This window comes from Pagrus pagrus (genome assembly GCF_965226575.1).
Source record: "Pagrus pagrus genome assembly, chromosome: 12".
Taxonomy (NCBI): Eukaryota; Metazoa; Chordata; class Actinopteri; order Spariformes; family Sparidae; genus Pagrus; species Pagrus pagrus.
The window spans coordinates 23,236,293-23,375,624 of record NC_140196.1 but is presented as its reverse complement, the minus strand read 5'-3'; the positions used below and the strand labels follow the sequence as shown (position 1 = coordinate 23,375,624).

Here is a 139,332-nt window from a genome sequence, read left to right as displayed (position 1 = left end):
AAATAAGGTGTGAAAATGAAAGTAGGCTGTAATTTCAACATGCCCGACACAAATATAACGAACATTTTATGCCATGTGTGCTGCTTTTGTCGTTTTCAGATTGTGGCTACAGGTTGTTAAAATCTGCTGCAAGTGTTCCCGACTTCTCAGCCAACAAAAGGAGGTTAGGGAGGTCAACTGAATCAGTTTGAGCTATTCTAACTTTTGCTATTAACAAAATTAAAAATAAATAAGTGGATTCGATTCTATATTCAGATTTCAGAAAATGCGATTGAACCCCAACCCAATCATCACACAATCACCGTGTATCAGAAAATAAAAATAGTGTCTTTCTTTCTGGCTTGCCAAAAACTTTAGGATTTAGTGAAATGTGGCTCTCTACATAACAGCATACAAATCACAGATACATAATGAATGCCAAGTGCAGTCACAGTGTTCAGGGTCATCTCAGGGATCCAGCTTTCATTTTCCACAAAGAAAATAATATCATATAATATTCATCAGAGTGAAATCACACAAAGAAGTGTGTGATTTGCATGTTAATTTGTTATTTGCAGACTGTTGGTACTTCATTGTCATGTAAGTTTAATTTTTCTGTTGTATAATTTACTTCTAACCTTTATATAGTGTCATTCATTTGAATGATATTTGTTTTCTGTTATATCCTATTTTGCAAGCCTGCCTCGCCCACACTACTCCCACAACACCTTTTCTTAAAGTCGCCCTCAGGTCAAAAATGTGTTTCTCTTCTTGTTAATGCAGTTGTAAGTTTGAGCTTCACTGTGTAGAATGATGTACTATGTGAGACAGAGTTTGTCACTGGGAGGCTTTTTTCCCATTCATTGCTTAACATGTGAATTTTCTCTGAGGTCATTTGCTTCCATTGCTCATCTATTGAGGGTGAACTTAGCAGTGAAGTAGGAGACATCTTATGTTCAGCAGGTAAGCTTGGGAGATGAAAACTATCATATAAATACAATATAATCTACAATTTTATATATTCATATACTATCATTTTCAATGAAAGAGAAGAAATATGTGACATTTCAATGTGGTAATTACACCTCTTTGTCTGAAAAACATGTCAGACATACATTAGAGAATTTCTTTGCATGCCTTAATACATGTGCAGAGGGGATCTTTAAAATGTCATCAAGTATCAGAACCTTACAGATCAGAAGGAGGTGGGAAATGTGCTGTGCGTCAATTAAACAAGACCCCGAGGGGATTTACGGTACCTCCCGACCCACAGTTGAAGGCCTCGTAAACCTCAAGCGCGCAGCAAATTTTTAAGTAGTCCAGGAATGCTTGCTCAGGATCATTTTAGTGTGATAGCGAACATCTGTTCGGACGAAACTTAAATGACCCCCTTTTTTGTCTGAGCTGCAAGATGCACGGATGCAGCTTCAGGTCTTTTTTTGCTTCACACCCACAAACTGCACGAAAGTACCTTTCTTTAATGACATCTTGAAAAAAAAAGTCATGTGATACAACAACACAAATGACCAACCTTTTACATCTGCATATCATATTGCATTAGCTTTAAAAAATACCTCGCAATAATAGGCTCTTTATCAAAGAAAAGCAAACAGAGCACACACATACCTATCTGAATCAGGCAGAAGAAAGTCAGCAGGGCCAAAATGGATCTAGCTGGTCATGGTTTTAAGATGTTGATGTCCAAGCTGGACAACACTCACTTCCTCGATGAATATTAGCAGTGCAGGGCCTGCCTACCACCTGGATCTCTAGTGCAAACTAGCAACACAAGAGTCAAACAGGGGCTACAAGCAGATGATGTTGCGAACATCAGCAGCAGCTCCGACAGAGCACAAAAACCAGGTAAAACACCGCAGCCGCTGGCTAAATCAGCCTAATTTAAGCCGCTACAGCGAGCGTAACATTTTCCAACGCCTTAAGGGCTACGGAGAGCTCTCCTAACTCGCCTTGCAAGTTGATTTTATGGCAGGTTAAATACCCTCTTTCATCGATCATGCATGGAATGAATCTAATCCATCAAAATTCGTCTTTAAACGTAATCTCATGACTTCGGTCTGGCGGCAATTTATTGTGTGCACCCCGCACTGAAATTGAATGAGGAAAAAGTGCACATTCGCTCCGGGAACGGGCCGTCACAGACCCCGCTGGCTAAGTTCATGTTTTTTTCTGTTGCTATTCATTTCTAATTATCACCTCTGATCAATTTTGCATCGAGTCATTTCATGATCACATCAGTTCAGAAGAGCTGCGCTTCAAGGTTGTTCAGTTTTCTACTGAAACAAACTGAGTTAATGATTTTTTAATGGAGTGTTAAGTAGTGTGAAACAACTGTTGGCATCCAGTACACAGTGTTCCCGAGTCCTGTTGCTAAGCATATTTTCTTCCTCGCACTCTGACTCTTATTCAAACCTAGAGCTTGTCCAGGCGACACATACACTCAAGGACCTGCTCACCTCAACCCGAGGCTTCTCAATGAGGCGATTCAGCCGATCTTCACTTGGCTGTTTTGTAAAGCAGCAGGTTGGACAAGGTTTTTTGGGGGAAAAAAACATCCTCGTCATAAGAGGCCAAACCTGATCAAAAAAGATTTTATGGCGGATGGATGCAGAAACTATTCTTTTAAACTCACCATGTGCATTGTCACCACAGGATTCATTGCAACAGAATTCTCAGAGATTAAACACACTCTTCTGGACTCGATCTCTGCTGTCAAATATCTGCTAAGCCCTGGCGTCGCCTTCACTCTTCTGTTGCCGGGCTCCTTCAAAGGCCACCTGTTCTGCATCTTCCAGCAGCTCCAGGCCAGTGGCTGTGCAGGAGTCATGCCAGCGACTGTGGTTTCTGTTGCCTCTCTTCTGGCCAACTCACGGCCAGCTCCCATGGTGAGGAAGGCTTCACAGTCTGGCCTTCAGGACCACTGCCCAAACAACAGGAGAGCGTTCCTGTCAAATGAGCCCGAGCCTGTGGAGATGCAGCTGCAGATTCTGTGGCTTGTTGGAGCTGATAGAGCGAAGATGGTCAACTTTAACCTTGTTTCACTTTGTTTAAAGGTGCAAGGGGCAACAATTTATTTCAGACTTTTAACATAGAATAATGTGGGTTGCGAGCAGAAATAAACAAGCTGCCACAACTTGCTGTGGCATCTGATTTGAAATCCTGTGCTCTAATGTTGTTGTTAAAGGATTTTTCTTTGCTGTTTTTCTTTGAGCTTTTGACAAGAAAAATGCCCTGGAGATCCCGTAGAGCCCGAGACATGTTTAGATGAAGTCAGTCAGTTAACAAATGTAGGATGTAATGTAGACTTCTAAAAAAAGACAAAAATCCACCAAAACAAGGCTTACAGGGCTTCAACAAACCTCTGCTCCATGAAATAATTATCTCGATTTATGAAATCCAACTCAGTATGATATTTCATGAAATAGTGACAAAACTGAAGCAACAGGATTTGTGTGCGAATTGTCAAAAGTAGGCCAACGTGAATCCTAAAGATTTAATTTTACCAGTATTTAACGTACTCATTTTTTATTAACATGTAAGAATAATTACGATCTTTCCCTAACGTGAACCAAAGACCTTTTGTTCCCTAAACCGAACCACAGACTGGATATGAACCCCGGATTCTGGAAAAAATAATTTCCTGAAAACATTGACTTTATGGATTTCAATCACACAAACAATTTCCATCGAATGCTATTGCATAAGTTCTACGTAAAGTATATCATTTAATGGAAAGTATTTCTATCATGTTGAGTCGATGTGAATAAATTAAATAACTAACTTGAATTAAGTTGATGCCATTTTTCAAGCATTATACATAAAGTAATTCATTCCATATGGATTACTCGTACAATTAGATGGACATTTTATGTGCGATTGAAATACATAAAGTCAATGTTTTAGGGAAATGGACTGTGTACGCCCGTCATCCACCCAGACCTCCTCCCTGTGACTCCAGCCCAGTTTATAAATAGTGTTTTATTCAGTCAGACAAAAGATAGTCCTGTAGATTATATTTCGTGACAATTACGATTAATAATGATTGTGACTGTGTTGTCACCTTCCTGGCCCCAACTTTGTGTATGTGTCAGAGTTCTGTCAAATGGTGCGGCTGTTACGACTTATGACAGTGTGATACGATATATTACCATAATTTAATTCTGCCTATATGATTTGCTGATTCTGAAGACAAGCGCTGGCTGGTGCAGTTCACCTGAAGCGTCTGTCATTACTTCTGATGGCAGATGTCACAAATGGCCACACTCAAAGGTGGGCTAAAGAGTCCGCTGTCAGAGAAAGGGCGAGACACTTCAGATTTTAAGTGGGGATAAGAGCATGCATAGCCTTTCTCAGAGGTAATCATTGTGTTGCACTCATTTATATAGGGCGGCAGGTATAGTTATGTTCAGACTCCTACCTACTTTGTGGCAGCAGTGGGGTGTGTGCTTGTCGGTTTGAGAATGTGACAGAAATTGTCCACCTTAACAGCTGACAGGCGGAGGGTGGGTCATTATGATTTCGTCACCACTAAAGGCCTTCAGCCCTGAACCCTCGGAGTCTTTGTTGACGTCACCTCAAGAGTGAGAATGGGGTGAGGTATGAATTGGAAGGAGACAGCCGTCTGCAACATTTCACTTTACTTTATGTGTTGGTACTTCTTTTTAAATTAAATATATTGTTGTGTTCGGCTGCCCCTGGTAACCCATGGTAACCCTGTATTTAACTTCACACTGCTGTGAACTGTGGGTAATTCCCTCTCAGCAAAGCCTGCAGAAATGCGGACCTACTGAAAATGATCATAAAAAGGCTCAATAGGAGGGCCCTCATGCACTTGATGATTTGACAGAGCGACAGCCCTGAACCCTTGTGGATTTGCCAGGAATGCACCTCAAAGGCGGTGAGTGGGACATTGGGATTGGGTCTATGACATTAAGAATGTCAGACTTGTGTTCTGACACCGACTAACACGCACTCCCATAAGCTACCTTCCTCCATCCGAGGGGGCAAGTGCTGACAACAAACAATGCAATTATTTGTGCTTCAGTGTCAGCCAGCATTCTTATGCTTGAATTATTGAAACCAACAGGATTGGATATCTTTAGTTACCTTTTGCAGAGAGGCGCACTTGTTTTCAGCATGGTTAGAGTTGGTTTATGGCACATCATAGTGAGGCTCTGCTTCCTTTGCGTACAAAACCGGATAAGTTGGTTTCAAAACGATATAACTGTCACTCTCTACACACTTCCATGCATCCTTCAAGTTGGTATGAATGTTAAACAATACAACCAAAAGAGGGGGCTGCTCAGAGTCAAATCCGTCTCACATTGACCTCCACTTTTCCATCGCCACCGTCCAACTCACATTTAATTCCCGTCCAAACTTCTTCCTCTTGTCCTGTAGTCATGACTCACTTCGACTATTGGCTACACTGCTACACTGACTACCCTGCTCCGTTTGTATCTGTAAGCTTTTAGAAAACATGCAGAAATACAGATGAAATAAACACAGAGAATGAACTAAACTTTAGCTTGGGTTTTGGCACTAAAGCTTCTTAGTTAGGTTTAGGCACGAAAACTACTTTGAAAAACTATGTTTGTAAGTTTAAACAACCCACAGTTTACCTCTGGTTTCACACTGGGCACTTAACAGCGGCCTCCTTTCACAGTCGACCTATATGGTCATTTTTCTGATGAGGAAAGGCTGCATGCGAAGCGGGAGGAACCGTTTGTTTTAAGCAGTTTGACTTTAGAGGTGGAGAATGTTTTTTGTATATTTGACACTTCCTTGTTATCCAAAACACACATCATCAAAACAGCCAAACTGTCTTTATCCATGTGAGAGTGCATGAGCCTCGGATAAATACATTATAAAGAAAAACAAGCAAAGTGAATACCTTTGGAGGATTCTTTCATCTGTAATAAATAAATGAACAGCTCCTCAGAATTTCAAACTGAATTTTGTAGAATTGTCTCACTATGCATTGTTAATGTGCGAAATGTCTGAAAATGGATCCATCGTCTGAAAATGCATGATATGATTATATATATGTGCGGCTGTGTGTGTGTGTGTGTGTGTGTGTGTGTGTGTGTGTGCACGCGCGCATGTGCTTCATCTTTCATCTTCAAGAGTACAGGCTCAATGTCAAGCTGCCAGCTGATAGAAGGCTTTTTGTGCGCTTCCCCTTTCTAGTCTATGTTTCCCAAGCAAAGACTCTGCATCAGTGTGTCCCTGGAGATAAACGACCACGCTGGAATACCAAAGCAACAAAGCGTACACACACCTGCATGAATATCATAAGAGTTATAAGGGAGAAAAAAGCTGTAATACATCTGCACAATCACTTGGGACAAGCATGCAGGAATGATGAGGAACATGCTCGTGAACAACAAACACAACAAGAGCCAAGTGAGTGATAATCACAGTAATGATGATAATCACCGACTATCCAAGCAGAGAGAAAATAAAGTTTGAGCAAATTATATGATGGTTAATTCTTCCCACACCGGCACACAGAGAGAATTGAGTTGGCAGTGGCTGAGCAGCTAACAATGATAAATTGTCCGTACCTGCGATCATATTAACAATAATTATTGCATTAGTGTATTTCATACAGTGATGAAAATGGACTCCGTGAGCCGCATGCAAAGTTGTCGCGCTGAAGGTGCAGTGTGAAGGAGGAACCTTTGTCATTCCTCCATGTAAAGTCATCTCCCATCATGTTCACTTTCTCTTTCATCAGGGGCCGGCATTGTTTCGGCACTGCTCGGGCTGACACGGTGTAATTTACAGGTGGAGCCGGGCTTCCTGCCATCCACAATAAATTGGTCTCCATTTTCTGACATCTAGGCTTTTGGAAGTGTGATTTCTTTGATCTTTTCAGCCCTACCAGACATTTTCTGTTATTCCATTTTACATCATCACCCTCTCTGCCTCGCTCTCTCTCTCCCTCTCTTTCTTCTCGTCCTGTCTGTCTCTCTTTCTGCCTCGTCAAACTATCTGCCTCCCCTCGCTTTTTTCTTCAGTCCTGTCACTTATCTTTTTCTTTATCACATCTCTTACTTATCTCCCACTTTCATTTTCTTTTACTTTTCCTTCTTGCTGTGTTGCTGTCATTAACGTGAACATACCATGTCATTGGTAGCATCAAACCACCCCAGGCTGTGTATATTCTTGTGTTTGATGTACATGTGTATATGTATTATAGCTTGTGTACAGTTTATTTCTGCATGTAAATAAGCATTTAAAGCAACATACCATATGTAATGGCATGTACACCTTTGTGTTTAGGTCTTGACTGTGACCCTATATGAGTTTTGTGGATGTGTACCCACAGCTAATACACTTACCATTCTTGCAAAAGCTTAAAGCTGCTGTAAGTGTTGTTGTGGCTTAAGCTACCCTGCTGTCTGTTCAGTGTTTAAGAAATTAGGGAAGTCCAGAATTTTTTATTTCATCTTATGGGCTGTTACCTGTTAACTTCTGACTCTGTTGTCTTATTCTTTAGCGGGAAAAAAAATCCACAGTCAGGTTTCTCCTCACCTCTGTTCTTCTTTTAATCTCTCCTGCACGGTTAGCTGTCTTATTGAGAGCTGTCAGTTTGATGTGCAGAGAAAGTGGAGGAGGAGGCGGGTAGCCAAAACTTGTGCTCAAGAATAAGTACTGCAAAAACAAGTAGGCCGACTCAAGTAGAAGTAAAGGTAGTATCAAAATAACTACTTAAAGGGGAGAGAGCGAAAGTGCTTTAGAAATAAAAAAAATAAAAAGACTCTTATTTGATGTGGATCTGACTGATCTGATTATTTCAGCCACAGATGGTCCTCTGTGGCTAAAGGTAAAGTGGTGAACAGACGTCTGTATTTGTTTTCCGCTGAAATGACAAATCATCATCTCTTGATTCGATAAAATGCCACATGTACACCAGGACAATATTCCCAGTTTGTATCTCTCATGTGTGAACAAAATATGCCATTATTATCACACTCTATGAAGGTTAAATGATATTGTTTGTTTGTTGTCTCCTTTATTATATTATGATCTGAGAACTCAATTATGCATGTACGTGCATATTAGACCATTGTTACCGTTAAGTATCGACATCAGTGTCACAACAGCGTCCTTCAACTTAAATAAAGAGATAAATCCAGTATAGATGTCCCAAGTCCCAGATGACCACAGATCAAGTGTGACCCTCCCCACATCTAGTTCTGTCCAATCACATGAACACGGTATGACTAGAGATGTGGCCAAATCAGTTATCTTCCTGATTTGACTTCATGACTTCACTTTTACCTAAAGACCCTCTGTGTCTCTGCTTTTCACGTCATCAGGCTACACCAATGAGCATGACTGATTAAATGCACACGTCAGCTACATTATTTTATATTTTAACACAATAGACACGCTGCTCCCTGTCAGCCCGGCGCTCTGATGACTCCACAGCCGCAGCCGGCTGCACTGTGCACTGTGGTAATTCGTCTTTAAATATTAGCACGATGTGAAAGCCACCCCCCTGCTGCAGCTCCTGCTATTATGCTGCTTTGAACAGTCACATGGAGGAGTGGCTGTGGTAGAATAACAGAGTGCCAGCAGGTGTGGGACCAGCTGACCAACAGACTCTTAACGAAATGTGCATGAATTACATTTTTTTTTAAATTCTATCTTTATATATATGAAAAAATATAGGCCTAATTTTCTTAGGAAATAATTATCCAGGTCTGGACCTCGGTGACCTCAACAAGCAGACAGGTCCGCCTCTTCATGGAGTTCTCTGCACTGATTGGCTAAAGTTGGCAGGGACACCAGAAAATGTCTTTTCTCTTTTACTGCATGAGCAGGAGGAGGAGAGACGTGGATTACTGACAAAACACAATTTAAAAAAAAAATACATCACTTACAGCAGCTTTAACTCATCTAATTTGTTTATTCTGCCTGTCCATCCATTTTCTGCCACTTACCCGGGGCCAGATCTTGGAGGCAGCAGACTATAAGCACAGTAGTCCAGACGTCTCTCTCTTAAGCAACATCTTCCAGGTCCTCCTGGGGCATCTGAAAGCATTCCCAAACCAGATAAGATATATAATCTCAACAGCATATTCTGGGTCTACATCGGGATTGGAAAACCTCCAGAGGAAGGCTCCCAGGAGGCATCCCAGACGCCTGAACCACCTCAACTGATTCCTTTTGATGCAAAGGAGCAGCAGCTCTACACCGAGCTCCCTCCAGATGTCTCAGCTCCTCACCCATGTCTAAAGGTGAGCCCATTTCACACGCTTGTATTCGCAATATTATGCATTCTTTTTGGTCACTACCCAAAGACCATGACTGGTAAATCAAAAAACGTTGCTGCCTTCTGACTCAGCTCTCTCCTCACCAAAGAGGTCTGGAACAACGCCTGCATTACTGCTGACACTGCACCAATCTGCCTGTCAATCTCTCACTCCATTACCCTTTCTCTTGAACAAGATATTTTACCTTGGTGCATCAAGTCTGTTTAACTGTTTATCTGTGCACAAAACACATTGCAAAAATGTACAAAGAAACTCTCGGAGCCGGGTGGTAGCTCCTGGATAAGCTTGGTGGTGGTGTTAGGAGTCAGAGAGGTCTACACAAGAAATAGGAGGAAATGCTTTCCAGTAATTCAAGAAGTTCAAGACTTCTTTCGCAGTCACCTGGGCTTATTTTGGGACTCTAGTGGGGGGTAAAGCACATAAACTCAGTTGACCCACCTTTTTCAAATGAGATATAGGGTTTACTCACCTTTTTTCAGTTTACCATTACTTCACATCGGACAGTTTAGCTAGCAGAGACTTACCCACCCAGCCCTGACATGCCTTACATTATGATTATTGTTTTAAGCTTCTTTCTTGATTTTAATTTTCCCAACTATACACCTGGCCAGAGACTACAGATGAAAACTGTGAAAATGCATTTCCTGCTGAAAATGCAGTGTGTGTTATTCTGTGCTCAAACCTCTTGGCCACTGCCCCAGACAGCAATGTTTATGTGTATGTCAGTATGAGTGTTGAACAAAACTCAGAATGCATGGGATGTCGAATGTGTTTTTTTGTTTTGTTTTGTTTTGTTTTGTTTTGTTTGGTTTTTTTTCATGATTTTATTTGGAGAAGACAAGAAAGAGTGAAAGGAAATGGCAGGAGAGAGTGAGTGGGGATGACATGCAGCAAAGAACCACAAGGTGGATTTGAACCCTGGCAAGGACACAGTTGCTGTACATGCAGCACACTTTCTACCAGTTCACCTACTGGAGGAATCTTTGAGATGCGGAATATTTTAACATCTCTAAGCCCAATAGTGTCTGTCAAACTGGCAAAGAGTCTGACAGTATCTTGCAGTCCTGTGCATGGACATGAGCGCTATCCTCTAACCTGTAGCTGAGCCTGACAGCGTGTCCATGTGTAAGTCATAAATATGTACTGTACATACTGTAAAAAAATATTAATGAATGAATGGCTTTTTTTAATTAATTGTCTTGCTTTGTCATGGCAGTTGTTTTTATTAATTTTACATAACAAAGATGATACCGGTCTCATACATGAAGGTTTACAGTCATTCAAGAAAATAACCAAACAAAGAAAACAACATAAAGATAACACACACACACACACACACACAATGCATGCATGTGTACATATTCATATACATACACATACATAGCATATGCAAATATTATCCTGTACCATTTTACAATGAAGCACCTTTAATGCCATAAAATGTGCCATATTTGGGTATTCAACCACACCCTTAATCGACTGATTACATATGAATCCCTCCGTATGTTTACAGTAGCCTGTGTTGCATTGGCAGCAATGCTAGAACAGCCATATTTAGGCAGGGTTGTGGCTTTTCATAGCACTAAAAGTGTAATTAAGTTATCATAGTCGCAACACACCATCATGTTGACAGTAAACACTGTCACATTGATGCTCATTAAGTGGAAGCCTTCTCACATTTATAACAGCGCGATGAGATGATAACAGTAACGTCACAACAGTTATTTATTAAGTCTGTACAGAATTAATTTCAGTCAAAGTGAGGTGGGGTGCTGGTGGCTGCCGCCAACATATCCAATATGTACGTGATCCTGGGCAGGAGGTCTGTGCCGCCGCTCTGTGGACGGGGCGGACTCGATGGCCAGATGGGGCAGCAATTACTTGCACTTCTGCTGGTCACTTCCATTTCATATTACGCAAGTCAAAATGTAAATTTGAGCTGGAACTGCCATGAAAAATGCATTTCCTGGGGAAGTGATCCAAAGTGCGCGGCTGTCAGACAGTCTACCTGAGTGTTATTACACCCCAGTCTAGGCTTTGGCCCTTCTGTCCCTCCACATTCATCCTTCCTCTCATCCTGTGGGACTGCAGGGCCCAGTCTGTTGGTCTCGTTGATTTTGTTTTCCACAACACTTTCTTTTCAGTGATCCTATTTTCGAGGTTTTTTGTTGTGAGGTTGCCTCTGTCTAACTATAAAGCAAGGCATCTTTGTCCGTCTGTCTGTCCGTCCTGTCTGTCTTTTTGAATGAATGTTATTCTCATATCTGGAGTGCCATTCATTCTTTATACCAATTTATGACAAATAATAAAATCCATGGTGAAAACAACAATAAAAACATGTAGGTATGTAAACTACCAGCACTATTGCTATTTTAACACTTTTACACTTGTTTTCAGTAACTATACTGATCTTCAGCATTAAGCTTCATTAGCCTTAGCTAACGGAGAGCTGCGTTAAATCCTGCCTGTGTAACCTTGGAAAGAATGAAACAATCTTACTGTGCATGGTGCTATAATGTGTGGCATAAGTGTGTAAGTGTATAAGACCACAATGTCTCGTTAATGAAAGTAAATAATGCATTTGTTCGGGACTATTTTAAGCCATGTACTAACACACATTTGGTGCTCTAGTGACTATATCTGGCAGCAGGGTAGTGTGTGGGAACAGCTTAAAATAAACTACAGTGTGTGTATGTGTTCATGTTAATGAAGAAACATGTCACCCGGTGCAAACGTGTGGCTCATTGGTGAGTTTCTTGGAGAACAATGGGGCTCTATGACACAGAGAAACGAGCTATAATAGGCGGCACAGCTAACAGTTGTTAGTGGGGCCATTGGTTGGAAGTTATTGTTGAAGTAATGTCATTACTTTTTCATTTAGAAATAATGGGTAATTTATTACATCTTTCAAGTAAGATGCATGTTGTGTGCATTCATATTTGAAGGCAAGTCTTGTACAGTGTGCAGGCGTGTGTGTGTGTGTGTGTGTGTGTGTGTGTGTGTGTGTGTGTGCGTGTGTGTGTGTGTGTGTGTGTGTGTGACATAAGTGTATTTAACAGTGTGCCAGAGTAACTCAACTGCACTGTCCGCTGGCACCTGAGTCTCAGCTGACCAACCCTGCCGCACACATAAACAGCCCCACGCAAACACAACACACTCACTCCTACTCCATTTACACACACACACACACACATACGGATATTTCCCATGAAACTCCCCCCTCCTCACACATCCTCCAACTCTCTCTCTCCCCAGCGCACCCTCCCTCTTCTTTTCATCTCCCTCGCTTTTCCTCCATCCACCAGATGGCTGACCCATCTGCTCCCCCTCTTTCCCTCGCTCTCCACCTCCGTCTCTCTCTCTCCCCCACTGCTCTGTGCTTCATGTGGTCGAGATCCAAGTCCTGTGCACACAGGACCCTCAGTTCCCTGCGACGGCGCGTGCTCACAGGGGTGACTCGCTCCCCTCTTGCACTGATTGCGTGCGTTTGCGTGCATCTGTTTGCTCGCCACTTTCTGTGTGCGTGTGCCCACATTTTGAAGTCATTTCTGACGACGGCTCCTCGTCTCTTCTGTTTTTCTATTTCCTTGTGTGTGTGTTTGTGTCTGTGTACACATCTGCTTAGGTAGCCAAATTTCTGAGTGTGTGTGTGTGTGTATGCGTATGCAGAAGCACACCCACCATCTGTCAGTTTGTTTCTGCATTTGGGGGGTGTTTGTCTGATTATAGTCTAAAATGTGTTTTGCTTGAGTGTTAAGTGTTCTTGTGATATTTGTGTCAGCATCACTTTAGCTCTAGGCAGTGACGGCCATCTTTGCTTGGCCACTGCTTAAAGGAATAATTTGACATGTGGGGAAGTACACTTACTCACTTACTTGCCCGGAATTAAATGACAAGTTGATCCTAATTTGATTGATATGAAACCGCTCTTGGCAGATGGTTAGCTTAGCTTAGCATAAAAAGTGAGAGCAGGGAAACAGCTAGCCTGGCTGTGTCTCAATCCAACAGGTGGGAGTTACTGCTCGCAGCCGAGAAATAGTGTAAAATCACAACTTAGTGTTTTTAACCTTGTTGTTGTAGTTCGCGAGCTGTTTCCCCCATGTTTCTAGCCTTTATGCTAAGCTAAGCTAACCATCTTCTGGTTGCAGCTTCATATTTACTTGACGCGACACTAGTATCGATCTTGTTATTGAATTCACTGCAAGAAAGCTAGTGAAGTGTATTTCTGAAAATGTTAAACTATGACTTTAAAGGTCCAATATGTAAGAATTTTAGTTGAAAACATTCAGAAATTAAATGAAATTAACAACAGATTCTGAAGAAATAACATTTTTGGTCTTTCAACATCTGTGTATCTGTGTTGCAGAGATAAGCATGCTAATTCGACAGGTGGCCACTTCTTACATGTTGCACCTTTGAAGGAAAAATCTGTTTAATTAGTAGTTAGTTATTATCATTACTATTAGCAGAGTTGGCGATCATTTCAGTCTATTGCTATCGTTAGACACACCGAAGAAAGACAGCTTTAACAATGTTACAGTGTGACTGTCTGGCTTGGTTTTCTCCTCCAAATAAATTTGGCTGACCTGGAGGTTTGTTTAAAACTGGCCTGCTCATGTTTCCTGCCCCATCTGATGTCTTTTTGGCTACGTGGTTGCATTCCCAGATTTAGAAATGAAGATAACAAACCGCAATTTTATAATTACAAATCGGAATGAAAACAAGATCCGAATTGTAATAAAAAAATAAATAAAACTTTTTGTTTAAGGCTTCCTCCATCAGAGAAAGAGCACCATGCTGCTGCTTTGAAGGCTCAGTGGTAGCTCTACCTGCTTCTGCACGTCTGAGTCACCATGACCTTGCTTTTACAGATAGCTAATACCCTGCCGAGAGACGTTTGACTGACAGGTGGGCGCGCGGCAGCCTCATACAAACACAGAGATTGACGCGCAAACATGCAGACACACATATTCTTAAGCCTGCATGTGAATGGACAGGCACAAACACATGTAAGCACACACACACAAGCCATGAGACCAATTCAGGCGCAGAGGGAGATAAACAGCATAAGCCCGGGGAGGAGAATGATTGCTTCAGACACATGTGGCAAGAGTCAACTAGGAGAATAACAGAGAGGGGGGAAATGGCAAAGCAGACAGTCTGACAGGCATGCTGGACAATCACACAGATGCACAGATGGGCAAAATGACAGACAGACAGGCAGACAGACAGACAAGCAGGCAGGATGATATTTTGCTATGCAAGCCCCCACTGCCTTACCCTGATATGAATATTGAAGCACAAGCAAGGAAATAGAGTAAAAATGAAAAACAAACAGAGTTTTGACATTTCAAAAAAAAAGCACATGCACCTACATAACCTTCACCGGCACAAAGCCTGTGTGTTTCAGATGTCGAGACAGTGATATTTGGTTTAGAGATAGAGGATCTATGTGATCACAGTCTTCTGAGGAAGAGGAGAGGGAATAGAAAGTGCAGTAGCGGGACACTTCAAGGATGTTCTGCTTGTTCAAATATTCAATAAAGGACAGGAGGCAATACAAGATACATGCATAGGATAAGAATCACCAGCTTCCTGTGTATTTGCATTCCTGTGGATTATACACGCACACACGCTGTCTCTGGTTCCGTGTGTGCATGTGCGTCTCAGTTGGTATTAGGGACACACCTGGCAGAAGCAGACTGTGCCTTGAGACCTCAGGTGTGGCGAGACAACGCAGAGGATGGAAGCAGGGAGAGAAGCAAGGAGGTCGCAGGGGCTGCCGCCGGCACCAGGCCAACTGTGTTCAAGTGGAAGACCATCAGGAACCGGCGTCCCTCGGCGGACAAGATGAAACCGCATGGAAAATAGGGAGCGGCGGCCTTGATGCCGTCCGCTCGTATGCACGCAGCATGCACAGATGCTACCTCGCACATGCACAACATCCACCAGATACAAACAAATGAGAGAAACCACCACAGGCGAAGACAAGTGAGCAAAATGCATCCCACATGTTAACAAGCATCATAATGCTCGACAGTGCACCCCGCAGTCGCCACCAACTCTCTCCGATGCCTTGGTGAGCGCCCGGGGTCCTGGCAGCAGACGGCAGAGGAAAGATGAAGAGGAAGGAGGAGCGGTTGGGTTATGCAGCTTCACACGCCGGTCAGACGTCCAGCCCCCTCCCGTCATCTGCTGCTTTAACCCTTCATTAATCCCACACGGTGCAGCTTTAACCCCTCATCGTCTCCACCTGGCAAGCGCGGCAGCATCCCTCCCCAGGAATTCCCCACAGAGGCCATAACAACCAATTAGGCAAGATGAAAGCCTACGCTGGAGCTGGGCCGCCGGATCACAGGCGGAGAGGAGAGAAGACGGAGAGACTCAGGTGAGAAGAGAAACAAGCAAACAAACAACTTTAATTTATGTCTGCAAATTATTGTTATAGCATTTGCAGATTGAGAGGAGGGCCAGACGAGGAGGAGAGGAGTGAGGAAGTAGCTTTCTTCAGGGGTGTTTGTTTTACCCTCGTTTTTCTTCTTAGTTCAACACAGTGCTTACATTTATTTACAGGAATCAGAGGGCACAATAACAAGTAAGAGGTTTGTATGAAGAATGAGAGCATAAAAGGGTTTATGTCTGTTTTGACAATGGATAATGGCCGCAGTCTTGAAAAATATATTTATGAAAGGGAAAAGTATAGAAAAAGAAGTGTTGCCACACTCAGAGGTGAGAAAAACACTTTAATGTTTTATGTTCTGGGACAGACGCACCACAGCTTAGTGTGGAGGAGACACTGTGTAAATACACCTGAACAGTTTTACAAGGTTGTGTTGAAGAACAACAATGCACAGCAGCAGCAGCAGCAGCAGCACTGACGCACAGTCCTAAATATACACAACAAGCATCACTACTGAAGACCCTCCCAAAGCAATAAGACACCTCACTACTGAATAGTTAGATGAAGGGTATTGTAGTAACAAGCACTAGAGGGATTACAGAGAAAGGCAAAGCAAAGACTAGGCTTACTCTGATATGTTTTAACGAGAGAAAAAAGGGAAGAAAATCGCAGCGCTGGCTTGGAAGAAACAGATGGGACATGGAGGAAACAGTGCGCAGGCACAGAATTTTAACATCTGGCAAAGAGCACATTATCTCCTCTGAAGGAAGAATATAATTTAATACTGATAAAACACAGTGTTTAAAGTCATTTTGTGATGAAATGTTGCCAGAGAGCTTTTGCTTTTTAAGAAACATCAGAGCGCGCCCCATACTCGAAACACAACATTCGTCTTTGCTGCACTGCAGTCTACTGAGGCCACTGTTGGTGGAGTAATTGGTATCTCTGCGACTTCTGTGATGGGCTTCCACCTGTATAATGGTTACGTGCCGGGGTCTGTACGGCTGAACCGGATGTTTACCTTTGATGTTACAGATAGCCAGAGATTGTCTCGTCTGCGTTTGGCCACTTATCAACAGGAACAAAGAAAAATACACCAGCAGAACAAAAAGGTGAACCCAGAGATCAGAAAACAATGCAGACAGGCCTTTATTTTCAGGGGAGGTATTCTGACTCGTTACAGCAGGAGAAGCACAGGTGAAACTCATCGCATTACCGATGGCTCTGTTCCACTGACATGTCCCAGTGAGCCACTGGCAGTCAGTCAGCGTGGTCAATATCAGAAACCTGGAACTGGAGCACCTGAATGGACTGCAGGTATTATTAATGCTATTAGTCACACCTGTGTGTTCCCTAGTGTGACATGTCAAAATGTCTGCCCTGAATAAGGCCTCAGACACCTCTCAGAGTGGACTTTTTGAACTGTCACAGTCAGGCTTAACATTTATGACAGCTGCATACCATTCCAGTGTCAGGGCTCTGCTATTGTGCATGTTGGCTCTCCCTCTCGCATGGTGTGCTGGCACAGTTCAATGAAATTAGGGTAAAAAAAAGATGCAAATTTGGCACATTGAAATAAATGTTTTACCATGCAGAATCATTTTGTCAAATTGTGAAAGTTAAGGCAGGTTAATTTTTTTCATTCATCATTTCTTCCAGATGTTAGCAGGCTCAGCGTGCTACAAACAGTGTGCGTTTAAAACAAAACCAGAATCTGAAAACTTTTAAAGAGAGAACAAAGACAGAAAGAAAGAAAGAAAGAAAGAAAGAAAGAAAGAAAGAAAGAAAGAATATCCTGACAAAGTTATTTCCCTGTTTCCACAGATGATAATTTAAAACATTGAAACTGGATCATCATATTCGTTTTCTCTTTGCCCTCAGGGCTTCCATAATTTTACCTTCAGGTGCACTTTGCAGTTTTGAGAAAGAAATTCAAACACAGAAAGTTACTATTTACAATATTAATAAGGTAATAATACAAACTCAGACATATTTATTTTATGAATGTCATTCCATAACTGAATGAACAATGTCCTCAGAGGGAAACAGGGTCCACAGAACAGTGTTTGAAGCTAGAAAGGTGACTGCTGAGAGGGGTCCTGCAAATTTAAACAAAGTGAAACAGTCCTTTTGAAGATCATGATTTCTGTCTTTGGTTAAAATTTCTTTCCCAAAATGACATAGTGTAGTTTAAAGCTGCTGTCATCAACATTTTCACGTTAGCAATGGCTGACACTGTTTAATGTGAAGGGGGCCACTTGTGGTGACAATCCCACAAAGAATCATGACCCAGCTCTGCAGTTCCCATAAGCTCTACTAAGCTTTTTAACGTATTTCAGCTAATTGTTTCGGTTTTATGCCCCACAAATGTACTGTTTTGGGTACTTTTCACAACCTTCATCCTCATCACTTCCAGCGACAGGCAGCTGTTAAATGAAAAGGACCGATCATCCCACCATACAATTCATGGCAGACAACGTTAGCAAGTAGGTAATGAACGTAATGGAGCATTTAGCAGCCAAAGAGGCTGATATTTCCCTTGGGTATTAGTGGAGAACAAACGAGAAAGGAGTGTAAATATTAGACTTATCAGGTGGCTAAATAAAACTCCAAACAAATGTTAATGCTGCTCTATGTCTGTGTGTGAGTGTAGATAACCAACATGTTGGCCATATGAGCTTAAAAGGTGATAATACCTGTGTTTAAAGCCTGCTTCTACGACTGCCAACGGGCCAAAAGTTAAATAAATGTGTGAGCGTGCTGTTGCTGGTCACTATCGTCTCATAATGAAATGCACAAAAGAAGCAGAGGAGCTGCTCACAGCTGGAATCATTTTAAACACATAGCAGCTGATGCAGCGACAGCTCCAGTAGAATCACAGTAAACTACCGTAACTTTGCTTTCAGTTTGTTAAGTTTAATTGCAAATTGATTTATGCAGAGGTGCAGTTTGATTTATATTGGTTAGTTTTCCCTACTAATTGTGGGGAAGTATACTGTAGTAAAACTGTGGCCAAGCATTTCCAAAGACCCACTAATTAGCACTCCATCAGGTGGAGAGCAAGAGCTCATCAGCACAGTCACCTGCTGTGGAGACTGTTGGAATGAAAACCTGCAGACTTTTGGCTCTCAATGGCATATGGTTAGCCACTGCTGTTACAGTACATAGCACTGTGTGGTGTCAGTCTGTAATGGGCTTTGTCCCAATACTACCTCTCTTTTCAAAGTCACTTTGGTTTGGAGTGGAACCCCACAAAGAGCTTTGTGGGTGTTACTTGTGACCTACAAAATCAGTGTCTCCTCAGAGTCTGGTTTGCTGAATGGTAAAAAATAAAGACTTAATTATTCCTGCAATTTCTTCTGAAGGGACCATTTTCACAGAGCTGTCATATTGTGGAAAACACAGCTGCAGCTAATACAATTAGATTTCATTTTCATTATCAGTCCGGTCTCTGTGCTCACTCACTGACTCAACTAAATTAGACCTACCTGTTGTAATGTTCATAACATGCAGCTGTGGCTTCTTTAAATAACAACATGGAACTGCTGTCATTGCAAGATTATGACTCACATTTTGTCACAGAACAATAAAAAAAAGTTTATACTAGAGAAATGAGCAAGAGAGTGTTGAATTCAGCTAAAGAGTCTTTATTTTCAGCCTCTTCTCACTCCCAACATGTCAAATACAGAAACCTGGTGAGTGGTCCTATACGCCTCTAAATTTGATGCTATAAGTACCCCTCTAGTGTCACTTCTTGAAGTGCCCCATTAAAAGAAAGCGTGAGGAAAGTCCGAGTCGGAGGGTAGATGGGTGGTTGGATGGTTCATTAACTGGACAAACTCTTGTTTGTCACCAAGAGTTAGAGTGGGTCCGTAACGTAAGTAACTAATGTCACATTACGTGACATTAGTTACTTACGTTACGAGACTGAACATATATATATGAACATATATAACAGATATTCTAACCCAGTAAGTATGATCTTTACCTCAGCCTAACCATATAGCTTTGGAGATTAAACCTAACCAGGTAGCTTTGATGCTTAATCCTAGCCAAGTGGTTTTGGTACCTAAACCTAACCAAGTCATTTTTGTGTCTAAATTTAACAAAACCGCATCCGTTTGACAATTGTTCTGAACTGTCTGTCAGCAAACTCTATTTTTAAAGTCTGACCAGACGTTGCATATAACGTATTATTGCTAACTTGACCGTAGAGCCCTTCACATGCAGAACTAACACTGGAGGGGTAGGGAGACTGTCACAGAGATAAGGAGTGAGAGTTGGATTGAGAACATGATGTTATTTAAGGGCTTAAAACACACTATGAAATGTTGCTCTTCTTAAGTGAAATGCATTAGACTGTCATTTGTAAGAAGAGAGGGAGATTTTCCTATCCAAAGAGTCATTCAAGATATTGCATGATTTCTTATGGGACAGCTTGTTCTCTCATTTTCCGTTCATCAGCCTGACTTTCTGCTCGCAGTGTAGTCCCAGTTCTATGGATGAGTCGTATGATAGGATCTTGTTTTCATGAGAAAGCCCTCTAGTCATAAAGAGACTGCTTTAACGACATTATAACAAGCTAAACTTGAGAAATGTATTACTTTTTCTCACTGTGGTAGCTCTCTGTTCCTGTATCCTTCATAATATGCTGCAAAGGAAGTGTGGAGGGGAGGCAATGCAGTGACATCACTTCCAATCAGTGCTCACTGCTTTTCACAGTGCATGCTGGGGATTTACTCGGTTGGACATCTAGTGCACTGGAGCGATTTTAGCTTTGGAAAATAGTTGACTCTCTGGGCAGTTCACCTACTGAACTGAACAATGCACCACTTTACTTCTTGTACATGTTGTAGTTTCACTTGTGCTGTTTCTTCAGTAGAAAGCACTTCCAATGGAAACTGTTCACAGTGGGGGCTGTAGATAATTCAGTGTACCCAAGACAGACTATTTCTTTTTATTGCTTTTGGTAGCACAACCAAAATTTTAAACAATGCTCCTGTAGCTGGGTGTCAGTGTGAGATTAAGCAGAGCATGTCTCACAACAGCAGCAGATAAAACCAGAACCACTGTTACTGCTTCCACAGACACCACTAGGATTAAGTGAGTATAGTTTTTTGTGATTTTATCGGACTGAGTAGCAGATCATATCCAGTTTAATGTCAACATCTATTAGATTCTTTACCCCTTATCATCAGAAACCCAACTGACCCACCAGTGGGACTCTCATTACATATTAATACTGTGCAGCTGAGAATTACAGAACATTATTTTCATTTCAAGCTGAGATCCCAAACTTTTGAAATGTACCAAATCTGTATATAAAATTAGGGGGAATGTGGATAAAATGACACACAAGACTTAATGTATAAATATTGAATATTTCCATTTGATGGAATAGTGCATCCATAACAACATGGGGTTGTCTCGGGGTTTAAATATTTCACGCTGTAAATGTCATATGCACTGGCTTCAACAAGCCAATACAGAATATATATGATAATGTCAGACAGTGTGAAATATTTTTTTCCAATCTTCGAGGGGAAGTCCACCAAGTTTACACATCGATGTCTGCTTACAGGGAGTCAAACCACATACGTGAACAAAGTTGTGTAAAGCCTTTTGTGATCGCCAGGATGAACTGTTGGCAGTTAACGTTTCTGCAAACCACTGCCACTAAATTTTGTACATGTCACAGGCAAAGTACCATTTGATATTTCTACGAAACGTGTCTTTTCATGTTCACATTACATGTTTATGAGCCGACTTTCATGTCAGGTGGAGGGGATGGCGGTGTTGTAAGGCAGCCGAGCCAGTGACCACAGTTCAATACTGGGTTTCAAGATTTCCAAGTGTGAAACCACTGGATATTTATATGCAGCCCTCGGGACATATTCCAGCCATGTTTGTGGCGACAAAGAAAATGATTTCTTTGACAGGAAGTCTGGACATGTTAGCCTGTGTTTGTGGCAACAAAATCTGGAGTTTTCAAGGAGACCTTGGGACATCTCCAGTGGATACTTTGAGACCTCAAAAATAGGTAGGATTTTGCTACCAAAGTACTACTTGGAAAAATTTTGATTCCAAGACTGTGTTTCCTGAATTCTGGTGTCATTTAAAAAATTTGAATAACAAAATAATAATAATAATTAAAAAAATTTAACATTTAATTTTCAGAAAACAGCTCAGAATAATTCGCCCTCTCACCTGAAGTTGCATAAATCTGTGGAATAGGAAATATTTATCAATTTTATTCATTCATGAATTAATTTTTTGCCTCTGCCCTTTAAAGAGTCTGTGCACACCACTGTCCTATGTTTGTCAGCCTTACAATGGGGATTGAGGCGTTGAGACTCTAAAAATCGGCGTGGCAGGTTTTACAGCCGCAGTTCTCTCCAGGGTGTCAGAAATTTGTACTGAACATTCTTTCTCGTCTCCATTAATCTGCCTGTCTTTCACTCACTGAGGAGGACAAGGCGCAACAGTTACAGCACTCTGAGCAGTACCAGAAACAGGTTACGAGAACTAAAAGAGGAATAACTAAAAAATTGTCATTGTCAATTGTCAGAGGCTAATAAAAAACGGGATAATCAGGAAGGTTGGCAAGTATGCTCCAGCCATGTTTGTGTCGACCACAACAGGTATTGTGAGCCAGAACTTCATCTTTTCCTAAACCTTACCAAGTTTTTTTGTGCTTTAACCGAACCAGAAGTCAATTAATTACATTAAATGATGTCACCTGAGTCTTACTAGAAATAAGTTGAACGTGTGAAGTATGTTCTATCTTCTCAGTTCTGTCAATTTTTTTTTAAATTGCCCATTGCGAGTCTGACATTATTCTCATGCAACGCTGAATCAGCTGAGCCCTCTTTTAAATCGACTTAAGGGGAGCTAAAGGGGGGAAAGTGGGTATTAAGGGGTGAAACTACGCTGTGCTGTTGCAAAGGAGAGGAGGGGAAGAGGGGTACAAAGTCACCTCACCACATTCAGTTCTGTACTGGAACAACATTACATTTCACATGAATCTACAGCCAGATGGGGAAGCATCAGGGGTGAGGCTGGGAGGGAGGAAATGGGACAGCATTAGACTGAGCCTGCACCATTTGCATTTCAGCAAGAAATGCAGCGGTAGTGGCGAGAGTCACTCGGAGTGGAGGCAGAGTCAGCTGCAGTGCAGGTTACTCTGAATGTGTGAACCACACGCCGTTAGGGATGAATAATAGAAGGTGGTTGTGGTTCAGGTAGCGTGCAGTGCGGGCACTCACAGGCTAGAGTCGAGATCAAAAGAGAAGTCCAACACCTGAGATCTGAAATCGACTGGTTCAGTGTGAGAAACAGGAACAGGTTAAGCAAAAATCACACCTCCCTTACTTAACTCTCTGAGTTACACATTCAAACTCGAGTAGCTGACTCTTCCTCGCTACATCTCAGTGTTTGCCCCATCTTCTCACATCTACAACATCCACACCTGGAGCGTCCTTGTTAAATAAAGCAGGGATCAGCCCAATCATCTCCCTGTGACCTGTATGATAGCATCAGCAGGTCACAGGGCTGAGAGGCAGGTGCCATCCTGTCATTTGTGCCTGCAGAGAAAGAGCGGCGGCTTCTATCGCTGCTGAATGCTGCTACATGAGCAGGCTGCAGGGAAAGGCCTTGGAGAGGCACTGGGGAGAGAGTGCACCATTCAACTGAATCATCAGGGCCATCAATGTAATGAGAGCCGATCGGTCCTGAGCAAAGAAAGGCAAGGAGAGGGAAGAGGGAGTGAGGGAGTGGCTGGGATGGAGGAAAGGGGGGGTAATGGGGAAAGTAGAGAGAGAAGCTGGAGAGGGTGGATGGTGTAGAGCAGTGGGCCAGAGAGAAAGAGAAAATGGGAGCGAGGCAGATAGAGAATATAGAATGGGAGGATAAGGACAAGGTGCTGATAGACGGTAAACGGACTGAGGGCTACGCCAAAAAATGGTGAACGGTGGTAAATGCTCGAGGAGAGACAGTGGCATGGCAAATAAACATTTACTTTCCCACCTCAGAGCGTACATGAAAACATCAACAGCTGAAAAACACAAAGGAGGCCAACTGCACTCAAGACTTTGGCACTCAAACTGTCAAGAAAAAAACATCACACAAAAGGGCAGGGAGAGGAAAGGATGACAAGATAGTGGAACAAAAAGAGGGGCAGTAAGTGAAAGAAAAAAAATTACCTTCAAGGCAAAGTATGTATTTTCTGCCACTAGGGGTCTCTCAGTCAAAACAATGAAAACAGAGTAGTTTGATGATGTTGTGAGGTAGCGTGGGATCATGAGAGTTGTCGTCTTCATCATTCAACGACCACCATTGCTTATTAAAGTGATCCGTTGAGACTCAGAGAGAAATCAGGTTCACAGACAAGGTCACTTATTCAAGTTTTATGTTATGTTGAGTCACGTTTGCCAACTTCCTTCCTCACTCTCCGGTTTAGCCCATCATCCGGCGTCTACTCAGCAGTCAAAGCTTTTTCAGAGCGGGTACAGATGCCGATTATTGGTCATCAAGGAGCACGATAACCGATTATTGGAACCGATATATATTTGCACTTGCAATCTTGGTTTACATTTTCTGCTCCTTTACACTTCTACTCCACTACAATTCATTTGCCTAATGCACTGACAACTGTCATTTACATTTTTTATGACGTGCAAATGAACGCACCACGACATCGGCGCAGGTATCCTTTGCTGCACAAAGACATGTTTGCTGTACAAAGTGATGTAGATTCCAAAGATTAAGATGTGCACCTGAACGCACCACAAAGTCTGAGTGTGTTACACTCCGGCACAGACAGACAGCAGAGGAGATCGTATCTTCGATCCTGCATTTGATTTTGATTGTTGACACTGAAGGCTCATTTCTATTAATTTTAGATTTAAAAATGAAATTGTAACACCCCTACGAAAAATGTAACAAATGTCTTGCATCATATCTAAAATGTTATATCGTTAAATGTGCAGTATGTAGGATTTAGTGGCATCTACTGGTGAGGTTGCAGTGTACAACCAACTGAATCCCCCCCTCCTCACACTCCCGTTCCAAGCATGTAGGAGAACCTAGAGTGGCCGTGAAACGTGAAAGTACCTCTCTAGAGTCAGTGCTTGGTTTGTCCATTCTGGGCTACTGTAGAAACATGACAGTGCACCATGGCGGACTCCGTGGAAGAGGACCTGCTCCCTCTGTTGACATAAAAGGCTCATTCTAAGGTAACGTAAACACAACGATTCTTAGTTTCAGGTGATTTTACATTAATGAAAACATAAACTCTAATCATCCTACACGCTGAACCTAAAGGAATTGCAACAAAATTGATCAGTGAGGACGTCTCTAATTTCAAAATGTTGTTCATAGCAGGGTCCTGTTATTTAATTAAACTGCCATTTCCATGATTTAGTCCATTAGCTTCTCATTCTCAAAACTCCATCAACTCCGTCATTTCCACAGCGGTGACAACCTGGGCTATTGTTTGCGATCAGAGAAGCTGCACTTCCAAGAGGTCATTACTCATTTCTGGCATTCGTCTCGGCTCCGGAAGAGAAAGTCATAAATTATTTCTCTCACACATAATCCCGTTGCCAAAGCTGTGTGTCAATCATTTCTGAGTCACTCTCGGCCCCCTCACGTCAGTTCCGTCACGTCCGGCCCAGCGGATCATCTATCAGTGGGCGATCGTCCGTTTGGACGGGTACCCTCTGTTATTACCCTCATGTCTTGGGCCTCCCGCTGAATTACAATTGCAGAGTCAGTGATGAGCCAGGAAGCTGAAAGGGCTGAGACCGGGTAACGAGCTCTGGGGTTGGTAATTAATGCCTCCATTTCCCCCGTTGGTGTCGTCGGGGGGGGAGGTGGCATTGATCAGAGCGGGAGCAGGCCAGAGGGAAGTGGGCGACAGGCCGGGGGCACCACAGGGGGGATTAAGTCAAAATGTAGAGCAGAAAAAAGGGATGGATGACAGAGAGGTGAAAGAGAGGGAGAAAAAGAAGAGAAGGCGGGATGGGGGCTTTAAGTCTGGCACAGTTGTTCCTCTTGAGATGGGTCTTCCGCTGGGGCTGGCTACTCTGTCAAAAGGCCTGCAGCTCTCACTGACACTTCAAACCAATACAAAACACACTGTGGTTGTATACTCTTCTGTCAGAATTGCACAGCGGAGACATCCAGAGGGAAAACGATGTGGAATCAAAAGCTGCGCTCCATACAGTAGATGTCACACTCAATGATTTATGAAGATGACGACCTCCATATCCCACGACTCAAAATTTCGACAAATGTGTTTATAGAAGCAAAGTATCGCGTATCAGCCGCTGTGCAAGGTCAGTGAAAAGAAAAACACAACAGCCCGTAATGGTGCGTCACCTAAACAAATGTAGGCGCTCACATAACCAGAACTGAACTGCCACTAAAATAGCAAGAAGTCGGAAAAAAGCCAATTGATACTGTGAAACAACAGAATACGCAATTCACTTTTCTCCACCCTGAGGGACTTCCGTCACCACGTATAAAAGAACGCAGTGCAATATATGAAGAAGAAAAAAAAGCCAGGAGCCACATGGGAGTAAGTGGAGTGACCGTGGCAGCCACCATCGCTCTTGCTGCCACGTCTTTAGCTGTAGTCTCCCTGACCCTGTCTCTGTTTGCCTGGGAGGCAAGGCCTGGCGCTGTTGACGATAAAACAAACAGACAGGCCCCATTTATACAGTCAGGTGTCATGACAAGGGATAAACAGCCGGCTGCTCCGGGCCTCTTGAGGCTCAGTCTACACTAATAGTATGGGCTATCATCATCCTCATCCTCACCATCACCCTCATGATCATCATCATCAAGAGCAGCAATAGTGGTGTTGGCAGAAGCTACAAGGTGCCTGCTGGGAAACGGACGAGCACTGACTCAGATTGGACAGAACTCAAGGGCTGCACTGTTTACTTTGCCGGGCTGTATTCATTCGTGTCGCTGAATTAATCGAGGCAAAAAAAAAAAAGCAATTGCCAAAAACATTGCTGGGGAAGAGGGGGTGTGAAGGAAAAAAAAAAAAAAAAGCACAGTCTCGAGTAGAGCGAGGCGGCCGTGGCAAGCATGCGGCGGGAATGACAAGAGTGTGGCTGTCATCGCGAGGGATGAAAAACAGCACCTCTCAAACGAGGCGAGGCAGCGGCTGCCTCTTGCGCCAGCGAGGAAGGGGATGCGCAGGGACCACAAACGCAATTATCTTCACGCCAGCTTTGTTGTTTGTCAGAACTGGCACGCATTTAAGGACTTGGGTGTACTGATTATATGACACCCGGAGAGCCTTCGGGGTGGACAAGAGGCAGCCGGCAGGGAGTCATTACCCGAGCCAAATAGACTTCTCATTTGTTTTTCCGTCGGGGTAAAGCATCAACGGGAATAAACAATGGCTGATAGATACTCAATCAACAAAGGCGTGCACCCTTGTTCTGGGTGTCTTTCCTTTTGAAGATCTAATTACCAAGTCCCAGCATCAAATCATGGGAAATAACCAATCATTTGCGAGGTGTGTGCGAATCCAAAAAAGGTTGTCAGGGCACCCCTAGGACCGTGTTCAGATATGATCTGGTGTCTGGGAGCGAAATCACATATGACCACCTGACAGATGGTATAATGTGGGCACAGGGGTTATTTTCTGACAGTGTGAAAATCATGGTGCTGCTGGCACCTTTCAATAACGCCAGCTGGTCTTTTTCATAGCATTCCGTCTAATTTAGGCTAAAAAAAAAAAAAAAAAAAACAGAAAAAAGAAAAAGCTATTTTCTTTATTTTGTCATGCCTCCCCAGAGTGTCACCATCTTACTGTGAGTGTAAAGCGTTGTGAAAATATTCTGAAAGCAGGTACTTAATAGCAGCTATTCTGAAAATACCTGTTGACAACCTGCAATCTCGGTGCCAGACAGAGACAACTGTCCACACACTGGCAGCACACTGCCTACAGTCTGCTGGTCCAGTGCCAAGGTCACACACATTCACACACACACAGGATGGCTGAGTCCAAACACGGTGAAAAAGCCACGGGTGAAAAGTGTTTTGTCTGTACATGACTAGACAGGTCAAAAGGGCAGGCTGGAACATCCACACCAAATCTAAAGCTAGAAATTTAGAACATAACCCAAAAACAACTCAGGAGGTAAGTATGCTTCTAGCGATCGAGCTCGTGCCAAGTGTCTTCTGAGAATCACACAAATAGGAATTATCTCACGCCTGTGTGCAACAACATTAACTCATTAGTAGGGATGCACCAATATATTAGCTGAACGTCTAATATTCACCTTGTTGACTACTATCGGCAAAAAAAAGTGACTCACCAGTGGCAGTGTCCAATGTTTATCTGGGGTGTCACATTGATTTTTTTCATGAAATACTGGCTAATGACATCCGTGCCATCAGTTTGGCTGTGTAGGCTGATGGCTGACAAGTTCTTATTATTGAGTAGGTAGCCACTTAGTGTCATATAAAGGCTTTTGAAGCAGTGAAAATAACCTTTTTAATGTGAGAGAAGGTTATGAAGGTGTTTCATAAATTTGTATGATCAAATTTGGGCTCCTTGAAGAGTTGATTGACTTTAAAACTGTTATTTTTATAATGTGACCCTGGCATGAAAGGGGGAATAAAAAACAACAAAAACAAAAACATAGATATCTGCACAGCATTTCACAACTGGTGCATCCCTACTAATTAGATTATTCTCTACAGGCATGCCATCTGCTGTGAGAGGCTATACTGCTTTGGGCTAGCTGCTAACGTCAGCTAAATGTTTGCAAATTTCGCACACCTGGAGAACTGCTACGTGTTGTAGGTGTGCTTATCACCTTGGGAAGGCGTGTTTGAGGCTGGCTTCAGATGCTGTTTGAGAATGGGACAAGTGCTTCATTTGAGGATACTGATGCCTTTCACTTTTCATTTTTTACGCATTAAACAAAAATGAAGAGTGCCTCATGTTCCTCAGATGCTTTTCTTGTACTTCCAAGATTTTGACCTAAAGGGGCTGCTTGTAACAATTTGAAGCAATATACATGTATGTCACTTTTTTACTGGCCCTAAGTGAGCGGATTGTAATGTGATTTGGAAAATGAGATGTTCCTCCTCTTTCTCGATCAGATTTTACAAGGCACAAGCTAAATTTATTGTCATTTTTTAAACGTGGGTTTAAAAAACTAAATAATGGCCGGAGTGTTGAGGATAAGTTCAGTAGTCTCATGGCCTGGGGAAGGAAGCTGCTCCACAGTCTGGTGGTATGGCAGCGGGTACTTCTGTATCTTTTGCCAGATGGCAGCAGGGTGAACAGACTCTGGCTGGGGTGGGTGTTGTCTTTTAGTATCTTTTGGCCTTTTTCCCAAACACACAAAGTGACATTTGCTGGCAGGGTACTATAGATCTTACAATAACTTGCCTTGGGAGGTCAGGTTAGCAAAATGTGTTTCTTCCTAGATGTACGTTTGATTTGTGAAAACTGCGCTATAAAGAAAGTGTTGTAATAATGGCATGAGAATGTCGCATGTGCAGCAAACCAATTGTAAACACACCATGTATGCCACCTCTTTTTCCCCAACGATACACCCCTTTCAATCAATTAATTTATCATTAATCTACCTTATACAGTAGATGTCCAAAATGTTCCTGATAAATGTGCTGCTTCCTTGTTAAATAATGTGGTACAAATGCACTGGGGGAAAAAGGACTTCAAGATTCCTGGTTAAACCTGCTCCTTGTACACGTTTCATTATGCTTTTACTCTAATAGCATCTCACCAAGCAACTCTAAAAGCTGGCTATTTTTAAGCAATGCAAGGTTTTCTGCACTATACATAGATGACAACAGCTTGTTGGACATTTAATGGTGCTGGAGGGCTGCTCTGAGCATATCATCTATTCGAATTCAGTTAGCGAAAAAACACTCCTTTAACCCTTTAATCCAGTGGGACTGATAGGCGGTTAAAGGAGTTCTCGCCTTAGCGTTAATGCTTTTAATACCACATTTGCTCCGTTTTAGCATATCTCCAAGGGCACATGCATAGTCACTCTGTCAGTTTCTGCTTCTATTGATGGTGCAGTTACCATCACTTCATTTACCAGGAGCAGCATCACAGACGAGACTCGCTCATTTCCATTTATCGAACTCCCATTTCTATTCCATCTGCTAACTAGTCACCTGTGAAACTAGTTTTTAACCATGACTTTAAAGTGCACTGGCTTCAGATGGCTCCCCCATCCCCTTTACTAGTGTTTATTCCCAACAATAAAAAGCACTGGAGGTGCACACACTGCCAGCGCAGATCCGTTACATTGTAAAACACCATGGCAGGGTGGCACACAACATTGCGCATTGAGAAGCTAAGTGTGTCGAGGAGGAATTAAAGAATAAATTTCCCCTTCCAATTAAAAGGCGTATTTGTGCAACGTGAGCGGAGGAAGGGAGCATTATCAATGAGGGGAAGAAAACACACTGTTACAACTCAGGAGGCACAATTACTGAGGCTTGTGGTATGCAATTAAATAGTGCTATTTAGACAGCGCTACTCCCTGCTAATAAACACAGAACATATAGAGGAGACAAAACAGGCTTCGGATGTACCTCTGAATCCCAACAGCTGGGGGAACAGATGACTGAAAAGTAAACACAAACAGCAGAAAAATGACTCCATCAAAGGAACATGAGGCGACGAGACTATACAGTCGCATAAGGAGTAGATTCTGAGAAATATAACTATTCAAGATGCTGAGACTTGAAGGTAAAATCAGGACTCAGGCAAAATAAACACAACACTGTTGAAAAAAAGAACATCACAGGTTTTATTGAGACAGATGTTTTCCAGGGTATGATCCAAATTAAATGTATGTAGGGCAAGCATCACACTACTCCCACACTGTATTAAAGCATGTTTGAGTCACTGCCCCCCCCCCTCCTCTCTGCAGCCCCCAAATCATACACGGTGCGGGGTGAGTAGAGATCACTGCCATTGTTAAAAATGTACAATATAAAGCTTTAAGCTAGCAACAAGTCAAAAATGGGTCACAGAAGTAATGCAAGTGGAAATCAATCAGTAGCTTAGTCCTTTTTATTCATGTGTCAACCCTACTGACATTTCAGAACATCTCAAACACTGGATACTAGAATAAACTCCTAACTCGTTCCCCGCTTCCTTGTCGCCTATGTGCTCTTCGTTGTCACTATGCCTGATCCTTGTACTGCTGGTGCAGCATGAGCACGTCTTCCTGGGAGACCCTGGTCCAGCCCTCGCTGTGGACGTGGTAAAGGTTGACCTGCCCTCCGCTGTAGGCGTCACGGTATGTGGCCTGGTAGATGGCGCGGCGGCCTAGCTCGCAGGCCTCCTCCACGGACAGGTCTTGCCGCAGGCCACTGTCCATCACGCCATAGGCGTACATGGAGCCTGAACCCACGGCGAACAGATCACCACACACCCGGTTCCCCTCCGAGTCAACGTAGTACAGCCCTGAAGACAAAGGACAAAAGTGAAGGTCAAGAGGGTGGGAAGGAATAGGCACAGTGTAAAGAGAGATGTGTACGATGTGAAAATGTCCTTTGTTCTCGCGACTCAGGTGTTGAGATTTGTCAGGGAAACTGAGATGGTGTACATGTAACACTTCCACACAAACAAACACACAAACTTGTAAGCACACACGCAGCATGTCCTCCAGAGAGAGAATATGAACAGCTGCAACCTCTCCAAGTGAAGTAAGGCTGGCAGATATGAACAGCTGCATCCTCTTCAAGTAAAACGAAGCCGGCCACAGAACCTGCTGACGAGGCGCGGGCCACATCGCTGTCTGCCCAGGGGCCTTGCTCCGGGCCTTATTGATCCCTGCAAACACGCTAAAAATTAACTATCGACCCGCAACCCGAGCTGCACAGGTAACTGCACCTCGCACCTCAAGGAGGACAGAAAAAAAACAACAACAGCGTGCTCACATTCTGTGGACATCAGTCGAGTAAAGCACATTCATAACTTTCCACACAACACACACATGCTTCCACGCAGACATTTCCTTCGCCTTCACACATATGCACCCTTGGATGACACATGGCAGTACACACTCACCCCACACCTAGCAGGTCATACATGTAATCCCACGGGCACTGCAGACCCACAATGCTCTGATGGACCTGTGAGGGACAGTTTGCTCCATAACCACGCTCCGTGGACTAGCATGCGAGACATTTTGTTCCACACCATGACACACTTTCTAGGCCTGATCCCAGAGTGACGTGGAACGGGTGACTTGCGCCAGCCTGTGTGCTCGCCCACAGCTAGCCTGCAGATGGTGAAAAGACACCCTGCAAAAGGCATGTTTTTCCACCGCGCTTCACATAGTGAAACCTGTGAAAATGATATTCACACAGAGAAACGCAGGGACACATGCATACGAAATTGCCTAATATCCACCACCACTATCGCTCATCTGCCACATTAAAAAACACTTCAAAATGCCCCCAGATTGCACATCCTCGCTTGCCGAGTTCCTCAGCTAAACTAGTGACAGTCTATTAGGGATAGAGCACCACTTGCTTTTCTGAAAAAAAAAAAAAATGAAAAAAAGAGCTTACCATTGCTTTCAACTGGCAAATTGCAGCTTCCTCAGCCTGTCGTTAGCTTGCCATGATAATCATCCAGTGCCTGCCTATGCACGGGGGTAATTTGCCATTCTGAGACCTGCCTGTTCCTCTTGAAAACTGTAAGGGACTCGTTAAAACCATAATAGGCAGGGAGCGCGAGTTGTAAAGGCAGCCTCTTGTGTTGAGTAGCACAGTTGACGGAGGTGGATAAGGACTCTTTAGGAGGTCCAAGTTTAGAAGCAGAGCGGCACCACAAAAAACACTTCCCACATCCAATCCATTCCAAACACACCTGGGGTCTTTGTAGAGCCCAATGCGATAACGGCAAACGGTCTCTGCACCTCAAACGCTGACGCAGAAAAGCATGAAGGTGGCTACGAGTGCTCAGAAAACAAAAATAGCGGGGGGTGGGGGGGTGAAATTCATGAGGCCCACTTAAAGCGGAAGCAGGGGCACGCTGCCTGGATGGCGGAGCAGTGCAGCAGTGGCGGCCAAGTGAGGCTCCTTCCACTCCATCGATCAACTGACAGGTGCTTAAGGAGCCTTTTTTAAGCAGCAGCTTGTGTAGCGTTCAGCTGGCTGGAGTGACAGCTTTTAGAGGTAGGTGAGGAGCACGGAGCAATAGATGGGTGGCTGGCATCAAATGGGTCAGCATCTGTCCATCATCTGTCCCTCTCACTAGAATTCACCACTGGATCAGGAGTAAAAAGCGAGCAGCGGTTGAACAGAGAGGGGGGAAAAAAACCATTACATCACTCTCTCGGGAGTGGCTGTAAACTGACTGCCACATGGGTCTCATCTGACGAGGTCTCATAGCGTACACCTACATCACATTTAATCACACAACACTTTACCCTTCATGTCCTTGTAGGAAGCAGCAGAGGGTGCTACGCAGAGTGTGGATGCTTTTCACTGGGGGAAGCAAAGCCACTACAGAATTATCAAGCTTTAAGTATGCACTGATGAAGTGTCATAACATTTAATGGCATTACATAGAGCCATATTTGACAAGCTTCTCGACATGGCTTTTATTTGGCATGCAGCTTAAGACACTCAATCAGGGAAATAAGTGCTCTTGACATGACTGTAGCCGGCTAATGAGCTTCCCACCTAATCGCGATTGATTTAATTTACATGACATTTACCTCTCCATTCAATCACTGGCATTGTGGGGGCCATGGCAAAGCTCCCACACCTATTGAACTTATACAGGGATCATTATTTCCCCAATTGATTGCCCAGGATTTAACACGTGTCATTTACATTTGTTGGCATACCGGCGGGCTGCCATTGTTCAGACAGCCCTCTCTGCTCTCCAGACAAAGCCGGCATCGATCTCGGCGGGTGTACGGGCATTATGCATGCGACCCAATTGTCCGGGGCTGAGACCCAACGTCCATCATCCCGCCGCGCTCTCGCTGGCCCACAGTCCCAGCCTCATCGATTTCCCATTACTGTGTCACTGTGGCGGCCTCTTTAAGCACACCTTCTGTGATGTACGGCCTCACACTGTGTGGCATCCAAAAGCCAAAGCTGGAAGTACAATGAGGGACAGAGCATAATAGAGGCTGCAGCACCATCTAGTGGGGCACTCTGGGAACTACAAGTGTGTTTATACTTGCATGCAAGACCTATATTTCATGGATGACAGGAGAAGATGGAGCGTTTCCTTCCATAATTTAATAATTAAGTGCAGATACTTGATAGCCTATTGTTTCATATCAAGAAAGAATAACTACCGAGCTTAAAATTACAACAAAAAGAGTTTTGCTGCGATTCAGATTTATGTTGAACAGCTAACCACTCCAGGTGAACCTCAGTTTGGGACATAATGAACGCCATCTAAGGATTTGATTGAGTGTAAAATCTCTGTCAGATCTGAGTGGCAAACAAAACTGACATGTGACCTGTGTATTTAAATGAACTACAGATTATTTTGTTTGTTGCCTTAGCTGTAACTCAAAATTCGCATGACAAAAATACATCGCACTGCATACAAAAACCAAACAGAAATCACGTGCAAAGGGTGGGCAACTAATTTGTGCTTTAGTTTTAGTGTGTCACTCAGACCTGCATTACACTGTTTGTTTTTTTAAATCTACAGTATCTGGCTAGCTGGTAATAACAGCGAAATACAATAAACTGACTTTGAATATAAAATGCTGAGAGGTATAACATAAAAACAACATCGACTACAGAAATTTACAGGAGATAACAGCTGAAACCTAAATAGAGTTAAAATATTAATGAATTTTTAATGCAAAGTTTTCAGAATATCTATAAACTTTAATGATATAATTAAAGCTGCAAAGTTTTGTTGAGCAATAAAAAGACAGAAAATTAATTGGCAACTATTTTGAGAACTAATTCATTTGAAGTAACAATGCCAAGCTTCTGATGGTTCCTTTCCAGCTTCTAAAATATGAGTATCTGCTGCTTTTCACTGTTCAAAACAGAATATATTTAGGTTTTGAACTACTGAGTGGATAACACAAGACATTTTAAAATGTTGCCTTGGACTTTTCACTGTTTTGTGATGTTTTATCAGCCAAACAATTAATGGATAAATCGAGAAAAATACATAGATTATTATAGATGAAATTAATCATTAGCTGCATCTAATAGAAAGCACCCTGACAAGTGGTAACATTCCAAATTGACATGGGATGTGCACATCATAGGAGATGAAGGCTCTGCAGAGGGCGATTAAAACTGTCCAGAACATCACTGGCACCCAGCTACAGAGCATCAGTGATATCAGTGAAGTGAGGTTCCTGCACAGAGCTGAAAAAGACAAGACCCACCCCAGCCACAGTCTGTTTAACCTGCTGCCATCTGGGAAGAAATATAGAAGTATATCAGCTGCTGCATCACCAAACTACAGAGCAATTTCATTCCTCAGGCTGTGAGACTCCGTAACTCTTCCACCACACTCCAGCATAAACAATAGTTCATAAAGGAACTACAGCTTGCATTTTGTTGCAATAACCCTTGAATCTCTTATCTGAACTCAGATATTATATCACGTTACAAATCCCACCTAGGGACAACAAATCCTGGACAGATATAAACCAGGCATGCACGAAGTGGACTGTCAGCCAATACGCAGAATTACCTGCTTCCCATGGCCCATAGCTATAAGATAACTGATAATTTCACATTTTCGTGCTTTAAAGGCCCTGATGCAGTAAGCACACATGGATGATTTAATATTCCATAGCTCTATTAAGCTTTGCTGTATTAAAATGTTTTCCCTCCTGTCAAGACAATTATTGAAGATGTATTAGAAATTGTAATCATGTTGCCGTCCACTGAAACTGAAAGCGTCCACGCTGGCAGCAACATGTTTGGCTCTCTAGTCTACACTGTGTGGCTCTACCTGGTTCTTCATCTCTTATGTTCATAGGTGTACTACAAACCAACTTTCATGGTGCATACAGCCGCATAGCAAGCATGCAAGTAATCATATGGCTCCTTACCTCATTAGTAAACCATTATGATCAACTTTGTCAGCAGCTGTAGAGTTTTACTTATAGTAATCAGTAATCTAATGCTGGATGAATAAATAAATAAATAGCAGTAGAAACCAGATGTGTGTGTGTCATATACATCTGTTATATTTACCTGGGCCTCTCTTGTCCCAGCCACACACCATGGTTCCCATGCTGAGTCCCATGCCCTTGTACTGGTACACCATGTTAGCGAGCAGCTTGGAGGCTGCTGCCACTGAGATGCGCTCCTTGTTGCGGAGCTCGTAGATGCGGCACTGACGAGCCAGCAGGCGCTCCCAGAAGCTGCAGTCTGCAGCTCCTCCGGCCATGGTACCCAGCAGGTAGGGGTTGATCTCAATCACCTTCTTCACCGTCTGCGAGGCGATGTAGGAACCCGCTGTGGCCCGAGAGTCCACCGCAACAATGACTCCATGCTGGAACTGAGAGAAACAACAGCAGGGGGAGAACACTTTAGTGAAGGACATTACAGCAGGAGGGAAACAGGTTAACAGAGCAGTCACTGGTGGATCAGGATGTCTATATTTTGTGTTATTATACGTATTATCTCAAAATACATTTAAAAACCTATGTTTAAAAACTAGTTAAACATCTGTAAATAGACACAAATCTGGTGGAGTCACACCTAAAGTGATCAAGTACCATTGACTTATCTTACATTTCTAAGGTTCAGAACCTGAACTGGGAAACTTCAAACCAGTTAGGAATACAGGCTCTTTTTACACAGAAGAGCCACATAGTATAAATGTAAGAATGTGCAGTTTAATCATCTATCAGGCAGAGAAGTGCTGCTGCTCTACAGTTGTCAGAAAGATGTAATATATGTTTCGGCTCTGTCAGAAAGCTGCCGGATAAAAGGGAAGACTTTTGCTCTTCCCTATAAAACCCCTCTATCACTGAACTGACAGTCACAACAGGCGTATAGTGCTCAAGTGAAGACAACAGATTTGGTCAGTCAGAAGGAGATGTCGGCTGGGGAGGTTTTTTCATCGACCAGCCGCCCCCCGCACTCAGGGATTAAGGGATAAAGTTGGCGTTATTTTATATTTTCTTTTTATCAACAAATCCCCTGAAGAGACCAGAACCCACTGCAGGGATGTGGTTCAGTATTTACACTGCTCTGCTCGTCTGGCGCTGTGAGAGGAAAATGCTACATTGGCTGTTTTCACAGTAATGAAAAGATAGGCCGGCCAAATGCAATAGACTGGCTTTTTGATGCATTTTGAATAGTTTTTGGACGAAACGGAATTCAATGGCCCAGAGGGACAAATCACAATTCTATTATTGAATGCATGAATTCATTTTTGGTTATGGTGATGTCATGAAGCCTGTTGGTAATTACAAAATAACCACCTATTCTAAAGTCAAATAAACACATTAGGACCACATTCTCACTTTTGTTTACATTGATTGGTGCTTAATGAGCTCCATCTTTGTTCTCTACTCCTACGGCAGTCAAGGAGCATTTCAACAATAGTGATTTAGTAGTGTTAAAGGCTGATCTAGGTGCTGTATCGTAGGCAACTGGACTCGTTTCAGTTTCTTGAAGACGTTTCACCTCTTGTCCAAGAGGCTTCTTCAGTTTTAACTAACTGGAGAGGAGTAGGCTGGCTTTTACCAAGTTTGACCAATTCTAGGGAAACCAAACGTTCAGAAGTTCTCCATTTAGCGTGTTATGCCTGGTTCTTGAATTTTTGTTTACATAATCAGGAACTCACAGTTGACATTCACCAAAGGAACAACATTTTCATAAAATATGATTACAATATGATTAATTACATAGACAAAATAGGTGTGGAAAACAATCATTCTAATTAAGAATTGGAGAGGCTGCTATAATTTGTATTTAAGATTCTGCAAACAGACTGCCAGGACAAAGCATTACTCAAAACATTAACTTATATTTTAGCCTCTTAGTTCCTCTGGTTTACAGTTAAATTATATTTTAATGGCATGAATAATTTATTTGGGTTGAACAAAAAATTGTTTCCAATACACAATCTGCTGAGAGAAATTAACAATGATGTACAATACATCTTGCCAACTATGTTTCAGTGGCACATTATTCCGAGACACCACGGACATGATATATTTAACTTGAAAAAATTGTGGCAATTCGACAGCTCTATCATATTTGGCTGTTATTCCACAATACAATGAAGAAATGCATTATTAAACTACAAATATTGAAATAATCGATATAAATGTGTTGAGAAATGATTAAACATGCACATAGGCCAATTTAGTTTGTGATTTATCTAATCAAACCAGACTAAAGCCATGTGTGGATGCGGCAGAGGTGCTATTTACAAAACTGTCATCTTTCATGCATATTAGATATTCATGGACTGAACGGGTGCAAATAGAGCCACAGGGCAGAATAGCCACAGCCACCGACACCTACACAGTTATTACAGACATGGCTGTAATGACTGCATATAGATGACCAGCCTATGTCTACAGAGTTTTCTTTAAGTCAGAATTATCTGACAGCATCTGAAGTGGCTAGTGTTATGTGAACGTCTGCAATGAGAAAGCGGTTTGTAGCCATGCTAGCATGCTAACTGTGGGAGACGTAGCGTTACGTTAGCACTAAAGCATAATGTTTACAGTCTTAATGATTTATTAAACGTTTACCTTGACAACTATATTCAACGTTATCGTCTTATTTTGCCAGCTAGCTACAACAAGTCACTCGTATACTTACTTTAAAAGCTAATGTGGTGGTTCCATGCAGGAACTCTATTTTCCTCTCGACGCCGTCCTCGTCCCCGGCACCCAGTGGGTTTTTAACCAAGAAACTGAGACCGTCTCCCGGCGTGGCGTCGAATCCCATACCGCTCTGTTCTGGTCCACATCCATAGGAAAAAGGTTTACAATTGTCAAATGAAAAATCCGCACAATCACTGTTCAACACACTTGCAAGAGCCATCTTTGAAACTGTCTGATGAGCAAGCAACTTCCGCCGTGTGAGGATACGACAATTTATTGAGTCATGGTGGCGAAGAGCACACAGCGCCCCCTGTGTGTGTGGCGGACTGCAACCTTTGTGCCTCTATGTACAAGCACGTAAATAATCTGTGTGAACTGTGACCCAGGCAAACAAAAACATTTACAGGCTTAACAATTTGGTAGGTTGCTGGAATACATCAGTTGTGACTTAAAGATTTATTAACTAGTTGACAAAAGCAGGTTAACTCTGAATAACTTGGTTTAATGTAGTATCTGACTATTTCTAACCCTTGGCCCCTAGAAACCCCCCAAATTTTGCCTCATTGTGAAGCATCTAATTCAGTCAGTCTTTTCCTTTCCTCAACCCTCTTTGCCCTCCTTTCCATGTCTCTATAATATTCCTCTTTCAGGTCCTCTCTCTTTCTTTGGCTCCATCCCTGGGCTGTGATGTGGAAGAGGTCCACATTATTTCCTGAGTAGGCATCCCTGTGAGTAGCTCTGAACACTGCTTCTCTTGCCAAGGAGACGGCCTCATCTTTACTAAGAGTCCACCTTAGCTCTCGATCCAGGACTCCATAAGCATAAGGAGAGCCTGAGCCCACAGAAAAGACGTCACCTTGCAGTCGGGCTCCATCGCTGCACACATATATCAGCTTTGGGCCGCTGTTAGGAGATACAGAATGTGCAATTGCAGTAGCATCTTGGCTGAATGAGTCCTCTGACCTCTGGACACAGTCAGTGTTGTCTGCTTCTTTATCCCAGCCACACAGTGTTAGAGCCACACACACTTCAGTCCCTTTAAAAGGGTGCAGCATAAATGAGAGGAGCTTGGCAGTGCCACGGATTGAAAGGCGACGTCTGTGCCGCAGTTGGTAGAGTCTGATCTCTCTGGCCAGAATTCTCTCCCACAGCATACAGTCCGCACCGCTACCAGAGGAGGTGACTACTAAATGGGAGTGAAGTGGGGTAATCTTATGAACAGCTGGGCAGGCAACAAGCCCCCCAGCACTGGCTCGTGTGTCTGCAGCTGCAATGACCCCACCTTGGAAGATGAAACCTAAGGTCGTTGTTCCATGGGACAGAGGAAAAGGCCTGCGGACCGTCACTGAATGGTTGGCTAAGGGAACGGGAAATGAAGGTCTGTGGTTAAAGGTGGTGGAGTATGGCAAAGCTGGTATCAAGAAATGCAGCGGGGTCCCATTGTTTCCAACAGATTTCTCTTGTCTCCTCAATCCAAAGTTGTAATAGTCAGTTGTATGATAAGATGTGTCAGTATCTTCAAAATACGAGGCAGGAAACCACTTGCGATTAAAAGGTGTCTCTCCAAAGCCACAAATATCCTCCAGAGCCATAATGGTGTAAGTGAAGCAGATTCCTTGATCAGTATATCAGAGAATGGCAAGTAAAAAGAAATCTCAAAGACAGAGCTGATCTGTTGGAAAACTGATCAAACATACTAAAAAGCCTTATAAATCCCACTATGGTTTGTATTGCTGACTGCTTCCATCAACTCTTATTCTCTCACTGACTGTCTGGTCTGAAAGGCAGACTTTTTACCCTTTTATATCCTCCCCAAAATGACGCCTTGCAAAAACACACATAGGCTTGTGTCCAAAAGCCTGTGAGTTAGCATAAGTGATATTTTATCCTTCCTGCTGTGAAAGTAATATCAACAGAAGCCACTTTCTGCAAACTTTACATGCTTGCGGAGTGTCCGAGTCATCTTGCTAGCTGTGTGCAAGTTCATACATATCTTTGACATCATTTTCAGTTTGTTGTTAGAGGTAAGCTACAGCAATATTTTACATACTGCAGCTGTGTCTAAAATATGCCCCAGAGGCACAGTACAACAGTGGTTATAGCACTTTTTCACATTAATGTAAACTTATACAAATTAGACCATGGACCACCCTTTTTATAAGCTTTTGTCCCAGGGTCCCCATCTCATAAGACTTGTCTTCAGATTTTGTATTAGAGAAAGTGTAAAGGACCCATTATCAAAAAAGTCATGTATTCTGTCATGGTATTACTTATGTATGGAATTATAGTGAAAATAAAGTATTCCCCCTTTTGCTGTTGACCCGTGACACCTCTGCAAGGCCCCTGGGGGCCCCCATACCTCACATTAAGAACCACTGAACCAATACTATAACAAAATTAGGGATAGAAAAACTGAAGTATTAATTAATCTGATGGAATACCAATCACATTTAGCCTTTTTTTCTGCTGATAGGATCTATTTGTATGACTGTGACTTTAATTAATTTTAATACAAAAACTATTGTATTAAAATTACGATTATATTATATGTCATAGTATACATATAAACATCATAAACGTTTTTTGCGAAACATTTTTAAAGAGAGATATCAAATGATGACATGAAAACATCAACTGTTAAGTTCAACAATCATAAACTAAGGACCATAGATAGACAGTTATCGCGGTAATTTGGAGACATGCAACAGGAATACTTGCGAAGCCATTTTGGGTCTAAATCATCCGCTACCCAATGAGAAACACGTCCTTGAAGATCCAAGATGGCGTCAGTTTCCTCCTAAGCCAGAGCGACGAGACGGTCCCAGTTCGATCCATTCAGTCGGCTAAAATCATGGCGTCCGCCAGTACGGGGAGCAGAGTGTCCTGCGGGAGAGATTTGAATTGTGTGCCAGAGATAGCCGACACGTTAGCTGCGGTCGCCAAACTTGGGTAAGGAGAGTGTTGCCTTCCGCAAGTTATGTTTTAGTGCAATTGAGTTTACTTGAGGGACGCGCTGGTTTGCTAGCATAATGTCGGTGCGTGATGCTTGCTAAGCTAGCCGGTGAATTACCAGCACGTGCCCAATCACAACGATGTTTGACACTGGTGTCCAGTGTTTGTTGTACTCCTGTAGGCTGTTGTGTTGAAATGTGTGAGCTGGCCGGACAATAGTGACGTAAATATGTGTCCGTTTCACCTCTGCTTGACATTATAAATCATGTGGATTTTTAAATGATGTGCTTTCTTTCTCCGGTGCCAGGTTTGACTTCCTCTGCATGCCCCTGTTCCACTCGAGGTTCACGAGAGAGTTTGAGTTGGAGCCCGCTAAAACCCGAACCGGTGCCCATACCCGGTCAGACCTGCTGCTGTGTGGAAGAGGTTCGTCTTTGTACCCTCTCAAGTTATCATGTCAGATCTTCATAGACACTAAATTACTGTGTTCCGTCTTTAAATCAGACAACTGTACCCCTGTATGCTAGACCAGGCCTCCTGTGACATGGTAGATGGATGGGTGATCAAATGTAAACCAATTCTTCATTTTATATTCTTTGTTATTCTCAGACTTAATTCAATTATTTTGATTTGGTTTACTGACGACAATTAAATATACACTACTCAAAATTAGTTAGGGATATGGGTGCATATATGCATGTGCATGGATATGCAATAAAAGTCAAAAAGTAAAAATTCAGATAAGTCACAGCGTAAATAATCAAGTGAAGCACTAGAGTATCCCTAAGTAGTGTTTGTAAAACGTAGTGCAAGACATCAGACTATTGTTGGAAACAGAAGGTAAGGTCTGGACTTTCTTGGTGTTTACACATTCCGTCTACATTTATCTAGGTTGTCACAGGTGGCAAATGTATGACATTTAGTATACAAGGAAATAGATTGGGTATAAAGTATTACAGACACTCTTAAAATAAATCACATCATGAAATGACATTTTAAATGTATTGAAAAGTAATAATTCTAGTTAACTGTTTGTTATTCATGTGCTGTTTGATTACTTTTGGCAAACTGGAGCCAGTGAGATAAATGGATGTTCTCATTGACAAGAGACTCGAGGGACTGAAAAGAAATGCTAATATGTCAATTGATGCATTTTCTGAACTATCCATTATGCTTGGTCTAGACTGGAATACACTTATTGTTGGGAAGCTCTCGCCATGGATCAACGCAGATGCAGAAATCCAGACAGAACGCAGAAACTCAGAGGCTGTAAGTTGCTCACTTTGGACAGTTCTATGATGTTCACTATCTTTGAGGCTGTCAGGGATGTTGTTGCTGGAAAGGGTTCTTAAAGCTCCAAGATTTTGAGGCATGAGTGAACTAATCTTTTCCAGTCTTTCCTATCTACCCTTCTGGATCTGCCTTTTTGTGTCATCCCCCATGCTCTTAAAATTCTTTTTTCCTGTGCTTCTCTCCAGGCTCTGGCACAGGAGTTAAACTTCTCAGCCTACTTGGGTCTGCCTGTCTTCATGATCCCTCTGAAGGGCCCTTGTAACGCCAATCTAGCCCGCGTGCTGCTAAATCATATCCACACTGGACACCACACCTCAAATGTAAGACACGTAGCATTGACGAACTAAGCATGCACATGTGGATTGCTTTTTATATTGCATAAAACAGCTGAAATCACCAGCTAACTGCCGTTTTCCTCTCGGATGTGATTTAGTTCTGGATACGTGTCCCGCTGTTGGCTTCAGAGGACATGCGGGAAGATCTGATTGAGAATGAACCAATCACCTGCAATGATGACACAAACGTTGATGAGAAGACCTGGAGCTGGTTAGTGTCACTCCATTCCACTTCCTTGGCATTCAAGTGCTGTCTGCATGCTAAAACAGTTGTCATTGATTTCCTTTAAAATCGAGACTCTTTTTGTTTACTTGCCTCTGCTCTTTTAGGTGGCACTCATTTAGAACCCTTTGTGATTACAACAAGAGGATCTGTCTTGGTGAGAAAGCACACTGTGAAGCATGAGCCTGGAGCAAAGTCAGTGCATTAAAAAATAATTATGGTTGTGTCTGCTACTAAAAATGTACCTTTTTTTCGTGTCCCTGAAGCTATTGAAGTCGGAGCAGACATGCCTTCAGACGCTGTGATCGATAAGTGGCTCGGGGAACCAATCAAAGCAGCCATACTTCCCACCAGCATCTTCCTGACTAATAAGAAGGGCTTCCCTGTTTTGTCAAAAGCCCATCAGCGTATAATCTTCTCTCTCTTCAAGGTATAATCAACAGATTCAACTGAAATGAATCACCAGACAAATGTGTAAGCGTTGTTTTAATAAAAAAAAACCTCCTTTCTCTTTTCTTAGTTGGAGGCCCAGTTCATCTTCACAGGAACCAGTCGCCACACTGAGAAGGACTTCCGATCCTACCTGCAGTACCTGGAATACCTCAACCAGAACCGGCCCGCGCCCAATGCTTACGAGCTCTTCGCCAAGGGCTATGAAGACTACCTGCAGTCTCCCCTGCAGGTAAGGAAGTGCTTCTTTGTGCTCATATATTTAAAATATATCTTTCTTGTGTGCGTTTTTCTTTTTTATCTTTTGTGCTTTTACCTGTTTAATAATGACAACTTTGTTTTTTTCCCCCCTTCCTCCCTTTTAGCCACTCATGGATAACCTCGAGTCTCAGACATATGAAGTGTTTGAAAAGGATCCTATTAAATATTCACAGTACCAACAGGTAAGACAGCCGTGACGGCACCTGTTAAAACATTTCAGAGTACTGGAACACAATAGAGCATAAAGTGATCACAGTTTCATGTGCTAATTTTTACCCAGAACCCCAAATTCCCACTGAGGGGACATCAACATTTTTAGACCTTGTAGTGAACCCTTGTCCCAAGAAGTGTTGATGCCAAACTATGCTACATCCAACCTGCTCCGATTTCTAATGAGCTATAGGTTTATGAACATTTTGTGTAAAGCTATGTGAATTGGCTATTTGACGCTGGATGTAGTTGTCCATCTCACAAACGGATAGCCTTTCATTTCAATAAATTGTCAGTGTATACTGGCTCATAAAATGGGTGTTGGAGCTATTCATTGTTTTGTAATATCATTTCAGTATTTATTTATTTATTTTTTGTAATGTTTTGATGAGTAAAAGTTAGTTAATTAGTTTGATTACAATATTAGTAGCATTGTTTTTGTGATTTTGAATATTTGATTAGGCTTTTGTTTTGAAGGCACTGGCACAGGTGTATCTATATGTATGACTAGGCAGGTGGTGGGAGGCAGGCACTGGGAAGGGTTTATGGTTTTTTACCAGGGTGACAGGGCAAGACAGACGCAGAAGCCATTGTCAATTGTTTGCCACTCAAATGGAAAAATAAACCGCAAAACCGTACCCAAATGACTGGAAAATTGCTTTGTCACCAGTCACCACCCTACGTAAGATTCACTCTTTAAGTGCCTCAGTGGCCATTTGACTTTGATTTTGTTATCAACATGGACATTATTATTTAGGACAAATCCGCCACAACAATGGGTCTTATTTATCTTTTGTACAAAGTGACCCAAAAACCCTAAAGATAGCCATCCTGATCACACACACATTCTACTTGTTGTGAATATGGAGGCAGCATCTACAACCAACATTTAGACTTTAGATCACACTGTGGGCATGTAAATCTTTAAATTTTACTAATTTAATAGTCTACTGATAAGTCCTAATTTATAGAAGACAAATTGGTTTGATAGCATTACTTTTGACTAAAACATAGATGCTAATGTAGCTATTCTCACAATCATCTTTTAAAATATTTAATTTGCTGTCCAACAGATATTTTTGTTACTGAAGGGAGAACTCATACAAAAAGAGCAGATTGTCACTTGCACACCACTGACATGTCTCTTAATGCAGAATCATGTACAAGTTGTGATTAGTCTGTATGAGTTTAACACACAACATATTGATAGTTGTGCTTTGTCTCTGTGTCTACAGGCTGTATATAAATGTCTACTTGACAGAGTTCCAGAAGAGCAGAAGGACACAAATGTTCAGTGAGTATTTGTACCAAAATCTGTGTACAAACAATGTAAAATTGAGTTTCAATTCAGAAACGGCTGTGGTATTAACATTTTGCAACTAACAACCTCCTTCCCTGAAAGATCTCAAATAATACCTTACTACTAGAACAGGGTAATCTATTTGAGAGAAAGTAATGACAGTGTTATGATTGGTTAGGGATTGTAGCAACCTTTTAAAAACGATTTTCTGTCTTTGTCACAGGGTGCTCATGGTGTTGGGAGCAGGTAGAGGTCCACTGGTCAACGCATCCCTACGAGCTGCCAGGCAGGCAGACAGGAAGCTGAAGGTGTACGCTGTGGAGAAAAATCCCAATGCTGTAATCACGTAAGTGCAGTACTACTATTAAAGCCGATGCTCTTGTCTATGCTGGCAAAATATTCACAGGATTGCGTTTGCAGTTAACTTTGTTTATTGCTCATACCAGTATAAGTCCTGTTACATCGGATCATGAGTAAGCAAAGTTGAGGTTGAGAAGTTTCAAGCCTGTCTGATAAATGCATCCTGGTGTGATCAGATAATGAAAGTGTTGGTAAAAAGTCATATATTTGTAGTATGTCGATGGCTCTTTAGTTAGCCGACATGGCGAATGATGTTAATGATGCCATGCACAAACATTTTAACTGGTTCATACTTGTTCAGGCTGGAGAACTGGCGCTTTGAGGAGTGGGGGGATCAGGTGACAGTGGTGTCATGTGACATGCGAGAGTGGGCAGCACCTGAGAAGGCCGACATCATCGTCAGCGAGCTGCTTGGATCATTTGGTGACAATGAACTTTCACCTGAGTGCTTAGATGGAGCGCAGCACTTTCTCAAAGGTGCGTCACTGTTGTGATTTACGTACAACTACATATGCTGTAGCTGCAGAGTCAATGAATGCAGAGCACCCTAGTTTTGTTTTTTTTGCCACATCAAACTTATGAAAAGCATTTATCAGCCTCAGTTAACTTTCATGCTTCCTTGCATCTCCAATCACTTTCTCTTTTTTACTTTTTTCTCGTCTCGTCACTCTCAGATGATGGAGTGAGCATCCCCTGTTCCTACACGTCCTTCCTGGCTCCTCTGTCCTCCTCAAAGCTTTACAACGAAGTAAGGGGGTGCCGGGAACGTGACAAGGATCCAGAGTGCCATTTTGAGACGCCCTACGTGGTGCGCCTCCATAACTTCCACCAGTTGGCTGAACCCAAACCGTGCTTCACCTTCACACATCCTACAAAAGGTAGACAAACATACTAAACTCAGTATCTGCCAAGAAACAAGCGCACTACACATGTCAACAGAATGTTTTGAAATAGTTGATCACCATTTCTTTCTTCTTTCAGATATGAACAATAACCGGTATCAGTGCCTGAAATTCACAGTGGGTTGTAACTCTGTCCTCCATGGGTTTGCTGGCTATTTTGAGACCACACTGTACAAAGATGTCACACTCAGTAAGTTATCTTTATAAAGAGGAAGTCCCGTTGTGCTAAAATTAGATCTATATATTAATGATTATGATAATTAATGATAATATTAATTATGTATTGTGTGTGTGTGTGTGTGGCAGGTATAAAACCAGAAACACATTCACCAGGAATGTTCTCCTGGTTCCCCATCCTCTTCCCCCTCAAAGTAAGTTAGACAGTCGGTACTCAATAAAATTCCTTTGGTCATGTAAATGTAACAATATACATTATTGCAATCACATATTAATCCTGTAATCTCCCTCAATTTCTTCTTTCAATAGCAACCCATCTCCATATCTCGTGATGATGATGTCACAGTGCGATTCTGGCGCTGCAACAACGGGAAGAAGGTGTGGTATGAATGGGCTGTGACCGAGCCTGCTTGCTCTGCCATCCACAATCCGGCAGGACGCTCCTACACCATCGGCCTGTGAAGATGTCACACCCGTCAGCAGGCACAAACACACACATGTTTCTGTAAAACTCGGTGATGGTTAAAGTGGTGGAGGTGGCCTGGCTCCTTTTTTATATACATGGTTAAAACCTGGACTTGTGGTGCAAAACCCCTAAAGTGCCCTCTGGCTTTCAAACTGACCAGTGATAGGCACTCTTGAGCCGGCAATGGAAAAGTTGATTGGATACACCAGATTTTACAGCCTGCGTTCCTTTTGAAGTCTGTTGCAGCAGGCATGGACTATCACCTGCACACAAAGTGTATTGTTGCTGTGAGATTGGCTTGTTCAGATTAGGTCAAACACCTCTCCACTGGTTTATTTTTTAACCGTCTCTTGTCCCCCCTCTCCCCCCCCTGTTCTGAACAGACATACACAATCAATCCAACCAGACCTTTGCCTTATCAAACACACATTCCATACTGATACTTACATAAGGTTGCAAATATGTTTTTCCTAAAATGGCGAGGAAATGTCGTGTTTATTCATCCAATTAGATCGAACAAACGTTCTTGATGTCAAATTCAAGAGGTTTAGGGTTAGGGACTGGATTGGGCTTTAAAGGGTTCGCTGTGATTGGATGATTCCATTGCTGTCCTAGGAAAAAAACAGATTGCACAAGGGATGCACTATTCCGGTCACATACCACACTGTTTGGGGGGCTTCCTCTTCATACCTTTATTTTGTTTCTGTATGTTTGAACCAAGTCAATAAAGACGACACTATTGTCCTCCAAATACTCTGTTCAATATATAAATGCTTTGTTTGGTACCACCATACTCAGTTTTGTGTTGATTTTAGAATAATAGAAGGAGGCGTGTTTTAAGTTTTTCTTTAAATGAAATGGCAGCTGATTCTATAAGGATGTGAGTTGTCCAGTAGATGTCACCCTTAGATGACCATCTGCTGGCCACAAGTAAGCAATACTGGTAGTGTTCTCAGCCCGCCCTGGCCTAATGTGTGTAAACACATGGGTTTGGTGCAACTGGCAGGTGTACTGTTAAGATTTGTTTTGGTGAGTGGAATTTTTTATTCAAGTAAAAGGGGCCTTATTGGCATGGAATGCAGTTTACATTACCAAAACAAGGGTGAAATAAGAAATGACAAACAGACATACAGAAAAGTAAAAATATTACTTTAGAAATTACAGCTGCAGTATAAGAAGTGCATGTCAATAAGGGGTGTTATACAAACTGCAACTTTTAAAAAAAGAAAAGATGTAATTTATTATCTTGAGCCATGTGCCTCATTAGTGTCCTTAAAGACCTGTCAAATGCAACAAATCTTTCAAAGTGTGAAATGAGTCACAATAATACAGTGCACAAGTGTGGTTATGCATCAGTGCAGCTGTCGAGAGCAATTGAGCTCTCATCGATGCAACAAAAGCAGCTAAATATGCTCTTCAGTCACAGCTGACACGGATTCTGTTTGATAGGAATTATTGCTGCCAGCAACATTTCTGGAGTTTGTGCACTCCACTTCCTGAAACACATCTATTCTACACCCCTCATTCACCATGTGACTTGAACATTACCATTACTTATGTAAACAAGTGTAGGCCTACAAACACGCCCTGTCTGGTCTTATCATGCTACATACACTTGCTTGCACATATCTTGAAAGCAGTTGCAGTTGCTTAGGATAGACGGACACAGATAGGGCCAAAAGAGGAATTAAATGTGTTGCTGCACCATGCAATTCTAACATGACATGTTGGCAATGTTAAAGAATTAGGACTTAGCTGTGGCATAAGGTTGAAAAAATCTGACTTGCATGCATCTATGTGCGATTGTACACTGTATTAAGCATTTCATATGGATGTTTGTTTTAGTTTGGTTTGACAGTTTGAGAAGTTGAATATTATACATCACACACAACTACGAAGATGTCAAGGATGACGCGAATAAGTCCATGATTGTCCATTGTGGTTATTGATGTAAAGACTACAAAGATGCATGACATCATACCATCCACAACCAACCCAATAAATACATGTCATTCCCAGCACTAACAATTGAAATGATACGAAATTACATCCAAGTTATTAGTAGGATTATACATTTACAAGTGTTTAACAAGCTATAATTTTACCTTATTTAAAAAACAACTAGTGTTCAGTCATCTTAATGGTTATTTGAGAAACTTCAGGTAATAACCAATAATGCTTTGTTTGTTGATGTATACATTGAACCTCATTTGAAAAATACAGTATTTTGGACACTATAATGGCAAGTAGTCCTACACCCAAATTTGACTTTGTCATTAAAAAGGTATATTTTTTTAAAAATGTAATTAATTTCTATTCAGGCTATTCTTTAACATTTAAGCTGCAGGTGTGTCTTCAGGTTGTTTTATTTGTCAATGGAACAAGCACTGGGTCCTCACTACCGGAGGCGGGGCTTGAGACGTGTTGACAGTTTGGGCTGCGCTGATTGGTTAAAAATAACCAGCTTTTCTATTTATCGAGGCTGGTGGTCAGCTGGAAGTCTTTTGTTATCCCGCTCATCACGGCCAGCCGACAGGAGGAACAACGCCGAACATGAAGTCCGTCACCTAACGCGGAGCTTTCGGCAGGTTTTCAAGTGAGCGCAGCTGGAGAAAAGGTGGGTCAGCACTTTTAGAGTTGCTTGAGGTTCAAACAGAGAAATAACGCTGATGGGTTAATTGGAGATTCCGACAGTCTTGTTGGTCACACAGGAAAAAATCTCGTGTTGGTGCTGCCGCGAGATTTCTCCAACCGGTGAATCAGAACTTGAATATTTTCACATTCAGCAGCTCCTTTAAACTCATTTTGATAAAAAAAAAAAACTCACATTAATTTAAATTCTGTTTATGGTTAAAAGAAAACCCCTCAGATATAGTGGCCGCCCGGGGCTGTTCATCGTGTTGCACTGTGAATTATTAATGCCGGGATGTGGCTTCTAATTTTAGCTCCACCAGCCAACTAAAGATGGAAACCACTGCCGTCGGCATTTTTGACATCTTGTAGGCTGGAGGAAAGTGGTCGGAAAGTGACTCAGCACAGTGTCAAAAGACCTCTACCAACAATTCTTCTTCTGTGCACGCTGGTAGGCTCAGCGGGGAGGCGCTGCCCTCATTACCTGGACCACAGAAGAGGGGGGGACACCTGGCCTGAGGATGACCGTGGGTCCGAGGATGCGGAGCAGCAGCAGCGGCGGGGGCGGGGGCGCTCAGGCTGAGCCGCCAGACACGGGGAAGGATGCTGGAGGAGGCTCCGGGGTGGCTCTGAAAAAACAGATCGGCCTGGTCAGCGCCTGTGGCATCATAATCGGTGAGTAGGTTCCTGTGGATATATATAAGAATAAAGCATATTACCCTGAGTCATTGATGCTAACATCAGCCACTGCATGATAAATCTATTTCCAGTAACAGTTGAGTTGCATATTATTATTTTCCTCTGACAACAGCTTGTTGGAAAACATAAATATGAGTTTGTATTTCACCTCATTAATATTGTAAATATTAAAATTCCGTGTTTGAATTTCTAGTGCCTCTTTTTTTCAAGTTGCTTCTGTATTATCATACTGCTTTATTCTCATTACTGTTCGCTGGACTGCTGTATGCTGAACTCAGAGATTAAACTACCACTACAGCCTTTAAAGCATTGGTTGTCAAAGGTTGGGGTCCAGGGGGTCCCCAGAAAAAATGAATAATTTATTTTCACTCTAATTCTATCCATAAGTAACACAAGGACAGAATATATGACTATTTGGATCATGGGTTTCATACACTTTCTGTAATGAAACTGCTAAAAGCAAGATTGGACCATTGGACAAAATCTATTTAATTGGGTAATTTATATCAGTTTAGGGTTCTTTGACTTTAAAAAGTTAGAGGATCATTGGCCTAATAAGGCCTTGGCCAGCAAGTCCAGAAGGTTAGTTCATTAGATCATCTTATAATATTTTTAAATTGTGACAAAAAACTAAATTTAGTGTCGCTTGGAAGTAATTACAGGAAACGCAGTGTTTGTGTCAAAATAAAAACATTTGTTGAGCCAGGTTAGTAAGAGAGTAATCATATTGAAAGTATTTTCATGACGTAATTGAACCGCCTTCTTTTGCAGGTGTGTAGTAAATGTTGCCTGATCGTGCTGACACAGCCGTTTCGCTTTGCGTATTAAGTGGTTGAGCCTTACTGAATGAAATATCTCCCCCGCTCTCTGTCATGATTGCGGGCCATCTTCAGTGCACTCCCCGGCATCATACGTCTTGCACGTGCTCGTTCACTGTCACTTTCACGTTCCAGGGAATTGTTAGGACTGCTCTGAACCAGCCTGCCTCTCAGACATGCAGGAAAAAAAGAGGTCAATAAAAAGCAATCTCACTAATGGGTGTCCACAATTGTTGAGACTGCATTTTCTGGCATCTGAAAGCATGGTTTCAGCACGGGTGCTGCACCCTGATGAGAAGCAACTGCACTTGCATGTTCTGTATTTGCCCAAATGGGATGTATGGGTTATTATAGAAAACAAATAAATCATCCAAAACCTTGATTCAATTATCCAGCGAACGAGACAGTTTCTGGGCCTGTGTGGAGCCACTGTCTGTAGAAAACTGGGCCTGTTAGCGGACCGCACAGATTAAACCATCTGAAGAACATTGCTTAAATCTATTTACAGTGAATCAAATTTATATGATGCACACATTTAAAAAGTACGAAATGGCATTAATCCAACTTTGAACGGACAAAGGGACTGGCCTTCTGACCATCTCCCTCCTGGGCCTCGCTGAGCCAGTGCCATATGTGAACTACACTGCTACTCATCTATTCCACTGAAAACTTTACAGTGGATGTTTTCTTCTCCAAAACTTATTTGCCTTCAGACTTGGATTTTTGTATTGGTCCCAGGAGTCACAGGATATGACCTCATTCTGCCATATCCTCAGGCTAATGATAAGAAAAAAAAAAAAAGGCACATATCTTCTCTGCTAAAACAAAGACAAATAGACAGGAAAAATATTAGCTACACTTTAATTGTCACTGTTGATACCACCGTAACAGCTTTGCACTACTTTCAATTACTTGTTAGACGTCAAAAGTTAAAACTGTTGACAGCCTGTTTGAAATCTTTCTGGACTACTTCAAGAAGAAACAAAAATATTCTATAAACAAGACCCAGTTGGGTCTGCAGGAAATGGGTCTTCATGTCACAGGAAATCGTATCTTTTCCTGTATAGCTGTGGGTTTTTTGAGTGGTTTTTGAGCATATTTAAAGTATAAACTTGATCAACCAGAGCATCCAACCCTGTATCTGAACCATGTCTTAATCTGTCCTCTGTGTCTGTTGTGTTTTTTTAACTCCTTCAGGCAACATCATTGGATCTGGTATATTCGTGAGTCCTAAGGGAGTCCTGGAGAATGCAAGCTCGGTGGGCGTGGCCATCATTGTGTGGGTCACCACTGGAGTTATCACAGCCATCGGTGCTCTCTGCTATGCAGAGTTGGGTGTGACCATCCCCAAGTCAGGGGGAGACTACTCGTATGTTAAGGACATCTTTGGAGGACTGGCTGGGTGAGGACAAGTGCTGTTTGTCTGATTTGCAGGCTGAGATTAAAGCCCCTGTGTGGAGGGTTTAAAATCGGATTTTAGATTAGAGGAAGAATCAAAAGATAAGTTAAGGTAGCTGCTACAGGGATAAAAGTAATACATGGACTGTACCAATGCTTACAACAAACAAATGTCAGAACCTTTTTAGAAAAATCCCATATAGAATTCTCAACAAAGGTCCTTTTAACAAGTGTTTCACATGGCTGACATGGGTTTAGAGACGATTACTCTCATTATTGTTATTCTGCTGATTCTTTTCACCTTTAATCGATCAATTTTTGTGAAAAATGTTCATTACAACCTCCCAGAGCGTTGGACAAATTCACATAGCTTGTTTTGTCCCACGTCCAGTCCAAAACACAAAAACTCTTCATTTACTATCAGCAAGTCTTTACATTTAAGAAGCTGGAACCAGCAAATATTTGACATTTTTGTTTCAAAAAGGGCTGAGTTACAAAATAGTTGGCCTCTAATTTTCTTTCAATCAAATAATCTACCTTTCATTGCAGCTCTACATAGGCATCTGTATCAAAAAGCGCTTCAGTCCAGTGTAGTTCACGTTGTATTTTGTTGGATGATGCATCAAAGCAGCCTAAAAGAACTACATAGCAGGTTGTAGCAAGACCTTAGTAATTAATTAGAATTTGCGTAAACCCCTGCTCCCAACCCTCCTCCACAATCATGCTCACTATATAATTACAGCCTCTCCTAATGTAATTTTGTATTCCCAGCAGCGTCCCACAATGTCGGTGACCCCGTTCCGAACATTTCTCTTGTCTTTAACAACAATGCTCCAGTGCATTACTATAATGCATTTAGCTAATGCGCTTTAATTTCCTTTGTTAAGCATTACATTTTGCTGTAACGAGGGCTGGTATTTTCACACACTGTGTTCAGTTGTGTCTGGGGTGTGCAGTTGTGTGCGCCAGTCGACGCTGCCATGTCTCATTAACCTCCTGTGTGTGTTGTCCCACAGCTTTTTGCGTCTTTGGATTGCCGTGCTGGTTATCTACCCCACTAACCAGGCTGTGATCGCTCTCACCTTCGCAAACTACGTGCTGCAGCCCCTCTTCCCAACCTGCCTCCCCCCAGAGAACGGCCTACGCCTGCTGGCTGCTGTCTGCCTGCGTGAGTCATACAATAAAACTGAAGATTAAATGGCTATCGGTTGAGGCTGGTGCATTAAGAGAGGCGGATAATGAAGCAGCATAGTGACAGTCACTTTGAAGAACTATTTCAGGCACAGTGACTTTAAAGCTTAGTTTAAATTTTTTTTTTCTTCCATTTTTTTCAAATAACTTGTTAAAGAAAGATGATCCGCTCTGTCGAAGAAACCCTTATAAACATCAAATGTAATCGTTGTTGAGGTTTGTTGGAGGTGGTGAACCAGACAGTTTTTCAATGTCTTTTGTCTGAAAAAAGTGACTCGAGTGAAATGATTTGAGCAATATTGACAATAAGCTTTGTGCAAAAGTTTGGGTGAAATTCTGCCAAGTACGCTAACACTCCATATGCACCATGTTGCTTTTGGAACATACTGTATGTCAGTCGTGTAACTTCTCTTCTGCTATCCTTTAGTGTTTTTGACGTGGGTGAACTGCCACAGTGTGCGCTGGGCCACGTGTGTCCAGGATGTCTTCACTGCTGGCAAACTTTTGGCCTTGGGCCTCATCATAATCATGGGTGTTGTCCAAATATGCAAAGGTAATATTTGCTCTGTCTTTCTTGCCATCTTGCAATGTGTCTCAGCCTCTTCGACTCAGGTTACAATTATTTTAGTTTCTTACGTTCCATGTCTCTTCCTTAGGCCAGTAGTGTACGTAGAGTACTGTTATTTGAATGGTACTCAGAGGTCTGATGAGGTAAAACTCTCTAGTATTTCACAATAAATGTAGTGTTTTGCTTATTTCTTGTGAATCATATCATGACGATATTTTTCCTAACACCAAATTTGGAAATAAGTCTTCTTTAGGCATGATGCCAAAATAAGGAAAGGCGATTTGAAGCAGCAACACCACAGCTACCATCACAATATATTATTTTATTTCTTCTTGCCTCTCATGGGATTTGTGATTCCAACATGAAAAGGGATTACAGTCCCTCATAGCTCTTCATCCTACTCATAATCCTCACACACGACCACAAATGGAGACACACCCACGCCCGGCGCACAGACACGTTCATGTGATTTACCCCCCTCATATCTCACTTAATGTGGTGTAGAAGCTGGAGATGCAGGCTAATTAATGTCTCTTATCCAGACCTTTTATGTGATCATGTGTTTATTATTGATGGCCATAAATGAGAGCATGTAAGAATATTTAGTCGGCTAAATTCTAAAACTATTAATGGTGACTGCAACCTTAACCTTTTTAATTGCTGTCACCATCAATAAAATTTCTGCATAGTAGTTGACTAAAACATATCTAGATTTAATCAAAGTAAATACTTTAGAAGGCATTTTTAATGCTGGTTGGGTAAAACATCTCTCTGAATGTAGGTATTTTATAGACAGACAGATGTCTTTTTAGACGAAATGTAAAGTAAACACTTTAGATCTCTGCACTCATAATCAAAAGGCTGCAGTAAATTGTATAACAAGGAATAATCATACCTTAAAGGCCTGTAGTAAAGGGAAAAAACAATGCATGTTGTGTCTGGTGCCCTCTGCTGCTCAGATTGTGGTGTTGAAATCAAGCTGGACTTCATTACAATGAAATTTAATTAATTAATTTATTTTTTGTTCACAGGTCACTATTACTGGTTGGAGCCGGTGCACAGCTTTGAGACGTTCCGAGACTATGATGTTGGTCTGATAGCTCTGTCCTTCCTACAAGGCTCCTTTGCTTATGGAGGCTGGAACTTCCTCAACTATGTCACAGAGGAGCTAGTTGACCCATACAGGTGACAAAGCGCAACAAATTACATTAAACATTAAAGCACAAAAAAGGACTGTGCTAGTGAGGTTACAAAACTAAAATGGGCATCTAAATACATCTCAACAAAAAAAGAAATAATGAGTATTTGGGATTTAATCAGTGACTAAAACGGGGAAAAAAACCCTAAATTATGAAACACAATAGCCAACAGTAACTTATGAGATGATCCATACATATTAATTCGGTGTTTTTCAGTCTTGTATTTGTGCTCCCCCTGCCCTGCATGGTTTAGATATCTCTCACTGCTCCAGCACACCTGATTCAGACAAATGGGTTGTTATCAGGCTTCAGCAGAGCTCAATGACGAGCTGAATCAGGTATTAGAGCAGAGAAGCATCTAAAACATGCAGGTTGGGGGTGCACAAATGCAAGACTGAAAAACACTGTTGATTTGCTGCTCGCAAGCATGGCATACAGCTGCTAAATATGCAAATTAAGTATACCTATGACCTTAACTATGACATCAGTAATAAACATCATTGAATTTACACATTCTGAAAATCTTACCAAGAAATTAACATTAGAAACTTTTACACTACTACTACTACTACTACTACTACTACTGCTACTTCTTACTTTTACTTTACCCTAATAAAGTGGCTACTGAGTGAATATGTATTTTGGAAATTGAATAATAATTATTATTATTATTATTATTATTATTATTATTATTTAGTATTCTGACCTGAATGTAATCTGGTGAATCCTATTTGTCAAGACAGGATCCTAAGTATGTTGGGGGGATAAGTGGAAGCCCAAACAAATTATATATTATTTGAGGTAACCTAAACTGTAACGAGTCAAATATTTTTGATGCATCAGTCTACTTACTATCAATTTATTTTGTTATTTTACTGCAAACTGAATACAATAGTTCCACCTCCATTTTTTTTTTCTAGTAAAACACAAAGAAATCTTATATATGAGACCAAAAAGACAAGGATTTGATTTACAACACCTTCTTTTGGCAGTAAAAATCTATAAATCTACCAACAGTCAATGAAATGTTAGACAATGTTATCTAATTTGGCATAAGAAAAAAAATCAGAATGGAAAACGTTTGGGTGGAACAAACTTTTATCATCCGTTAAAAAAATCAGAAAACATAAAATGATGATGCAGTAACAAAGTCATTAATATAGATGAGTAACAAAGGGGGACCACAAATAGACCCCTGAGGGACACCACAAGTAATTTGCGCTACATGTGAAGTCATTTCCAAATTGTTTCTGATTTTCTATCCAAATATTTCACAAGCTGATTCAAAGGTTAGTTATGTTTTTCAAAATGTTTATGTACCACAAATTGCAATGTGGTCTTTTATCCTCCCAGGAATCTCCCACGTGCAATCTTCATCTCTATCCCTGTGGTCACATTTGTTTATGTGTTTGCCAACGTGGCCTACGTCACAGCCATGAGCCCACAAGAGCTGCTGGCCTCCAATGCTGTGGCAGTGGTGAGAAAACCCACAATGACTCAATTCTGACTGTGTGTGTTTATGTATGTAGAGAAGGCATGCAGTTAGAAGCTTATTATAGTTTGTAATCACTTTAAAATGAAGATGTGTTGTCCACCAGGCACCAGCCATATATACAGTAACCACACATGCTCTGCATTGTAGCATACTGTTTGTACCACTAAGTCGGTCGTCCTTTTGCCCTTCATTTTGAAATGTCCCGATTAGCAGCTGTTATCTAATTATGTGTTTTTGAACTGTGTACCTGTTTCCTCCTCCTCCTCTTCTGTCTCTCTACTCCTAATATTTCTCCCAGACATTTGGAGAGAAATTGCTGGGAGTAATGTCATGGATCATGCCCATCTCTGTGGCACTCTCCACCTTCGGGGGGGTCAATGGCTCCCTCTTCACGTCGTCGCGGTCAGTTTGTCCTCCCTGCTCCCTCTTCCCGGCCCTCCCTTTGTCTTCTCATTCCAGCTTCTGTGGTTGCCGTGCTTTCTTTTTTGTTTTCTCTTATTCCCATGCTGATAGGTGTTCTGTAAATGTACGTAGAGAAACAGGTTGAGCAGGGGCTCAACAGGAATCAAGTGCATTAGCAGTGTAAATGCTCATCTTGGATTTCAGATTGTAGGGAAAGAGCCTGAGAAGAACATTTTGTTCTTGGTACATATTTGACTCCAAGATGATCCCACTTTATCAGTAACATATCCTTAAGTATTCAGCCCATTTTACTTCTGTTTTGGTCCATTTTCACCCTGCAGTGGGTCCATTTTTAACTCCACAATTTTCACTCCTGCAGTCCTGCCTCTGCACTGGTGCGTCCATGATCACCTGATCCGTGTGTTTCCTGAGCTGTTCTCTCAGCTGTGCACATGGTGAACCAGCACCAGATGGCTCTGCTCTCAGGACTCAACTGTCTCTGGTTTCTGTCTCTCAGGCTGTTTTTCGCCGGAGCGAGGGAAGGACATCTCCCACGTCTGCTGGCCATGATCCATGTCAAACGCTGCACTCCAATCCCAGCCTTACTGTTTACTGTGAGTCCCCACAAAAAAGTCCTTTCTGTGGCATCTGTTCTCACCTTGTGCAGAAATGATACATTTCTCCTCTCATCAAATGTAGTTGATCTCCACTCTGCTGATGTTGTGCACCAGTGACATTTACACCCTAATAAACTACGTGGGTTTCATCAACTACCTCTTCTATGGTGTCACTGTCGCCGGGCAGATTGTGCTGCGCATCAAAGAGCCCGACATGTATCGACCCATCAAGGTAAAGACACAGACAGAACAGTACTTCGTGTGCAACCAAAATGCGAAAATAGCAGCAGCACAAAATTTAAAACCTTTTGGGATCAGAACAAAAAACAGATTTTTTCAGGTCAAGACTCTGCTGTCCACTTACATCTGAAGGAGGAAAATCATTCCTTTTGAGGACAACAATGTAAACATCTTGGCCAGAGAAGACAGATGGTTTGAAAGAGGAGTAAAAGAATCCATCTATGTCAGACTGGAACAAATGTCTTTTGAACAGAGGAGGTGGCCTAAGACATTACTTATCACCCACCTACAATGCAGCACTGAGTTCCCTCCCCAGACAGCTTAACAACCATTCACACCTGGGCTCACCTAGCCTTAGAAACCCACATGAAGGCCGGTTGGGTCAACGACTCACAAGTGGCCCGAACAACTCTGAAACTCAGAGCTCACACGTGTCCTTAACGACTCTGTAAGGACACTCCCACACAGAGTTTAAAAGACTGCAGCTTCCCTCCAGTTAGTTAGAACTGAAGAAGCCTCTTGGATGAGAGGTGAAACATCTTCAAGAAACTGAAACACGTCCAGCTGCCTGCAATACAGCACTTAGATTTACCATGACCTGGATGACAGAGAACCTTCATCAACAATGCTTTTTTCTGATTTTGTTCTGAGAACCTTTTCATATACCAGTGGATTTTCCATGAGCACTGCACAACAGTGTTTTTTTTTTTTTAATATTGAAATATCAATTCTGACTACTGAACAAGTTTTTTTGCAGTATCGACCCAACAGTTTCACGTTTTTGCCAAACTTCTAATTCTGGTAGAACTTTAATTCACAACCAACAATCTGATTTTATTAATCCTTTTGAAACATGCAGAATAATGTCCACCATGTATTAATACTTTTTTAATGATAATATGACCACATGTTACTGCATTTTGCTTTAACTCTAAAGTACATTTCAAGCCAGTATGCAGAGGTGTTGACTGGACATTTGAGGTGTTACCACACTGACCCCTCATCCTCCAGGTGAGCCTGGTGTGGCCTGTGATCTACCTGCTCTTCTGGGCCTTCCTGTTGGTCTTTTCCCTCTACTCTGAGCCAGTGGTGTGCGGTATTGGTCTGGCCATCATGATGACTGGTGTCCCTGTATATTTCCTGGGAGTCTACTGGGAAAACAAGCCACAGTGTTGTGATATAGCTATGGGTAAGGCAACATCCTGGTGCATTTCATAAAAGAAGTCAAGAATTTGAAGTTTAAAATGTTACCTCTAGAAAGTGGGTACAGGTTTATAAAAAGTTAAACCAGTTTGATACAGAGAATGATGGACTGTTACAGGGTATATTATTCAGGTTAAATGCCAACAAGCGTCAAGAAATTCTATGTATGCACTGCCAAACCTAATCAAAATTATTGCTCTGGTCTCTCTCATCTCCGACTTTATCCAGGTAAAATGACTCATCTGTTCCAAAAGTTCTGTTTAGTGGTCTACCCAGTCATGGAGGAGAACCCTGAGCCTGCTGGACCTCAACAGAACGATGGAGATGAAGACTGAAAAAAGCTCCTCAAACAGCTGATGGAGCATGTGCAGAAACTAACACAGACAATACTTTACATTCCTTTTTTGAGGGGGCGGGGGACTCTTGGGGAGGTTAGCATACACACGCACTTGTTGTTCTACGGCACTGGACTTTCCTTCTGTTTCTGACTGGCCTTAATCCTGACCACTATTGTTTCAGTGGACGGTCTGGGAACAGGTGTTTTTCACTATCACGACAGTATCACTGACTATGAACGTATGGATCACGTTTTTTTATTTCACCTTTAGAATTTAAAATTTCATCCTGTTTGTGAGATGGGGAGGCAGTTGAACTTTTTTTAAATGTAAGTTGTATGTATTCAAGTTCTGTGTTGTTTATTTATCGAGTCACTATACTAACACTAAAATGAATTTTTCCAGATGGTTTACTGGTTTTTATTCTTGCTTATGTCCAAACATCTTTATCTGCCAAATGGTTTTAGTGATTCATTCAAGAGGCAGATTTTGATTGGGAGGGAAAATATTTATTTGTCCGCGCACATCGCTCTCCAGTTCCAGTCAACACTATGGAGAGTTGAATGAGGGCTGCTTATTGCACATTTAGTCCTGTGAATGGGAGTTATTTTTCCTTAAAAATATGTTCACTGAATATTAGGTTTTAGAACATTTCCTGAATAGTTAAGTTAGTCTTTTATCATTGCAATTCCTGGACACAGACGTAAAGATTATGATAGAAAATCTAATAGTCCAGTAATGTTCAGTGCGTTTGAACTGAACATTACACATTTAGCATAAAGCGTAAACCTTTTACCTCATTTCTATTATCATCTTGGAATTTTCTGAGGTATTTTATCAACTGAGTTGTGTTTTAAACATGTAGGGTACCTGATGTTGGGTTTTCTAGTTGTCTTCATGATGTGTCTCCCTCCCTCTCCTTCATCAATGTTTCATCCACCTGTTGCAACACCTGACACGGAAGGGGCGGAGTCCACGCACAATGAGCGATCAAATTGCGGAAGTCATGGGTGGCTGTGACTAGCCTAGGTGGGTCAAGATGTCAGATTATCTTAAATGAGACAGGAAACTGGGAGGTGTCTTCAAAATAAAAGCCTGATTCTTTGCTATCTAAATTGCTATTTCATTGTAGTAATGAAATTAAACATTTCTGAATGTATCACACCAAGCCAGAAATGTTAATTCGTTAAATCTAGGTCACATGTAACTGCTTATTCACTAATTACACACTTACACAATGCGATTCAATTAAAGTTCACATAGAAAACGACATATGAGATCTGAGTAATATTTAATAATAAAGATAGATTAAAATGTAACTACAGTTAATGGTATTGTTTGCGCCTGCGTTGTCCTGCATGAACATGAAAAAGGGCTGATTAATAGATAACAAGATGTCTTCCTGGGAATGATAAGTCAAGTTGTGTGTCATGATCTCTCCAGCAATTCCCTGAATGCTTGTCTGACCTTAAGCTGAAACATAGAAAATTTTCTTTGAAAAAGCAATAGTGAGTGGGTTTTATTTTGAAAGTTGCCACAGGAAGTCGTGTGATTATTTCCGTCCGGCTTGACGCTGTATGGCTTCACAGTATTTGGGTTTCCAGCCAACTGACTGCCGCCGTGTACTGGAGGGGGTTCGGCTGAACCGGTTTACTTTTTTAAACACTGGAGACTCTTGGTACGGTGTAGAGGTACGTTGTTATTTCCGAGCTTTAACCGTTCCTGTAAACGGACTGTAATGCTAACTTAGCTAGCTCAATAGCTCGACAGTCGGTCACTGAGCAGGCTTGACAGCATCTGCAAGGTTAGCCCTGCTCGGCCAGTTGGCTAGCCCCTGGCTCGTTTCACTGACCTGCACCATCGACTGGGGCAGTGCCACGCTAACTTGACATTTAACCTAACTCGTTAATTGAAATGTATCTGTTTCTACAACGTCCAGAAGTATTAAAGGTGGATTTAATCTACAGTAACTTTGCCTTAAGCCAGCTCTGGGAGTAGAAAACCCTACAACAGTCTGTCACAAGACACAACAGTCAGTATAGCAGACTTGTAACGTAAGCTAGTTGAAGTTGTTTGAATTGTTTTTGAAATACACACACTTGAGTTGTCTTTTTTTAAGTGAGAGCACGGCTCTTGTAAAGATGTATTATAGAGTAGTAACAGCTTTGTCATGCTTACACACACCTGGAGGCTTTTCAGAAACAGGAAGTGAAATCAAACACAGTACAATATGTACAGTTAAGTAGTTTGTTTTGTGTTAATATTAACTTTTAACATTTCCATGACACAATATAACATGCACACATGCCAATACACACATCCACCCCACCCATGGATACACACACACACATACACACACACACAGCCATGTCTCCATCAGTACCCCTGCAGGAGATGATCCGGGCCATCAGGTCAGCAAGGACACAGTGTGAGGAGCGGGGTGTCATCCAGAGGGAGTGTGCAGCCATCCGGGCACAGTTCAGACAGTCTGACAATGGGGGGCGATCGCACAACCTGGCCAAGCTGCTCTACGTGCACATGTTGGGCTACCCTGCCCATTTTGGTCAGGTGAGGGGATTTTGTTAATGCCTGTCATGGGTTCACTTGGGTTAATGGGGTTGGCAGGGGGAGGATCTGGGTTCAGTTCATGGCAGAATAGTGGCCTAGTCCCAACGTCCAACCACTATGTCCAAAGCATTGATTCCTTACAAACATATCTGTGTGCTCAGCAAAAATGTGAGTGCATGAGCTTGAAATAAGCAGAGAAAATACATGGCACATTGTGGATCAACATAACAAGCTTTAATAATTTTAATTATGTTGCTCTTATGTGCGTGTAAACTTCCCCTGTCATTAGAACATTATGGATTGTGTTTAATTCCCTCAAGCACAGTCTGCAGTATCGCAAACCAGCGTCAAACAAACTGGGCCACTGAATCCCTCCCAGATCCAGGGCTGCTGCTCTTGAGATGTGTCTGACCTCCGCTTAGAGCTGGCAAAGAGCAGGAAATTTCCCCAGGGGCATCAGTAGTGTCTGTAAGTCAAGTAACAAACTTAAGTAAGTCAGTTGTTGCTCTTCCTTCTAGATGGAGTGTGTGCGGATGATAGCCAGCCCTCGCTACAGCGAGAAGCGTGTGGGATATTTGGGAGCCATGATGTTGCTGGATGAGAAGCAGGACGCCAGCTTGCTCATCACCAACTCCATCAAGAAGTAAGGACAGTCACTTGAACTTGAAATAAGTTATCAAAATTTACAAATGTTAGTATTTGAATTTTTCGTATCACTTTATTTTAACTTCAGTGTTTAGAAATTATATGCAATTAAAGGGTAACTCCACCGATTTTACACATCAATGTCGGTTTATACAGTAGGTCTTGGGGAGTACTACTGTATATCAGGAAAAATATTTTTTAAAAAGCATAACGCCTTTTATGCCTCCGGAAGGAGCTGTGCAGAATCTGATCAATTGAGTACCACTTGAGTGGGGTTGACGACTAAAAATATAAAAAAAATTGGAGTAGAAAGAATTGAGTTCATCAGACCTCTAAATTACCCTACACACACAAACCAACCAAGGTACCAACTTGTCGGTGGCTATGTTGCACTGTGGGTAACGTAGGCTGCAGGTTTTGACAAGGAAGAATAATGTGTTTATGATAAAAGATGATATTGCTGGTTCTGCAGCACTAATCCTTTTTTTCACTGTCCATCAGGAGTCAGTGAGTGCAATGCTAAATCGGGACAGCACACGTTTAATAAACACTTGCTAAATGGCTTAGAAGGTATTATAACAGAGATGTAATCAAATGTTAACATTTTATCAAGTGTTTATCAACATGCATTTAAAAAAAAAAAAATCCTTTATGTAAAGCAGCAGAAGCAGGTTAATGAATGATAGGTATCACAGCGTAACATACCTGTAACCATCACTTAAGATTACACACAACAGCAATTCTTACAGTGTGTTATAAAGCATCTATTAACAATTAAAAGTGTTTAAATCTGTGGTAGAACCCATGATGATATACTCTTGTATTGTTAACACTCTTACTTGTTGACAAATTAAAACTTTAAAAAAAAGCTTACATCTAAAATACAGTGTGTATATAGTGTGTGTATATTATACATTTTTTTAAACAACATCTGAATGATACATGAGACCGTTAAAATCACGTTACCGTCATTTTTCTGTGTTATCTGTTCATTTCTTGACGACTACTTGTGAAACATTATAAAAGACTGGTGTTTCCCCCCAAATTCCAATACACAGACATGGTTAAGAACCACATAAACATATGTCGGACAGTAGTTAATTGTCATAATTGACAGTAGTACATTTTAAATTGAGTAATCACATTCGATGAAATGGAGAGCAAAAACATCAGTCAGTCATAGTGTACAGTATGGAGGATAAACTCTACTGAATTTAGTAATACACATATCTACACTTTCATTTATGTGTGTTTTTTTTCCAGTGACCTTTCTCACAGTAACCAGTACGTGCAGTCTCTGGCTCTGTGCACACTGGCCTGTATGGGATCAGCTGAGATGTGCAGAGATCTGGCACCAGAGATAGACAGGCTGCTCCGAGCCTCCAACTCCTACATCAAGAAGAAGGTGGGGACTTCCACCTCCTCCTGCTTTTTAACTAACTGTACTAATTACACTATGTATGTATATAGTTTGTTTATTGTTTTGTGACCCTCCCCACTGTCCTTCCAGGCTGCTCTGTGTGCTGTTCACATTGTGAGAAAGGTCCATGATCTGGGGGAGATGTTCGCCCCCGCAGCTCGATCCCTCCTTGCAGAGAAGAATCACGGTCAGTTGATCTACCTCAGTGACCCACCTTATTGATATGTTTACTTAATTAATTTCTTGTTGCTAAGTCTAATTTTCCTCCTTCCTAATTAATTTTCGTCATTGTTTTGTATGTTTTTATCTATAGGCGTGTTACATGGTGCTGTGGTGCTCATCACTGAGCTGTGTGAGAGGAATCCAGAGACACTGGAGAGGTTCAGAAAGGTACAAGAGAGACGCAATCATACACACACACACACACACACACACACACACACACATATAAATCTTAGAAGTTCTATATATCTGCCTATCTATATCCATCTCTCTGTTGTAATATGTTTGTGCTTTGTATCTCAGGCAGTGCCAGATCTGGTTCAGATAATGAAAGGTCTGGTAATTTCGGGTTATTCTCCAGAGCACGATGTGGCAGGAATCAGTGATCCCTTCCTACAGGTCAGTTTGGACAGCAATCAACAGATTTCATCTTATTTTATCTTATCTTAATGTTGACCAGGAACTTTTGAGCGCTTTTGAGGGTGAAGATTTAAAATCAGAACATTTAGAATTTGACATGTCTTGTCAAAAAAATCTCACTCTTCTTTCTTTATGGCTCAGATTCAGTTTTAAATGGGTAGAGACTGGTAATAAATTGTTAATGTTTGTTATTCTTTCAGTTTCTTTCTCTCTCACTAACACACACAGATGTATCCTCTCATCTTTCCTCCTATTTTTGCTGATTCAGTGCACCAAAATAACTTATAGTCCATCTGTTCACTCTTTCCGGCCTCAGGTACGCATCTTGAGGTTGCTGAGGATTCTCGGCCACAACAACGAGGCAGCCAGTGATGCTATGAACGACCTCCTAGCTCAGGTTTACTGTCATATACACAAATGATAAATAATTGTCATGAAAATTTCGTTTTTTGTTCTTTTTATGTTCTCCTTCACATTCTTCTGTCGATGAAGTTTTTCTCGGTGGCACCCTTTTCTTTGTTCAGCAACAATGGGTGTTGCTGCTCATGCTGACTACCTAGTCTGTTTTAATCCAAATAAACTGGAACATGTAGATCGCATTACTTCCTGTGTGCCAGAATATGTTTCAGTGGAAAGACTTGCCAAACGGGGTGTTAAAACAGCTCATTAAAAACTTGAATCACTTCTGTCAGCTGATGGCAGCAAAACAAAGATTTTTTATTTCAGTCAGTCATTAAATATGTATGTTGCTCTGTACCTAATGTACTAACTAATGATGTGTGTTTGACTTGGCATACAGGTGGCGACCAACACTGACAGCACTAAGACTGTGGGCAACGCAGTGCTGTATGAGACTGTTCTCACCGTGCTAGACATCAAGTCAGAGAGCGGACTCAGGGTGAGAGACTAGCAGCAGTCTTCGCTGTGTTCAACCACATTAACACATAGTTGATAATGTGACCTAGTTACCTATCAAATGCACATGCATGTAACTTTCCATTTGCCACAGGTTCTGGCTGTGAACATCCTGGGAAGATTCCTCCTGAACAACGACAGGAACATTCGGTAAGTGTTCTTTAGCTTTCCCTGACGTTCCTCTACCCCCACATTCCTGTTTCTCTTTCCATCTTTCCTTCATCCTCCCTCTCTTATCTCTGTGGGTCATTTTTACCATTTCCATTCCACAAGGCTGACGGCTAACTCACTGCAGCCAGAGAGAAGCCTCCCAACAGGCTGTTATCAGTCTGAGCTCACTAATCACTTTCCCTGGAGCCGTTCCTCCAGAGCCACACCAGAAGGTCACTGTCTGTCTGTTAATGCTGATCTCTTCATTTTGGGCTCTGTCATTTTTCATCAGGCAGCGTGGAGGCCAGAAATAGGTTCCTTGGGGTTTTGTTATGTCACTATTTTTTGGGTTTATCTCCATAGAGGCTGTGTGACCAGGCAGGCCTGTCAGGCTTTTACCTGCGGGGCCCCTGAGTGTCACTGTGGCAGTGTGACAGTATTAGGACTGGTGTATTCCTGTGAGCCCTGCTCGGCTAGATAACATCTCTCCGGTGCTCACATAAATACTTGATCAGTTCATGAGACATTCCAAGTGGAAAGATGAATTATTTATTTTGCTATGTTGAGAAAGTTAAGTTTGTACAGCACTGTCAGTTCATCTTGACTGTTAGCTGATGGTTAGAAATCCATATTAATAGCAAAAAGTTATTAAATATATTCTGCTTCGCTACACACTCAGAACCTCGGTGAACTGAGCTCACTCACAGCTCTTCATCATTATGCAGCATGAGGCTTATCACAGGACATCCTTATTTCTGCCTCTTCTGTGTGCGTGTTCAGGTACATCGCCATGATCTCTCTTCAGAAGATTGTTGGGACAGATCACAATGCAGTGCAGCGCCACCGGGGAACCATAGTGGACTGCCTGAAGGACCAGGATGCTTCTGTCAAACGGTAACTCTCCCCTCTTCTCCGCTTGTCAGCCACAGCTGTTACACCACAGATGTTCAGTAAGCCTGACACCGTGAAGTCATGCTTGTCCAATGTCATCCCCTTATGTGTGTTTGAGAAATGTATAAAAAGGTTCAAGGAATCAGTCAATTTTCCTAAATCTAGGAGACCTTTCTTAAAGTGTCTAATTTCTTTTTTTTATGTTTGGGACATTTTCTGAATCCAAAAATAATAATTTCATGCTTGATGGATTTCTGTAGGTAGATTAATACAGTATTACTTGGTCCCTCCTCGAGATACAACAAAGCAAGATTATATAAAAGTGCCGTGATAAAGGTAAAATGTGTCAAAACATACCATTATAAATGAAGCATTGTGATGCTACAGAGATTCTCCGGCTGACAATTTGTATTCTTCAGATGAACAAGGGGAATTCAGGGAACAATTGTCAATTCCGCGAAACATGTGATTCATTACGCAATCGCAATGCCTGTCAAAATAATTCATCCAGCCTGAGATCCCCCAATCACATACAGCACAGCTTGATGCTATGTACTTTAAACTCATCACAGAGCAAAATAAAGTGTGTTGCAGCTTATAATAAAGGAAATAGTGAGCAATATGATCTAATTAATATGGCAAGTTTATCTTAAACTTACTGAGATAAGGTAATCAATCTTAAAGACAGGACATGTTGCTCCAAGAACGTTTCTCCTCACTCATCTGTTTGATGTCTGCTGGTAAAGATATGTATAATTCAGGGAACCGGTAAAATTAGCATCTGCATATTTTCCCATAGTGTACCTTCAAGTTACTTTCAGACACTTTGTGAGACTTACTTGCTGCCTTTGTTTATATTCATAATAACGGATGCAGCCTCCTAAAATGGGAACTTCGCCATTTTTTAACCAGCTTTGTATCACCACAATGTTGGTTTCAAGTCTTGTTTCAAGTCTTGTTTCAAGTGCGGGCTGTCTCATCAAGCTGATCTTATTGTCTAAAATAGGCAGTGCTGACCAATTATGAAACCAAGCTTCTGTTGCTACACTGCCTATGTCTTGCCTAAAATGTTTTCAGAAACATATTTTCACATGCTGTGTAGCTACAAAAGCAAAAGGTCTTGAACCAGACGTGGTCACCATGTTGTTCCTGTATTGTGAAACCAGGGGCGGAGAAAAGTCAGATCAAAATACAAGGCAGTGCTGATCAAATTGTTTGTTACCAACTGTCTGCCTTACTGTATCCTGTTTGAAAACGGACTCTGAGCCCAAACCAAAAAATGCCCAACTTGCAGTACGTCACCCATCAGCGGAAATATTTATTCATCTGGTTGTTGTAGGTTTTCTACCTTTTGAGCAAAAGTGAATACCACATCTCTTTTTCCCTGTTTTCTCTAATCACGTAGCACCAATTTCAAAAATATTTGCATATTTCTGTTGAAAAGACAGCCCAGTTTTATGCAAGGGCCGTCTTTCCAGTGGTGAAACACTTCTTTAACTCACCTTATAACTAGAAGGAAAAAATAAAAGGGAACAAATAAACGACAAATGGTATTGTGCAATGTCGTGATACATCCTTTGTAATACGCTATCAATACTGGTGCATATGTAATCCATGCACCGTATCAAAGTGTTTCATCTCAACTGCCAAGAAAACTGAATTTTAAAGCTCTTCATAGCACAGTAAATACATGAAGTACAGGTTTGATTTCACGTTTTGTTAAAACGAATATTGCCATTTCAAAAACTATGTTTGTCTTTTAAGCTGCACAGAAGTCGTGATGTATCATAGATCATTTTCACAGTATATCACTGCTGTGCTGATCAGCTACTCACACTTACAGAAGGACTTAATTTAAAGGTATACTTATATACAGAATTACCAACATTAACCATCTCTTGTCCACTGTCCAGCCGTGCGTTGGACCTCTCCTTGGCGCTAGTGTCGGCCTCCAATATCCGCTCCATGATGAAGGAGCTGCTCATCTTCCTCTCCTCCTGCCCCCCTGAGCTCAGGTCCCAAGCTGCCAGCGGCATATTCATCGCTGCAGAGAGGTGAGTGACACACTCCACACATGTACAAGGTCACATGACATGATTACACACACAGTATATGTGCATGCATGCAAGCAACACACAAACATACATGTGCATGTGAATACATTTAATGTGCTGTGTCGTTCCGAGCTACGATTGGATAAAGTGGGCATTAATGTGATGCAGCTGTTAAGTATTAAGGCTGTGACAAAAAGCCTCTGTACTTAAAGTATATGTGTCTCCATGTCTCACTCTGTGTCTGTCTCCACTCTCAGTGATACCCCTGTGACGATGAATAGCCTTCTCTGTTTCTACTGTATATCTCTCCACCACTTGACGCACTTTGGTTTTGTGTGTGTGTGTGTAAGTTGTGAGAGGATGCAGATGGATTTGCGGGTGTCTGATTCACTCTGAAGCACCACTGAGTGTGTGTGTGTCTCTGTCTCTGTCAGGTATGCGCCCTCCCAGCGCTGGCACATTGACACCATCCTGCATGTCCTCACCACGGTAAATACGGACCGAGCCACTCACCCTGCTGCCTCTCACATGAGTTTCTCCCTCTGCCATCATTAATGCAGTCTGCCTTAGTGTAGATATCAGGGGCCACATGTGTGAAGGCTGCGTATGTATTGAGACACTAGATTTCTATTTTCTAAACAATACATTGGGCAAGAGACCGTGTGAACCTCCTCTGTACAAACTTTCATACATGCTGCCCTGAATAGGCAAACCAATGCTTTCCATTTTGCTCTCTGTTACATTAATTTTAATTGTGTGCTCCATCTGGTTAAGTGAATACATAAGAAGCTAATGCTTACAGTAATCCTTTGCATTGTTCCCCCAGAAGAATGGAGTGTATAGAAAGGGTAATGGTGGGGTTTCGGTGTGAATTAAAACTTAATCCATATCAGTAAATGTCCTTTAATAATGTATGTAAACTGTGATGAAACGGCCCCTAAGTGAGGTCATTATGTCTGGGAGAAAATGTAGGGCGACCCAAATACTTGGGCCAGCTGTCTAGCTAATGGAGTTTGGTGTGTGTTTGACTCTGATCTCTACTCTGCCAGGCAGGGGGCGACGTCAGAGATGAAACTGTGCCCAACTTGATCCAGCTTATCACCAACGCCTCAGAGCTGCACTGTTACACTGTCCACAAGCTCTACCGGGCTCTGCTCACTGACATCTCTCAGGTGTGTGCGTGTTTGTGCATGTGTGTCTCTAGTGTTTTAGGCAGAGTGGTGTGCTGGTCAGCTTACTCATTCAGTGAACCTGGATGATCAAATTATCCATGTGTCTCTGGTTTGCTCCATGCTGATCCTTTATTATACAATGAAGAATGTGATGAGATGTGATTAGATTCATTATAGGAAGAATGCTTAAAGTCTTCTGTTAAAAAACATTCAGTAGGAGTTTAAGTGTACACTATAGTTAGAATATTTTCCAAAATGTAGGAAACCTCTCAAAAAGTGTGGCATTCCCTTATTTTATGTTTGGGACATTTTTTTTTCATCAAAAGTAATTTGATGTTTGACAGCGGCACGATCCCTAACCCTAAAAACAGGCCCACCTAAAAAAACAAAGTAAGTAAACACTGTATTTGGAATATTTTCAATGATTTACATTGCCGTCAGAGAGCTTTATCTGATGGGAAACTGAAGCCATTATATGGCTCTCTCATTTTACCTCAAAGAACACAGGAATTGCTGTCAATTTGGATTGTTAGCATGTTTGTTCAGACCTGAACGAACGTGTCAAAACTCCAAAGTCACACAATAACACAACTCCCGTATTCTGTGTGGTAAAATTACAGTTTTTGTCAAAGGCATCTGGTGGCTTTGACAAGAGCATAGGACAATACAACGACTTCAGTTTCCCGTAAGAAAGGGCTGCCTGAGGGCGAGGTAAAGCTCTGAAAAATATCATTAAACTGTACCAGAAGTCCTGTCTGTTTCTCCAAACTGGGGGTGTTCCGACCACCATCTACATCATACACTGACTATGGATAACACCTCATACACCCCCACTTCAAAAACACAAAGAACTATCCCTTATTAGTAGAATTACATTATCAATGACAAATGACAGAATACAGTTATCCTGATCTGTTTGCGAACTAGATGAAAACAGAACTAAGCACAGAAAATGTGTACACCTGACCTCACTCACCAGTGTTGTACTCCAGAGAGAAAAAGCAATCAAGGACATTTAAATGTTGACAAAGAACAATAAGACCCTATTTCATCATAGGTATTGACAAATACAATAAAGAGAAGCATAGCGTGCAGAGAATCAGCCTTTGTTGGGACACACATACGTACTTCCATACTGAGCAAAGCAAAAATACACTTTGACATCTGATTCTGTGAAAGCTGAAAGTGAAGCTGATATTCCACATACAGTGACATTCACATTTTCTAGCTTTGAACCCATCCCAGAACTGAGCTTTTGGACAGAAAAGGGAAATCCGGGACTTTCATTTTAGGATCCATTTGTAGCATAATGTGCAAAACTCAAGAGATGTTCTTCTTCAAAGAAACATCTGTGTCAGTGGTGAACCAGAGAGAGCTGGTCTGGTTCCACGGCAGTGAGAATAGCCAGGCTTTCAGTTTGAAAACCGGCTGATGCAACCAGGTTTATTTTTGGAACCAAGTCAGATGAGCAGCCATGTACTCATCTGCAGTGTGGTGCAGTTTCCCATCATCCACCACTTTTACTTCCAGTGAATTCAGGAAAAGGTGGCTCTGATGTTTGAAAGTGTCATGCTAACCAGCAAGCCAGTCTGCCAAAAACGTAAAGTATTACTATACTTGACTGTGTGTGTAATGTGCGAACAGTTGTGTGAGTGTAATACTTGTATGTGCAGCAATCCCTAGTGCAGGTGGCGTGCTGGTGTATAGGAGAGTATGGAGACCTGCTGCTGAGAGGAGAGTGTCAGGAGACTGAGCCTGTTCAGGTACATGAAGCACCCACACAGTCTATACTATAATACGAATAATTATTAGTAGTGATTCAACTTATTTTTAAAGCACTACAGGGTTTTACATTTTCAGTTCTAGGCCTTCTGTCTGACAGGACCTTCTGTTTGGACATAATAGGGAGTATGAGTAGTTAGCAGGAGAAGTAATAGCTATACTTATAGCAACTCCAAGGAAAAAGCAATGTGCAACAAGTGCTGCAACAAGTGCTATAAAGTTAGTGATGATAATGAGTCTTCGGTCAAAATAAATGAAGGGTCTGTGTCTTAATCATACAGTAAATGTGATGGATCATCAGCTAAATGAATACTAGAAGCTAAAAAGCTAGCTTCAGTATTATAAAAATGTGATGGCAAATGTCAGACTCTGTATCGACTCTGTTTTGTCTCTCGATCAGGTCAGCGAGGACGACGTCTTGGACGCCTTGGAAACGGTTCTGCAGTCCCACATGTCGTCCCCAGCGACCAGAGGCTTTGCTCTCACCGCCACCATGAAACTGAGCACACGCATCACTGACAATGTGGAGTAAGAAACACTTCCATCACTCCCAGCAAAACAAAAAACTGTATCCCAGGCAACTGGACTTGTTTCAGTGAAACAAGTCCAGTTGCCTACGATACAGCACCTAGATTGAACAAAGAGTTATAAGGGTCAAACGTCCAGTTGGACTCTTCATTAAGATACTTTCTAATTAGTTGCAGTAATTTCTCAATAGTCCCCTGACTGCTGCTCTTTTTCTTCATCTCTTCACCCTGCCAGTCGCATCAGGAGCATCGTCAGCATCTATGGCAGCTGTATAGATGTGGAGCTCCAGCAGAGGGCAGTTGAATATAATGCTCTGTTCAAGAAATATGACCACATGAGGTATGCAAGATAATGAAGAAGAACTTTTCCTGTTTCTCATATAATCATGTAATATACTATGTTTCTAAAAATCAGAAGTTATCATTGTAGCATTTAGGATTTTCACAGTTGATAGTAGAAACAAATCTTTTGCTCCGGCCACAAGGTGTTGAGATGCCTCCTCTCTCTGCAGGGCAGCAGTGCTGGAGAGGATGCCTGTGATAGAAAAGAACGCCCTGGGTCAAACCAACGGAGAGTCAACAGGGGAGCCCATCAAGGACATCCAATCAGTCAAAGTCAAGCAGGGGGAGCCTCTGCTGCCCCAACCACCTGCTAACCAGGTACATGACACGGATGAATATTTTATGACTGCAACCTTTGTTTAGATTTTCCACTCGCATCTGTCTGCATCCAAACTTTTTTCTTTGGTCACCTCTTGGTCGTTGTTTTTGCTGATCATCTGTTTTCGTGCCTGACTTGAGGCATCGTTAGGTCAGGCTCCAAGCTGTCTTATGACTGCTTAAAATCTCTGAACCACTGTGCATGTGCGTTTATGCAAATGAAATTGTAATGAAGCTCAGCTAATCGGTTTATCAGCAATGTTCTGGTGAATTAAAACACTTTACAGATTATCCTTTTTTAAAAAACCTTTACACATGAGGTTTGTTCTGTCCCTGTTCAGATATGGGTGCCTCTAGATAAAGAGTCAAACAGCCTCACTGTTCTTTGAATAGATTTGCTTTGAATATGCAGAGCACTGTGTTCTCTTCAGTTTCCAACTGTCAGCTTTGTTGCCATGTCTATTTTTTCCTCAGGTGTGTGACCTGTTGGACCTGCTGGGAGGCCCTGAGGAGACTCTACAGCCCAGCCCAGCAGCAGCAGGCACAGCACCGGGCCTGCCCACCACCACAGCCAGCACTGCTGGAGGAGACCTGCTGGATCTGCTGGGAGGGTTAGAGCCCACCCCCCTCGCTCCAGGTCTGACACCCTCAGACACATAAGCTAGTTTAAACTGAAATAGGACAGGATTTTGGACTTGAAATTAGAGCATGGCTGCAACTAATGATTATTTTCATCTTCGACTAATGCGTTGATTCATGGATAAGTTGATTGGTCTATAAATTGTCAGAAAACGGTGACGTCCAAGAATGTGTCGTTTTGTCCATAACCATAAGATATTCAGTTTACTGTCATACAGGACAAAATAATACAGAAAGTTATTCACATTTAAGAAGCTGAATCAGATGATTTTTATCAAAATAGTTTGCTTAAATTGGATTAATACTTGACAGCTTAACAAAAAAGCAATCAATCGTTGCATTTCTAAACTAGAGACTGCAAACTGAAGGGGACTGAATCCGGCATTGTCCAGTGTTGATGTGTCTTTGCTCAGTATTTGCTTTAATCTAATGTAATATTTTATAACGTCTGTTTTCCAATAGCTCCCACAGTGCAGGTGTATGAGAAAGATGGTGTGACTCTAACAATGAGTTGTGAGAAACAGTCAGCCTCGGGCCTGACAGTCACACTCACAGCCTCCAACTCCACCGAGTCAGACATCAGCAGCCTCACCCTGCAGGCTGCAGTGCCCAAGGTTTGTGATAAAGACACACTAGTCACAGATGCACTCACCGGCACCAGCAAGCTCTCTCTGTTGGTGTTGATTTTTGGCTGCCAAGGAATATCTATTTTTTGTTCTTTGACATTTTCAGTACTGAATCACACGCAGATACTTTGTCACACCTCCTCTCTCTGTGCATTTGAGCAGTGTGTGTTCGTTGCTGGGTGTCAGCTTTAGACCCTGTCATGTTCTCAGTGGTAGGCATCAGTGCAGTAAATGGAGGCGTGTGTTTTGGTGCTTTAAACTTCAAAGTTCCATTTGATCTTCCCTCAGAGTGTCCAGTTACACATGAAGGCCCCCAGTGGGGACTTTCTTCCTGCTCGAGGCGCAGCTAAGGTGACCCAGATGGTGGTCCTCAACAACCCAAACAAGGTGGGTTTGACAAGAAGCTTTGAAGCCCGGTCAGTCAGGAGTGTGAGACATCTCTTTTATATCAGTTTGTATCAGTACAGGAGAAAATAACACCCTTGTAAATAAAAGTTTCTGTAGTTAAGGTCTGTAAGGTTATGAAAGTTTGAAAATAGAACAAATCTTCACACTTTACCTCTACATTTTTCACACATCTCCCACAAACCTGTTGTTGTATTCAGCTAGAACAATTCATCATTGCCAAGTGTGTGCCAGGTCCAAATCTTATGCTACTCCAGTTGAAGCAGAGCCTATTCTAAATCCTTCCTCCTCCTCCAGGTGAACCTGAAGATGAGGGTCCGTATATCTTACAGCAGCCAAGGATCAGCCTTTCAGGACACAATCCAGATTGACTCCTTCCCTGGACTCAGTGCTGCCGGCCACTGACAGCGGCCATTCAGTCCGACAGGACTGTGACGACAGTGTGTGGATGAGTCAGCAGACATCGCCCTCATTGACAGAAGGTTTTTTTTTTCCTGCTGTCTCACCCTCTACACTACAGTCCAAGCTGCTGTTTCTTGAATTCCTGATTTTGTGGGTGTTTTTATGGCTGAAGAACACTGGTCTGTCACAGGAAATCACAGCCTCGTACATTAACTCAGTTTCTCACTCCTCTGGAATCCAACTGTAAATGTGACTGATGGCACAAGCCGTGGAATATGCGAGCATTACATGGAAAATATTCAGTTTTTCTTGGGTTTCTGCAATGACGTCTGTAGAAACTTTGTATCATTCAGGTTTTTAAGCTGCTAAAGCTGATTGTAGTTGATGTTTAACTCCATATTTATTATTCATGTGGCTGGCTTTAACCAACTGTCCTCACATGACACTCCCTTTGATATGATTTCCTTTCTAAAAGATTTGCCTTTACGGTCTTCACTTTGTTGAAAAGCAGCTAAACAGTCACTAATGACCCGCTACTACTATTGTAAAATGCTCTAATCCACTACACTTGATTTAATTGAGAAACTTAAGGACACGAATTTGAAATTGAAGGATTTGAAACACCTCCTTATGTCTTGCAGCCACTTGTCTTCTGTTGCTCCTACTTTTTATGCGTCATACAGCTGAACAGTTCAAAGAATCCGCCTCCTTAGTCATTCCCCTGTGCCTTCTATCCACTCAAAAACAGTTATTTTCTTGTTTAGTTTTGGGGGCCAGAAACTGGTTTTAAATGTAGGTGTTAAAACATGTTTTTATTCCTCCCATTCAAGCAACGCTCCCTCACCAGTATCCCCTTGCCTGTTGTTTACAGAGGCTCCTGAGTCATTTTATTATCTGAAGACTGTGTATAGTGATACAAGAAATGAAGTGGGCATGATACTGTCTGCAAGATGTACAGTATATTTTACATATTAAGTATATGAGCACAATTAGAAGGGAGAAAATCTCTAATACAAGCCTTTGTTGTAGAAGGACAGAAAAGTGGGCTGTAAAACATGTGAATCAGATTAATTTGATAACTCATTTCATAATTATAGACCTGTATTCAAAACAATTCTGGATGTCAGTAATGGTGCTCTAAACGGATTTCAATATAATCAATACCAGACTGTTTCCGATCCCTACCTTAATTAAACTGTAAAGAGGAGACCAGGAGGAGTATTCTGTCTGATGTCTTTAAATCTTCAGTTTCATGTCATTTTCTAATAAAAATCAGTTTTCAGAATCCTCAGCAGTGACTTGTCTTGATGTGTGGGTGGGTGTGTCAGAGGACGACACGAAGATCAACTTCAGCATTTATTCACAAGCAAAAAGACCACAGTGTTCTCAAACTGTCTCCTGTACTGCATGGGTGCCTGCATCAACTGGTCAAACTCAGAAAGCCAATGTGGGTTTACAAAAAAAACATCTACAAAGGAAATATAACGTCCTTTTTTTTCTTTTTTTGCTGTTGTTGGGTGATTTTTTTTTTTTCTTTTTGTTTGCATCGGCCGGGAGCGTGGGATTTCAGATCTCTGTGCTGTAACATGGTTAGACTGTGACAGACACCTAAAGCGTTGGCACTCAGCTGGCCCCATCGCTACAGCCGCTCATGACGAGCTGGAGAGGTGTAAGCAAGGCCTGTGGAGCGTCGAGCCGCCTCTTAGCGCCAACACCAGATGGAGCACCGAACCTCCCTGGATCTTGTAGTCTGCAGCCGTCTTCTCATCGTTCCTGAGGAGCAAAGGAGAGAGAGCGGAGAATGGTTTAGAGAAGACGTGTAAGAAGAAGAAAAGTAAGAGGATGTCACAGCTACTACAGAAAAAGATGATGGAGGAACTCACATCTGTTTTCCACTGTAGATGAGTCTTTGCTGCTGCGGAGGGATCCCTTCCTTCTCTTCCACCCTTTCTTTAATTCGCTCCACCTTCATTTAAACAAAATATGACACATTTAGAAAAAGTTATAGCACCTTGAGAGTTTACAGCATACATGTCAGTGTGTAGTTTCTTCTAAATCAGAATCGCATCTCACCTTGTCTGTGGGCTCAATGTCGATCTCAATTTCTTTTCCAGTGAGAGTCTGAAACATAAAGTTACATCAACACCAGCTTTGGTTTCTGAAATGACACAGTCTGCAAATTCTGTGACATAATTAGGAATTTCATCTTCATTGCAAATGTTTTTTAACAAACACACAAAAAGGATGTCTTCAGGGATATTAGCTATAGATAACTAATTTATGATTATTTTCATCATGGATTAATCATTCCAATATTTTTTATATTGATAGATTGTCAGTGTAGAACAAAAATCTGAACCACAGTGACGTATTCAAATGTCCCAACCACACAGTCCGAACTCAAATATATACAGTTTACATGAATGGACCGTTTGCCACAATCGCCTCAAATGATTGATCCATTATTTATCCTTCGATCGACTATTAGATTGATCTACTTTTCGTTCCAGCCCCAAGTAACAGAAGAAACTGGTTGTGCTATCTATAGGGCGCTTGCACACCTTCTAGTTTATCCTCAAGGGTCACATATTTTGTTGCAACACCGGTCAAGGAATTGGCTAACCTGCTTTGGTGAAGTTAGCAAGCTATCACATAACATAGCTACTGAATGGCTACAAGTATTCACAGAGAGCCGTATGCTAATAGCTAACTGGCAGCTCCACTAAATTCATAGCAGAAAAACAAGCAAATATTAAACCAATGTAGCACAGAATGACATACATGTTTGTTCGAATACAATTAGTGACTGCAGCAAGGCCCCGAAATAAATTAGCAAACCGGTAAGTCATGTTAGCGGGCTGCCCAACAAGAGCAGCTCCGGGCCGGCGGAGAAGAGGATAATACAAGATAAAACAGGCTCACCTTAACCTTGATCAGCATGTTGAATAAACGATATACTACAATTCGAAATAATATAAACTGCTTGCAGACCAAAACACTAGAAACACTGGCGAATTACAACCACTTGTCTGGCTGACTTGAATTTACTTCCTGTGTACAACGCTAAACGGTCCGGACGTGACGGCGTCAAAGCATACGGAAGAGTGGTTCCGCTCTGAAGAGTAAAAAAAGAAACAGGTCTGCTGTTTCTGAGCTCACAGCAGCAGCTTTCACATGGACAGAAATGTTTAGATCGTTTACTCAAGAAAAAGCAGAAATATCACGCTGTTAATATATTCTAGTGAGTAAAAGTAGAATAATTAAAGTGGTAGTAGCTCAGCAGCAATATAAGTAGGCCTACACTACAGAGTGTTATTTCATATTGGATCATTTTTACTGATGGGTTGACATGAAATCATTTTAAATTTAAGTATTTGTTCGAGGTGGAGCTCATTTTAACTATATAACTTACTGATGAGTAGTTGAATCATTGTATTTTTTTTCATTTATTTACTGATTATGTTTTGTATGTAAAGTGATCTGTAAACTAACAATTAACTAGCTGTCAAATAACTGCAGCAGAGTAAAAAAAAAAATACAACATTTGCCTCAGAAAAGTGGTAAAGTAGATGTATAACATATGGTTAAGTAAAATGAGAGCATAAATGAATTAAAAATTATACTTATACTTAATTGTACCTAGTCAAGTTCCACCTCTGCATCTGGAAAACACCCTACTATACACATGTAACTGTAAGAACACACCAGCTTCAGAAGAAACTGACTGACTGGTGTCCTGCTCCCACACACATGTTGATCATTCAGCTGATTTGGCAGGAAGTCTACAAATTGTGTCACTTCCAGTCTGATCTGGATTATTCAGTCATGGTGCCTCATCTCTACCTAGGTGTGATAATCTTGGCTGTTTTTGCAACGGCTGTTGCTAATGCAGGTATATTTCACGCATGTGAGTAGATATGTGTCTAAAGTGCTTGATATAAAGAAACTAACACCATGAGAATTGGTTTACAGAAATCAGTGTAGTCTGTGAAAAAGACTCGGTGAGAATCACATGGAGGATCAGTGCCGAGTTGGTGCCACATGCAGCTCGTCTCTTCCTGGGGAACTGCATGCCGTCTCAGTTGAATGCTCTGCCCAGCGGAGAAGGGGAGGCACACTTCAACTACAAGTTTACAGACTGCAAATTTAAAAGACGGGTAATGTTAATGCCATGTTTAACCAAAAAAATACCGTTCAGCCTCCTGCGTGTCTTTTAACCTGTTTTTCTACAGATGAATGGGAAACGTCTGCTCTATCAGAATGACCTGACCTACAGGCCACATGCAAAGTCCAAACCTGCAGCCTTTGTGTATCCCATTGAGTGTGTTTATAAAAGGTAGAGTGCCTTTTTGAATGAAAATCCAGTTTGATTCAAGCAGAAATGTGAGCTGATAAAATGTTTGTTAATTCCAGACCTGAGGGGTGGATTCCCCCTTTTCTGAACCCTGGATCAGGTGTTTCTGAGGGCCGAGGCGGGCTGGTCTTCCACATGGCACTCCTCGATGGTGAGTTCTCACACTACCAAATGCAACATGTGGATACTTAAGGGCACATTTTAAGCCTTTTTATCTCCCCCTACAGAGCAATTAACAGGTGTAGCAAAGACAAATGTCATCCCACTGGGCTCGTTCATGCCGATATGGGCCGCAGTGGAGCAGAAGTCCCATCAACCTTTGCTGCTGCTCATGGAGGAATGTGTGGCGGCCACAACACCACAGCTGCAGCCTGACAACCAGGTTTACCCCATCATTAGCAACAAGGGGTAGGAGTCAGATGTTGGTTCGTCTTTTCAATAAATGTTCCAGAATAGAAGTTTTGTTGCTAAACTGAGTTTTGAATTTCTGCAGGTGTCTTCTGGAAAGCACGAGGGGAAACTCTGTGTTCCTGCCTCGGTACCACTCGTCTGCAGTCATCCTTTACCTACAGTCCTTCAAGTTTGGCCTTGGAGAGGTGAGAGGGTGAATGGTAACTGCTTTAAAGGATAAATTCACCCAAAAATTAAAAAAAGTCTCTATTCACCACCAAGCAGATGGTGAGTTGAGTCATGTTTCAGCATTTCTGGGGCTTCAAATCTGAATAACATTGCAACATTCTCTTAAACAACTGAAGTTGATGGGGACTTAAAGAATAATGGGAAAAAAAATGCATAAAATGTCTCCATACAGCTTGTCTGACATAAAAGTCTCCAGAGGCCCAGAGATTCCAAATTGATGTGGAAAGACCATATTTACACCCTCAGTGCATGGTCAAGCTTGTGCATCCGTTTCCACAGACAGGGTGTGCAGTAACGCTTTTGGCTTAGCAGCTAGAGTAAGATTTCAGCTTTAAAAAGGGTGTAAATAACATCTTTTCAAATCAATTTAGGATCTTGGGGCTTCTGAAGACTTGGATTATACCAAATGAGCTGTATGGAGCCATGGTTTATTTTATTTTTAGTTAGTTTTTTTACGTTTTCGAACCAGTCCCCATTTACTTCAGTTGTTGCAGTGAATGTTGCAACACTGCTCAGAATGGTTCATTTTGTGGACCACAACTTCGCCCGGCTTTCCATCAGCATGCATGGGAGTAGATCATGACTGAATTTTCATTTTTGGGTGAACTTATCCTTTAGGGATATTTTACTCGCAAAAAACTTTGACAAAGTGTTACGTTCTCCTCAGGTGTACATTCACTGTAAGCTGGTTGCATGGGATCCTGACGTTCTTGACGAAAGCAAGAAAGCCTGCCACTATGTAAAGGAAAATGGGAGGTAGGTCTGATCATGGATTAAGGAAACGGTTCACAGCAAGAAGGCCATAAACATATTTTCCACAGTATGAAGCTTGAGCTGGACACTAACCCAAAATCTTACTAAATATACTTCTAGTTAAAAACATCTTGTACAGAACATGCATCTAGTTGTGATGTGTTTCTGAACTTGATATAAAAAGCCAGGCTTGCCTCCAGTCTTTAAGCTCAGCCAGACATGACTGGTATTGATATTCTTTACTGTATACTCGTTTTTTATTGAACCACATTTATATGGAAGCTTACTGATTGGTTGCATTAGGGTTTTCTTCAAGGTTTTCCATGTGTGCGTGATATTAGCAACACCGTACTGATATGATGACCGTTCTTTCTCAGATGGGAACTACTCGACGACCCCTTTCAGAGCTCCATCTGCAGCTGCTGTGACTCAACCTGCAGTTCCCGCCCCAGAAGATGGGCCGACTGGGGTAACGCTTTTCTGCCAAATTAGGTGTTTGTTTTTTTTATTGTGCCTTTTTCTCATGAATTTATTTTTCTCCTTGTCAGGATCCCATGGCTTTAGTCACAAATCTGTTTTGGGACCCCTGATCATTGTGGATCCGTCTGACTCACAGGCCCTCATCATACCACAGGTGTCTGACTCTCAGGTGTATTGACAAGCATTTCATTTCAAGGTTTCTGTAATCACTGGACGTATGTGTTAAAGTTCTCAACATTTTCTTAGCAGGAAAGCCCAGTGTGACCTGATGGAGAGACTGTGACCGTGCACAACAGAGGCCAGTACAAGATGGCCTAAGGCTCCTGGTTTACTAAATGTCGGAAACTTCAGCTTTACGTGATCTCAACTTAAACTGTTTGCAGATTTATTTGAAGCTGCAGTGGTAATTGCCAATGGCATGCATCCATCTTAAACCCTCTGTAAAAATAAACCTGGTGTTAAATCCTGAAATTTTGTTTCATTGCGTTTGGTAGCAGTGTCTTTGTCCTTTTTATCCCTGCAAAGGACACCAGACCGTAGCACTTTGTAACTGCTGCTTTGCTTTAGCTCTCCATAAAGTCATCACAACTCCAGGGAATAAACTGAAATAAAACACAAGTATACAGCCTTTATATTAAAGTCCTAGAGTCACATACTGTGTCTCAGTTGAGCTGTAACCTGCTACACTGTTGCCCATTTCAATGTGGTGGTAAATGTCATGTCTTGTAAATACTTGTCCTAGTTTATCACTAGTGTTTACACTTTGTTGGCCATTTCAAGGCAACTGGATCACAATAAACTTCAGAATTTTGCTTTACAGTTATTAAAGGACCAGCTGAATTATGTCTCAATTATAATATGGCCTTCACATCCTCAGACATATATTTGCGGGCCACATGATTTAGAGGATGTAGCCCCAGAGTTGAGACGCAGTAATTTTTTCTTTCTTTTGGTCTTCCAATTCTAGCTGTGAATCATGACTTAAGTCCTTTATCCTACTGATTATGTGCTGAGGCAGCTATTTTAAAGTGCTCTGGTTTGATATAAAAATTGTCAGTCTGTGATTTATTTGGCTAAAGGTGCAATATGTGAGAATTTTCATTAAAATCTAAACAAACATTATCAACAAAATGTGATGTAATCACAATTGTGATGCTGTGTCTGTGTAAGTGTTGCAGAGCGTTAGCTTGCTAACCAGATAGCTCGATCCTTCCTGGTCCACAGCTCCTTTGTTAGTGGTGTAAACATTAACAATCCCCCAGTGCTCTCAACTCTGCTAGATGCACAGCTAACCAAGCCAACTAGTTAGTTACAATCTACATTTTTAGCAGCAGTTAACAGTTACTCTGGTGAAATTCTGCCCCCTTTTTCTTTTGAGCATGAATTGGACAGGTGGCCAATTCATGGAAAGTAGGCATGGGGGTGAAGTAGATGGTGACTTATTTTAAAATGTAAAAAAAACACAAAACTGAAAAGAAAAAAAAAACATAAAATGACTCCATACAGCTCATCCAGCATAATCCAAGTCTGATTTACACCCTCGACGTGTGGTCAAGCTAGTGCACCAACTTCAGACGGGGTGCGTGCTAACACTTTTAGCTTAGCAGCTACTCTCTGGGCTTCTGGAGACTTGGATTACACTGGACGAGCTGTATGAAACCATTCTAGCTTTCTTTTCCAGTTGCTTTTTTAACATTTAAAAAGTCCCCATCTACTTCAGTTTTATGCTGCGACACACTTCTCCATAAATGTTTTGTGGACTACAAAATTTCACCTTACTTTCCATCAGCATGCGGGAGAGTAGATAATGACCGAGTTTTCAAATTCGGATGAACTGTTCCTTTAAGTCAGCAGCTGAATGTATCTTGGGGTTTTTCTTACTTTTAAATCTAAAATCAATGATAGATAGTGTTAGAATACAAGGGCAACTGTTTCCATTGTAATAAGATATTCTCTCTGCGAGGGTACACTAGTTCACATACTATTTTCAACTTAACCCATGTTTACTGCCTGCTTCATGGGTACAAGGATAGTCATAAAACGCTTCCCTTGCTGCCTGAAATTGAACTCATACACTATTAAATTATCTCATAAACATGATACTTAAATGTGTAAAACGTGCCACTTCATAATGCCTTTTCATGACAACCAAAAGAAACTAAATGTGATGTCTGTTAACATGTCACTGATCAGGCTACAACATACCAAAATGGCTTCAATGTGTGTTGTAATAACTTGCTCTCTTGCTAATTAGCCTGATGGCTGCTGCACCTGAGATTGATGAACACACCAGGTGAAAGTGATTTCCTTGATTGATGCACCCACGACAGGAATAAAACCACCCTCCAGTGTCAGGAGAAGGTGTTCAGTCATGATGGCTTTCTGTTGGCGAAGTGCGCTGCTTCTGAGCCTGGCAGCTGCCGTGTCAGTGTATGCAGGTAATATTCCAGCAATTTACCATCTTTAACTGGAAACTGATGAGCTGCAACCTGAGCTCTTTGTGTTGTGTCTCTTACAGACATGAAACTGGACTGCAGGCCTGATTCTGTGACTCTGGTGTGGACGGAGAGCAGAGCCGGGGCTGACACCTCGCTGTTCCGTCTGGGTAGCTGCTTCCCAACCAGCGTCTCAGCCAGGGAGGCCGTCTTCAGTGTGGACATCAATGATTGTAACTTCATGAGGATGGTGAATCACCACGTTTTGTCCACTGGAATGCACCAAAAGTGCACTCTTGCTGTTTTTTGTTTAACCATTGGGGCACCAGGCCAAGCGTTTTCTACAATTTACCAGCCATGTGCCCTCTCTCATAGGTTACTGGGAACCATCTCCTGTACACCAATGATCTGACCTACGTTTCTTCTCCTGATTCGCACATTCTGCCCTTCGAGCACCCGGTTGTCTGTGCATATGAGAGGTGGGTCTTCAACAGTACGTCAACATTAAAATTAACAGATGCAAGAGTTTTAATGAAAGCGGCTGCTGTACTTTCTCTGCTTTGTTTCATCCAGGCCCAAAGACTGGTACCCTCTGATTTATGACCCAGTGTTTGACACGTACGGTCAAGGAGATATGGTGTTCCACATTGGACTTATGAACGGTGGGTGTAAAACATGAGCTCACCGGAGACTTCTCGCAAAGTTCTCCTGTAACTTTCATCTCTTTACTGCTACAGGTGACTTCTCAGGCCCTGCTGAATCCACTAGTTTCCCTCTGGGCTCCTTAATCCCCATCATGGCCAGTGTGGAGCAGAGGACCCATCAGCCCTTGCTGCTGCTTCTTGAGGAATGTGTAGCGGCCTCCACACCAGAGCTGCAGCCTGAGAGCAGTATATACCAGATAATCACCAATAAGGGGTACTCTTGTTACACTGGGAATAGGCACTGATGTAATGGGCTTTTTGATCATGGAAGTTAACCAATAGTGTGTTCTTTAACCATACAGATGTCTTGTGGACAGTAAGATATCGCGCTCAAAATTTGAACCAAGGCAAAAATCGTCAGAGATCCATCTGTCCCTTCAAGCCTTTAGGTTTGCTCTCGGAGAAGAGGTAAACTAGCCTCGTTCTAGTCATTTTTGGATGCAGGGCTTTATTGTTCAAACTGAAATGGTATCTGTAAATGCTGTCCTTCCTCAACTCGACAGGTGTTCATCCACTGCAAACTGGTAGCTTGGGATCCCGTTGGTCTTGACAACACAAAGAAGGCCTGCCACTATGACAAAGAGCACGGGTAAAAATGTCACTTTAAACTGCATCAGTGTCAAATTTTGATGGCAATTTTTCTCAATGTGCCATCAGGTGAGCCAGTTAAATGTCCAATACTTATTTTGACCACTGCAGTTAATAGAGATTTAAGAATTTACTAATGAAGACTTTCCTCCATGAACTCAGTTGGGAGCTTCTGGACAACGCTGCATATAGCAATCTTTGTGACTGCTGTGAATCCACCTGCAAGTCCAGGTGGATGAGGAGCACAGCATCAGGTATTTGTACAACATCTGCTTTATTTAACCTGTGTCATTGTACAATACTAAGAACTGGAATTTAATTTTGTTTCTACAGGGAAGCATGGAATAGTACACAAAGCAGTCCTTGGGCCACTTACCATCACTGATGTGAACTCCTGATTATATCCTCCAGGTAAGACTGTTTAATTTTACTTTGCAATGGATATTTATCCTTCACAATTGAACATTATTTTTTATTCTCTCCCAACAGGAATGGGTCCATCTCTCAGACTGGTTCATCTGATTTGGGTTTTTATTCTTGGTTTTCAAGCTTCTAAAAGCTTACTGCCAGTCTCTGCATTTCAGATCGTAATCTGGCCATTAAAGATGTTTCCAAAAGACTTGAATGCTGTCAATTTATTTTTACAGTTGTGTGTCATGGTCTGGTCTCTGTGTATTTTCATGACTCCATGTTGTCTAAAGTCTTAAAACTTGATATGCACATTCTGTCATTAACTTGATATACAATAAGCAGGGGCAGCACCAGAAAAATTTGACTGGAGGCGCTATGGGTGTGCTCCAACATTGACTGGGGGTGCTCCTAGAAATACAGTATTTGCACACACATAAACAGTAGTGGATATGTAAGGGATAATGTGTAGTTCGGAGGTTGTTATGGAGAAATAAACCCTGACAGGTTGTATGGAACCCCGACGCGAAGCGGAGGAATGCAAAAACAAGCCTCAGTATTTATTTTAAATATTTTTATTAAAATGTTTTAAAATGGGATCATTTTAACCCTCTCGTATGATTATTTGACATTTCCCATCTGGCAACACTACCACCCATCATGAACATAAGAAATTAATAATTTGGACAGCCTTGTTTTTTTTAATATCGTCCTAACTCACAATCCCAAGGTGACTATTTACCTTAATCTTTGCATCAGGTCCTACATAGCGTGCACAAATGTGCTACTAGTACTTATAGATGACTGAAAAGCCTCAAAATTAGCCTGAGGTTAAATCTTGAACTTGGCACCCAAACGTGCAGGTCATGATGTGGTGTAAAGTGTGTCCTTGGTGGGTTTTTTTTTTTTTGTTTTTTTTAAATGACCAGTGTGAAGGGACACTGTAATTATGTAGAGGAGATTCAAACTCAGAATTTTAATATTTACAATATTAAGGTAATGATGCAAACGCAAGTTGTTGTTTCCATAAGTGAATAAACAAGCTGTTCTCAGAGGAAAATAAGGTCCCAGAACACTGTTTGAAGCTAGAAAGGTGGCAGGGACTGCCACATATAAACAAAGTAGCACGGTATGAACTGGGTGCACCTTAACATAGTAAGCATTCAAAGAGCAGGACTAGCCCATGAACTCAAACATTTTCTATGCTAAATAGATCAAGGTAATTTTCTGAAGTCAATCTTGAATAGACTTTTTTTATTTTTATTTTTATTTTTTTTTTCGCCCTATTTTGTATTTTCCATCACATCCAACATCTTGAATGAGATAAAAGGAAGCTACAAAGAGTTGTCTAAAGCCACCCACAATCCACCATTTCTCTGAAATAAAATAAATCTATTTTGGTTGATAAAATTAAAGCTAGCATATTTACACGATGCCCCTCATGTTAAACCTGATCCAGAAAGTATCTGTTGGCATGGTGATTTGAACGCTCATACATGGAGGGCGGGTCTTCTTACGTCACGCAGCCAACCAGAGCAGAGTGGGACGTGCGCGGGGGCGGGACTGCTGCGAGCCGGGTGAAATGAATGTTGTCAGGAGAAAACTTCAAGACTTCTGAGCAGGGTGACAGGTAATGTTAGCAAAATAACAGAACTGGGAGAGCAGATAGTTTATAGCCAACATTTTACAAAGTTTTTAGTCCATTTCTTACCCTCTGTTTGTCAGTATTGGGCCTTGAATCTTGAATCATAATTTAAGCTAGCTAGCAAAGCGTTTGACAGCTAAAACCGTTAGCAGTGTGGTTAGCACCAACTTCACATTTGAAAGGTTGATAAACATTGTCTCAGTCGCACTATTGCAGAGTTATAGAATGATAAACTGGCTGAGCTGTGTTACTGATGTGATAAATGGGCAAAAAAGAGAAAGAAATCCAGTACCATGAAGCATTAATGTCATTAAAAGCTTAATATTAACAGTTATGTACATACTGATACACTCAATGGCCAAAATTAAGTGGACACCTATCAAAATTTGACACTGATGCAATTTAAAGTGACATTAAGTGTACCAGTTTTACTCAAGATTTTGGAACCTGGCTGCAGGGAATTGCTCCCACTCAACCTAAAGAGCATTCATGATATATTTAGAAAAATAAACAAAAAACATAAAAGTACAGTATATTACCCCTTTTCGACCAAGGTGGTTCAGGTTCTGGTTCGGAACTAGTACCTACTCTGGAACCAGTTCTTTGCATTTCAACAGCCAAAGAACTGGCTACCGGCCAGGAAAACTGGTTCCAGAGTGGCACCAACACTTTGCTGGTCTGTGGGTTGGGTTATCATGTCTAGGAACCAACTAAAACCACTTATGGCTGCCATTTGTAAAAACCACAGCTAGTGTAGCTTCCCCTGACTTATCCATGAGTGAATAAACAAAAGATTTTAACTATTTTCACCAATCAAGCAACAGTGGTCCACCGACCAGTCATGTTTGGATGCCAGTGTAGGCATGCAAAGCCAGAAGTAACACTTGTCAGTGTATTCATATTTGGTCCGAGTTCCACAGCTCAATAGTTGTTCCTAGCAATGCTGGGAAATTGGAGACGTATACAGTGACAGAATGATGTGACTCTGCAGTGGCTCTCATGCATGTGGAAAAGCAAACCAGTTCCTAAAAAGGTTCACAGGTTGAACCAACTTTGAACAAACACTAGCAGCAGCCCAGAACTAGCACTTAGTTGGCTATTGTCAGAAAGGGGGCCTATGTGACCTAGGTTTGCAATGGGATGAAAGTTTAACCATCTCAGAAAATATAGAATACAGTATTACACAATAATTTTTATAATCAATTACAGTTACCCTTAAATTAATGGAAACAGAAGGGTTGATTAAATGCTTATATATAAAATATATATATACACATAAATATATTTTAATAACACTAATACAGTACAAGATAAGCAGTATGTAGATTAGAGAATGGATATGCTACACTTTTTTCAAGGTCAATTTTCATAGCACAGTACAACTTGAAATGGGTATGCTCAGGGCACAAAATTAGCACCAGCTAGCATGTTGGTGAAATATGCAAGTGGTTGGTGGATTTGCTTCGATCTATTGGCTGGCTGGGCAGCCATTTGGCCGATGGACAGAAAAAGCTACATTTTGTACCCCTCTCCTGTACACATACTTATGAGCATACACTGTAATACATAATGTTACATAATCCAATTTTTGTATTGCAATCTCGTGTTTGTTTGCAGTGGATTAAACTCACAGGAGTAAAAATGGACTGGTTCCACTGTAATCAATGCTTCACAAAGAGAGGGTCGAAGTTTGCTGTGTCCAGCTGTGGCCACATCTGCTGTGAAGCATGCATTAAATCTAGTAAGACAGGTCTATACTATCTTCTTTGCATAATAAATGAATTTGCTTCACCTTTTGACTATAAGGATTTAACTTAATGGCTTAGATAAGACAGTAACAGGCTTTGTACGTCTCTTGTGATTTCCCACAGAGCAGTGCAGTGTGTGTGGGGCCAGCTGCAGCTATCTGCCCATCTCAGACAAGGTTGGTGAGTTTGACATCTTCACTGCAGGTTACTATCCAATGCCACCAACAAAGATTGACCTTTTATTCAAATGTTTTCTATCTGCACGTATTTTCTATTTCAGATGAAGCCACAGGAAAAGGTTTTTTTCAAGGGCCCTGTGAAGCTCATCCAATCACGGCTGGAGCACATTTCACAGGTCTGTCTCCTCTGTGCAGAGTTCACCCCGAGCTCCCTCGCTGTTGCCCTTTTTAATTGCTATACTAGGATGTATAAATGTCAGAGCAGTCAGTCAATTAACAACCAGAAAGTGAGTCATTCAACAAGAGATTGTTTCAGTTAAAGTGGTATTTGGCAAGATTAAAAAGCATCACTTCAGGATCACTTTAAGATCACTGGTGAATCCCTGAGCTATACTACAAAAGCTGAATCTCAGTTACATAATAGTTAATTGTGAGGTCTTCTTGCTCCACAGATTTCGCTTTTTCAGCGGACACAGATGGAGAGAGTTACAGCGCACTACAAGCATAAGTCAGTCGAACTGGAAAGGCGTCTGGAAGAAGTCACCAAACAGGTTTCCAGGTGATTTTAATATTTGTTATTGTTGCTCCGTGGCTTTATAAATACAACCCAATTGCAACGCTATTCTTTCCACATCTGTCATCACAAGGCAACTCTCTGAGCTGAAAAGAGAGAACGCTGACTTGAAAAAGCAACTGTTAGAGCTAAAAAGGGAGAATGCTGAATTGAAAAAGCCACTTTCTCAGAGGAGGGTAAGTGTTCCAAAAGTCTGATAAAGACAGAGTTCATGTTGACAAAAATGCAGGCAATAAGTTACATTTCTAATTTATTCTACACACTTTACACTCTACCACAGGTTTCTCCAGGACAGATTCAAATAAATGGGTAAAAAAAATATTTTTCAGGAACAAACTTTCCAGTATTTACATTTTTAAAACGTTTGAGTAACATCTTTTTATCTCATATACTGTATAGTGCTCAAAGGATGTCACTTCCTATAGCCGTCACCTCCCCAGGTAAACCCAGTGATTGAAATTGAACTGTTACAGTAATTGTTTATAGTCTTGGTGGCTCATTTCAAATATATTGATTCAAGTTGGTAAGGATCATGTGCGTGTTTTCTTTGACCAGTTATCCCTCGTTCAAGAGCCATGAGGTATGTATGACACTGTCTTGCTGTACTGAATTTAATGCTTTATTTGCAACATAATCCCATAGTGTACATATCTACACCTTATGCAAGGACTGCCATGAGAATATTGCTTCTGAGACCTAGATGGTGTAGTGTAAGTAAAATGTTTGTGACAGCAGGAGTCAGTACCTTAAAAAAATATTTTAAAATTATGAAATCTCATGTAAAAATGTATTTGCTGCCTTAAGGAATGGAAATGAAATTGTCTCAAACAAGGTTAAGTCCTACATTAATATATATATATATATATATTTGCTTAAACCATGATCTATTATTGTGCTTTTGTATATAATTTATTCTATGTAACTTTTTTGTCTCTTAAAATTAATGAATGAATCATCGCAAAATATTTTGTGCTCAAACATGTTGTTGTGGTGTTAGTCACTTGCAGGGGTGGGGCAGAGAGAGAGCTCCCAGTCTGTCCTCCCTCACAGTAAGTCTATATGTAATGTTTTTTAGTCCTACTATAGAGTATTTTGCAAAAAATGTTTATACAAAAAAAAAAAAAAAAATATATATATATATAAACTTTCAGACCCTTGCTCACATAATATTAATAGTTTGACAATACAAAAATCTTAACCCAATGTCAACTACTGTGAAGAGCTTTTACTACAGCTTTCCAGAAGGCTTCATCTTACTGTCTTGCTCAGTGGATGGGGTTACTTCTGTTGTTAAACATGAAAACTTCATTTGATGGTCCAGAATTAATTCTGATGCTCAGTAGTACCAATTAAAATGTCAATTATCAACTAATTATACAACACTTTGAGATATTTCATTTGGTTTCAACTTTTGTTCCATAAAACAAAGAAAACACTTTGACCTGTTTCTGTTTTTGTCAGACTCCTGGATCAGCTACCTCCATTTCTAGCCATAGTTCTCTTCATGAACATGTAGACAGTAAGTGTGTTTGAAAAACTTGTTTTTGTAGCTCTACTTTAGGTTCTGTGAATATACACTATAGACTGTGCTTAATAAACTTAGAAATTAAATGCATACCATCCATGATGAAAATTCTTTCACCTCTCTGTTTTAAAAAGGAACGCCCTCGTCTTTTAACACTCCAACAAGGTAAGAAATGCTCTCTAAATTACTCCTGCCATTAAACACATATCACATTTCTAAATTAACATTTTACATTTTCTCATGTAATGGCTAAGTCAGTCCGTTTCTGTCATCCTCAGAACTCAGCGTCAGACTCCTAATGTTTTCCAGTTCCAGTATGTGAGTGGACTATCAATACAGTCACCCAGGCGTTAATGAAATGGCCCCCTGGGGACAGTTTTGTCAGTTAAGTTCATCAGGACTGTCACATCTTTGTTGGAGATACACATTTGTTTTATGCCCAGAAAAACTTGCCAGCACTATTTAAATGTCTTGTATATTGTTGGGCATAGGTACTTAATAATTGTTAAACTTATATAGATATTGTACCATGTGATCCCCCTGTTTTGAATTGAACCTGTAATATTTCAGTTAATACAGCACACAAAAACCATTGCTTGCACACATGATTAAAAGACAAGTCCTTTACTGGTTTCCAGTGACACAATTGTGCAATTGGGAACAGGAAAAAATACATTTCAAACATCTGCAAAGGAAGACACTAAGTGTTGTAGAAATTTCTCCACAGCATGACACCTGCATTAACTTTTCATTACTACTTAAAACAAAGTAATGCACTCAGCTTCCCCCACATTATGGTCATCTAAACTTTGTCCAAACATTTCTAAATAACTAAACTCTGACTCCATTTAAAGCCCATAGCACCCTTGTAGTAAACTAGAAGTACTTTAGAGTATGGACTTTATCTGAACTGCTGGGTGTATATGTATGTTTGTGCTATTATAATAATCTGATTCAACAGAAACATGGGATTTATTCTTTGGATGAAAAACCTTTTACTACTTACACAGTACATGATCAGTTATCTTATCTAGTTTGTCTATATTATAAGCCATCAAGTCACATCCTACACCTATTAAGACAAAAGATTTAAAAATACTGACTGAATCAATGAATGCAAATCAAAACTGAAATTGGCATTTCTGATATCTGTATGATGTTTATGTGATTAATGCTTTCTCAGTGCTGTTAGCTATAGGGCCCAGACACACCAAACTGATTTCTAAAGAACCTGTGGCGACGAAGGCCGACTGTCGTGTCACCTCATGTGGCCTGCATCTTGGCCAAAAAGCTGCACTTGCAAACACCGCAAAGAGCCGAAGACTTCATGAGGGGAAATAACTCTCCATTCCACCAGGTAGTGGTAGTCTGTATACATCATTCAAAGGGGGCACTAAAAGAGTCGGGACTGCTGATATACGTTGTTATGATAAAGCAGAGTTTTTGACACCACTGTTGCTGATATAGCCGCTTCTAATCAAGAACATGTCTGATAAAAAAGTTGCAAATAGCACTAGCAAAGAGGCTAAGGTGAAAATAAGGAGAGACCACACTAAATGGGTGGAATCATGGAAACTCCTTTTCAGGTTTCTCTTCATGTGCACTGATTTGCTTTGCTGAATGGCCAGTCTGAGTGACTCTTTCACTCTTTTCGACCAAAAAGCTGCCGACAAGGGCAGCATAGTGCCAGCGATGCAGGACACACCGCAAAAAGACAGGCCACAGATGCTCACCAACTGCCCTCACATTGGCTTGGTGTATCAGGGCTCCTAACTGTACAAAAGTACAGTGCAATGAAATGCAAATGACAAGCAAAGTATTCAGATAGTAAATCCAGTATCATAGCAGAACATCTAAAAGAGAATTGAATGTGTTTCAGAAATGTTCTGTGGACAGTAATAGAATTAGACGTATCATGCTGTTTTCACAAGTCATGATCACAGGTTTCAGTGTTAATGGATCAAGAATGACACTGCTAAGTTAAGAACTCATCATTTGTGAAAGGATTGGATTTAATGAACATAATGGCAGCAGGCTCTAAAACCAAAGTGCAAGATGTCAATTTAAAGTGTACATGTCCAGTGTGCTTTTCATGACAAGGAATTATTGGCTGTAACGGAATGATTTCACACAGTGACCAGTCAACAAAGACATCAACATAGAAATTTTTCCGGAGCAGTTACTTCTCTGCTATATTCAGGTACCAAAAGTACAACCAGTTTAAATTATACTGCTACAGTAGCATACTAAAAAATCTGTAGTAGTGATATCTAAACAAAAATAATAAGCTCAAAAAATATAACAAGCCAGTGTACAAGTTACTGTCCTATTTACAGCAACACAGGCAGCACAATTATAATTCAAGTCCAAATATATTAGGATAAGCATGAAATGCAGCATATATAAAAAAACACAAACCTAAATTTTGGTTTGCACAGGGAAGACTGGATGTTAGAAACCTGCCTCAATTAAAGCAATTTAAACCTAGGTAATAACTATGCTTGTTGGTGCAAAGGATGCGAGGACCACACTCACACCAACTTTTTATAAATGTTCCTAAGTCTGGTTCCAGTGTCTTAATCAGTAACAATAGGTTCTTGGTCTGTCTCCCCTACATCCTGAGCTGCAAACCAATCTCGCACTTGCTGGTAGCTCATTTTGGATTTCTTGCATAGAGTGTCAAGGTCTTTTTCATGTAGTGGGCCTGTCGAAAGGTAATATGTTACCAATGGCTGGATATCAGGGTAATCTGTACTTGCTGCATTGGGTTGAGATTTTCGTTTGCGACCACCCCCAGCCCGAGTAGATGTCCCAGAGCCACTTCCATTAGTTAAACCACTACTACTTTGCTGGGCTGCAAGTTCTGCCAAGAACTGGTCACGGACCCCCTTCACCCAGCGCAGCTGTCCGTTTTTAACAGCATACCTTGTGTCCCCAAACCACTGAATCACATCTGCACGGGGTAAACCTGTAAGCTTAACAAGTTCGGTGTAATCTTCACTCTTGGGCCACTGGCAGCGCAAAAAGTATTGCTTTAACACATCCAACTGCTCCTTGGTCTTTCTTGGTCGCCCAGCAGGAGTAAGTCCAGGGGATGAGGAAGCTCCTGAGACGCGCGAGGGAGTTTGTGAGGGACTGGCTTTGGCTGAGTGGGCTGACTTCTTTGATGTGCTGATGCTCTTTGAAATCGGTTTACAGGGTGAGGCAGTCAGTGGTGGGCTGCCAGAGGGGGAAGAGCAGGGAGAGGATTTTAATGTACTTGATGGTTCCCATGGCTCATCTGGCTCAGACTTGCAGGTCTTGGTCAGTTGCAGGGGTTGTTCTTCACTTTGATCCTCATCTTTAAAACTGTCCCCATCACCAGAAAGCTCCTCCATAACTTCATACTCTTCTGCGTCAAGGACCCTTTCCCCAAATGCTTCCAGGCTGTTTGTCAAAAAGGTCTGAAAGAAATGTGAATTTCTAATCCCATTGCTACGGGCTGCCTCAGCACCCTTCACTCCATTTTGTTGACGAGGTTTTTGAGTAGTAAGTGAAAGAGGTTGAATTTGTTGATCATGTTTACCTCCAACTGCAGTTTGTTGAGAGTAGTTCTGGGCTGCTGCCAAGCTTCCTCGGCCAACCCTAAGCTGGTACCGGCTGTCACTGAACCATTTACGAATGTCATTACGGCTCAGCCCCGTTTCTTCCTGCAAACGTCTAAGCTCTGCCTCTGCAGGCCAGTTTTCTCTCAGAAAGCTCTTTCGAAGGGCAGCGAGCTGAGCCTTAGACTTCTTGTAGCGCCCATGACGGTGCTGTTGAGAAGATGATACTGAAAGGTCAAGGGAGACATCAGCTGCTGTGCTTGCTGGTGTGTCCGCTGGTGGGCGGTAGAAGTATGAATCCTGAGGAGGAGGGAGGGTGGAACTGAAACACGGAGCACTGGGTTTGGCTGGTTTATAGGAATCTGGTGACTCACACTTTGGTTTCTTTTTCTGGGGGGTGAGGCTGGAGAGAGCTCCCTCGACTTCATCGCTTTCCTTTTCCACAATTACCAATTCCTCATAACTTTTGCTCTTCGTTTTGGCTTCCTCATTTGTTTCAGTAGACTCATCACAGAGTTCGGGCACTGCGAGCTTCCGCCTTGTCTCCTCGATCTCTTCTGAGGACCAGCTGATGCCATATTTGATCCTTTGCACCATAAACCACACCTTAACTTTGTCCAGTGGCAAGGCACATACCCGAGCCAGGGTGCTAACCTCACGGGATGATGGATATGGAAATAAGTTAAAGGCTTGGACCAGCTCAGGGATTGTGTCAAGTTCCCGGGTTTGATCCGACTGTGTCCATACCAATTTTAGTCCCTCTGATACTAAGGGCAGGCACACAACAGAGTTGTGGTTCGTGGTGAAGCTAGCCACGCCACTTGCGTTGCTTTCAGCTGAGCTGGCAGGGTGGCGCAAATCCGTGGAGGAGTTTTTAGCGTCAAGCTTTTCTTCACATTCTGTCTTTGTTACTTTCCCTTCAAAAGACTCCTTCATGCCCATAAGCAGTCCATTTCTGCCATTATGTTCACTGTAGGTCGCCATCTGGGATAGCAAAATAGGCTCATTCACCTAGAAACGAAACAGAAACACTGATTTTAGTTGTTGTTCTTTTCTGGAGTCAAGTGCCAAACTGTTTTCACTTCACAGATAAGATCACTGTAAGGAGAAGGAAAGTATCTTCATCACAGACTATGATGTTTTTCAGAAGTTTATGTTCTCATTCGTTCTCAAAGTCAATTATCTGACAGCTGTTTCCCCTCCCCCCCTATTTTTCACTCCTAATTCTGAACTCCCAATGAAACTAGTCGTATACCCTGTCCAGACTGAGATCCCCTCCCCCAAAGTGTGGTGACTGACTTTTGTTTTGTGTGAGTGGGGGTACTGGTCGCAAAGGGTGGGAGAGGGGGGAATGGGGATCTATAAGAAATCCATCACAGTCTACTTTCTCACCCCGTTCCAGTCAGGCTTTGTTCCACTCCCAAGTTCTCAGTCCCGAAAGTTAAGTGTATCCTCTTCACAAAGGCAGATACCACAAGAGAAACCTGGGGAAGGAGAAAATGAGCTGCATTAGTCATACTCAAGTCGAAGTGTAGGCACACTACACACTTAAAAAATATCAAATACTGCAAATGATTTGAAAAGCTGAAGATATTTGCAATTTGTTCTTAAGCAACAGGTGTTAAGTCATCACCTCAACATATCACAATGGAAATGTCAATTTGGTAGTTAGAAGGCTGACTACAATTAATTGTTATTCAGATATACTTGTTGACCAATATTTATTGACACTTTTGTCCCATTGCAGACATTACCTAATTATATGAATCAGGTGCTTTTAACTACTAATTGCTGTCTCACAAATAACTGTGTTCTCTTCATTTAAGAGGAATTGGTCTGTATTTAGGACAGCAGACTGAATGTTGCGCATTTAGTTGGGAGGTTACGCCATGGCCGAGATTTAGGTCGGTTGAGCCACGCAAGAAATTTTCAAGTGTACCAAAAACATTAGCAAACAATTATGAAATCACTGTGTTAGTCATTCGTGACACACTGAAATTCACGGGAAGAGATCATGTGGTGGCCTCCCCAGTGTTTGGGGTTTTACTGTAATGCGCTGTAAGAGTTTAAACATGGTATGTTTGTTTTTAGTGAAACAGAAAGCTGTAAAAGTTGCTCAGTATGCCAGTGGCTGTGGCAGACCAGTGTCTCCCCCCTTTATGGCGTACTAACTAAAACGCTTCACACTGCACAGGCGCACTTCGGCGTCTGACACGCTTCAGCGAAACATAAAAATAAACTTACCGAAAATACCAAAACAGCCCTTTATCCCCGAGGTCCGTTTGAGCGAAAAGAAAACCAAAGCAACCCAGAGTTTCCCCTCTTCCACTCCGCTTTTTATGGCCGAAGTTTAGAGGAAGACCAAGGGAACAATACCGTCTGTCTGTCTGTTTGACCCTTGTCTTATTTATCAAGCACCTCGACGGATTACGGTCGGGATACAAAGATGCGAGACGACCAAGTTTGTCGCCTTTCCTCGGAGTTCAGTCGTCGGCTAAGTCCTGCCGTAGAGGGCTCAAATGTCTCAATCCGTGAGATTCGGGTATGGATTTGAGTCGCCGTTACTTCGTCCCCCTCGGTCCATCCGTTGTTGCTTTTGTTCTTTAACTGAGAAGTGTTTTCCCTGTCCGGCCAGATCGAGGCGAGGCGGAGCTGAAGACCAGGAAGCCCAGAAGGCCCAACTGACTCTCCCACAGTGACGGCGGGGTGGGTGTGCCAGTCTGGGAGAGCAGGCCGTGGATTGGAGGGAGGAGGCGCCTGTATAATAAATCCGTGGCAGTAGGCTAAACATTTTCACGTCAACCACCCACCAGTCCCCCCCCCTCCCCGACACCCAAATCAGGCCCGCAAACATCTGATGTGATTTTCAGCGAGAACCAACATCTTGATAAATTTAAATGACTGATTCATCCAATTCCTACTAAACGTACAAACAGTAACAAGGAATAGGAGTTGATCATTTTAAGTAAATACATGAGATGTTTACATGAACCTCCCTCCTTCAACACCACTGGACAAAATGTCTAGAGATTCTGAGTTATCAACCCAGAGGACAAATCATCACCCAGGACACTATGTTATCTGGATATGTGGGCATTTTGGCAACATGGAGGAACTTCTAGATCTGAAAAATGAACACGTCATTATATTTAATAAACTAATTCCACAAATTGAAATTTAAACAACGTTGGTTTTAGACTAATTTGAATTAAACAACTTGGGAAAAACAAATAACTAATTCTTTTTTTGGCTGGTAGTATAGAGAAGGCTTTGGAACAGCAAGTAGTCAAGTTGAGGAACAGTTTATTGAGCATTTGTATTAAATCCATATGATTAAAAGCGTTTTATTTTGTGCTGGGGGGACTTGACCTCAGTATTTCTGAAACAATCATTATGGCACTGTATCAGTTCCTGTATATAACGATTGTGAAAGTGCAGGCATACTTCATCCAAAGATGGGCGTCTTGCCCGAAACGTCCATGTTGCAATATTTAAAAAGATAAAGTGCTGTCCTAGTCTTTCTTTTTTTAATTATTAACCACATGAAGGATCAGGCACCCAGTGCTCAGTGTCTAATCGTGACTTCTGCGTGTTATGCCCTGTTTCTCATGAACTGTATCAATTCCCAAAGTGTCAACAAAGTAAAGACCCTGAGAGATTTACACATACAGAGAAACCCACGTTCTAACAGGAAATCGTTAGACAGCTTGTTAGATTTCTCTCGTTTTGTAAACAAGATTGAAGTATACAATCAACAGTGTTCCAGTGATACCTTGTTCCCTCGAGCGATATACTGAATTCTTATCAGTTGATATTCTGTGACAGAAAATAAGCCTGTTGTATTTCAGTGATTTATTCAAGAGTTAGCCATTATAATTCATTGTTTATGCTGAACCATAGAAAAACATAAACAAGATGCAGATATTTGTCTTTCTGTAAGAGATTCCACACATCTTTCTATCAGTTTGGAGATGCTATTTTGAATAAAGGAACAAGACGCGTAAACACCAGCAAGTTAATATTTCTTTATTTAACCAGTTGTTACTGTAGTAGTAGTAGTAGTAGTAGTAGTGGTGGTGGTGTGTGTGTATATACACTTAATAGAAATATAACAAGTAAATGCAAAAATAAATGCAGAAAATACATTTACAATACAAAACATTTTATGTTTCTAAAATGTGTCATTCATCTGTAGATGATTTTGAATTTGTATACTGCATCAGAAAATAGACATATGTAGTAAGAATAATAATCATCATTTTTGCATTGTGGCTTCACCCACAGCTGATGTTAGTGTTAATGTTGAATACAGAAAATATGCTCGAGCACCCTTCATGGTTACCTTGTTTACCTCAAACTTCACAGAGTGACATTCATTGAGTAATCAAAAATGCATACATGTATATTTACAATGATTTAAACAATTCTCCTTCAGTATTAGTGTCAGTCGAAAATGTTTAGGTTCTTCTCACCCTTTCAGCCACCGGTAATGGATTTCTCCTGAAACTACTGACATGACAACCACAGCTTTAGCTACATTTCAGGCCATGTAGTTGAAACACAGTATTATCTGATAAAGGAAATGCTCAGAATCGGCTGCTTGCCAGGGTGAGCACAAAGCGTGGCATGCGCAGGAATGATGGGACGACAGCGGACAGCCAGGAGAGATATGGGACCTGATTCACGAGGAATTTTAGGGAAGTATAATCAACTACGCTTCGCCCTGGAAATAAATGCATGATCAAAATATTAGAACTGTGATTGAACATTAAAAAAAAAGTTCAAATATGAGAACAAATCATTACAAAAAGCTGATACAAACTTACCATCAATATCCTGTATCCCATAGCGTCTTGCCAGGTCACAGGTCATGAGTACTTTCCCAGTCAGCGACATCATATTTTTGTCTTTCAGGCAGAAAAAGAAACCAAAGATTAGTTTCCAAATAAACAAGACTCTACTGTTAAAAACAGTAAAGCCTTTCTGGCTTCTTCTCTCTATTTAACAATCTGACTGGGAGGTGAATACTGTTTCACACAGGATAATCCCACCTTTTGCAAGGTTGACAATGCACTTTCCACTCAGTTCTGTGGTTTCTCCATTGGCAAATACATCTTTAAACTGAGGAACAGAAAATTCAGACATTAAGCAAAAAGAAACTGAGACAAGGATATGAATTTCTGTAAGAGAAGAGTCTACCTTAGAATTTATCCCTGTTACTGTGTCGTTCTCCAGTACGAACTGAGACACCAACTCTGTTTGTACCGCACCCGGCCACAGGCTGACAGAAGTCACCCCTCTACTTTTCAGCTCAACTGCCATGTCTGCTGCCAGCCTGTCGCACTGGAAACAAACAATAAAACAAAACAGGTTTTCATTACACCAAGCTAATTACTGGGTACGTGTGCTTATGAGTTAAATGAGATTTGGGTCTTGATAACATAAGACTTAATGGGAGGAGAACTTACCGCGGCTTTGCCAACGCCATATGGCACATTGAAGAGGTAACGCAGCCCCCCCATAGATGAAATGGTGACAATCAAACCCCGACCTTGATCCACCATCATCCGGGATGCATGAACTGAGTAGAAATAGTGGCCCCTGTAAGATAAATGAAGACGGAAATAAGTCAAAACATTTTTGTCCACTCTGGCACAGTGCACATGAATACATTTTGATTTTACAGTAAACATAACAAACACTGTTTCACAACACTCTCCTGGCTCCTGACAGAAAACTCCAACTGAATGCAAAACTAGACGTCAAATACAGGTTGAGTAATGTCTCGATATTTGTTACCAGACGCAAGGAAATGACTAAGCAGTTTGCTGACGATGACTCAGTTGGCTTATCATACATGACAAAGCAAAAGAAAACATACCTGAGGCCTGTGTTGTTGATGGAATCCCAGATGGTCGGATCGGTTTCCCAGAACTTCTTCCCCATATTCTCGAAGATGGCCTGAAAAAACAAATCGCCCACAGGTGAGGCAATGATCAGACCTGCTATCCACATCCGTCCAGAGTGATCCGATCACAAGTGGACAGCTCCAAGTGCAGGTGTGAAGTCCCACAAGACACGTTGAAGTCTGGCACTTGAGATCCAATCACTCAGACCTGACTTTCCCTGTGAAACAAGAAGAGGAAGCCACAACAACAGGCAGGAAGGATTACACACAATCCTTTTTCCATGTGGTTCACTGTAATGTAAATGACATGTTTGACCTCACTTAACCTGCCAGTGATAGCAGCGGATGTTTGTGAGGAAACTGTCGGTTTTAACCGATCCAACCATTGAACTAGTAACCATAATATCCCCAGAGTCTCTTTGAAATTGTATAAATATAAAACATATAACATATAAAATTGAAAAAAAGTTAGTACCAGTTCTGATCAGGGTCTATTTCTACCATATTAAGAATGCGATGGGCCAGTGCAGTATACCTACCTGTACTCCAGCATAGGCATTATTAACCAGGACATCCAGCCTGCCATTCTGTTCACGTTTGATCCGCTCGAACAGTTCTTCAATGTCTTTGTCATTTGTAGAATCACAGATAACTGGCAGACAGTTTCCGCCCCTCTCCTTCACCTGTGTTGAGAACAAACATGTCAACTGTGAACCGTAGAAAGAAATCCTGACTGAAACATTACTTCTGTGATACTACAGAGAAGAAAAACATCCACATTTCAGTCGCAATGTTCTCTAAGTCATGCACCAGGAAAGGACAGGGAGGAGGAACTGCCAATTGTGGGAGCTGAGGTTACGTATTACAAAATGATGGCCCCACCATTCGTGAGAGATTGGTTAACAAAGACTGGGTGTGATGCTCCTCCTAACAGTGGCCTGATGTAGCTCTTATCAGAAATCCAAGCTTGAACTTTCACCTCTGCAGCGGTTTGTTTCAGAGTCTTCTCCTGGCGCCCTGTGATGTAGACGGTGGCTCCGGCCTCAGACAGCTGGAGGGCTATTCCCCTGCCAATACCTCTGGAGGCACCTGTTACCACACACACCCAGCCAGACAAAGACATGTTCCCTGGAGGAAACAACATCACATACAGTCAGCAGTAAGCCATAAAACTACCATGTATCTTTAAGGGAAAAAGGTTGAGTAGATTAAATATGATAAGAGATCACCTGGGAGATAAAATACTAAAATTGCAACACGAAGTGGCGCGCCCACTGTCCATAGTTCAGCTGAAATCTAGATGAGCTTTCTGTGTGTGTCTTACACAACTCATTTGGTCCAGTCACTGTTATTCAACATTGGACATGTGCAGTCAGCAGCAGACAGTGATGTAATGAGTGACATCAGTGAGCTCTCAGTGTGTAAGTTTATGAAAGTTTAGGAAAAGACTGTTGAATGATATTCACACTTTAAAAAGACACAGGAAGGGTATTATCAGATGAATAACAAAATAATAAGAGTTTTCCCCCCATTTCTGATAATAAACTAATTCAAACATTCATGTTATCTTGTTCGTATTAAGTCATTATTTTTTTGCTATGTTTTTTTCTAGTTTGAAGATTGTTTGCTGTTGTTATAATACCGTTATTCTCGTTATAAAAGGTTATTTTGGCATAACAAGAAGCTCTTATAACGCAAAAGATGCAGTCAAAGCCGTGAGAGAAGAAAGTGACGACTCATTTTCAGGACTTGACTCAGTTATAAATCATGCTTAACGGGGGCGACACTCTGCTGTTATCTAACGCAGGAGACTGGAAATGTAACTTTAATATCTGTAGAATTCGCTCGATTGCATAAAAAAACAACAAAAAATCATTACCGTATTCCACAGATAGCGCTCGGAGTAAACACACAGGAAACGTCTCGGTCCAAATGTCACAGCTGCTGTGTGGAGGTGTTGTGATATCACACCGTAAAATGCCTCCAGCTAGAATGTAAGCACTGTTAGTTGTTTCAAGGCCACGATCATAGCGCTGCGTCTACTGTAATGTCGCGAGAACATGGGAACCGAAGCAGAGTCGCCAAGGGCGAGAGTGGCGTTGACGCTGAGGAGTCACTCGCGCTGACTTCCTGCTTCGCTTGAATTCTGGTTGTGACGTAAGCACCGCACGGTTGTGTCGTAGTGAGCTACCAATGACGTGTTTAGCCTTACATTTGTCTTAAAATGACTTTAAAATAAAAACAGTCGCTGTAATTGACCCATGCGCTATTGTGCTATTGTTATGTTGAGTAACATTTCGTTTTTAAGAGTTGTACGCCGTTGTGGTTAAGAGTTAGCGAACTATCTTGCTGGTGATAGTCGGAGGTGATCTTTGGTTTAATTTACAACAATTCACACACGATGGCGCTGTAGTCCTCCTAAATAATGTAGCCTGTGAATGTGGCGCTAGAGGGTTACCAAATTTTAGAACAGTGTTGCCAAACTGCCAATTTTTTTTGGGCTGTTTATGAGGCTATTAAGTTCAGTGGACATGGGACTTTTGCATGCCAGTGTTCCCATTTCCTATTAAAGTAAGCATACAAAGTTAATGTGTGAAATAAACGACGATTTCAATACAAACGTACAGAAAATGCTCCAGATTTGCATGAATAACTCTTAGTTAGTGTGTGTTTGGAGGCATATTTGCTCACAGCAGAAACAGTAGTAGTGCTAAATAATGATTTCTAAAAGTGGCATCACATCACAAAAAATGACCTTGATTGAAAACATTAGGCAATCATTACCAACCAATGAACTTGAACTGTGGGAAGCTTGCAGACACAACAGGGCATACTGTTTGTGCAGATGTTATCAAAGCCAAGCAAAACAGATAAATTATAATGCCAAGTCCTGATAGTATACAATATTCTGCATCATGGTCATCATTGATGCAGAATACTATAGACCTATATTTGCTTATTTTTTATTTCTATTTTTTTTTTTTTTTAAAGAAAGATTTTGAACACAGCTTTCTTACTCAGTCATTCAGTACCTTTTCTTTGCTGTCAACAAGCTATCAAAATGTATGAGTCCATCATGTTCACTCACATCATCATGTTGTACAGCTATGCAGATTGTTTTGCTTTTATCTGATGAGCTGTTAATGTATCCAGCTATGTGATTTCTGAATTCACTGCAATGCAATAGAGACAGAGAGTCAAAATTCCCATTAAAAACGATTCAACAGTGACATCTCAGTTTGTAGTCACTAAACAGGTCTGCCAGCAGTTCCAATGAAAACTGTAAAGGGTTACTGGAAATGCATGTTGCTGTTAGATTTTATTAGAATACATTTTTCACCCCCATTACACTGGAAAGGACGTAGAGGAGGATATCTCAAAGAGCTTGGTAAATAAAACCAAAAGTAAGAGAGAGAATATGTATGTTCGTTTTTTGTAATTTGTGTGAAATGACTATTTAAATCATAAATTTACATCTTGGACTGATTGGCCTAATTGACTCAGGAGCTGTTCCATTCACAGAGAAGTGACTGTGTGTCATTGGATGCACATTCTCTAATGCAGAATTTGTAGCCTTATGATTCATTAGCATACCTTTACATGGATGCAAATTTCTCCACAGTCTGTGAAGTCAGTCTCCAGCCTTTGCCATACGAAATCCATGTTTGTTGAGGGATAAACATGACAGTTTTCTGCATCAAAATGTCCTCATTTAATTAACTCAGCAACTTCTGGTCACTGGCACGACATTAAAAAAAGAAGTCCAGAGTCAAGAAAATTTACGCAATCATGTCAAAACATGAACTTTACGGGAAGCGCCTACGCTGGACTTAATGTAAACATGGGATGAAGATGGGAATCAAGCCAAACAAAACACAGATACTGTTCTATGGTTGACGCAGCTCTTTTGCAAGTATTAGCTTTGCATAGACGTTATTATCTGTGTATCATTTCTTTTTGATAAAGCAGCTGAATTCAGTGTTTGAAATGATTCAAAAACTAATGTCACCACAGTGTGATCTTTTTTAGAGAAAGGTGAACACGGACAGTAACAGGATACACGCGTCACAGAAACAACGTATTGTGGTGACATGGTATAAACTGTATACTGAACTATATGAGTGCCAGGCCAACAGTGGAGAACAAGAAGAGAGTTTTCAGGTCATTATTATTCAGCCACTTCCACGCCACTACAGAGCCTCTTGGGAAACTTTTTAATCATTAGCTCAGTGTAAATAGAGGCGCATGCCAATTTCAACTTGTCTCTTTCAGAATTTATCATCATAACTTCAGGACATGTCACCTCAAATTTTATGCGGAATATACTGAAAGAAAGTTTACATTAACAGAAGACATTTGCTGCACGTTAACTGTGTTGTTTATGGTATACACAATATATATAAATAACAGGAATTTACGCCACTTAGATATCAATTTATTCAGATTTTTTTTGCCCTCCAGTTTCCAGTCTATATTTAGAATGAAACACGTTGACTTGTCAATGATTTAAATCATATTCTTAGATTTGTAAAGATTATTTTGTACCCACTGGTATGGTTTGTACCTGTTACCTAAAAGTTGGCCTACTGACACTCTGACCTTGATTGAATTTTCTCCGAATGTTTCCACAATGTTTGCTGTAGATAAATCCAAATCACCGCTACAGTGTAACTAACAAACATGTCATGAAATCAGTCTGTGAACAGAAGTTGTGTTTTTTCACAGTCTTGGTCTCATTTAAGTTCTCACACAAGGGTGACTAAAGGTGGCCCTTAGTTTGCTCCTCCTTTTTTTTGGGAGCCAGCACCACCCCCAGACATCAATCATTCAGTGGTGTATAAAAGCATCAGGGCTGCTGATAGAAGAGGAAAGTTTTATGACACAAGGGAAACACTGTAATGGCGGGAGGTTCTCACTTCAGTTGGATTCCCCTCCTTCTCTGCTGTGTCTTTCAAGCTTCTGATAATAGATATGGTAAGGACCCAAAATCCAGCCATACTGCACTCAGGTAGTGAGCAGTGAATAAGATGTAAATATTTTAAGCTCTAATCTTGAATTTTCTCTGTTTTTCCTCAGTCCTTCAGGATGTGACTGCTTTAACTGGCCAATCAAGAATTAAAGAGGTAGGCTAAATTGTTTCAAAGATCCCAGTGAGTCTCCCAAACTGTGACTTTATGAGCGAGATAAAACCCATTTATATAGGCGATCCTTATAATGTCCTGTCTTCTGCCCTGTTGACTTCAGATAACCCTCCCAGAAAGCACAGGTCTCCATAATATAAATGGATTGGAATGAAACAAGTATTTTTTATGCTTGTGCAAATCTCCTGTGGTTTGTTGTTACTGTGATGTAAATAGGCATAATTTGGGGCTGTTTCAACGAAAAGTTCAACTCCTGCCTTTAATGTGAGAGTTCCCTTACCTTTTTTGTGAAACCAATTGAAAAGTTAACTGAACTTGAGAAAGCATGATTAATAACCTTAAGATATTAAATAATACGGCCTCAGCGGCATTTTAACTTTCACTAATGCTCATCCTGTTTCTTTAGAGACCTATTTTGATAAGTTAATTACACTCTGTAGAGTATATCCATTCATATCCCATACTCCATTTCATTGTGAAAATAAAAACATTATATTATAACATTATAAGTTTCATTAACTCAAAATGAATAAGTTGTATTAACTTGTATATTTACATTAAGTTAATGAGAAAAGATTGTTTGATTCCACTGTCCAAAGTGGGGCCTGTAGGCCAAAGGTTGCCCACCATAAGGTTCAATATGGGCTGCCAGATGTTTCTAGTTCCAAAAAAACATGGGTAGTGTGACTTTTTGTGCAGGAACCCGGAATCCTTGCACCTTTTTCTTCTTAACAATACAATGCAATAATTTAGGTGCTCCCTTTGGGCCCGTGTCCTACTAGTAGGTTTCATTTTTGGCCCTCTAAGGGAAAAAGTTTGGGCACTAAATTGCTTTCTAATTCTTTATAACTTATTTAAACCAATCAAATATATGTTGTTCCCCTACAGCCACTTACTGCCAACACCTGCACAGGTGAGTGGTTCTCTATACTTTTTGTTCATGTAAAACAAATTATAATTAGTGGAATAGGCTAAGCAGCATTGAAAATTACCAGTGGCAGTACAGTGGCAATTTTACAAGCCGTAGCTTTTGTATGTTATTGGTGTAACATGAGTGCTGTTGACAAAGTGTTGCTAAAAGTAAAAATTCCCATTGCAACGCACACAGTGAGGCTATGGGGCTATATAAACATATTGTGACATACTGTACTCTCTGAGTTAACATCTGGGGTTACTAACATGCCTCATCAGGTGTAAAGGAACAGCTGACACTACTCAGCAGTCAGCTTCAGCGGGCAACTCTCTACAACAGCCAACTAGGTGAGTACTGATCCGTTTAGATTCTGATGTATATCATCAGTTACGCCTGTTGCTCTCATATAACCTGTACTCTTGCTGACAGATAATGAAGCCTTTGGGTTGAGGAGGGAAGTCAGGCAGCTGAAACTGCAGCTCGACACGTGCAGTTTGACAGCCTCTACCATTACCGGCTGTAAGCTCTTGATTGTAAAGCAAACTCTACGTACATGAAACATGTTCTGGAACAACGATGTTTAACTGTATCTTTAATTCGCTGACAGCCTATCAAACCCAGTTACTCAACAGAATGAAGCAGCTTCTGGAGACATTTGATAGTGACACATTTCTGAGTAAGTTCACCTGACCTGGAGTTAAACCTCTCATGTTTTCTGTATTGTTTTCCAACACAATTTCTGTAGATTTTTTCAATCAAATGACAAGACAGATATTCAGCTTTGTCTAATATGAATGTTTTTGCCTAGTCCTGAAAAGCATTGCACTCACCAGGGAGGTGAATGCATTGCAGAAGAAGGTCAAACATGCTGCTAATTCTACTCACAGTGCTACTGACATCCCAAGTGAGTGTTTTTTTTATAGCTCTGCATCAGACAAACTCCAAAACCTTTTATTTATCTTGAAATATTTGAACCAACGGCTTGATATTTTCTTCTGCGGATGATGTGAGAAACCCTTCATAAGCATCAAATGAATGTCTCTGAATTCAAATGTTTCATATCTGAACTCGTGTCTCACAGTGCTGCAGAGAGAGCTGCGAGAGAAAACCATTGAGCTGAATGCAAAGACGCAGCAGATTGAAAGAAGCCACACAAACGCGTCACGGAGTGAGAGCTTTTTAAAAAAGGTTTACAAGACAGTTGTAGAACAGCTGAAAGCAGCAGTGAAGTCTCAAGGATTTCCTTTGAAGATGCTGATCCATATTGATTTGTACACATTTTATATACACAGCAGTAAACGGTTATGATATGACTTGCTTTTGTGTGTGCTCAGTTCTTCAGATCATTTCACTGCAAAACCAGATCTGGGATCTGGAGCAGGAGAAATCAAGAAGCGGTGAAACTAGTCTTCAGCCTGACAGGAGAATTCTGGGTAAACTGCTGCCCATTCGACTGAAATATTTAGTCATACTCTAATACATAATTCAGGAAGTACAATTTGAAGCTAGGCTTTGTAACTTTTGAGACAAGACATGACACAGTCTTCCTTTGCAGCTAAAAAAGTTGAATTCATAAAGTGAAACATAAAGTTTGCTAAATTCAACAAACTCAGTGGTTTTGCTGCTACAGCCTGGTCTGATATCATTAGTAGTGTGTTACTGGCTTATGTAAGCAAACTTTAGGTACATACAGCTGTATTACACATATTACTGTCTCACTTTACAGATTTTAAGACTCCATTCTCCATTTGTCCTATAAAACAGTAGTTTAGCATTTTAGCTACCCATAATGCAACTTAACCACAGAGTGACATAACTGGAGGCAATTTATCAGATTACATACAGCTTCATTCAGAGCAACAAAGGGTTTGATACTACTTTCTTCACATATGCAGTGTAAACACACTTCATTGTGTAAAGTTATCGGACTTACCCTTTAATCTCTTTCACCTCATCAGCTCTCCAGGGCCAGCTGGACGGGAAGGTCAGTCAGCTGCAAGTGAAAGGAGATGCAGTCTCAGCCAGTCAGTACATCTCTTTACATCTGTCAGTGCTTTTTATCATGATTAGCAACGTTTGAGATTCAACACGACCTGACATTCTCTCTTCAGTGCTCGAGCTGATTTCTGTAAACAGTAAGATTGCGATGATGCAGAGGCTGATCAGTGGCCACATTAAAGAATCCAGGACTAACACTGCTGGTAAGATCTCATGGCATTGCATCATTTGTTCTATCTTGTATGTGACCTTATTTAAGCAATGAGTGGCTTCATTTTGGTTTCTTTTCCAGATTACCAGAGGCAATTGAAGCAAAACGGGGACCTCCTTAAAAAGAAGATTTTACAGTTGAATCGTGAGGAGAGAAACTCAACACTTAGTGAGTGTCCAACTCAGTAAAATGCACTTTTATGTTCCAATGGTGGTCTTTGCTACAGCATTAGTTTCACATACCCCAACCCTAACCCTTTTTTCTCCAGCCAGGGAAATTTTGAAGCTGCAGGCCGAGGTGGAGGACCTTAGACTGTTAATGGTGAACACAAAAAGGATAACTGAGTCCCAACTTACCGGTGAATAACCCTACAGCTGCATGAATCTTGATTTAATAAGTTGAAAGTCACACTTGGCTCGTTTAATGTGGAATTTTGTAATGATGATAGTTGTTTTTTCATCGTAGAGATAAAAGTTATCTTGGAGCAGGAGAAGAAACGACAAGAATACTTACAGAAGCAGCTGGAGGAAACAGAGTATGCCCAGTCACAACTGAGTGAGTATGAGCATTAATAAAAGGCTGATAAATGAATGTTTATAATTCAAAATATTGTTGAATCTATCCTTAAAAGTGTATTTTCCAGAATCTTTAATAATTCCTTTCTATCTTAAATCACGTGTTATCACCACAAAGAAAAAAAACAACAAAGTCCACGAAAACAGTAGACATACAGTATATCACCTCTAACAGTCAGAAGTTTGAAGTGTTTTCCTTTGCTATGAACAGTGATAACAATCATCGGCCTAATGAAAGAGGTGAGAACGCTGGAGGTTGATGAGCAAGACCAGACGACACCAACAAGTCCAGCCACCAGTGAGTCCTCCACCACTACTTCTATTGTTAAAATCAGGCAGAAAAGCAGCTGATTATTGACTGAGTATTGCACAAATCTTGTTCTAAATCAGCCCTTCAGACTCTGCTTCAAGCCAAAGAAAGTGAATTTGCCAAAGCTCAGGCTGAAATAAGTGGTGAGTCTGTTTTATTCTCATAGATAAAACTGCTTTGAACACCTCACAGCACAGTTTCAGGTGAGCGTTTTCATCATGATGTTTTTCTCTTTTTATATGACAGAGCTGCAGAGGATGCTGCGAGCAAAGAGTGAACAATGCTCTGGACCTGAGGACACATCTGAGCGTAAGTTGTAAACATGACTTCAGCTAAAGGCTCCGATGATTCAGGTTTTATTTTCAGTTCTGATTTGGTGTTCGTGTGTGTTTCTATCAGACGTAAGGACTGACTTTGAGCAGACGGTCAAAGAATTGAATAGAACCGGAAACTCCGAAGTAGCACTCAGTGAGTATCGTTTCAACGCACCGTTTCTCATCTGATAGTTTGTTTCAGAAGTATAAGCGCTGTAGTGATGTTGCCTTTGTTTTCTGGGTCAGTTCTGAACGTAATAAACCTGCATGATCAGCTGAGGACTCTGAGGCAACTGATCTCCACCGCAGATGACCCAGACAGGATCACAGGTGAGCGGTCACAATATTGAAGGATTTTTCTGCCTCTCCCAGTTTTCACTGTCATCTCACCGTCTCCTCACAGAGCTGACGAGGCAACTGGAGGAGAAGCAACGCGATCTGAACTCCAAGAATGAAGACATAGAGACACTGGTTGCCAACCCAGGAACAAGTGAGCACTTCTTTCAATATACTGTGTGATTAAGAACAAATCATCTTCAACTTCACACCTGTCATCAGATTTGTCAGCACCACATTCCTGAGCCCATGCTATAGACCAAATCACCGTTGGACATAATAGAAATTAAAATCAAGACTTTTTAAGAAATCATTTACAATCTTATACAGAAATATTTTAACTGTTTCCAACCTGTCTCATATAAGTATCCAATTCTATGATACATTTACAAACTTTGAGTGTTTTCCTTCTTAGTTTCTTATGTTGTTGTTTTCTTCTTCTAAATACTTTGACAGAAAAGCTGAAATCACCATCATGTTGCGGAAAGAAAGATAGTGTTTTGTTGATTTAGGTGACTTGGTTTCTGTCACACTGCAGTCCTTTCGGGATTACAGTTATAAAAGGACTGAACTCTATTGATCTATCTCAGTTGCTTTCCTGAAAATGTTCACTGAAACCATAAAAAAACCTTTATCTGAATCCACTAATGTTTTGAATATTAGCCACCGCCTTGTTGCCAAGTCCTGTTTCAAATAGCACAAATACTAATTCCTAGTTAGCGTAGCTTAGAGAATTATTGAACAATAAATAAAGTACATGGGCATCTAGCCTTTAAAGTTGAGGACTGCCGACACAGATTTCTGTGGCAATGACTCCAGCCAATCTCACGGCATGTTGATTTGTTTCAGTTTTAACAGTCATTGAGCTGCTGGAAGAGATATCGGACGTTCAAAAAACGGCTGCCAGTGACACCAGTGGTGAGCGTGTAAAATGTTAGTCTACTTTAAATACCAGTGTACAAATTCCTACATTAAAGACTGATGACCTTTCCCAGAGTTGCAAATCAGAGTGGATGACCTTCTCACTGAACTAGACGACAAGCAAGACACAAAACTGAGTGAGTTTGAAATAACTGTCAGAAGAAAGTTTCACTTACAAGTTTTTCTTTCATCCTGTTAGGTGATTGCTTGAATCAAACTACATTTTATCCTCTCTGTTGTGATGTGCTTTAGTGCTGAACATGATCAGCCTGCAGAGTCAGGTGGAGCAGCTGCAGAGACAGCTGTCAGGCCTCCAGATGTTACAAACCCCTCACGCAACCAGTACGAATTTCCACAAAATCTTTACAAATCCCCAAACAAGCTAATGTCTGTTATATTGTTCTTACTGTATCGTGGTTCTGAATATAATTTGTCTCAGAGCTCAGAAATGATCTTACAACTAAGAGGAATGAGCTGCAGAAATGTGTCAACGATATGAAAGAGAAGAATCAGACAAAAGCCAGGATGAGTAAGTAAAAGGGAACTTGGTGTCTACATTCATTATTGAGATATATCCAGAAATATATTTTGATACAGCAGATTATTTCTTTGTTTCTCAGTTCTTACAGCCACCGATCTGCACAACCAACTCAGAAAACTAGCAAAAGAAAAGCACAATGAGGGCCAAACATCTGCTACTATTACCAGTGAGCGTCTCATTTCCCATCGACACTATTGAATCATGAATTAGCAGTAGATCCATCGTAAGTTGAATTAAACCTTACTGTTTTTAGAGCTGAGAGAACAACTGAAGGAAAAAGCAGAGGAGCACGCTCGTGATCAGGCTGAGATCAATGGTGAGTTCAGCACTACCTCGTGTAGGTTTCTGCAGCAAGGAAAAGTAGTTCAGTTAAATATGAATGTTTTCTTTTGTATTTTGTATAAGTTCTGCAGAATCAGCTGAACCAGACGGTGGAACAGTGTTCAGATTTTGAGCAGAAACTCAAAGGTGAGTGTCGCCTTGCTGACTTGTTACCTTTTGATTCTATCGTGGGAAATGAACGGGTAATCGTCTTGTTTTAACATAATTGTTGTTAAAAAAGAGTCTTATTTCGGTTTAGCATGTGGTTGGATTAAGTATACAGAAGATTTATTTAGACTGAGAAAAGTTTAGGCCTTAATCGTGGTAGTGATTGATAATTTGTTCTGGAAGAAATGTAGATTTTTGTCTATGTTTTTGTATTTCTTTTTATAATTTTAAATTTTTTTTAAACATGGGTGACAGTATCATCTACATACAGTGATATGAAATGTTGTGTGCTATGGATAGTGATTGGCTCGTGATCTTTGATTGCCAGATAGCCTGCATAAGTGGCTCGAAAGGTGAAGTGAATTATAAGGTGGAGAGAGGGCGACCCTGGCAGCAGACGATGCTTGCTGTCAAAACCACAACTAGCATGTAATTCGATAAAGAAACTCCTTGTCTTAAAAATAAATATTTCTCCCTTCTGAGATCGGCCAATATTTAAGGCGTTACAATGTTTGATCTTTTTCTGCCACCTTGTCACAAATGTGTCCTTGTAGATCTGCAGAACGACCTGGATTCCAAAATGGAGGAACTTCAATCCAAATCTGACACTGTGACTTCACTTGGTGAGTGGTGGAGACGTGTTACCAATAAGTAAATCAGTTTATGAGAAAATTAATGATTAATCGATAATGGATGATGGAAATTGACTCCATGTGATCCACTATGATGAGAGTTGTGTTATTATCTACTTACGAACTACATTTAAAGCAACATTATGTAACTTTTTTCTTACCTTAAAATAACAGCTTCGTTATCATTTTGATGGTACAGTGCCTTGTAATGACTTGTAATGAGTTTTGTTTCTAGTTAGCAGCTGTTCTTCTTCTTATTCATACCTAGTCTGACAAATTGCAGACCTTGGATTTGTATTTACGACAGTGGTGTTGCACTCAGAAACTGTGGGGGGGCGCCAAATTGCACAAAATGCCAATTTCTACATAATGTTGCTTTAAGGATGAGGAGAAACTTGATTACTATTGTGTAACTGCTTTTAAATGTGGTTCTCTCAGCTCTTCAAGTTTCAACATTAACTCTACAACTAGAGGAGCTCAAGAGACAACAACAGAGAAGTGACTCCGACACTAAGATAAAAGGTCAGTGTGTGTGTGTTTCATTGTCACTTTACAGTTTGATATTTTTTATATGTTGATATATTCCATCCTTGCTTGATATAAAGTACAGTATGTGCCATGTCATATATTTTTAGCTTCCATGTTGCTGTTTAAATTACGCCCTTTGGTGGGTGCACAAAACGTTGCAATTATTTAAAAAATGGCTTACTATGCAGCTTAGTGAGAAACATAAAATGTATGTTGTGTTATTCAGATTAAAGTACTAAGAACAAAGGATATACAAGTTAAAACATTTTTTTGTTTTCGTTCTGCAGAACTTCAAAAAACGATCGATGCGAAAACAGACGAGCTGGCCAGAAAAACAGAGGCGCTGAAAGCAAGAAGTGCTCAAGCACAAAGGCGTGAGTAGAACGCAATTACAACCCTCTGAAAGAATCAAAATCACTGAATTATACTGTATGTATAGTTTGGATGGATATTATACATGCTAACAAATGATTGTCAATCTTTAACCCTCCTTCCAGTCATACAGATTGTTACGATACAAACAGAAATTGATAAACTGGCGAATGTGGCAGCAAATGACACAGATTACATTAAGATGAGAGGTGAGTGACAGACACATATCTCTCTGACAACAACACCAGTTAATAATGTAACATACATGTCCTCACATGATATAATGTTATTCAATGTCTCTTGTCTGCAGGACTCCAAGACATATTGAATGGTTTGATCGAAGGAATACAAGATGAAAACAATGAAAATACTAAACTGAGTGAGTCACTTGAAAAGGACAGTAAATTGTAATTGTTCTTTCGTTGTTGATCGTGGGCTTGTATCCAGTGAATAGATCTAATCAAGTCTTTCTTCTGTTAGTGTTTAAAATCCTGGCTCAACAAGACGAAATAGCACGACTGAAGAAGCAAGCGGACAGTCAGAATCAAGGGGAATTGGAAAAAATTAAAGGTGGGACGCAGTCTGTAGGATTTAGGTTTATACTTCTGAATACTTTTTCATACATTTCAAGGAAATAAAACATCTTTTCTGTCTTTCTCGAAGATCTGGAGAATGAACTGGAGGAAGTCAGAAATGAGATAAGAGAAAAGACGCTGGTGCTGGACTCAAGCGACACAAGGATTGCTAATTTGTGTAAGACTTCTACTCAGTTTTGATCTGGGAAAAAAAAAAACAGAATCGTCAGAATGAACCAGAATACTAAAAGTAGTTTACTTTGTATTTTTAGCGGCTCAGATTATGAGCCTTCACAAGAGAATCAAACCTCTGGAAGATGAGATATATGACCTCAAGGAAGCAAACACTGAGAATCTCGAAGGTAAAGAAAAAAATATGACAATCGCATTATCATGTGCCTTAAGGTAATACATGCACAGATACTTAATGAATAATTTTTTCTTTGATTGATCTCTAAATCATTTTCAGAGCTTCAGAAGAGAGTGGATTTGTCAAAGAGGCAACTGCAAGACAGCGAACTTCGACTCAAGGACGCAGATGCAAAGAATTTTAACTCGAGTATGAAAAGTTCATATTTTGCTCAAGTTTTGTCTCATGTTGGTTTCCTTTAAGCAGAGAGTAACACTGCAGATGTTTCTGTGTTTCTGCTAGTAATGGAAATTGCTGATCTGAGAGCAAAACTGAAGAAGGCTGAGAAACTGGGAAAGAGAGCTGCTAAACAAAACAACAACGGTTTGTCAATTTGTTTTTTTCAACTAGATTGTCTCTGCTGTCAGTCAACAAATTATTTTAGACTTTTCATGCTAGAAAATATCCAGAAATAATCCTAACATGTAATGACTAAATCATCCAATGCATTTCAATGCAGTTGTGGTTGTTTTTTGTCTTCTCTCTTAGAATTGGAGCAACAAATACAAACACAACAAAGAGAGAACAGAAAACTTGCAGCCACCAACAAAGGTATGTACTCTACACCGTAGTGTCTTTAAGGCATAGTTTGATAGACATTTTGGGAAATACACTTACTTGTTGTGCGTGGTCAGGAAATACTCCCCCTACAAAACCACAACTTTTTACACTTCAGTTTTTGAACGTGAGCTTTAGAGGTGCTGGTTGGTGGATTTTGTTACCTTTGAACAGGGCTAGCTGTTCCAACTTGTTTCAAGTCTTTATGCTAAAATAAGCTAAGCTGGCAGTAGCTATATATTTACCACACAGACATATGATCAGATTGAATCTTCTTTCTAACTCTGCAAGAGGGCAAATAAATGTTTTGGGGGGTTGTTTTCTAGAAATTGAACTATTCCTTTAAAACTTGGCATTTGATACATGCCAATGTCTCAACCTCCTCCCTCCGTCAGACTTACAGCAGGAGGTCACGGAACTGAGAATGTGCTGCAGTAATGTCAACAGCCAGTGTGATGGTGAGTTCCTAGTTATCACTCCATACATACTGTATACTATAGCTGTCCTTGAGATCCAGACAGTCATTGTGATGAACATTTACAGTGCCTTTAAAGAGTATTCACCCCCTTGGATGTTTTCCCTTGTATTGCTTTTATAAATGGAATCGTGGTCAATATACAAAAATATACAAAACATTTACAAAAAGAACTCTTTAATGATTATGTGAAAGCACATTTCTTCAAAGTAATAGCAGTTAATTAAAAATATATCACGTAAAATAAGTGACTGCATAAATACTCACCCCCTTTAAAGATACTGACCTAATTCAACAGAGGTCCAGCCAATTGGTGCTAGTAGTCTCACAATTAGCTAAATGGAGATCACCTGAGTGCAGTAAATGTGTCTCAAGTGATTGTAGTATAAAGACACCTGTGTCTGAAGGTCCAGTCATTGGTTAATCAGTATTCCTGGCTACAATTGCACAATGAAGACAAAAGAACAAGCCAAGCAACTCTGTGAAAAGATTATTGAAAAGTATAAGTGAGGGGATGGAGTTCAGTTAGTTCCATCATTAAGAAATTGAAGGAGTATGGCACATGTGTAAATCTGCCTACAGTAGGCTGTCCTCCTTCACCAGTCAAAGCTTTATGGGAATGTGGCAAAGAGAAAGCGACTGTTGAGGAAAGCTCATTAAATCTCGACTAGAGTTCACCCAAAGGCATGTGGGATACTCCAAGGTCAACTGGGAGAAGATTTTTTGGTCTATCGAGACCAAAATGGAGATTTTGGCGATCAGACTAGATGCTATGTTTTGCAGACACCAAACACTGCACATCACCACAAACGCACCATCCCCACTGTGAAGCATGGTGATGGCAGCATCATGCTGTGGGGATGCTTATCAGCACCCGAAGCATACAGCGAAAGCTACACAGATATGGTTTAAAGACGACAAGGAGTTTTCTTTTGTAAATTCTTTGTTTTTTATATTTTTTGTATATTGACCATGATTCCATTTATAAAGCAATAAAAGGGGAAAACATCCAAGGGGGCACTGTAAAGGAAAAGTTCACCGAAAAATTTAAATTTAATCATACCACTCAAGTTCTGTAGTTAATATCGTTGCAGCATTCTCTTTGATGACTGAAGTAAATAGGTACTTGTTTTAAAACATAAAAAAGAACAACAGAAAAATACAGCTTGTGTGGGGTGTGGAGTCTCCAGAACCCATGAAATCCCAAATTGATTTGAAAAGACATTATTTACACCCTTTTCTAAGCTGAAATCTTCACTGTAGCTGCTAAGCTAAAAGTGTTAGCGTGCACCCTTTCTGAAGTAAGTGCACAAATTTGACTGACCTGACTTTTCACCATTAGGGGTTGACCATATAATGATTGTTTTCTTTATTTTTATTTGGGTGACTTATCCTTTTGATCAAACAGATTTAGAAAAACATCTGCAACAGAGCCAGGAGGATGCTGATCGCCTGCAGCAGCAACTGTACGAGAAGGATGCTAACCTCAAACAGCTGCAGCAGGACTTAGAAGAACAGACCAGGGTGAATAAAAACCTGCAGAATGAATCCAGCAGTAAGTTCACCTCTCTGTCTGTAGACAAAAGAAGTACATTCAGTCAGTTTATACTTGCGGAAAGGAGCTAGTGTAATGGTTAGATCCTGTATCTTTGAGATCCAGTGTCATGTTATCTTTCCTCAAACAGTTTTAAAGAGACAACAGAGACCGACCCCGACCATCCCTGATCGCCTACTGGTGCAGCAGCTGCTTGACAAGGATGCCAGGCTCAACCAGCTGCAGCAGGAGTTAGAAGAACTTCGAAACAAACAGATTGAAGTGGAAGATAATACGATCTATGCCAGTAAGTCACACAAGGGTTCATTTATTTTCTTGGAATGTTTTTGGCCTGCGGATTCTTTGATATTTCCGTTTCATGCCAACATTTTGATCCTAAATGATAAGTGTTCAAACTGCATAATGTCATGATAAAAATATTACAAACACGCACACACATACTTTACACCACAGACTTGTTAGATGCTGTTTAAATATAACTGTATGACTGTATGATTAACTGAAACTTACCAGACATGGAGGGTCTAATGAAAGATGCTGGTTTGTTGAATTATGGGAATTGTAGCATCCAGTGTTTTATAGTTTGACCCATGCCAAGGCCCAAAAGTCAGACTCTCAGCCTCTGATACTTCAATTTTGACCATTCTCTTTTAAAATCTGTCTCTTGGGTCTCCACAACTTTATGGAAGTGACATGTACTGCCTTAAAATCTTTAATGTCAATTTTCTTTCAAATCTACTACTGTACATTTCCCGGTTTACAGCGAAGATGACCTTAGATCCAAACACAGCAAACCCAAGAATAGCCCTGTCTGATGACTACACTGAGATGTCCACTGGCGAGGAATTGCCAAATGTCCCCGACAATCCAGGCCGGTTTGATGTCCACCTCGCAGCCCTGGGCAAGACTGGCTTTTCAACTGGCAGACATTACTGGGAGGTCTCTGTAGCTGGGAAGCGCTGTTACCATCTGGGGATGGCCAGTGAATCTGCTCCACGAAGAGGATCAGTGATATTCAGTCCAGCTAATGGTTTCTGGACTATAATCATGAACAAAAACGGTCAATACAAAGCTGTTAATAGGCCACATGTTATCCTTCCGGTTCAGAGGCCACCTCTGGTGCTGGGCATTCTGCTGGACTACAAAAAGGGACAGATCTCATTTTACAATGCCAATGCCAGATCTCTTATGTATTCATTTGTAGGTCAAACGTTTACTGACAAAATCTATCCATTTATCAATTTATGTGTTGAGGATGTTGGAAGTCCCACTCCAGTAGTGTTGGTAAGACCTGGATCAGCTGACTGGATAAAATAGAGACGGTGACAAGTTATTTGTCTTATGTTTCATAGCTTAGCCATGTCCTGATCCCTGTGACTGCAGAAATGTTCCCACACGTTCTGTTACTACTGCTGATGCATGTTTCAGACAATAAAAACAAAACAAATATACAACAATGCATTTTGTTTATTGTTCTATGTTTACAACCAGATGTTAAACCTGTTAATTTCAAGTTCACGCCATTGGGTAACTAAATGGCAGAGCTTCACCCATGAAAGCATTTAGCAAAAAGTTCTGAACTTTATAAAAGATGTGTTATAATGTGTGACGCAGCCCTGGAGAAACTGAATAAAAACAGCTTATATTGAGTGAATACTTCTGTTCTGACAATGAAATGGTTAACCTTCAACAATAAGTCCCATCACAGTTACACAAACATTTCTCTCAAGAGAACTATCTCAGAACTAATACACATTTCCCACTACATGTCACCTCTTCAACACATTTTGTTTCTTTTCCATCACATTTCAATCATTGCTCAGTCTCTCCCTGCTGTCCCGGCTACGCTCCTGTAAAAGTAGGCGACAAAGACTGGGTCCCGCTCTTCCAGCATGTGCAGGAAATGATTCCTCTCCTCTTCTCCCCAAGACTCGAACCACTGGGTCCACAGGCGCAGCTGGCACTCAAAGATGTTTGGTAGTCTGTCTTTAACCTTGTCAGGATGCAAGAAGAGAAGACAGATGTTAAATGTTAGAAATGAAATCATTCTCTGGACTATCTGTTAAGTGTAAGACAGTGTTGAAAGTACCTGAAGTGTACTCAGTGAATCTAGGAGGGTGCACACTTTCCCAGGCACAGCTTTTCCCAGCAGGTCCTGCATGAACCGCTCTCTCTGGGTGCCGGTCCAGCCCTGGAACCAGCTCAGGACGCACCGCTGCTCCTGAAGGCTTACATAGGAGATTGGCTCCGGATCTCTCTCCTGACACGCACTTGGAGAAGAGCAGGAGAGCTTCTCTAGGCTGGGAGGGCTGGATACACCCCGGGGAGCTGATGGAAAGTCCACTGGGCTGGGAGTGGAGTGGAGTGGTCCCTCTGCCGGACCTCTGAGCCTGGAGGTGAGAGTGCCTGACAGGGTGTCTGTGGCTGTGAATCTGTGGCTGTCCATGGGCTGCTGCTGCTGCTGCTGCTGCTGATGATGATTTGAGCCTTGACTCACATGATTGAACCATGCCATCTTTGGTAATGCAGGTTTGTTTCAGCCCGAGAAGAGCCAGCTATTCCTCTGCTGTAAGTTATTCAGCAATGCCTGCTGCTGAGAGACTCCTCCAGTCTGGGTAATGTTAACATGTAGCTTAGCTTCTATCTCAGCAACACTTCCGTCGAAGTCTGGATTTAAAACCAACGTCACAGTTAACTACTCTTAAAATAAACAGTTGTGAGTTCCCATTTTCTAGACGTAAGTTAGCTTCCTTGTTGTCGGCATGTCTGAAGTGCAGCGATGTTAAGCCGGAGTCGCGTTAAGCTCTCTAACAAATATATACAGGAAGTGTATGCAGCTAATTGGCCTTGTTGTGAAGAAAATCAAGCTTGCGCAGATTTTGCGCAATTTGTTGTTGAACAAATAAAAATATCAAAAAAAATTATTTGTGTATAATATGAACAATAAAAACATGTAATGGCACTGAGCGTGTATTTTATTTGTTCTCGGCTTTACACATTGAGAAACATTTGGTTTATTTGATATTTGATTAGGGGGAAGTCGTCGACGATGACGCTGGGTGGAGGAAGGCGTTGCTCGTCGCTCTCGCTGGGAACTGAGAGGAACGGAAAATGGCGGATCTCGAAGACGTTACCCTGGACGGGAGACCGCTCCAGTCTCTTCGAGTAGCGGATTTAAAAGCTGCTCTTGAGGAGAGAGGACTCTCGAAAAGCGGACAGAAGAATGCACTCATTAAAAGACTCAAAGGGGTGAGTTCCGCGGCGAAATACCGGACCACGGTTGCTGCGAGCTAGCGTTAACGATGAGACGGGCTGATGCTCTCTCGAGGGCCGACAACTGAGTATCGTTACTGCCGAGCAGCGTAGTAGAGTTGCCGAGGGTTAACGACTACTAATTAGCTGAAAAAGGCCTTTAATTGCACCGAGCTGTAATGTTGCAGTTTTTTCGTTTCGCAGAAGTAAACCAACCGTAGCTAGACCTGGAGTTCAGTAAACTTAGTGGCTAATCCTAAAGTGTGTGTGTCGGGGTGATGTTGTCCTGTTAGCTCGCTAGCTCCCCGGCTAACGCATTGACTTGAGCGGTGGCCTGGCTTGTTGCTGTGTATAGTTACCATTAACGGTGTCTGTCCCAAGCACTTTGTGTGCATGAGTCTAGCCAAGAGGTTAGCGTTAACGTAGCTATGTATTTAGTAGCTCGACTGCCGTGGTGCAGCTGACTCCGAATTTAAATTTTACGTCAATGCAATTATTTGAATGGACAATGTTCACAGTGTTCCGCCAAATTCAGGAATACTTTTGCTCAAAGTGTATCTCAGGCCCAATAGCTGCTAGTTTGTTTACATTGCGACATGTATTCAATCTTATCTACCCCGCCATGAAAGTTGGGCCATTCTTTCCTTTTTTTACTGGTTTGTCCGGTTAATTACCATTTGTTCGCTGAATTGCGCCATGAAAGCAGCAAGATGTGTTGACATTCGCATTTCCATGTTAAACCCTTATTAGTCCAGTGTAGCCTTATGTCCCCCTGACCTCACATGTGAGATGTAAACTAGGTGTTATTCGGTTACAACATGTAACAGGACTATCAGCTACGTTGTCTGTTACCAAATTTTAGCACCCTAAATATCCCTCTTAAAATATGGAAGTTTTCATAGCACAGCTGGAGACAATTGAGGACTATTGGAACCAAAAATAAGCCACTGACCTCCAACGGTCATGCTTTCCTTTTTGGTTATATTTGACATCACATGTGTTGCTTGCTTTCTCGGCTTATCATTGCCCAAGATGTTGAAGATTAAACCATTGTTGAACAATACACACATATTTATTCTGTGCGCATGCACTGTGATTAAATACAAGGATGCTGCACAACTGACATTTGAGTGTCAGGGCAGCGATGGCTTAAAACATTGAAGTTTTTCATTTAAAAGGTGTAACATTGTAAAACAAGTTAGGTCCAGCAGCTGTTGCTTGTGTCTCTGTCCACATTATTCTCAGTCTGGTCTGCTTTCCACCACAGCCTGTGAATTGCCTTTCAGATCAGGGTCCAATTGAGTCTTATTTATCTTGCCATTTTACTTGTTTCCTTCTGACTAGAGAACTCTACCATCCCATTGTCTTTGTCCTTAAGTATTCAGTTGCTCTCAATTGTAATTATTCTCCATTCTCCAAAGTAAAATTCTCCATACGTACAGTGTAAAGTAAGATAGGCAGTGATGCTGAAAGATATTTGTCCCATTTATTTTGACATGCCAAGGCACACAGGGGATCGAAGTTAACAAAAGATGGAAATATTGGCAGACATAATGAAAACTATTACTGAATATACTGCACAGCAGCTAGGTTGTCATAAGTGACCCATATATTTACATTCAGTAGCACCAGTGCGACCTCTTAACAGCTCTTGAAAAATACCTGCCAGTTATTTGCATTGAATGAATAGTCTCATCTTAATAACAGGCTCTCATGCTGGAGAACCTGCAGAGGACCTCCACGGCTCATGTTGGACTGCAGCCAAACTCACAGGTAAGTGTCACAAAGATGCTTTAATTTCAACGGCTGAAGCCTCTTCATATGTAATGACCTTTTAAGTATAAATGTCAAAGTGAACATTAACACAATTCTCATTGATGTCTACCAAATGAAAGCACAATTGGCCCTGAAGGATTGCATCCTATTTTTAATGGTCTCTCTGTATTTAGATTGGTGAGGAAATGAGCCAGAACAGCTTTATCAAGCAGTATCTGGCTAAACAACAAGAGCTCCTGAGGCAACGTCTGGAGAGAGAGGCTCGTGAAGCATATGAAACAAATGGTAAGTGTTGGTAGTAGAGGGCGACCGATGAATCGGTTTGGCAGATTGATCGGTGCAGATGGGACCTTTTACAAACTATTATTATCAGCTGTACTTGACTCCGATAGTTGATGATAGCTGCGCAGCCTCCACCGACCATGCGGGGGAGTACGTTACCATTTTGCATGGAGGATACGCTGACTCAATCATCATTTGAGGGGCACTACTGCTGCAGATATCCAAATCCTCTCAATCTCCCTCTTCATCGTCATCTAAAGTAAACAAATTGACATAGACAGGTAGCTGCTGTAAGACAGACTTTAATTTATATCAAGTTTTTCAATGTAGACTTTGAGAGACAAATGTTATATCAGAGGTATTTTTTTCATAAAGTAATTCTCCACTCCATGAAATACCTTCCATGCATTACTCTGGCAATTGGGTTAGAAAATATGGGCTAGCATTAAATCTTCATCGGTCCCGTCATAACGTTAAATGTTGGAACTGCTGATTTTACCAGAGGCTGACAATTGTGGCATTCAAGTCATATCTAGTCCTGCATAGCTAGACCTCTCTCATCTGACTCAATTTCAGTTTATTCTCCCGACAAGTTATCTAGTCTTGATCATATAATGCAAAACCACCACCTCCGTGATAGGGACAGGGCACTGAAGGCAGCCAGGCCAGAGGGGAAAAAAACCGTTCTGTTAACGTTACGTTACTTAACACTGTACTTACCAATGTGGCGCGCTCTGTTCGAAATAATCCAGCCACGTATCCATTATCCATTCATGAAATGAAATGAAATCACACACTTTGGGACCCTCCTTAAGACGGGAATATGCACAAACATTAACGGTTTGAAAGATTGGCATTCAACAATCTAACAGGACGCACAACAGGGGCCAGTAATTGTGGCCAGTTCAGCCACAGAACAGTGCATCGTCCATTGTAAATGGAACAGATTCCAACAATGTAATCCACTAAATCACATGCAACACTGCAACAGTGACAGCAACTTCTAGCTTTTCAACTCATATTAAAGACTGTGTCCTGTTCATCTCTAAAGCTATCTGTTTTACTGATGTTACAAAGCCTGTAATTTATAACAAGAGGGTGGGATGGACTAGGGCAAGAGAGGGAGGGCTCTAATGTTCAATTTCAACAGTGTTACAATTAAAAAAAGAAATAAAAACATTTAGAATATGAATAAAGATGACTGTGTTGTACCTGTCCAGATTTCACGTTATGATATCGCCCTTTAAAAATCCACTATCTGCTCGACCTCTCGTTGGTAGAATCCTCAACTGCAACCTAGTAAATGAATGCACACACCTTGGGTCATTGTGATTTACATTTGTGTAATTTTATGTATTTATCTTTGATGAACAGATCAAGAGGACCACTCAGAAGTTAATAACAGTACCTCGTGCCCTCCTCAAGCGCAGGTCAGACATTAATTTCATTTTCATTTCTTTGCCTTTGGTCATATTTTCTAATCTTTTTGTCTGGAGATTCTCTGTGCTCCAAAAGATGTTGCACATTTGAAAGGAACTTGCTGGTAAGAATGGTGCCAGATCATTTACTTGGAAGAAAATTGGTATAATGCTCTGACAAAATAAGTCTCACCTCCCTTCTGTCCTTATCAGGATGTTACACCAGCACTGGCCGAGCAGCAAAAGCCACCCGGCCCCTCTGGTGGAGAGGGATTGTTTGGTGCAGGCAATGAGGGAGAGGCTAACAGGAACCAGGAGGCTAACGTGTCTGGTCCTCCTGCTTCTGGCTCTGTAGCCATGCGTGTACCTGGTGGTGAGCAGCGGCCAGAAAGGGGTTCAGCATCCAACGAAGTAGCCGCTGACAGCGATGATGAGGATAGTGATGATGCTGAGGAGGATGGTGACGATGATGATTGGGACAGCAGTGCCCGGAGGAGAAACCTCAGAGAGCCGGCCAGAGCTCCCACAACCAGAGAGAGGTCTGGAGCATCCTGTCAACCCCAGCAGCAACACATGCCTTCCCTTCTGTCCCCTCAACTCCGCCAGCCAACGCCTCCACCCTCCCCACCCCCAGAGTTATCTTTCCCCTTGCCTGACACCCCTAAACAGAGTCCCCCTAGTCCAGATGTAGCCCCAGCTAGGCGCTCACCCAGCTCCTCCAGCTCTGGCTCCTCAAGCAGTGGCAGCCGCAGTAGTAGCCCAGAACCACAGAGAAGTGGACATGCTGAGCGCAAGCCTGGCCCGCTGACCCTTCTGGCACGTAAGATGGCATCAGAAGGGGCTTTCTCAGGAGCAGGCTGGCACGGTGGTGATGGGGAAGGTGATAGACAGGATAGCAGCTCTCCCTCAGCTACATCATTTCCTGGCAGAGGGCCTCCAGAGGGTCTAGTATCTGCTATCACTCACACAGCCAACACTGCAGGCCATGTGCCATTTCCCATGATTCCAGGCACCAACCAGGGTGTCACAGGAGCACTTTCGGCCCATATTCAAGTACCTGTGAGTGTGCTCAAGGCCACTGCAACAGAAGAGAGGGACAGAAAGAGGGACAATGAGATAGAAAGAGAAAAGGCCCTAGAGTTGGAAAGGCAAGAAAAGCAGAGAAGACTTGAGGAAGAGCGGGAAAGAGCTCTTGCCCTGGAGAGAGAGGAAAGAGAGAGAGCTCTGGAGAAAGAGAGAATTGAAAGACAGCAGGCCATAGAAAGAGAAGAACGAGAAAAGGCTTTGCAGCGGGAGAGGGAACTTGCTCTAGAACGAGAGAGACAGGAGAGGGAAAGAGCTTTGGCTAAAGAGAGAGAAGAGCGAGAGCAAGCCTTAGCACGTGAGAGGGCCCTGTTGCTGGAGAAGCAGAAGGAGCTGGAGAGGCAGAGGGCTCTGGAGCAAGAACGTCTGCAGAAAGAAAAGGAGGAGAGGGAGAAGCGAGAGCGAGAAGAAATGGAGAGAGTGATGGAGCAGGAAAGGAAGGAGAGAGAAAGGGCTCTTGAGCAAGAGAGGTTGGAGAGGGAAAGAGCTCTGGAGGCTGAGAGAAAGGAGAAGGAGAGGATTGAGAGAGAAAGGGCTTTGGAGCAGGAAAGGTTGGAAAGGGAAAGGTTAGAGAGGGAAAGGTTAGAGCAAGAAAGAATAGAAAGAGAGAAAGCTTTGGAGCAACAAAGATTAGAAAGGGAGAGAGCTCTAGAGCAAGAGAGACTAGAAAGGGAGAGAGCCCTGGAGCAGGAGAGACTAGAAAAGGAGAGAGTCCTAGAACAAGAGAGACTAGAAAGGGAGAGAGTCCAGGAGCAAGAGAGACTAGCAAGAGAAAGAGCCCTGGAGCAAGAGAGAATGGAAAGAGAACGAGCCCTGGAGCAAGAGAGAATAGAACGAGAGAAAGCCATAGAGCGAGAGAGACTAGAAAGGGAGAAAGCTCTCGAGCGAGAGAGAATAGAAAGAGAAAAAGCTCTAGAAAAAGAAAAGTTGGAGAGGGAGAGAGCCCTAGAACAACAGAGGTTAGAGCTTGAGCGGAAGGAAAAGGAGAGAATTGAGAGAGAGAAAGCATTGGAGCAGGAGCGGATAGAGAGGGAGAAGGCCTTGGAACGAGAGAGGGAGGAGAAAGCAAGGGCAGAGAGAGAAGCTGCTCTGGAGAAGGAGAGGATTGAGAAGGAAAAGGCAGAGAAGGAGAGGAAAGAGAGACTGGAGAGGGAGAAAGAGCAGGAGAAACTTGAAAGGGAGCTAGCCTTGGAGAAGGAGAGGATGGAGAAGGAGAGGAAGGAGAAGGAGTGGGCTTTAGAACAAGAGAGGGAGAGGGCTCTCGAACGTGAACGGTTAGAGAAGGAGAAAGCCATGCAGAAAGAGAAAGAGGAGCTGGCTCTTGAACAGGAGAAAGAGAGGGCTAGGATGGCTGAAAAGGAGAGGGAGAGTCACCTCCCTCCATCCAAACGTGGCCGTGAGATTGGTCTCACTCCCCTGCCCACTCCTCCCCTCCTTTCTACAGGACCGGGTAGAAAGTCATCGACGGATGCAGGAGAGCCGGAAGATGTCCATGCTCAAATGTCCCGGAATGAAGCAAAGGAATCCGGCCCTCCCATGTCACCGACACCTCAGTCCTCATTCAAGAAGTTCCGGTTCTTACGAGACTCCCAAATTCAGCCTCAATCTTCCTCCACCTCCATGGTTATCAAGCGGCCCCGTAACTTCTCTGATACCCCCCAGCCTCAGGCGTCACCTGTCTCTTCCCCCACCAATGTTGGGGAACGACAGCAGGAAAGACATCAGCCCTCCACTGAACAGGAAGGCCCGCAGAAGCAGACAAAACTGGATGTTATGGCTGGGCTGCAAGGATCTGTGGGGACTCAGTCTGAGAAGGAGACCACTGTTAGCACAGCAGTGGTACAGAGTCCCAAAAAAGATAGGGCCACAAACCTTGTATCACCAGACAAAGAAAAAGCAGATCCAGTGAAGACAGAACAGGTTTCAAAGGAATCAAACAAAAAAGCAAAAGAAGTGGATGAAAGCCAGGGTCTGTCAAGCCCAGCGGATGCTGCACAGAATAGGGGAAGAGATGCAAAGAAGGACGAAAAACAAGCAAGACGAAGATCAACCTCTAATGACTCCTCTTCCTCAGAATCAGATTCTGGGTCCTCATCATCTCGCTCCTCTGGTTCATCCACATCTTCTCAAGAGAAAACATCCTCCACGTCAAGAGGTAGAAGGGTAAGTGGTTTAAAAGGAACCTCTCTCTGTCCCTGACAAACAGCAGTGCCTTTGATCATGCAGGCGTGGTGCAAGTGTTTTCCATACAACAGGAACAGCCTCTTTAAAGGCATTGCAGTGTTACAGCAACATGCGTTCACGAATAACTAGCCCGTCATTCAGACTTACAAATACAATAAGGCAGTCTGTCTCTTGCCTTTGACAGAATCTATGGTTTTAGGTATATTTAGCATTCAGCACAGCATTTAGTTGAATGAATGAATGAAGTAATGACTTTATTTTGAACCCAAAATTAAAACAACATAATAAAAAACAAACAAAACTAACAGTGTCCGAAAACGAGTTGGTAGAAGTAAAACTTTATTACAGTTTTATATATTTTTTAGTTTGGTTTGTGTTTGTCTACAAAACCTGTTATCCTGGTAGTGCCGGTTACATGTTTAACAGAAGGTCAGGGTAAGTGAGAAATGCTAGTGAAAGTGTTTTCAGTAAACTCAAGGAAAATATTTGTTTTTATTCCCAGTGCATAAAATGTTTTTCTCTTGTCTGCCTCTTTTAGGAAGGGAAACCTGAAAGAGATGCACCACCGCTGCACAGGGTGACACTTGAGGCTCAGGCTAAGAGTTTAAAGGAAACTCCAAAAGACTCCCCTCACAAAAGAGAGATGTTTGTAGAGAAAAATGACACAAGTGCTGATGGAAACAGTCACCCCAAGGTCAGTAACTCAAAAGTTAACACACAACATCTGTGACAATTATGTGTATCTTGCCTAAAAAAGACATCTCAGTTCCCAAGAATATAGATTTACAGACAAATCCCCAGATGGCTTTCAACTACTAACACAACTTTGAAATGTAGTACATTATATTCTTGTGCATCTATTTAATTACCTGCCCTTTTAAATCCCCAGAAACCATTCATTGAAGCACCAACCAGGGATGAGACGCAAAGGAAGAGAAAGGACAGCGAGGGAGAGGAGGAAAAGGACAAACAAAGGTCTGCTTTAAAGTCTTATGAAACTCATTCTATATCAGGGCTTTCCACAGGGCATGGTATAGGCATGTCAGTTTTGGTTAATTTTACTTTTTATATCCTGACACCCATTAACCAGTAACCTATTGGTTAATTTTTAAGAAAAATAAAAAATGATGTGCAATTGTTACTTGCCACAATGTTTTTGGCATGATTGTGAACACAGACACAACACAGAACCATTGAGGCCATTGACGTATTATGGAGAAGCTAGACAATGTCGGAGGCCGAGCCCTGTTTGTTCATATGAAAGTTTCTCAGTGGTGCACGAGGCCAAAAAAGTCTGACTTCCTGGGTCTAAAATTACCCGTATGCTCACCTTCTCCAACAAGGCTATCTTGATGCTGGTTAGTGCCTACATTTGTATCTGCCAAAGCTTATTTAGTTGTAACTGAGCCTTGATTAAGAGAGTGCCATCACCTCAATATAATTAATTGATTGTCAAGTTAATTTTTTTTGCACATGCATATGAATAGTCATATGCGGTTATCATTAGTTAGCCACAGTTCATAAACAGTTGCCCATTGGCGTTTATCATACATTGTAACTACTTTTGTCAGGCACAGAGACACAGAACAACCCTGAAAGGGCTAGCAAGCAAACAAGACACAGACACACGAAGAGATGCACTAACCAGCAAGGTTAGCAGGATAGACAGAGAGGGATGCACTGCAAAATAATAACATCAGCTTAACTTTCCTGTTATTTGCTGTGCAGTGCATTCTGGTTGTTGTAGGTTTTCTACCTTTTGAGCAGAGGTACTTTTTTAAGTCTGCATGATGTAAACAGGGTGTCTGACAATAGTCAAGAAAGGTTTTGTTGGATTTATCAACTATATAGCCAATGCTGTGCGTGGTGAACTGTTGCAGCCATTCCATCTGACCTGAGATCAATTACACCAGCCTATCCTTGTGGTAATAAAAGAAACTAGAACTTGAACAGTGCGTTCCTTAATTAAGCTGTTCAACAGCAAATAATGACACCTCAACATGAAATGTTGTGGCACCCCCTTGACACTTAATACTATAGCACTAGCTGATGTAAAGACACATGTTGATTGACAATTTCTTTTTCACATCTTTTTTGTAAATTTCCTCAAAACATGCCAGAATCTTAATAAAAACATAACTGTGTGTGTATGAGAGGTTACTACAGCCTTACATGAAGCCCACCAGTAAAAAGTTGTTGCAATACACGATTGTAAGGACACTTTTCAAATCCTAGTTGATCTACAAATCATCAGTGCCACATTGGCAAAACAGAAACACTGCTATATTCTACAGAAGTTATTGGTTGTGAAGATGAATCTTTCAACAGGACAGTTTTATGTGGATTCTTGCTATATGTTCACCAGACCTCAAGGAACCATATAGCAATATATATCGGGAACCATATAGCAAGAATCCAACACAGAACATCTCTGGTGCTCTGACAGGATGCAGGTTTAGTATGGTCAAAACTGGAATCATTGGCAGACTTTTCTGAGCAAGGCTGTAATAACTGTAAAAACATGAAACAAAAAACCCTCATTGGTAGTCGAGTCACAGTTCTGGACGCCACAATATTTATCTTTTTCCCATGAAAGCGCTGGGCAGTGTGACAATGTTAAAATATTTTGCAGCTATTTGTCTGATGTCAAAATGCTTTGTAAGCTCACTTGATCATTGCCATCACATCATATACTCCCACTCCATCGGAGCCCGAGGATCTGTATGCTTGTGGATGTGAATACAATCCAGCGGTGATAAAAAGGTGTCATAAAAGATGCGGGGTATTGAATTTCCCATCAGGCGATTGATGAGACTGCCTTGAAGCCGGTGTGGCTGAGAAGATGCGGGTCCTTTTTATACACGATCTTTTTTTTTTCATTCGTTGCAACATGGCTGTGCTCCGTCGATGGCTTTAGCTGCCGATGCCGGCCTATGGTTTTCCATACATCGGCTCAGCAAAACAGCAGGCGAGGGTTTGTCCGTCGCAGGTTTTGGTTGACAGCCGGTACGGACATGAACGCGTTCAGAGAGGAGTAGTCTCTGGTGAGAGGAAGGTAGGAGGGAGGGGAGAGAGAGCGCTCGCTGCGACGCAGTCGTTTTAGCAGCAGCCGTAGCCTGTATGCTGCGTTTTAACCGAGTACACTTTGTCTCTTTGCTGTGAAGTTCCCCCAAGTTAATGTAAGTGGGAATGAGTGTTCACGTGTGCGCGCATGAGGATGACATGAGAACGTGAGGCGCGCGCTCGTTTGTCAGGTATTGTGTCGCTGTGGTTGAGCGTTTGATTGTGTGTGAGCGGACTGGGCACGTCTGAAGGAGGACTGCGGTGGCTCTGCATTCATTCACTCCTCTCCTCGCCTCAGTTCTTTGAGCCCCGTTAACAAATTAAGAGCAACGTATTTGTTAAATGGCAGAGTGACTGTGGTCAGCAGCGTGAGATGCTTTTAAGGCGCAGCTATTTTAGCATCTCTCGGTGCCGATTGTGTATCTCCGTAGAGTAGTTTCAACTGCTGAGATTGTTTAATAGGTTTTTAATGCTGCTTTGTGTGTTCAGGGCTCCATGATTTCTTATATAAATGTTAGATGTAGTTATGAAAATAAAATGGTGCTCTTGCATATTTAGCCCATTTAACTACATGTTACTTGTGCTTCACATAATTGCTAATAAATAAATAATGATTTTCATTAAATGCCCATATTTTGACAGAGCTTATGCATTAATATTCTCATATCTTTAAATTATTTATTAGTCTGACTGTTATTTTAAATGGTATTGATGTATTAACCTTTTCACATTTTTCATTGCTTCTAGTTAACTATGCTTTTATGCTGTTGTTATGCCTTTACATTTTTTTTGTTAATACCTGATTCCAACAAATAATTGCATTTTCTTCTCCATACTAATGGTTTGCTCATCTGTTCCCCCTTTTCCTGCCGATATGTGTTTTTCACATGATACAGGCAGGTGAAGGAGACTGCCATGGCAGAGCCAGAGAAGGTTCCAGAGACCAGCGAGGAGGTAAGGCACCTGGAGAACCATGAATCATCTTGGTCCTCAAAGCTGTTGGTAGCGGAGGACTTAGATGGATGAACCCTTTTGAGCCGTTATAGTTGAATTTCTGTGATATGCACAGTTTTATTTATCTCGATACTTACAGTATACACTATTTGATTGTTTATATTCTTTGTAGGAATTATTTTCTTTACATTTAAAAAAATACTTCCCCTAGATGACCTACTGAGCCCTTTTCACAAATGATAGAATGTGTTTTGGAAATTACATTTGTTAATTTGGCTGTTTGTAAAACCTTTGTTGGTGCTGTCATAGGCAGAAACGGCAAGGTTATTTTCTCACTGTGGCTGATATTTAAACCCCAAATGATTGCTTTGTTATAAAGGTGCTCATGCCTCTTCCATTGCCCCTTTTGGTACCTGCATACTACCTCTGCCACTACTACTACTACTACTTCTACTACTACTGCTACTGCTGCACCTGTTCCACTGTCCCCAAGAACCCAGAGTTGACCACAGATAAGCCCCCAAGGCTGCACTGCAGAGGGACACCCCTGGCAACAAAGGCTGCCTCATTTTCATGGATATGGCTTGCAAGAGCTATTGATTGGACCAGAAGATTTAAAGAAGGGGTTGGCTAGTCAATATAGCCCACCTCTCTTAGCCCTTTATCCACTTATCTGGCCATGTGCCCTTACAATCAACACAGAGAAGAGACAAGCAAGGATGTGTGCTCACATGAAGTCAAGGCTGCTGTGAAACCCTCTCAACAACTTGAGTAGTTAAAAGATTGTTTCACTTCAAGACATTTTTAACCCACTCGCAAAGAAATCTGGGATATTATGGACACACCATTTAATGTGGTTGGTGAACTGAATCATGCTTGACAAAGGACATTTTGGATTTTGTTAATCTCTTGGAATGGGATTCAGATTACTCCAGCAAACACCCGTATTGGATATTGAATGCATTTTCAAAGAGGCCAAAGCTTTTATCTGGACACAATGGGCTTGACTTTTTCTATTTGAACTGAAGAAGGACTTACCATTTGGGTCCCTTTCTACAACAGCCATCATCAGATTTTTGCGATCTTTGTGACTCTGTGTATGAACTTACTGTGCCCCAAACACAACTGAACAGTAAAATGAAAATCCTGGATTTGTGCGCACAGTGACTGTTGACAACATTCAACATCTGGTCTCCAGCTCATTGGACTCATTGTTATAAGAGCCTGCCACGTTTTTCAAAGGACTAATGCCAAAAACACCTGTGGATGACTGCTTTGGCTAAAAGCATTTCAAAGCCCCCTAACGAACTATCGAAACCATCCTGCCAGCCAACCAGCTTTCAGATTTCCATCCAAACATCTCAGCCACCTTTGATTGGACCCTTGTTGCCTAGATACAGTACATGCAGTCGTGATTGGGCCATATCCAAACCAGTAAGGATCAGGTGTCAGTGGTACCAGGGAATAAGTAGACGTTTATTCACTGTTACATTTCATGTTTAGTTCAGTCATACTCTCTGTAGTCTTTGCTGGGAGAAGCAGATTTTTTTTATTTTAAAAATGTTATTTATTTGTGGCTACCGCAGTTTAATCAAATGGTTCTAAATGTCTGTTTTATGACCTTTAATCTTAGCTGACGATTACTTCTGTGAAACTGATTGGAGTTGGGGAGTTGTCTACTCAGACACAAAAGTTCTAAAATAACATTTTAGCGCTGGAATTTAAACTGCAGTATTTCCACTAGATCCCTGTTTGTGTGATAGAGACTGCAACTACAGTTTACTCTTCAAAAGCAAGTTATATAAGATAATCAATAGGTGTAGATTATCAAGTAATTGTGAATGGTATGCTTATGAATACCAGTACAGAACTTAACACAGCTCGGTGCCATTCAGTAGACTTGACTTTGAAAACAACTTTGCACAGCAGTTTCTATCATTCACTCTCTCAGTCCCTACCTGTCCCCCTTCTATTATTGTTCCTCCTTTCCTCTAACCTGTCCTTGACCGTTGGTCTCCACCCATAGTGTCTGCCTCTCACCTCTCCCATGTATCTTGGGTTGTTTTTATCTTCTTGTGTTTCAGACACCAAAGGCCTTCTCAGCTCGTAAGATCTCTCTTAGCAGTGAGTACACCCTCCTGACTTACTGTCCACTTTACCAGCATTTATAACTGATCATTAATACATAGTGTATGTATTATTGGCATTATTAGTCTAAGCTTGTGAACTCAACATAAATAAAACTTAGCAATAGAAATGTGGATTCATGATAACCATGATCTGTATTTAAAAAATATTTGTCCTGAACACTGTTGTGTGCATGGATTTGTGATGTCATGGATGCTTATACTCAATATGACATGTGCCTGAGGACTCTTTTTTTTTTTCTTGTCCTACCAGCCAGTAAATTGTCCCCAGGCACTGGAAGTGCAGAGGGCGAGCAGGAGTCTGGAGCTGCAGCAGGTCGCAAGAGGAGATGGGGCTCCAGCACGGCTGTCACTGCCAAGAAACCCTCCATCAGCATCACCACAGATTCACTCAAGGTATTTGCAGCATAGTAAAAATGATATTATGTTGTTGATGTTAGTAATGCTCATACTTACTGCCTCCATCTTCTATGATGAATATCACAGGCCCATTTATCTTGTGTATGATCTGTGTTCTTTGCCCTCAGTCCCTGATCCCAGACATCCGGCCACTTGGCCAGGAGGCAGTAGTGGACCTGCACCCGGAGGAAGCTGTCCTTTCTGGGGCTGAGGATGAAGACAGGGAGCGCTCAGACCAGGACCTTCAGATCCGACGCACTGTCACACAGGTTGGTCTACAACTCTTAACTTTTTCACAGGAATGACAGGTTAGGAACTTTCACTAATGTGAAATGTAAAGTGCTCCTCATGAAAGTTTGAGGTTACATAGATGTTATAATCAGGAATTGTGATGTGTCGATGTCTTCCTTCTTATTGCAGGTGGTGCACTCTGAGAGTCAGGAAAATGGACAAAAGGAGGCAAAGAGGAGTAGACATGAGGAGTTGGAGGAGGATGATCTGCGGGCAGATGGAGAAAGGACAAGGGAGCATGAAGAAAAGTTGGACACCCCATTTTCTGGAGCCATGGAAACCCAGTCTCCATCAGATACCAGCCATGATGTAGAAATTAACACTGGTAATGAATCTGTCACAACATGGTCTTTATCTAGCATTGAAATTGTCAAATTGAATTCCTTAAATTTCACTTAAAAGTGGTTTTAACTGTAAGTCTGTACTTTGTCACTCTTTTTATTATTACACACCAATAGGTAATAGGTAATACCTTACTGTACTTTTAATGTTGCATTTAAATCCAGTTTTCTCCAATGGTATAGAAAACAGGACTTGATTTCTGTTGATTTAAAAAAAAGATTTACAGAAGTTGTTAAAAATGTAGGTGTCTTTACATTATAAGATATATAATTTAATATAATATAATAGTAGTAATGGAGATGCCATGTTGACTGATGTCCTCTTTTTTTTTTTTCTTCCCCTAGTGAGCCCTGGCGACACCCTCATTCGTCGCTCCATCAGCCAGCAGAAGACAGGAGTTTCCATCACAATCGATGACCCAGTTCGTACAGCCCGGCAGCCCTCGCCACCTCGTGGCAAAGTCTCCAATATTGTTCACATTAGCAACCTGGTGAGAGAACACTGCAAACTGTACATTATTATTAACATTGATACTAAATCAGTGCAGACTGTATCCAGCACAGATAGATAAAGCAAGCAAACAAGTGGTGTAACTGATGTTAATGCTGGGTATTTATGGAGATGTTGCCTCTGATTGCAGGCATATGCTTATAAACTGACCCAGCTCTTTATACTGAACAAACAAGCATGTTTTATGCAGTTTTAAAATGCCCGGTCCAAACTGCCCACTTGAGCAGTGCCTGTTTGGCAGTACGTCAGTCATATTGATATCATACTAGCGTTTCACTACAGTTTTCATGTGTATATCTGTAGAATATGCGTTTGAGCTGCAGCAGTTCAGTGATGCAGTGTGGACCGGGTGTTGGATGCTTTTTGTTTCATCTTTTAATTATTCTCATGGAAAGACAGAAATCAATCACTTACTTTGAAGTATGTTACAGGCAGTATACGTTTGATATTTATTGTTTCATAACATATACATGCTTGGTTGCTTAAGCTATGATTAGTTGTCTATTGGAGTGTCATGATAAGTGCTCTGTAATATTTTGTGTAGGTGAGGCCGTTCACTCTGGGGCAGCTTAAGGAACTGCTCAGCAGAACTGGCACCCTGGTGGAGGAGGGCTTCTGGATCGACAAAATCAAGTCTCACTGCTATGTCACAGTGAGTTATTATGAGCATGTATTTTCTTTGATATTTTTGAATTTCTTTGAACCAGACTGCTTTTGACCTGTGGAAGATTCTTCTGTTTCACATGGAGCTGTCCTCTTCTCTGTCTTTAGTACTGTAGCTCAGATGAAGCAGTCGCTACACGGGCAGCTCTTCATGGAGTGAAATGGCCTCAGAGCAACCCAAAAGTCCTTAGAGTAGACTTCTGCCAGCAGGATGAGGTAAGACCATATTATTATCAGTCTGTTTTTCTCTTACACCCGCACAGTTTAGCCATCTGTAGCCTGAGCATCTCTGTTTTCTAGCTGGACTTCCACAAAGGCTTGGGTGTAGCCGACAAACCTGGAGCAGAGGAGCAGGGCCCTGGCTCAGGCCGTGGTCGAGCATCAGGCCTGCCCTCCCTCCTCCCAGAGCGAGACCAGTGGGCTGAGCGAGAGCGCGAGATGGAGCGCCGGGAGAGGGCCAGAGCTGAGCGCGAGTGGGATCGCGATAAGGTCAGAGAGTTTGGGAAACCTGGAGAGGAGAAGGAGGGTGGTCCCCGGAGGTCACGCTCCAGAGAGAGACGACGCAAAGAGAGGGGGAAGAGTAAGGAGAAGAAGACTGAGAAGAAAGGTATGAGATGCACACATGAGATGTAGACTGTATTCACTTTAGGTAAAAAAAAAAAAAAAAAAAAATTCAATACTGAGAAGGGTCAAAACAATTAGTCTTTAAGTTTATGGAAAATTAATCTGCAGATATTTTGATAATCAGTTATTTGTTTCATGATTGATTCATTCAATCTGTTTTTCTTTTTTTAAAAGTTCCACATTCAAGATTTTGCAAGGATTTGCAGTTTTTTCTACTTATGTTATAATAATTTGAATATGTTTGGTATGATAGAAAAAAACTAGAATAATCGTTGTATCCTTAATATTATGCTTTTTTTCCACAGACAAAGCTGCAGAGGATCCTCCTGCAAAGCTTCTTGATGATCTGTTCCGCAAAACTAAAGCAGCTCCTTGCATATACTGGCTTCCACTTACAGAGGAACAGGTGAGACATGAACCAGTTTATACTCTTTGCTTGCTGCTTTAAATGCATAACTTTCAAGTACATGGCCTAGATATCTAATTTAAGTCTTACTCTTTTCTCTCTTTTATTTTAGTTTGTTCAGCGGGAAGCTGCCAGAGCAGAACGGACGAAGGAGCGTGAGAAACGGAGGAAGGAGCAAGAAGAGGAGGAGGAGAAAAAAAGGGAAGAGGAGCGCAAGGAGAGGATGAAGGCAGGAGGCGGCGCAGCTGGAGAGCGAAGTGAGGGTGAGAAGGACAAGGACAGAGACAGAGAGAGGGACAGAGACAGAGACCGAGGCAGAGACAGGGACAGGGAGAGGGAGAGGGAGAGGGACAACGACAAACGCAGGGATGGCTACCGTAGGCCTGGGGGGAGTGGGGCAGGCGGTAGCCGACGCTCACGTAGCCGCAGTGACCCGCGAGAAAGGCGGCGTTAATGGCCAATCAACTGATGGAACTGTCCTAGAGACCACCCTCTTCCATTTGCCTTTCACTACATGTACTTTGTTACAACTAAGACCCAACAGAGGACCAACTGATGTCGTCACCATCTCTCAAATTGTCACCTTTTTTAAAGCACATCTACACCTACACACAGTCATGCTTAAAGGGGACCATGATTTTTTGCAGTGTTGTTTCCCAGAGTGCTGTACGTCTCGCTCCTGTCAAGGTTTGGTATATTTTCTTTATATGTTTGCCTCTCTTTTATTCTTTGGGTTTTTGTCTTGACGGCATAGCAGTATGGCACGCTGGGTAATTTTAATAATTTCCCCCCAATGTTCCCCATGTGCCCCAAGTGTAGGTGCCAATTATGATTTGCTATCAATCATCGTCACGTCTGTGTTTCAACAGTTCTGCAGTTTGGATGAGGAATCCTTTTGTTGCTGCATGTAGTCCAAGGCTATCCTTGCTAGGCCTGCCTAAAGAGAAAATGCGGCCTTGTGTGCAGAGGCTTGCACAAATCTAAAAATATTGGAAAACGTGTATTTGGCATTTTGTACAGACATATAAAATAACTAAAAATTTAAATGGACAATTTAAATGAGGCAGCTCTAGGGTATTTTTGGACAGGTGTGTAAAAACTACTAAGGCAATGCAGTGTTCTCTCCCTTAATTTAGTTAAGAGATGAGATGATTCTCTGGGGGGGAGGGAATCTGTCTGTCACACCTGACACAAGTTATGATTATGTCCTCATCATTGATTCTCTTCCTCCTCCCTCCTCTTCCTCAAGTTCTCTTACCCTGTAGCGTCAATACAGGCCCAAGAGGCGAGGTTGCATTATGACTTTTCTCACCAATGGTTTTAATATTGTTTTTTAATCATTATTTTATCATTTTAGTACCAAGCTTTGTTTTTCGTTTTTTTAATTTCTTCTTTGAGTACGCCTATCAGTGGTGAATGTACAAATAATAAAAATTGAAATTTGAAGTTATTGTGACGTTTCTTTTCCGCTCTCTCTTCGGATGGGGTTTGTCGTGTAATGTTTTCATTGCTCCTGGGAATGACGGCTCAAAATAGTAACGCCTTACTAGTTACTGGGAATAGTTTGGGTTCAAGCTAAAGGTTCAGTCTACAATGTGCGGTTACACTTGGAGTCCACAAGGTGTCAGCCACACCACATTACGACCTGGGTCAGTCATAGCATTGTCACAAGGAGAATGACTTGAGGCACTCAAGTTACAGCTAAGAATATAAAAAGAAGAGAATGCAACAGTAAGAATGCACTTATCTGCAATTAACTTCTACTCTCTTTATATTGGAAAATCCCCCTTTCCCTCAATGCCATGTCAAGGTGATGACCAATGACACC

The 139,332-nt window shown here is 41.5% G+C and overlaps 14 protein-coding genes across 16 annotated transcripts; 8 read left to right on the top strand and 6 right to left on the bottom strand.

The window, feature by feature from the left end:
- Window positions 1–30,482: 30,482 nt before the first annotated feature.
- On the bottom strand, window positions 30,483–38,762 carry psmb5 (proteasome 20S subunit beta 5). The gene is made up of 3 exons (XM_084369283.1): window positions 38,506–38,762; window positions 35,914–36,220; window positions 30,483–31,168 (listed from the first exon to the last, which is right to left on the bottom strand). Exons 1-3 carry the CDS (start codon window positions 38,728–38,730, stop codon window positions 30,885–30,887), a joined length of 816 nt encoding a protein of 271 aa, XP_084225409.1. The 5' UTR covers window positions 38,731–38,762; the 3' UTR covers window positions 30,483–30,884.
- A 308-nt stretch (window positions 38,763–39,070) lies between these two features.
- On the bottom strand, window positions 39,071–40,102 carry psmb11a (proteasome 20S subunit beta 11a; the record flags this gene model as incomplete). The annotated part of the gene is made up of 1 exon (XM_084368270.1): window positions 39,071–40,102. The coding sequence occupies one exon, from the start codon at window positions 40,100–40,102 to the stop codon at window positions 39,071–39,073; it is 1,032 nt and encodes a 343-aa protein (XP_084224396.1).
- Window positions 40,103–41,234: 1,132 nt separating this feature from the next.
- prmt5 (protein arginine methyltransferase 5) lies at window positions 41,235–48,232 on the top strand. Its single transcript, XM_084369435.1, has 16 exons — window positions 41,235–41,459; window positions 41,770–41,888; window positions 42,646–42,731; window positions 42,941–43,075; window positions 43,189–43,301; window positions 43,421–43,470; window positions 43,580–43,743; window positions 43,834–43,995; window positions 44,129–44,206; window positions 45,470–45,528; window positions 45,758–45,880; window positions 46,196–46,371; window positions 46,569–46,772; window positions 46,876–46,986; window positions 47,103–47,167; window positions 47,283–48,232. Exons 1-16 carry the CDS (start codon window positions 41,263–41,265, stop codon window positions 47,433–47,435), a joined length of 1,995 nt encoding a protein of 664 aa, XP_084225561.1. The 5' UTR covers window positions 41,235–41,262; the 3' UTR covers window positions 47,436–48,232.
- Window positions 48,233–49,795: 1,563 nt separating this feature from the next.
- On the top strand, window positions 49,796–60,646 carry slc7a8b (solute carrier family 7 member 8b). The gene is made up of 12 exons (XM_084370083.1): window positions 49,796–50,056; window positions 50,526–50,745; window positions 52,785–52,989; window positions 54,002–54,153; window positions 54,604–54,729; window positions 55,776–55,929; window positions 57,297–57,420; window positions 57,737–57,840; window positions 58,358–58,454; window positions 58,540–58,689; window positions 59,709–59,886; window positions 60,129–60,646. Exons 2-12 carry the CDS (start codon window positions 50,592–50,594, stop codon window positions 60,233–60,235), a joined length of 1,551 nt encoding a protein of 516 aa, XP_084226209.1. The 5' UTR covers window positions 49,796–50,056; window positions 50,526–50,591; the 3' UTR covers window positions 60,236–60,646.
- A 1,143-nt stretch (window positions 60,647–61,789) lies between these two features.
- Window positions 61,790–77,393, top strand: ap1g2 (adaptor related protein complex 1 subunit gamma 2). The gene is made up of 22 exons (XM_084369869.1): window positions 61,790–61,926; window positions 62,601–62,803; window positions 63,322–63,446; window positions 64,712–64,853; window positions 64,959–65,055; window positions 65,182–65,258; window positions 65,394–65,489; window positions 65,827–65,907; window positions 66,310–66,408; window positions 66,520–66,575; window positions 67,356–67,469; window positions 69,380–69,520; window positions 69,955–70,009; window positions 70,570–70,692; window positions 72,366–72,455; window positions 72,875–73,002; window positions 73,237–73,341; window positions 73,514–73,661; window positions 74,136–74,298; window positions 74,763–74,914; window positions 75,215–75,313; window positions 75,629–77,393. Exons 2-22 carry the CDS (start codon window positions 62,603–62,605, stop codon window positions 75,734–75,736), a joined length of 2,400 nt encoding a protein of 799 aa, XP_084225995.1. The 5' UTR covers window positions 61,790–61,926; window positions 62,601–62,602; the 3' UTR covers window positions 75,737–77,393.
- Window positions 77,077–78,814, bottom strand: nedd8l (NEDD8 ubiquitin like modifier, like). The gene is made up of 4 exons (XM_084369873.1): window positions 78,656–78,814; window positions 77,807–77,854; window positions 77,617–77,699; window positions 77,077–77,506 (listed from the first exon to the last, which is right to left on the bottom strand). Exons 1-4 carry the CDS (start codon window positions 78,671–78,673, stop codon window positions 77,383–77,385), a joined length of 273 nt encoding a protein of 90 aa, XP_084225999.1. The 5' UTR covers window positions 78,674–78,814; the 3' UTR covers window positions 77,077–77,382.
- Window positions 78,815–79,516: 702 nt separating this feature from the next.
- On the top strand, window positions 79,517–82,430 carry LOC311267054 (zona pellucida sperm-binding protein 3-like). Of its 2 annotated transcripts, none has more exons than XM_084369872.1 (10): window positions 79,517–79,625; window positions 79,706–79,890; window positions 79,966–80,069; window positions 80,147–80,238; window positions 80,315–80,495; window positions 80,581–80,683; window positions 81,394–81,482; window positions 81,857–81,948; window positions 82,028–82,113; window positions 82,209–82,430. In XM_084369872.1, exons 1-10 carry the CDS (start codon window positions 79,559–79,561, stop codon window positions 82,221–82,223), a joined length of 1,014 nt encoding a protein of 337 aa, XP_084225998.1. In that variant the 5' UTR covers window positions 79,517–79,558; the 3' UTR covers window positions 82,224–82,430. The 2 variants fall into 2 exon arrangements, with proteins under 2 accessions (XP_084225998.1, XP_084225997.1); XM_084369871.1 differs by having other exon boundaries at window positions 82,206–82,430.
- Window positions 82,431–84,289: 1,859 nt separating this feature from the next.
- Window positions 84,290–86,305, top strand: LOC311266390 (zona pellucida sperm-binding protein 3-like). The gene is made up of 10 exons (XM_084368740.1): window positions 84,290–84,397; window positions 84,478–84,644; window positions 84,770–84,873; window positions 84,968–85,056; window positions 85,132–85,312; window positions 85,401–85,506; window positions 85,602–85,687; window positions 85,849–85,940; window positions 86,020–86,097; window positions 86,176–86,305. Exons 1-9 carry the CDS (start codon window positions 84,331–84,333, stop codon window positions 86,082–86,084), a joined length of 957 nt encoding a protein of 318 aa, XP_084224866.1. The 5' UTR covers window positions 84,290–84,330; the 3' UTR covers window positions 86,085–86,097; window positions 86,176–86,305.
- Window positions 86,306–87,634: 1,329 nt separating this feature from the next.
- On the top strand, window positions 87,635–92,103 carry LOC311267214 (E3 ubiquitin-protein ligase RNF212B-like). The gene is made up of 12 exons (XM_084370126.1): window positions 87,635–87,724; window positions 89,357–89,480; window positions 89,611–89,663; window positions 89,768–89,842; window positions 90,119–90,225; window positions 90,314–90,416; window positions 90,521–90,549; window positions 90,640–90,680; window positions 90,796–90,820; window positions 91,702–91,759; window positions 91,900–91,930; window positions 92,044–92,103. The coding sequence occupies exons 2-10, from the start codon at window positions 89,381–89,383 to the stop codon at window positions 91,754–91,756; spliced, it is 588 nt and encodes a 195-aa protein (XP_084226252.1). The 5' UTR covers window positions 87,635–87,724; window positions 89,357–89,380; the 3' UTR covers window positions 91,757–91,759; window positions 91,900–91,930; window positions 92,044–92,103.
- Window positions 92,068–119,769, top strand: LOC311266085 (uncharacterized protein; the record flags this gene model as incomplete). The annotated part of the gene is made up of 42 exons (XM_084368269.1): window positions 92,068–92,083; window positions 106,334–106,380; window positions 107,287–107,311; window positions 107,590–107,658; window positions 107,741–107,830; window positions 107,919–107,987; window positions 108,120–108,215; window positions 108,393–108,479; window positions 108,646–108,744; window positions 109,270–109,335; window positions 109,423–109,512; window positions 109,602–109,688; window positions 109,789–109,878; window positions 109,986–110,075; window positions 110,307–110,393; window positions 110,486–110,548; window positions 110,652–110,714; window positions 110,805–110,873; window positions 110,966–111,049; window positions 111,123–111,209; window positions 111,905–111,973; window positions 112,051–112,113; window positions 112,229–112,318; window positions 112,416–112,505; window positions 112,597–112,683; window positions 112,771–112,833; window positions 112,923–112,985; window positions 113,561–113,629; window positions 114,077–114,160; window positions 114,454–114,540; window positions 114,664–114,747; window positions 114,849–114,917; window positions 115,019–115,108; window positions 115,202–115,291; window positions 115,386–115,475; window positions 115,583–115,672; window positions 115,766–115,846; window positions 116,012–116,074; window positions 116,476–116,538; window positions 117,964–118,110; window positions 118,241–118,396; window positions 118,874–119,769. Coding segments are annotated over 42 exons (3,816 nt in total), but the record flags the coding sequence as incomplete, so codon positions are not given.
- Window positions 92,374–97,978, bottom strand: homeza (homeobox and leucine zipper encoding a). The gene is made up of 3 exons (XM_084370113.1): window positions 97,594–97,978; window positions 96,742–96,833; window positions 92,374–96,360 (listed from the first exon to the last, which is right to left on the bottom strand). The coding sequence occupies exon 3, from the start codon at window positions 96,331–96,333 to the stop codon at window positions 94,342–94,344; it is 1,992 nt and encodes a 663-aa protein (XP_084226239.1). The 5' UTR covers window positions 96,334–96,360; window positions 96,742–96,833; window positions 97,594–97,978; the 3' UTR covers window positions 92,374–94,341.
- On the bottom strand, window positions 99,360–103,313 carry dhrs1 (dehydrogenase/reductase (SDR family) member 1). Of its 2 annotated transcripts, XM_084370123.1 has the most exons (9): window positions 103,137–103,312; window positions 102,237–102,385; window positions 101,797–101,940; window positions 101,231–101,310; window positions 100,818–100,950; window positions 100,549–100,692; window positions 100,401–100,470; window positions 100,176–100,256; window positions 99,360–100,072 (listed from the first exon to the last, which is right to left on the bottom strand). In XM_084370123.1, the coding sequence occupies exons 2-9, from the start codon at window positions 102,378–102,380 to the stop codon at window positions 99,936–99,938; spliced, it is 933 nt and encodes a 310-aa protein (XP_084226249.1). In that variant the 5' UTR covers window positions 102,381–102,385; window positions 103,137–103,312; the 3' UTR covers window positions 99,360–99,935. The 2 variants fall into 2 exon arrangements, with proteins under 2 accessions (XP_084226249.1, XP_084226248.1); XM_084370122.1 differs by having other exon boundaries at window positions 100,401–100,692; window positions 103,137–103,313.
- cUnh14orf119 (chromosome Un C14orf119 homolog) lies at window positions 119,560–120,974 on the bottom strand. Its single transcript, XM_084370124.1, has 2 exons — window positions 120,200–120,974; window positions 119,560–120,103 (listed from the first exon to the last, which is right to left on the bottom strand). The coding sequence occupies exons 1-2, from the start codon at window positions 120,623–120,625 to the stop codon at window positions 119,930–119,932; spliced, it is 600 nt and encodes a 199-aa protein (XP_084226250.1). The 5' UTR covers window positions 120,626–120,974; the 3' UTR covers window positions 119,560–119,929.
- A 171-nt stretch (window positions 120,975–121,145) lies between these two features.
- On the top strand, window positions 121,146–138,950 carry acin1a (apoptotic chromatin condensation inducer 1a). The gene is made up of 18 exons (XM_084370109.1): window positions 121,146–121,359; window positions 123,070–123,135; window positions 123,312–123,423; window positions 124,795–124,850; window positions 125,052–128,084; window positions 128,644–128,799; window positions 128,995–129,080; window positions 132,065–132,122; window positions 134,207–134,246; window positions 134,523–134,665; window positions 134,797–134,937; window positions 135,089–135,284; window positions 135,646–135,791; window positions 136,356–136,463; window positions 136,583–136,690; window positions 136,775–137,081; window positions 137,404–137,504; window positions 137,617–138,950. The coding sequence occupies exons 1-18, from the start codon at window positions 121,222–121,224 to the stop codon at window positions 137,956–137,958; spliced, it is 5,337 nt and encodes a 1,778-aa protein (XP_084226235.1). The 5' UTR covers window positions 121,146–121,221; the 3' UTR covers window positions 137,959–138,950.
- Window positions 138,951–139,332: the final 382 nt, after the last annotated feature.

Excerpts from the sequence above, each read along its gene's own strand:
- LOC311267214 (XM_084370126.1), top strand. The coding sequence starts at position 89,381 with ATGGACTGGTTCCACTGTAATCAATGCTTCACAAAGAGAGGGTCGAAG. Across the intron at positions 89,481-89,610 it reads TGAAGCATGCATTAAATCTA|AGCAGTGCAGTGTGTGTGGG; the intron begins GTAAGACAGGTC and ends GATTTCCCACAG. Across the intron at positions 89,843-90,118 it reads GGCTGGAGCACATTTCACAG|ATTTCGCTTTTTCAGCGGAC; the intron begins GTCTGTCTCCTC and ends CTTGCTCCACAG.
- LOC311266390 (XM_084368740.1), top strand. The coding sequence starts at position 84,331 with ATGATGGCTTTCTGTTGGCGAAGTGCGCTGCTTCTGAGCCTGGCAGCT. Across the intron at positions 84,874-84,967 it reads GTTGTCTGTGCATATGAGAG|GCCCAAAGACTGGTACCCTC; the intron begins GTGGGTCTTCAA and ends TGTTTCATCCAG. Across the intron at positions 85,688-85,848 it reads CACTATGACAAAGAGCACGG|TTGGGAGCTTCTGGACAACG; the intron begins GTAAAAATGTCA and ends CCATGAACTCAG.
- homeza (XM_084370113.1), bottom strand. The coding sequence starts at position 96,333 with ATGGCGACCTACAGTGAACATAATGGCAGAAATGGACTGCTTATGGGC.
- dhrs1 (XM_084370122.1), bottom strand. The coding sequence starts at position 102,380 with ATGTCTTTGTCTGGCTGGGTGTGTGTGGTAACAGGTGCCTCCAGAGGT. Across the intron at positions 100,693-100,817 it reads ATGGCGTTGGCAAAGCCGCG|TGCGACAGGCTGGCAGCAGA; the intron begins GTAAGTTCTCCT and ends GTTTGTTTCCAG. Across the intron at positions 100,073-100,175 it reads TGGGATACAGGATATTGATG|GGCGAAGCGTAGTTGATTAT; the intron begins GTAAGTTTGTAT and ends ATTTATTTCCAG.
- prmt5 (XM_084369435.1), top strand. The coding sequence starts at position 41,263 with ATGAGAAACACGTCCTTGAAGATCCAAGATGGCGTCAGTTTCCTCCTA. Across the intron at positions 45,881-46,195 it reads AATCCCAATGCTGTAATCAC|GCTGGAGAACTGGCGCTTTG; the intron begins GTAAGTGCAGTA and ends ATACTTGTTCAG. Across the intron at positions 46,372-46,568 it reads AGCGCAGCACTTTCTCAAAG|ATGATGGAGTGAGCATCCCC; the intron begins GTGCGTCACTGT and ends CGTCACTCTCAG.
- nedd8l (XM_084369873.1), bottom strand. Across the intron at positions 77,700-77,806 it reads ACATTGAGCCCACAGACAAG|GTGGAGCGAATTAAAGAAAG; the intron begins GTGAGATGCGAT and ends GTTTAAATGAAG. Across the intron at positions 77,507-77,616 it reads ATCTACAGTGGAAAACAGAT|GAACGATGAGAAGACGGCTG; the intron begins GTGAGTTCCTCC and ends TTTGCTCCTCAG.
- acin1a (XM_084370109.1), top strand. The coding sequence starts at position 121,222 with ATGGCGGATCTCGAAGACGTTACCCTGGACGGGAGACCGCTCCAGTCT. Across the intron at positions 129,081-132,064 it reads GAGGAAAAGGACAAACAAAG|GCAGGTGAAGGAGACTGCCA; the intron begins GTCTGCTTTAAA and ends CACATGATACAG. Across the intron at positions 137,082-137,403 it reads GAAGAAGACTGAGAAGAAAG|ACAAAGCTGCAGAGGATCCT; the intron begins GTATGAGATGCA and ends TTTTTTCCACAG.
- cUnh14orf119 (XM_084370124.1), bottom strand. The coding sequence starts at position 120,625 with ATGGCATGGTTCAATCATGTGAGTCAAGGCTCAAATCATCATCAGCAG. Across the intron at positions 120,104-120,199 it reads ATTCACTGAGTACACTTCAG|GTTAAAGACAGACTACCAAA; the intron begins GTACTTTCAACA and ends CATCCTGACAAG.
- psmb5 (XM_084369283.1), bottom strand. The coding sequence starts at position 38,730 with ATGGCTCTTGCAAGTGTGTTGAACAGTGATTGTGCGGATTTTTCATTT. Across the intron at positions 36,221-38,505 it reads CCACCACATTAGCTTTTAAA|TTCCAGCATGGAGTCATTGT; the intron begins GTAAGTATACGA and ends TGTTTCTCTCAG. Across the intron at positions 31,169-35,913 it reads CTGGGACAAGAGAGGCCCAG|GGCTGTACTACGTTGACTCG; the intron begins GTAAATATAACA and ends CTTTGTCTTCAG.
- slc7a8b (XM_084370083.1), top strand. The coding sequence starts at position 50,592 with ATGACCGTGGGTCCGAGGATGCGGAGCAGCAGCAGCGGCGGGGGCGGG. Across the intron at positions 55,930-57,296 it reads GAGCTAGTTGACCCATACAG|GAATCTCCCACGTGCAATCT; the intron begins GTGACAAAGCGC and ends TTATCCTCCCAG. Across the intron at positions 58,690-59,708 it reads ACATGTATCGACCCATCAAG|GTGAGCCTGGTGTGGCCTGT; the intron begins GTAAAGACACAG and ends CTCATCCTCCAG.
- ap1g2 (XM_084369869.1), top strand. The coding sequence starts at position 62,603 with ATGTCTCCATCAGTACCCCTGCAGGAGATGATCCGGGCCATCAGGTCA. Across the intron at positions 64,854-64,958 it reads ACTCCTACATCAAGAAGAAG|GCTGCTCTGTGTGCTGTTCA; the intron begins GTGGGGACTTCC and ends CTGTCCTTCCAG. Across the intron at positions 74,299-74,762 it reads GCCCACCCCCCTCGCTCCAG|CTCCCACAGTGCAGGTGTAT; the intron begins GTCTGACACCCT and ends GTTTTCCAATAG.
- LOC311267054 (XM_084369871.1), top strand. The coding sequence starts at position 79,559 with ATGGTGCCTCATCTCTACCTAGGTGTGATAATCTTGGCTGTTTTTGCA. Across the intron at positions 80,239-80,314 it reads CCACATGGCACTCCTCGATG|AGCAATTAACAGGTGTAGCA; the intron begins GTGAGTTCTCAC and ends CTCCCCCTACAG. Across the intron at positions 81,483-81,856 it reads TATGTAAAGGAAAATGGGAG|ATGGGAACTACTCGACGACC; the intron begins GTAGGTCTGATC and ends GTTCTTTCTCAG.